This window comes from Ornithodoros turicata, chromosome 7, assembly GCF_037126465.1.
Source record: "Ornithodoros turicata isolate Travis chromosome 7, ASM3712646v1, whole genome shotgun sequence".
NCBI lineage: Eukaryota > Metazoa > Arthropoda > Arachnida > Ixodida > Argasidae > Ornithodoros > Ornithodoros turicata.
The window spans coordinates 4,451,442-4,586,797 of record NC_088207.1 but is presented as its reverse complement, the minus strand read 5'-3'; the positions used below and the strand labels follow the sequence as shown (position 1 = coordinate 4,586,797).

The 135,356-nt window shown below is 46.9% G+C and overlaps 2 protein-coding genes across 2 annotated transcripts; both read right to left on the bottom strand.

The window, feature by feature from the left end:
• Positions 1-18,646: 18,646 nt before the first annotated feature.
• LOC135400379 (uncharacterized) lies at positions 18,647-29,433 on the bottom strand. Its single transcript, XM_064632224.1, has 2 exons — positions 28,726-29,433; positions 18,647-19,051 (listed from the first exon to the last, which is right to left on the bottom strand). Exons 1-2 carry the CDS (start codon positions 29,431-29,433, stop codon positions 18,647-18,649), a joined length of 1,113 nt encoding a protein of 370 aa, XP_064488294.1.
• A 3,144-nt stretch (positions 29,434-32,577) lies between these two features.
• Positions 32,578-102,513, bottom strand: LOC135400172 (uncharacterized). The gene is made up of 27 exons (XM_064631911.1): positions 102,356-102,513; positions 92,710-92,784; positions 81,521-81,613; positions 79,031-79,063; positions 75,857-75,898; positions 73,890-73,940; positions 70,083-70,115; positions 67,761-67,802; positions 65,886-65,927; positions 64,569-64,610; positions 64,053-64,094; positions 63,500-63,541; positions 63,316-63,348; positions 62,525-62,569; positions 60,723-60,752; positions 58,221-58,289; positions 57,248-57,289; positions 55,327-55,362; positions 47,450-47,479; positions 44,749-44,790; positions 43,661-43,693; positions 41,870-41,905; positions 40,153-40,188; positions 39,391-39,423; positions 37,271-37,312; positions 37,068-37,103; positions 32,578-32,662 (listed from the first exon to the last, which is right to left on the bottom strand). The coding sequence occupies exons 1-27, from the start codon at positions 102,398-102,400 to the stop codon at positions 32,660-32,662; spliced, it is 1,128 nt and encodes a 375-aa protein (XP_064487981.1). The 5' UTR covers positions 102,401-102,513; the 3' UTR covers positions 32,578-32,659.
• Between the last annotated feature and the right edge of the window lie 32,843 nt (positions 102,514-135,356).

The window sequence follows — 135,356 nt, the reverse complement described above, 5'->3', positions numbered from 1 at the left end:
TACTCACTGCATCGCAGACAATACTCAGTCCGGCAATTGAAAGAGAAGTGACCCGCCTGACCGCATCGCCGACACGTCTTGCGCATTCCGGAATAGACACACATGGTCTGGAATCCGTCAATTTCAACAAAGTTGGGTACTTCCCGGTCCATCACAATGATGACCCGCCGACTCCCCCTTTCGATGGTCGGGGCCTCCTGGAAGTAGTCACGCTTCACCGTGATCACTTGCCCGTACTTCTTAAATTCCACTTCCACGTCTTCATTGGGAACCTCTATCGGCAAGAAATGCAGCGATACGGTCTTTGTGTTCCTTTCGCAAGGAACAAGCACAAGTCTCGCCCTTTAACTTCAAACATGCCCTTCGCTGCAAGGGCTTCCGCCGCCTGCTTGGAGCGCACCGTGATGGCAAACCTCCCATGGCCAAATGGGTTAATCCCCTTCGAGGCATTAACTCCCACATGCTTGAGCATAGACTGCAGAACGTCGCTCATGCGAACGTCCTGGTCCGTTTCCAAGAAAAAGCTTAACTCACGTTGAATTTTCCGACGGGCTGCCATCTTCCTTGGCGAAACGCAACTGGAAGAGGCTGCCAGGAGCTTGAAATTAAACAAAATTCAATGAAATTTAGCAGAGCGATCGAGCAACACATCCCAACCCGCTCGTCGTCGCCGTCGAAAAACTCGAAAAAACTCGTCGAAAGGAGGGGAAGGTTCATTGTTAGCGTGACGACTGCCGCGAAAGCTGTGTTCCAGTCTGCCCACTGCCACATACCATCCGTGCAAGTTATCCAAATTTGCCGGTGTGGTGGAAGGTTAACAATAAAAGTGTCCGCCTCTCATGCCACTTAGCGGTACGCAGTGAAGACGACGTTCCACTTTTGAGGAATCAAATAAATGTTTATCATGGTGCACCCTTAAAAATGAGTGTCAGCACATAGCATGCTCCTAGCCCTTTCGGCCCTGATGTACTCAAATGAGTACACATTCAGGGACGCCTGAATATATTCCTAATTTTCGGCGGGAACGACGGAAACAGAACGGAAACTATTTATCAAGCATCACCAGCAACACTGCCATCACTAGCCGCGTACCCGCGCTTTCTCCGACATTTGAAAGACCAAGAACTATGGCGGCAGCAAAAACTAACGACGTGCAAGGTATGCTCATAGTATCATTTTTTTCTCTATTAACTTGTTCACGTGGAGAGATCGCAATTTTGTGTTGTCTCGGAGGTGCATATGTGTCCAATTTCACAATAATTTTCGTGCTACAGTCCGCACATTGCGCCTAGCAAGAGTTTTTCCATGTGTGCTCGACCGAGCGCACCAGGGTTAAGGGGTTGACTTTCCTCGTGTTGCGTTCAAGCGGCTACTGTCCATTCACATACTTGTTCGTCTGGAACTTTTTTTTTCTTTTCAGACATCAGCACTCCATGTATAGGAGGTTCTACTCATAAAATAGGAGCTTGTCAAGGTTACGGTGTGTCGACTCCGACACACTGTTTGACGAGCTAGCAAATGGAGATATGTCAGATGTAGGTCAAAACGAGGATGATAGTACCGATATATTATCGGAATGGCAAGCAGAAGTTGCATCAGATGAAGGCGAGGACGGGGCTCCAACGTCTGAGGAGTCTGACGGCAATGAAACGTCAGCCGATTGTGGAGCATCAGGGACACAGTGGTGCAGGAGAAAGTTCAAGAGACCATCAGCTGCGTTTTGTCGTCCCGTTGATGAGAATATGCCTGATCTTTATCAAATTCCTACCCCGTACGAATACTATCAGCGATATGTCCCAAAGCGTGTATGCCTCGAGCTAGCTGAAAAAACAAACAGGTACTATGTTCTGCAAGACGGCAAGTGTGTCCACACGAACGAAGTTAGTGTCCGTACACCTAGCAATGCGCATCCTGCGTTATCCAAGGCTTGTTTATATTGGAGACCCTCAATGAATATCGAGCTCTTCACGGCAGCTGAAATGTCACGAGACCGCTTTGAAAAGCTGAGAAGTAATCTGCATATTGTCACGAAGCGAAATAGGCCGGCGAGTCGTCGAATAAACAGCAAACGGTTTATTAAACTACTTCTTATCAAAAGCACAAGAGTGATAGCTCTCTGAACACAACGGAGTTCAGTGAACGAATGCTCCAGCCTGGAGCGCACAAGCATTTAAGCGTCGCGCCGAAAAGTCTAGAAACAGCACGTGCGTTTGCCAGAGAGGAGGCGATGTGTCTGGAATCTTCTTGCTTCATCTTCATCACGCGATGAGATGTACCGATTCGTCCCTGCCCTGGAAGTTTCTCGAAGATGATTCGTGGCATTGCCCCCTCCGTAGATGTGATGCCGTTTTTTTTTCTTCGTCATGTTGTCTTCTTCCGACCATTCTACAGCGCTACCTGCTGTAGTACGGCTTGAATCGAACGACGTGAACTATTTCAGTCCTCGGGGGTCGCCGAGAGGGAGCGCTACCCTCGGGCATCACTTCGTAATCCAGGTGTCCAATGCGTCGAAGTACTTTGTAGGGACCGAAGTAGCGCTTGAGCAGCTTCTCGCTAAGGCCTCGTCGTCGAATCGGTGTCCAAATCCATACCAAGTAGCCTGGATTGAAGTGTACCTCACGACGGCACAATCTTCTTTCATCGACGCGTTGCTGTTGACCAATGCGTAGTCTGGTCAGCTGGCGGGCTTCTTCTGCTCGCTATGTGAAATCCAGAGCGTCGTTTTCCTCATCACTGGGTTCGTGGGGCAGCATCGCGTCCAGTATAGTCGATGCGTCATGGCCGTGTGCAAGGCAGAACGGTGTGAAACCCGTTGTTTCCTGGACTGCCGTGTTATAGGCGAACGTGACGTAAGGCAGCATTTCGTCCCATGTCTTGTGCTCGACGTCGACATATATTGAAATCATGTCGGCAAGGGTTTTGCTTAGGCGTTCGGTGAGCCCGTTCGTCTGCGGATGGTACGCCGTTGTCCTCCGGTGGGCGGTGTGGCTGAGAACTCAGCCCTGACAACAAGAAGGACTTCGATCTCACAGGTGCACTTGTCCTTCACTTGCTTCGAGGACACCTGATGACGCCGGACACAAACTGTTTTCTGTTTTTCGACAATTATTTTACGTCGCTACCTGTCATGCGTGTTCTACTTGGAAGAAAGATATACGCCGCTGGAACTATCCGACCAAACCGTACAGAGAAGTGTCCACTGATATCTTAATTAAATCAAAATTGTCAAAATTAAGTGTCGTGGGTCTCGCTATTATCTAGTGACCAGTGACGGAAAGGTAGTTGTGACAGGGTGGATGGACAATAGGGTCGTAAAACCTGGCGTCAGATTTTGTGGGCGTTGATGAGGAAGACAAGGTTAGACGGTGGAGCGAGACAGATGGCGCATTTGTAGAAGTGCGTGGACCCGAGGTTGTACGCCTGTACAGTAAAAGCATAGAAGGGGGGGGGGGATGTAGACAAGACTGACTACTCTTGTCTCCCTCTACCGAATGACAATTCGTTCGAGAAAATGGCCGCTATAGCGTCATTATGCATTTCATGAGCCTGGCCCTCACAAATGCCTGGCTCGAATACAGACGTAATCTCGAGGCCCGGGGAGTACACAAGAAGGACCAAATGGACCAGCTGGACTTCACCTTGAAGATAGTGGAGTCTCTGTGCAAAGCGGGTACAAACAGCGGTGCGCGGAAACGCGGTAGGCCGTCTTCATCCCTCTTCAGCCGCTGAAAAGGCAGAGCTACATGAAACACAGACCAGTAGATGATGTTCGGTACGGCGGCTTTGATCACTTGTGCTTGGCTTTGGTCTCGTGGTGGCTTGTCTACAAAGATCAGCAACGCTGCAAGCTTGAAGGGTGAAAAGGCAAGCCAAGAACAAAATTCGAGAAATTCCACGCCCACCTGTGTCTTGTCGAACTCGAAGAATTGCTTCAAGGCCTTCCAAGTGCGCCACACGTAGGCAGAGCTCACAATGGACACTCTATAAGGTCCGTGCACATGTAGACGAATAAATACGATACTTTTCACCACTCTTCTTTCCTTTTCCTGTTTGCGACCACTCAGCTCTGATGTACTCATTTGAGTACGCATTGCTATCTCAACACCCAAGGTGCACCCGACATGTGCTTTATGTTTTGCGGAGCCTTGGGCAGTGCGGGAGTCTAATCTGGTGAAGGAGAAAATCTGTACACATTGAACAAAATCTAGGGCCGAAAGGGCTAGCCAACCATCATTCCGAATGACATTGTTCTGTCCCCTGATTTGATGAAAACGGGAGACACACTTATACAGAAACGTTAATTGTCAGAAAAAGGCGTACGCCCCACGCTTTCCGCAAATCAAGAGTGATGGAGGTATCTCTCTGTTCAATGGTTGGCCTTCAGCGTGCTATGTGGTGAAGCTTTGTTTTAAGAGTGTGGCCAACCATCATCCCGGATGACAACGTCCTCTCCCTTGATAGGATGAGCATGGGAGGCGTGCGCCTTTTTTGTATTAATTCTGCACGACATCACGACAAAAAATCAAATTAAAATGAAATGCTCCCGTTCATGCAAAATCGGGCGAGAACGTTGTCATTTGGGATTATGGTTGGCTAGTAGCGTGCCATGTGTTTCAGTTAATTTTTAGGAGTGTACCCCACTATTTCAAGCGCTCCCGGAGCATTCGTCATCATCCATGATAAGAGCGCGCTATCTCAGCTACTGAACGACAAAACAGCCAGCGTGACCCGGAAATTTATCGGAGAACAGAATTCCGGGCCGAATTCCGCCGGATCTGACCAAGCCAGATTTCTCCTCCAAAATGCGAAGTGACGCCAACCAAAAAAGTAGGAGGCATCCAATGGCAAGCCAGAAGGAGAACCATAGCAACGATGACGTAGCAATCAGGTCGACTGCTGCCGTGTGTGCGGCTTCTACCCCTATGAATACAGGAATTATCTCATTGAACTGGATTGTTGAAAGGCGATCTTCCCGAAGGTCAGAAGTCTTCGGCCGAAATTGGGGTGAATTTCGGTAGCATGCGGTGATGCACAGAAAAAAGTTCGGCCCCGATTTCGGTTCGGTCAGTTTTCGTACAGTTTTTCGTGCCATGCAGTTCAGCCTTTCACGGGACTGTAAAGCGAATGTTAAAGGTATATACGAGGGGCGTTCAAGTCAAACCGGGACTTTTCATTTTTCGCAAAACTAAAATGAACTTACAGGCAAGAAATTAGTTTGTCAATTGTCAATTTGTCAACATAATCTCCAGCTGCACTAACGCACTTGGCCCAGCGTTTCACGAGGGCTTGGATGCCAGCAGCGTAGAAATCCTTACCGGTGCGTAGCAGCCACGATCGGACCGCATTCTTGGTCCTGGACCTGGTCCTGGTCCAGGCCTTGGACCTGGTCATCGCAGCTGAAGTGGCGGCCCCCAAGGGACGACCTTGAGTGGCCCGAAGAGATGGAAATCGCTGGGGGCGAGATCTGGACTGTAAGGGGGATGTGGCAGCAACTCCCAGCCAAGTTCCTGTATGGTGCGTGTCGTGACATGCGCGGTATGCAGGCGTGCATTGTCCTGTAGGAGGAGGACTCCTTTGGTGATGAGGCCCGGCTTCCCGAAACTGGAGGTGTCCATGAATGATAGTGTTTAACGTTCACACACAAAGGTCCGTCTTTCGAGCCAGTTCGAGACATGTTATCCGTCGGTCCTTGAGGATCAGGCGCTCCACAAGTTGGGTGTTCTCAGGAACTCTGACACTGGGCTCTGTGCCGCCCCGGCCGGGATCGTCCTGCACTGATGTACGGCCGTCTCGGAACCGTTTTCACCACTCAAACGCTTTGCTGCGGCTAAGTGTATCGTGGCCATACTGGGCCTGAAGTCTTCTGTGAATTTCAGATGACTTTCCGCCCTCATTCACGAGAAACTTCATGACAATTCGCTGTTCGGTGTGCGCGCTCACCTCGTTGTCGGCCATCTTGTCTAGCACGTGTCTTCTGTTTTGCACAAACTTTGGACCACTACGTGGTGAACGGGGAGATCTGTCGCGTGTGTAGCGCGAGCCATTTGTACACTCAAGAGACAGAAAGTCCCGGTTTGACTTGAACGCCCCTCGTAGAAACTGTGTGGTCCTGAACACTTGAAACTTGAACGGTTCTGATATGTAAGGAACGTTTTTTACGCTCGCGTCGTATCCTATAGCGGCTGTTCATCGAAACACAATCGGCGTGCGCCAAAGCACAGCCAGAGCCATATTGGCGCCATCTATTGAATATGTAGGGAACCTTCTTGGGCGCCGTCAGGGTCACAGAGTATACGCAGGATCGATGTGAAAAAAGTCTATAATTCTGGTATACTCGTACATTCAGCATTTTTTTTCTAGGAATCAAATTTTAAAGGCTGGTACGCCAAGCAAAATTTTTGTACTCGCGCCCCATTTGTTGAGAACGTGAGCGACAAGGCCGGCCATCTCGCGGGACGTGGCCAAAGGGGCACGGTTGGTGCCTCCCGGAACATAACAGAACATAAATCACACAGTAAACTTATTTACACTTTTTTTGTGTAAATGGCTTGTCCCATGGCACACACCATTTTGGTGTTGCCTTAACACCCGAATCAAGGGTGCTGTCTTAAACATACTTTAATTAGGTGTATTCATCATAAAATCTCTTATAATGGGCATTTCAAAACAAAAACACCGTTAAAAGGGGAGTATTCAATTGAAAACACCTTTCAGGATGGAGTTATTTTGTGCCAAATACTCCTTTTTTTTATTCCGTGTTAGCGCCGCGAAGCAACTGCGGCTATAAGCAGCGTACAGATGTGGACAGATGGAGAGAGGACAGCAGGAAGGAGTAGGCGACAGAGGGATTAGTATGCGTCCTGGGCCGACTTCGGGGGGGGGGATCTGTGCCAACATTCGTCTGGAAAGACTTCGGAAAACCCATGGAAAACCTCAGGCAGCACAGCCGGTGACAGGATTCGAACCCGTGTCACCTCTTACACACTTCAAAATGAACTTCCCCGCATAGCACGCACCTAGCCAACCATCATCTCGAATGATATCGTTATCTGCCTTGATTTGTTCAAAATAGGAGGCGTACGCATTTTCTGTGACAATTACGAACAGCATCAGTGTCACAAAAAAGGCGTACGCCTCCTGTTTTCAACAAATAAAGGCAGATAACGATATCATTCGAGATGATGGTTGGCTAAGGGCGTGCTATGCGGTGAAGTTCAGTTTTAAGAGTGCATTCTCTGCGTGGCAAGCGGCCACCCTAACCACTATGCCACCGGAGCTGGTGCAAATACTCCTTCTCAAATGGCTGGTCTAATACAGGCTCCCGTGGCAGCATACCGAGACATACACTTCGACGTTCTTGCGTCTGTGGCAAGTACCACCCTGAACACGGCAGACTCCCAGCCGTGGTTCCATCCTACAACATAACCCGGAACGCAATACGTCACAGGCACGCCTCATGAGATGTCGTAGTGCCGAAGCATGAAGAGGCCTGGGCACCCTCGGTAGCCTATATTGGCGTACCCGGTGGATCATATACTGAAATACAATTTGTTGGGGGCATGTTCGTTAAATGTAATAGCGCGGTAAACGTTTGTAACAGTGATGTGTTTATAAGTCCCAAACGTCGCCACACCAGCATTGGACAGCTGTTTCGGCCTTATTGGGCCTTCATCAGCAATGCGTAGGTGGGCGACGTTTGAGCGAGTGGCGTCGGAAGGTCATGTGGAACGTGATGTCCTCCCGTCAGGGTGAGACTTATAAACATATGTTCAACGTGCAGCCAAAGAGCCTATGCTATTTTTTTTTTTTCACTTGTAACAGTGATGGGACTTCGTCTTTTGCAATTAAAACGTACCGCTGCAACGAGTCAGGATGTCATCTAAATTCCTGACATCCTTCCCTGTCAAATACTGTGAAAAAACTCAAGTTATCGTTTTCAATGTGATTAACTGCTGAGTGTAGCTGTGACACCTGTATAATTTTTGTTTCACGATTTAAAACACCATTTTCAACACCATATTCCCAGTTCAAATGGAGTGTCAAAAAAGTGTACAGGACGTAAACACCTCATTCAACACCTCCCTTTACACCCTTAATGATAGACATGGGATAAAACGTGGTGTATGTCGATATTGCACCTTTAGTAATGCTCTTTTTACACCATTTGCTACAGTTTGCGGGATAGAAAAGGGTGTTTTTATAAGAATACGCCTGTTTTGAGCAAAGAAAGGTGTAAAATGACATCCGTAGAAATCTCATGGATTCGTGGTTTCGTACGCAGCAACGATGCCAACCGACTTTCACAGCTTTCATCTTCTGGTGTACACTCTTAGCCTTCGTACCCTTATAGTAAAGGCAAAAAAATTCGCCAAGAAATTATCTCTATTTAGAAGTGTTCAGTGTTCCCTTTCGCTTCTTTTGAATAAAACCTACGGTGTACCTCTTAAAATATCCCGGTTACCTTGATGTTTAGAGTACGGTCCCTTTTACAAAGTACGCCATGTAGAGGCTCTTATGTAGAGGCTAGTGTGTAGCCTTATGGAATTATCACCGTTACCTTTCTGTTAAGGTTACTGTTGCCTTGAATTCTGTACCCTCAGCTTAGAGGCTCTATCGTAGCCTTAAGGAAGTATATTCCCGTTACCTTTATGTTAAGGCTACAGTGCCTGACAGAAGTTTACGGGACACAAGGTAGGCGTACTTTTTCTTCAGCGTGACAGTGCCGCCGCCGCGGGCACGTGACGACAAGTGGAAAGCAGAAGCAGTAACAGATTGTTCTTCTCCTTTCCACTTCTCCTGTCGTGTCATCGTGTAATCGTTTGTCGAGCCCCGTACATCAATTCCTGGGACCAGTTCGCTATTAAATGCCAGTCACAAAGACTGATCTGTGAGACTGATGCGACTAAGATGTTTAGTTAGTCACAAAACGACTAACTATAGGAGCCAGTCAGGTCCATCTCAGACGTCAGCGTTTGTGACTGGCTTTCAATAGTGACCTGTGTAACGTGGTGATGACGTTGATGTCAGTGTACACAGACCACAAGAAATGACAGGGAGTAGTTTCTTTCCCTACATATATTTACAACCATTCTTCGGTGCAAAATCCGAAAACAGTCCTTGGACCGGCTCTGCCACACACAGAAGGCTCAAGTGACACTCAAGTTACTCACGTGACAGAATAAAGCAATCATCGGAATAAATTTGAACGCGTCCTCAGAGCGAAATCAATTTTAAAGGCGATGCTCAACTTTAAAGGTTGTTTTAGTTTCCTAACTAAAATTAAAAGAAAAAAATTCTAAATTCGGTATTCTACCACAAGCAAAGAAACTTGCTTTCGCTATAGACCACTGCACCGTGAACTTTTCGCTTAAAGCTGCACCGTGAATAACTTATTTGCGAATGTGGCTATACACTTTGGCGCGCGTGTTTTAGTTCAGCTTGTCGGTAAATTCACTTTTAACGCATTAATTCAATCAATAAAATCAACAGACAGAAACATTCATGGCGTGAGGAAAGATGCCCTAGGTCGCTTAATATAATCGGGAAGTTCGTCTCGTTTTGCGATCTAGTCAAGGGACAGCAAAATCGTTACGCTGCAAAAAAGAGAATCTTCTAGAATTTCGAGAAGGACAATGAATTACACTGAAACTCACCTGAAGCAATTTTCAAGCTTACACATTATATCCAATTATATATTTCCAAGGTACGATATTAAAACCTAGTTCTCTTTTCCGTATTGAGTTGTTATTTGGTCTCCCGCTATTTCCTTTCGCTGTCTTCTGAACGTTATTTTATTTACTGTTTTTCTTTATCTTTTTTTATTTCTAACGAACATCTCAGTGTCTGTTCTTCCTTCAGCGACTGACGCGGTGTTATGCTTAGCTTTTACAAGGCATGAGGGAACATGTTCGTTAGGCGGACATGTTCGCTGTGCACATGTGCGCGCTGCTATTGTGTCTCTTCACGTGTCAATGAAATTGTTCATATAAAAATTACATCTTCCTCTCCTTCTATTGAGCAAAGGTTGAGCCTCAACTAAATTGACATTTCTATCGATTTCAGAAAGTGCCAAGTACTCTCCGGGTCCATGCTAGCAGTAACAGCACAATATGCGTTTATGATTTGCAGTGTCGTCTATCTCAGAGATGTATTCTGGGCAGCGGCATTCACCTCCTGTGCACCTTCCATGGCGAACACTGCGAACTCCCGAACCTGAGAACGGCATGATGCCTCAAAAGGCAGTTTCCGCGTTTAGTGACATGCAGAACGTGTTCAGTATAGAAACAGTTTACCGCGCAGCCAAGGACGCTCAAGTGAGGGTAAAACTTATAAGTAACATCGCCCTTACTCCTATGGAGAGGGAACACAAATCTTTACAAGTTACACCATCTGGCACTCGGCCAGTCACTTATATTACCGACGAGTACCTTCTACTGTGACATATAGAAGTTGTGTAACGTTGTCAGAAACGTAGTGTAACTTTTAAATTAGATGTTACAGCATCCTCAACGTGGCCCTAAAAGCAACCAGATTAAGAGTGTACGCGGCAGTTCCCTCATGGTCTACCTTGTACAGCAGCGAGATCCGTACAGCTCGTGTTATGGCATAAAACACTGAGGAGTGCTGTTTTTAACGTCTAAATAATTTGTCCAGGTAGACTATAAGGGTGGACTTCGTATAATATGCGCTATAACAGCACAGCATACCGTACCGCAGTTTTCTTTTGTTTTTCTTGCTTCGTAACTTTCAAGACGAACGATGATGGGTGGCGGTGACCCTATTTCTCAAGGGGTTTTTTATTACGCTGCAGCGCCCTGTTCCAGCTTTCCTCAATTCACGATGACGAAGGAGAGCACAACTACCTATGAAGATGCTGCAATCGAGAGTTCTGTTGAACGTGACCAATCGGGCGGCTCGTGAATGTTATTGAAAAATGCTTCGAAATGAATGGACCAGTGTGATTTTGCAACCTTTATTTCGCAGTGCCAAAGGAAAACGTCATCTCTCCCAATGACAGTATCCCTTGCATTCCGGTTGGTAACTGCAAAAACACAAGACAAAATTGTTAAAAAATAAATAGTGTAGTGTAGCTTTAGAAAACGGTTTAAAGCGTAGATTGAGAAGTTACTCGTCAAAAAGAACTCGTTACATGTTAAGTTACCGTGTGCAAAATGTAACTATGTTAATAACGAAGTCCTTCAGCCTACAATGTAACTCGCAGTTACTGAGTTACTTCCAAGTTACTTGGGATACAAAATAACATTACGCAGGTGCAGCGCACGTGAGCAGTTGAGTTAGACCTTGAGCTAGCTGCGGAGGAATGCAACACGCTCAGATCGTTTTCGTTTATGTCCAACAATAACCTCTCCCTGTTTGTAAACAAATGACGTCATAGTGTTCGACAGCGCCACAAATTTGGTAGAATTGAACTACACTCGAAGCTAGAGGTGAACAAAGTCGCGCCCGAAAGCCACGGTCTTGAGGGGATTACGATATGGTCCCTTAAAGGGACGCGATCCTCGGCCCTGCTTTTCTTTCAATGGGAGGCAGCGAACAAGTGCCCGTTCGTGGAACCCAGCCCGCTCCTTCCGATTCGTTTCGGTTTCAGTCTGTCTACCAATGTCATGATGACGTTTCTCTGGTAGAGGTTTATTCGAACGCTTTGCATCTTACTCCCTGTGGGCTCACAATGGTTCAGCTTAATTTCAGTGGCAGCGGTTCTTACTTCCTGAATAAAACACTGTAATTGATTGAATATCACGTTTTATGGCAAAAAGTGCCGTAAAGGAACCGGAGAGAAAACAGGAAAATATGTGGACGTGAGTGAAAAGCGAGTTAAATATAACTTGGAACTTAAGTTACTTTTGCAAAGTTACCTGAAAAAGGAACGCGTTCCTCTGAAAGTTACCACGGCGCAAAAGTGCCGAGTTAAGGTACACGTTACCAAAAAATGATTTTAGGTACAGTAACTAGTTACTTGTAACGAGTTACCTCGACCTCTGGTTTAAAGTGCCACTACGGACTAAATACCGTGTTTTCAGAATCCTACAAAAGTTATGTTACTGAAATCTTCTTGTCGCACTTTACATTCCCGCAAAATATTTAAGCTCTATGTGACGCGAAAACTAGAGAAAATTAATTTTTGTTTTTCAAAACTGTAACATCATGTTATACTCCGAGGAAGCGCGCCCGGCTATCATCTGGTAACGTTGTTACCCTTCGAGGCTTCCAGGGGGAGGGGGGGCTCACTTTTTTGCACTGCATGAGCGGAGCCCCATGTGACATGTCATCCAACTGCTCCGCCCTTGGAGAAAACACAAAAGAGGGGGAATACATCTCTCCCATTTTCCCCTCTTTCGATCAGCCTCATATGACTTCTCCACCACGTGACCCTCCCCGGACGCCAGCGTCGTTGCTAGGGGACGAGTGTCCTCTCCAGAACTTGACATCATTGCAATTTGTGCGCTTATGATTACCTCATTCGCTCGTCGCGGTATCAAAACTTGTGGAGGCTCAGCAGGTCTTCAAAGATTAACATAAATGCACAGCTTTCGTTAACAGGCTTGAAATTTCGCGTATGGAATGCTTGAGGCATCTTCTTTTCATGGACTCAATAAAATAAATGCTGTTTTCTGAGTCCGGAGCGGCACTTCAAAGAATTAGCACGCATGCTGAAGTATTTGTGATACTTCAGCGCAACTTATGTAGGATAAATGTAAATGAGTGTTATTCTTATGACGTCATCTTGTATTCAAATTTTTCTTGAAATGGGGCAATAAACGCACAGAAAGACTCTACCCCTAATACCGAAAATCATATGACCGTGACGTCACGGGAGGTATTATATGGTAGGAAGGCGGGAAAAGTGCTTAGAGAGCCAACAGTGATGGACCTAGGCCCTCTCATTCTCCTGAAGTCAGGGCTTGACAACGAAGTCCTTCTAGAGCTTGTATCTTAGCAACATGTAGAACAATGGTCGCAAAACGGTAGAACAATGGTACTGCAAAAGGTCGTGTGCAGGATGGTTAGGATCACTCAGGGCATGAAAAATGGTCTTTATACCTAAAGCGAGGCACTTCACTTTTACATGGGGCACTCGCAAGCCACCAAGCTCCCGCGACTGGTACGGGCGCGCGTGACACCCATTCCACACTGTTGCCCCATATGAACTGAAAAGCGATACGGGTCACAGTAAGAAAGATCTGACGTGGCGGAAGCGATATGGTACCATGGTACGAGTACTTGCTTAAGAACCACGACGCCGCTAGCCGGGCCTTACAAGTAAGTGGAAGAACCAGACCCTTCAATTCACGGAGAACAGGAATGCTACGCTGGTGAATGCGCATCCACGATGATACTGCGATTCCCCGACTATTGAAATAGTAGCCCAGTATGCGTAATTCAAATTTAACAGGTATCCCGAGTGAAGACGCACAGGGGGGAACAGAACTGATGAAGAGCTTGTATTGTCATCAAGCAAGATAACTACCTATGGAGGTAGCCTCTTTCACACAAACTCTATCTTACATACCAGATAACAACGCTCCAAAGGGAGATTGCTTTTTGTACGTGCCATGCCGTGCGCACAATCCTGAAACTCCGGAAGAGTCGCTACGGGGGGGGGGGGGCAGTACAGTCCTAGTGGGCTTACTAGAAGCTGATATGCCACTTACCTTGATCGTGATCAAAGAGCCGAGTCGCTGTAAGCCAGCGGCGACAGCACTCCACAGACGCAAATACTGACTGCTCACAGATGATATGCGCACGCAGCCCGGCTCTCACTGCCTGAAAAATAGCCATGCTCCCAACATCTGGGCCACCAAAGGACAGCCGGCACCGGCGAATCCAAATTTGGAAGTTAATTTCTGAACTCAGCAATCCTAGTTGCTTCCGCTCTGCGCGTGCGACCGGCAACGGCTCCAGGTACCTTACGGTGGCCACTCAAATGCTGGGAGCCCAAATATTTGCGCCGGCCTTCTCCACAGTAAACGTGGTATATGTCATTGCAAAAAACAATGTTCTGCTATCTCAGACATGCCACAAGACGGACAACCGTCCGTGCGACATATCCGAAAACGGTGCAAACGTTCACGCAGTGAGATGACAGCATGGACCAGCTTCCACTGGAGACTAGCGCGCCGTGCATCATGCCTGGCAGCAGTGATAAGCGCCAGGCGAATTTCGTTGGCACTGCTGGCCTTGCGGGACCCGGTCGCATTTCCCTGAAGACGGCGTAGAAATCACGGACGCTTCACAAGGAAATGTCTTCATCTGGGCATTCGACACGCAGGCGCCGCCCGACAGCAACACAAGCACAAAAATAAGCAGGGAGTACTTCCGCCCTGGGGCGAAGTTCGGGACTTTCGAGGAACCCCCTGGTGGCGGATCCTAGGAAATACTGCACTAATGCGCAGGCCGGGTGCTCTGACGCACGGAGCGCCTCAAAGAGAATACGCGAGTGAAGGGCTAAGCACTTTTCTGGCACAGCCGGTACTCCCAAGTCACCCAGATGACGGCTTCCGTGGAGTTGAGACCTACAGACCCATTCAACGGATCCGCCCCACAGAAAGCGGAACGCGTGTCATGTGATAGCAGCTTGTATTACCACTGGCGGGGATGAAACAGCCGCTAAAAACTACAAGCGGCTGTAATATCATGCTGCTAACAGCCGTGCCCGAAGAAAAGTGATCGGCAGGTCAACAAACTTAAGTTCTCGCAGCACAGCACTGCAGCGGCTGAATACTCGAGACCAGTTTGCAGCTGAGACCCTGCACTGTCAAAAACAGCTCCCAGGATTTTAACCTGAGGACTTACAAGAACTTGAAACGGTGCAACACAGGTTGGCTGGACATTTACAAAGAGCACTTCTGTATTGGCATCGAGGCGGAAGACCAGTCACAAGGACTGGCTCCCATATAAGCTAGGATTAAAACTATAACTAGTGCAATGCCATCTCCTGCTTGTGAAATCACGTCACGTTAAGGATTGCTGTTCGTGCTTGTCGTCGCCATGCAATAGACCAAGACTGCGGAGAGTTGCGTAAGGGATAACGGCACGAAGGAAAGTAATGCTTCGTAGTGTGTATTGTCATCAAGCAAGATAACTACCTATGGAGGTAGCCTCTTTTACACAAACTCTATCTTACATACCAGATAACAACGCTCCAAAGGGAGATTGCTTTTTGTACGTGCCATGATCTGCGAACAATCCTGAAACTCCAGAAGAGTCGCTACGGGGGAGCAGTACAGTCCTAGTGAACTAACTAGAACTTGATATGCCACTCACCTTGATCACGATCAAAGAGCCGAGTCTCTGTAAGCAGCGGCGACAGCACTCCACAGACCCAAATAATGACTGCTCACGGATGATATGTGCACGCAGCCCGGCTCTCACTGCCTGAAACATAGCCATGCTCCCAACATCTGGGCCACCAAAGGACAGCCGGCACCGGCGAATCCAAATTTGGAAGTTAATTTCCGAAATCAGCAATGCTAGATGCTTCCGCTCTGCGCGTGCTACCGGCAACGGCTCCAGGTACTTTACGGTGGCCCAATCAACTGCTGGAAGCCCAAACATTTGCGCCGCCCTACTCCACAGTAAAAGTGGAATATGGCATCGGAAAAAACAATGTTCTGCTGTCTCAGACATGCCACAAGACGGACAAGCGTCCGTGCGACATATCCGAAAACGGTGCAAACGTTCACGCAGTGGGAGGACACCATGGGCCAGCTTCCACTGGAAACCAGCACGACGTGCGTCAAGCCAGCCAGCAGTGATACGCCGCCAGGCGAATTTCGTTGGCACTGTTGGCCTTGCGGGACCCGGTCGCATTTCCCTGTAGGCGGCCTAGAAATCACAGACGCTCCACAAGGAAATGTCTTCATCTGGAGATTCGACACGCAAGCGCCGCACGACAGCAATACAAGCACAAAAATAAGCAAGGAGTACCTCCGCCCTGGGGCGAAGCTCGGGATTTTCAAGGAACCACCTGGTGGCGTACCGTAGGAAATACTGCAGTAATGCGCAGGCTGGGTGCTCTGACGCACGAAGCGGCTCAAAGATAATACGCGATTGAAGCGCCAAGCACTTTTCTTGCACAGCCGGTACTCCCAAGCCACCCAGATCACGGCTTCCGTGGAGTTGAGACCTACAGACCCATTCAACGGATCCGCCCCACAGAAAGCGGAACGCGTGTCGTGTGAGCGTGTCGTGTGTGAGCTTGTATTACCGCGGGCGGGGGTGAAACAGCCGCTAAAAACCACAAGCGACTGTAGTACCATGCTGCTAACAGCCGCGCCCGAAAAGTGATCGGCAGTTCAACAAACTTAAGTTCTCGCAGCACAGCACTACAGCGACTGAATACTCGAGGCCAGCTGGCAGCTGAGACCCCTGCACTGTCAAAAACAACTCCCAGGATTTTAACCTGAGGTCTTACAGCAACTTGAAACGGTGCAGCACAGGTTGGCTGCACATTTAAAAAAAGAGCGACACTTTTGGACCTATTCAATCTTGCCCAGAAACTGTACCGCAGACTTCGAACGCTTTCAACACTGGCTCTAGGGAACTCTCGCGCGGTAGTATGACGGAGACATCATCAGCGTACGCAAAAACAGGTGGTGGGCATCTATTAGGTAGCCTTAGAATAACTGAGAGGGAACACAGCCTCCCGAGGAGAGGGTTGATGGCAAGGGAATACAAGGCGGGGGAGAGAGGGCATCTGTGTCGGACACCACACGTAATGTGACTAAACGGAGACGATAGACCACTAGCTACGGAAACGACACTTTTTGCAGCTTTGTATAGTGCCTCAACGAAGCGCACCCAACCAACGGCGAAACCACAGGCTCTCAGTGTTGAAAATAGGTACATGTGGCGCTCACGATCGAATGCCTTCGACTGATCGAAGGAAGCCACGGCTGCTGCTGTGCGTGAACACATTATCCAATTGATGGCATCACGTAGCGCTATCCTGTGCAGGTCTGACGACCTGCCAAGGACCGAACACGCCTGGCACGGGTGTAGCACCCTTTCTAAATGCGGCGAAACACGCAAAAGAAGTGCCTTGGCTAGGATTTTGTAGTCGCATGCCAATAGAGTGATAGGCCGGTATGCATCCGGATCTCATTTTCTGGATGGGTCCTTGCACAAAAGGACAACAACTCCACTCTGCATGCTAGAACATAGCATTCCTCGGGACAAGCATAGATTAAATACCCGAGTGAAGGAGTTACCAATTACCCGCCAGAAACATTTGTAGAACTCAACTGGGAGGCCACCAACGCCGGGACACTTTCCGATCGGCATTAAGGAGACAGCTGCTAGAATCTCTTGTTGCGTGCGCGGCCCTGAGCCTACATGCTCTATCTTTTCCTCCGCCAGTGGGCACTCAGGGCTGATAACGGGCTCGCCGGGTGATGACTCCTCGTAAAGGGCCGCGCAATGCTCACGCATCGCTGCTTGAATGTAATCAGGTTCGGTTAGAAGTGAGCCGTCAGCTGACCGGAGCTCGGTTATACTCGAGCCCAGATTTCCTGCTACATAGCACCGCAATAGCATGCGGGAGCTAAGAGCTTCCCGACACCAGCGCTCGACGGTTCTTTGCGCTACGAACTTGCGCCAAGAGTACATACAAAGAGACGCAAGGCGCCTTTGCACATCCTTTGTCTCAGAGACACTATCATGGCTGCGAGAGCCAGGGTGGCGAAGAATAGCTAATACCTGTCTGAGTGCATCTCTACACTGCCGATGTTCACGCGCACGCTGTCTCCGCCAAGACCGAAGACGGTGTGCTGCTCCCTGCTTCAAAGCCTCCCAGTGATCTGGCCCAAAATCGGGTGCGGAACACTGTTCCGATAACCAATCTTGCATATCACTTTTAATTACGGGATCCTCGAGCAAGGACACGTTCAGCCGCCAAAAACAACAACCAGATCGAAAATTGAGCAGGCCAGCTAGGGACAAAAGAACGCCGTGATGATCTCTAAGATCCCCAGCAGGTCGGGTTGCACAACTAGAGATGAATTCTGCCAAGCCTGGCGAGACATAAAATCTGTCTAGTCGGCTGTGGTGGCCACGTGTGTTCACACAGGTGAACTCATACGCATTACCATGCACGTGGGACCAAGTAGCAATTAAACCAATTGAGTTCACCACTAGCTCTCTGTTCGCCTGCCGGCCGTGCTGGCGGTCTATCGTACAGTTAAAATCGCCTGCAAATATTAAGTTCTGATTTCCATAAAAAAAACGTGTCAATTCTGCGAAAAAAATCTGAGCGCTCACCGCGGCGCACGGGGGCGTAAACATTCACAACACGCAGTGTTTTACTCTCATGTTCCAACTCAACAGCCACCACCCTTCCCTCGGTATCCGTGTCGAACCACCTGATAGATCCCCGAAACGACTGAAAAACTAAAATTTCCACGCCAGCTCTGTGGGGCGAACCACAGCTAAAGAACACATAGAGCCCATGCAAAACCTCTAAAGACTTTATAGCCCGACCGGACAGGAACCCGGTTTCTTGCAGGAGAAGACCTTGCCCAGTCGATAACTTCTAACTGCTTCACCTCCCTGCTGAGCCCACGTACATTTAGTGTGGCAAGACTGAATAGGGAGATTAAGAGAAAAATTGAGGACGCGAACAAGCTAGTTAGGAATCTCGCACTGCAGACCCCTCGGATGCTTGGCGCTTCTTCTTCGCTGCAGGTCCGATGAAATCCATCGCGTCGGCAACTGCACCTTTCTCATCTAACTCAAGGTCAATAACTAACCTGTCGGAGCTAGAAGACGGTACACTGTCCCCATCACCCCCAACTCCAGCATCACCACCAGCATCCCCGTCACTAACTGCGACCACTGCCTCAGTATGAGTTACAGCAGCTCCCTTGACAATGACCTCACCACTGGGAGAAGCATTGTCGGGAGACGCCACGACTGTGTCAGGAGTACGGCCACCAACACCACGTTCATTCGCAGCCGCCACACTAACAGCTTCTAGAACGGGATGCTCATCTGCACGAGACACAACTACAGTTGGGGTGTCCGCACTGGCAGCCTGCACAGCCGGCACAACGGGTGCTTTCGGTGGCACGCGACCAGTCCCAACACGCACTCTTAGAAATGAACTTCAATATAGCACGCTCCTAGCCAACCGTCATCTCGAATGATATCTTTATCTTCCCTGATTTGTTGACAACGGGAGGCGTACGCCTTTTTTGTGGCACTTATGCAGTTCATAATTGTCACAAAAAGGCGTACGCCTCCCGTTTCCAACAAATCAGGGCAGATAACTATATCATTCGAGATTATGGTTGGCTAGGAGCCTGCTATGCGGTGAAGCTCTGTTTTTAGAGTGCGGGAAGCCCAAGTTGCAGCCGAACACTCGGACACGGTGTGGTCTCCCCCGCAACGCCTACACAAGGCATCGCAACTCTCATGCCGAACCTCACCACAGCGGGTACCAAAGCGGGGCCACACAGTCCTTCTTAAAGTGACCTTCCGCATTGCAACGCATGCACACGCACTTTAGGCCATCATAATTGATGGTCAAGCGCCTACCGCGTACGCTGATGAAATTCGGAACAGGGGATCGCATCTCCATAAGAACACGGCGGTTCCCTGTTTCGATTCCTTCCAACTCCTTCTGAAGGAATGTCTCACGGCTCACCTTGGTGACTGGCCCATATCCCGTGAGTGCCGTCTCTACCGCGGTATCGGGAATGGGGTCCGGAACCGAATTAACCGTCACCGTGACCCGTGACCAAGTTGTAAGTGTGTATTGTCATCTAGCATGAGAACCACCTATGGAGGTGGCCGTGACCAAGTTGGAGAGAGTGTATTGGCATCAAATGGAAGGCCGGCCACAGGAGCAGGCTTCCTGCAGCATCTCAAATAGACTCGAACAACATTCTGAATAACAACTCTCGCCCAGCGACTAAGGCTGTTCAGAGATTGCTATACGTGTCCGTTTCGCCATGCAACAGTCCATGACACTGGAAAGCTGCAAGTGGGAGAACAACACGAGGACGTGGACACCTCATAGGTTAACATGGAACTTGCCTTTGTCCACCCTAAAGAGGATGTCAGAGGTCATCCAGCGACGGTGAAACTCAACTGCTCCAAGCACCGCACGCTCCCTGCAAAGAACTTTGCGAATACCGGCGTTAATTAGCCGAATCACCTCCTGCACACTGCGGCTCTCCTGCGCATGCACTCGTCGACAGCGTGAAATCCACACTTGGTAGTTGATTTCGACCATTTAGAGCACAAAATGCCGCCTATCCCGCTGCGAGACAGGGAAGGGGTACAGACCACGAACTGTGCTCCACTCAACATCCGTCAGGCTATGGAGGCCTACTACACGATGCCACAGGGCACCCGGCAACAAACATAAACTGAAAGCATGTTCTGCTTGTAGCGGACGACGACAACGACGACAACGATGGCCACGCGCTCTCAGAGCGCGTGGCCATGGAGAGTGGAGCACCCGCTCTCAGTTCCACCGGCGTGGCCATGGAGACAGGCCACCGTCATCGCCTCTCCGTGGCATACCATCATCGCCGGTCGGGGCTCATGTAGAGGAAGACCACCGTCCTCTACATTTGGTGACCCGGACAAAGAACATCACGTCCGGAGCAATTCGGCCCTTCACGATCCCAAATTTCTGACCACGCCATCGAGCACCACTACCTCCGGCACACACGGCCCACCTTCACTCCTACCGCACTCTTCGCTCTCTCTCACCTACGCTTCTCTCTTCGCTCAAGTCTTCTCACGCTTCTCACTGCCGGCCGCGACACTCGAGCCTTGCGCTCACCTGCCGGTTGCGGCAGTCGCGGCAGCCGACGCCTCGGCACGCTTAAGCCCGTCTCGGCACCTCACTCACTCTACCTGGGACTATCGAGTTTCGGCTCCCGTGCCGGTCGCGGCACCCCAGGACCACGACACCGAGTGCCTCACTCTCTCTGCGACGGATCGCTGTTCCCGTCCACACCTACCACAAGGATGACCTACACACGGATGCTCTCCCCGTCTTCATCCTCTCTGAAGTGCCGCCAACGTGTGCCGTGCCCCTATTCGACCACACGTCACCACGTCTATACGCCTACCACGGTCGCCCGTTAACTCCAGCTCTTGCGATGTGTCCGCAACGCATCTGACGGCCGGGGGACCCCTGTAGCGGACGACGACAACGACGACAACGATGGCCACGCGCGTGGAGCACCCGCTCTCAGTTCCACCGGCGCGGCCATGGAGACAGGCCACCGTCATCGCCTCTCCGTGGCATACCATCATCGCCGGTCGGGGCTCATGTAGAGGAAGACCACCGTCCTCTACACTGCTGACTCCCTGTACTCGCAGAAGAGACAGCCGGGTGATGTTACACCAAAACGGGAAAAACGCTCACGCAGCGGCAAGACGTCATGCGCTAAGCGCCACTGAAGACTGGCCCGACGGGCGTCCAGCCAGCCAGCAGTGGTCGTACGCCACGCTATGTGGCGCTGAATAGGCGTCGAGTTCGGGGGTGGCCGATTAAGCGCAAGAAGTGCCATGTAAAGGCGCCGCACGGGCCATGATGTTATGTCATCATCAGGGAAAGAAGCTCGCAGGCTGCGCATTGCCACAACGTATGCCTTCAGGTGGGGAGCCACGCACTCTGAGCGCCGGCGAGTGTGTGTCAGCTCAGAAAAAAAAACGAATGTCGAGTCCTAACAGAAAAGTTAGTAGACCCTGAGAGCAGGAGAGCTACCTATGGAGGTAGTCCCCTTTGGACAGACACTAACTTTACGTTACAGTCCTACAAGCTAGATAACAACACTCTCTAGGAGAGATTGCTTTTCGTACTGACCATACCAAGCGAACAATTCAAACACGGGAGAGCCGCTGCAGAGTGCAGTACGGTCCTAGCGAGCTGGCTAGAATATGATTTGCCACTCACCCTGAACGTGGCGGAAAAGACGAGTAGACGTCAGCCAGCGGCGAGAGCACTCCACAAGACCATACAGTGCTTGCTCACGGACAATGTGGCTACGAAGCCCTGACCTGACAGCCTGAAATATAGCTGCGTCTCCGAAGTCTGGGCCACCGAAAGCCAGCCGGCAACGACGGAGACGGCTGCTCTAGGAGACAATTGTTAGTCCGTAAACGTGGTATATGTCATTGCAAAAAACATTGTTCTGCCATCTCAGACATGCCACAAGACGGACAACCGTCCGTGCGACATATCCGAAAACGGTGCAAACGTTCACGCAGTGAGGTGACAGCATGGACCAGCTTCCACTGGAGACTAGCTCGCCGTGCATCATGCCTGGCAGCAGTGATAAGCGCCAGGCGAATTTCGTTGGCACTGCTGGCCTTGCGGGACCCGGTCGCATTTCCCTGAAGGCGGCGTAGAAATCACGGACGCTTCACAAGGAAATGTCTTCATCTGGGCATTCGACACGCAGGCGCCGCCCGACAGCAACACAAGCACAAACATAAGCAGGGAGTACTTCCGCCCTGGGGCGAAGCTCGGGACTTTCGAGGAACCACCTGGTGGCGGATCCTAGGAAATACTGAACTAATGCGCAGGCCGGGTACTCTGACGCACGGAGCGCCTCAAAGAGAATACGCGAGTGAAGGGCTAAGCACTTTTCTGGCACAGCCGGTACTCCCAAGTCACCCAGATCACGGCTTCCGTGGAGTTGAGACCTACAGACCCATTCAACGGATCCGCCCCACAGAAAGCGGAACGCATGTCGTGTGATAGCAGCTCGTATTACCACTGGCGGGGATGAAACAGCCGCTAAAAACTACAAGCGACTGTAATATCATGCTGCTAACAGCCGTGCCCGAAGAAAAGTGATCGGCAGGTCAACAAACTTAAGTTCTCGCAGCACAGCACTGCAGCCGCTGAATACTCGAGGCCAGTTGACAGCTGAGACCCCTGCACTGTCAAAAACAACTCCCAGGATTTTAACCTGAGGTCTTGCAAGAACTTGAAACGGTGCAACACAGGTTGGCTGGACATTTACAAAGAGCACTTCTGTATTGGCATCGAGGCGGAAGACCAGTCACAAGGACTGGCTCCCATATAAGCTAGGATTAAAACTAGTACTAGTGCAATGCCATCTCAGGGAGACAGGGAGGGGGTACAGACCACGAACTGTGCTCCACTCAACATCCGTCTTGCTATCGAGGCCTGCTACACGATGCCACAGGGCACCCGGCAACAAACATAAACCGAAAGCATGTTCTGCTGACTCCCTGTACTCGCAGAAGAGACAGCCGGGTGACGTTACACCAAAACGGGAAAAACGCTCACGCAGCGGCAAGACGTCATGCGCTAAGCGCCACTGAAGACTGGCCCGACGGGCGTCCAGCCAGCCAGCAGTTGTCGTACGCCACGCTATGTGGCGCTGAATAGGCGTCGAGTTCGGGGGTGGCCGATTAAGCGCAAGAAGTGCCATGTAAAGGCGCCGCACGGGCCATGATGTTATGTCATCATCAGGGAAAGAAGCTCGCAGGCTGCGCATTGCCACAACGTATGCCTTCAGGTGGGGAGCCACGCACTCTGAGCGCGGGCGAGTGTGTGTCAGCTCAGAAAAAAAAACGAATGTCGGGTCCTAACAGAAAAGTTAGTAGACCCTGAGAGCAGGAGAGCTACCTATGGAGGTAGACCCCTTTGGACAGACACTAACTTTACGTTACAGTCCTACAAGCTAGATAACAACACTCTGTAGGAGAGTTTGCTTTTCGTACTGACCATACCAAGCGAACAATCCAAACACGGGAGAGCCGCTGCAGAGTGCAGTACGGTCCTAGCGGGCTGGCTAGAACATGATTTGCCACTCACCCTGAACGTGGCGGAAAAGACGAGTAGACGTCAGCCAGCGGCGAGAGCACTCCACAAGACCATACAGTGCTTGCTCACGGACAATGTGGCTACGAAGCCCTGACCTGACAGCCTGAAATATAGCTGCGTCTCCGAAGTCTGGGCCACCGAAAGCCAGCCGGCAACGACGGAGACGGCTGCTCTAAAAAGAAAAGTGTATTGGCATCAAATGGAAGGCCGGCCACAGGGGCAGGCTTCCTGCAGCATCTCAAATAGACTCGAACAACATTCTGAATACCAACTCTCGCCCAGCGACTAAGGCTGGTCAGAGATTGCTATACGTGTCCGTTTCGCCATGCAACAGTCCATGACACTGGAAAGCTGGAAGTGGGAGAACAACACGAGGATGTGGATACGGCTGCTCTAGGAGACAATTGTTAGTGCGGCGACTGCCGCGAACGGTGTGTTGCAGTCTGCCGACGACCACATATCGTCAGTACTAGTTATCCAACTTTGCCGGTGTGCCGGAAGCTTAAAGGAACCATGAAAATATATTTGACAAGCCTACGATCACTTTTAATTTGTTCCCCTGTACTAAAGCGTTCGCGCTGTGAAATGTGAAATTGAAAATGGCACAAACACCGAAGACATTCTATATTAACCACGGGCGTGAACGGCAGCTGCTATACGGTCCGCCTCCGAGACGAACTGGCCGGGACATCATGCACAGAACATACTGCTGATTTGTGGACGGACTTTTGCGAGCAAAGTGCAAAATTTTCAGACAATTTGACCTGGAGACAAGATTGTATCTAACCGTTGACACAGAACCCTATGAGAAATGTAATATAGCGGTTCACAGTCAGCATGGTTACCGGAGGACGTTTTCCTTTTTAAACTTCTTCTTCGTCAGAACATACCTCCGTCGGTGACATTTTACGAGCTGCTGAGTACCGAACGATACATAGACGCTGTGTGTGTCGCATAATCTCTTCCTCCATCGCTGACAATTTGCCTTTCGTGATATTTCACGTGATTTGGACGGCAAATATACGAAGTCATTGTTGTCGCAACAGAAATCATACACCCACATGGTCTTGCGGGCTGTTCCTCCTCGTCGTTCACAGTTGGTTGAGGGAATTGAATGGCGATGACGTAAGCCCGCTTCGAAATCATAGATCCAGCGGTCACGCCCTCCTATTTTTGTCTGAGAACTACGCCCCCGTTGTACTGAATACGGTTAAAAGTTGACGTGTGTACGATAATGAGGGATCATGAGAATGGTTTCCTCCAGAGTAGTCGGAATTAGCGAAAATCATTTCATGGTCCCTTTAACAATAAAAGTGTGCCTCTCGCGCCACTTAGCGGCACGCAATGAAGACGGCGTTCCACTTTTGAGGACTGAAATAAATGTTGATCATGGTGCACCCTTAAAAATGAACTTCACAACATAGCACGCTCCTAGTCAACCATCATTCCGAATGACATCGTTCTCTCCCCTGATTTGTTGAAAACGGGAGACACACTTATGCAGAAATGTTAATTGTCACAAAAAGGCGTACGCCCCGCGCTTTCCGCAAATATAGAGTGATAGAGGTATCTCTCTGTAGAGTGCTTGGCTTTCAGTGTGCTATGTGGTGAAGCTTTGTTTTAAGAGTGTGGCCAACCATCATCACGGATGACAACGTCCTCTCCCTTGATAGGACGAGTATGGGAGGCGTGCGCCTTTTTCGTATCAATAGGCGATTTCAGATATTGCCCGTGTGCTCCGCACGGGTGCCCTCCGTCGCCCAAGTCACGCGCATCGCGCAATGCGTAGTGGGAAATAGTTTACATTCGTGCTCGTCTGCCTGTTGCTCGAAGGTGCGGGAGGTGAAGGAGAGAGAAAACTGAAACCGTTTGCGCTCTTCTTCTCTCTGACTCATGAAAACTAAATCCCAAAGTGCAGCGGGGCTTTCGCAACACGGCGCTCTCTGGTGGGCCATCCATGCAATTTCTGAAATCGTCTATTATGCACGACATAAGGACAAAAAATAAAAATAAAATGAAAGGCTCCCGTTCTCGATAAATCGAGAACGCTGTCATTGGGGATGATGGTTGGCTAGGAGCGTGCTATGTGTTGCAGTTAATTTTTAAGAGTGTACCCCACTAGTTCACAGCGCTCCCGGCGCATTCGTTATCATCCATAAGAGCACGCTATCTCAGCTACGGAATCACAGAACGGTCAGCGTCAAGATGTCAGTCTTGTTGAGAAGGGATACCAAAGCGTTTCTTGTGGCTCTTCCGAGTCTTCCTTTTTCTTTCTTTTTTTTACTTTCGTGCTAGCGCCGCGAAGCAACTGTGGCTATGAGCGGTGTACAGACGTGGACGGATGGAGAGAGGACAGCAGGAAGGAGTGGGGGACAGCGGGTTAGTATGCGTCCGGAGCCGTCTTCAGGGGCAACTGTGCCGACATACGTCTGGAAAGTCTTCGGAAAACCCAGGGAAAACCTCAGACAGCACAGCCGGTGGTAGGATTCGAAATCACCACCTCCCAGTCAGCACGACACCAAAAAGCAAGACGTCTTAGGGCCAGTTCTCACTTGGCGACGCCCGACGCGGCGTCGTGAACGGGCGGCGGAAGTAGAGGCGCATTTCTGCCACCCCGTCAGAGCGCACGATTTTCATGTTCCCACCGCAGTGACATTCCGTCGTCCAAAGCATACGAAAACTCAAGTGGCGTGGCCTTTCTCTGTCACCTAATTGGTCGCCAGCTGTCGTTCTCGGCAGCTCTCGCCGACGTCGTCAAAGAAGGTCGGCATGGCACGTTTTTTTACATGCGACTACCCGCAGAGTTATTCCGCTCTCCGCTCCGTCGGTGACACACACCGACCGAAGGCTATGTTCGGAACGTCATGTTGAATCCGATATCCGACGAGCCACATGTGTGCCTCGTACGCGGAGTGTGCCTTCGGTCAATGAAGAAGGGAGCGTACATAGTCTCCGTTTGGCTCAAGAAAGGATCTGGAGAGATCATTGGCGCACACTGTACTTGTGTAGCCGGGTAAAGACCTCTTCTGAATTTGACTAATTCACAAACCTATCAGGGCTTCTGCATGCTTAAAAAAGCCGCTCTTCAGGTGCTCTATACGTCACAGGACAAAAATTTTGAAATCATATACGCTTTTAGGTTTCTGGAATGATAATGATACACAGTTCAAGTTGTGTTGATTGCTTTTTCATTTCCTTCCTGTCAGTGTAATACATGCGTGAATCTCAATGGTCTTTTAGGCTGAGTGAGACATGCCAGCATGTGGCTGATATTTTGTTCTTCCTAGCTGAAAACACTTCACCACCAACGTCCTGTACAGATGTCCCATGTGCGTGGATTGTTCCATCAGAAGGTAGGCAGCTTCTACGGTGATTGATTTTTAATGTAGCCGTTTTTCTTTTTAATTTACTTATCAACTTGTCTAGTGTAACCGTCACTCATGTTGGTTTTATTTGTATCTTGCAAACTATTTCGGCACATAAGTAGCTCAAAAAAAGTATATAGATATAAATATACTTTTCTAGACGGTCCCTCATTTTAAATAGTTTATAAATGCATGTATTTTAAATAGCGTTTTGACTGCAATATTTTTAAATGCTTCCCATCCCTTATAGTACTTTAATTAGGAAACCATCTTTATGTATGAATTCTCTTTCTAGATAAGAGACCAGCACCAAAAGTTCCCTTGGGCAACATTACATTTAGGAGGCCACTCGTCAATAAGCCAGCTAACGAAAAAAAGAAAAAAAAAGAACGTACAACCCGTGTGAATCCGTTCCTGAGCTCACAGGGGCAGAAATAGCTGCTGTCCAAGAGAAGTTAAGCAATTGTGCCCTGTGGCTTCGCTACACAGATGAATCACCAAAAGCACCGGACACTGAACTGCCAGAAATTGCTGATGATGACCAACTAACAAGTCCCAAAGCTCAAGCGCATGTACAGGCATACATCAACAGCTTGCCACGCCTTGAAGAGCGTGAAAGAGAGGTAGGTCATACAAGGTAGGCCAGGCACAGTGCAAGAAATGGCATGATCAAAGGGTAGGACGCATCACAGCTTCAAGATTTTACCACGTCATCAGGTGCCAGAAACCAGACAGATATGTCGAGGAGATACTCTACCCCAAACGCAAGTCTTGGTGTGATGCCATTAGGTATGGCCTTTATAATGAAGAAACTGCAGTGGAGGCATACCTGACAGTAATGCAACTATATGAGAAACATGTGACAGCAGTGAAGACAGGACTGCATACCCATCCAGAATGCACATTCATTGGAGCTTCTCCGGACCGAATAGTGTGTGATGGGGATGGCCGAGGTCTCCTAGAGGTAAAGTGCCCGTACACAAAACAACAAATGGCTCCACAAGAAGCTTGCTAGGACAAGAAGTTCTGTTGGGAGCTTGTTGGACCATACGTGAACTTGAAAAGGAATCGTCCATACTATTTCCAAGTGCAAGGTCAACTGGCTGTGACAGGGTTGAATTGGTGTGATTTTGTCATCTGGACAAATAACCAAGAGCACACACAATCCACCAATGTGGAAAGAATTTACCTTGCTGAAAAATTCTGGAGGGAGGAGGTGTTACCTGCATTGCTACATTTTGCAAAATATGCACTTGTCCCAGAAATTCGAACCCGACGGATAAAGCGACTTGGAAAGCTTTACCTTAACTGCACTTACCAATCATTCAAGAACACCACTCGAATATTCCATTAAATGTAGAGTTTACTTTGCTTCACACATCCTAGTGATTAGTCACATCAAAACTGTACTTCAAAGTTCAATAAATCACAACGTTTGTAAATGGCAGCATTTTTTAGCAACAAGGTAGGAGTTATCACAGGAGCTATCACAGCAGAGGTACATGTTTTGAACTGACTAACCATTCTATTCAGGATTAGGGGGGGACGAAAATTGCTTAAATAGCAGCAGACATGAAAAATTTGTTCGGCAACGTCTATCATTGAGATTGGTAGTGGTGTCTGAAGTATGTGGAATTGTTTCACTCTTCCAATCACTCTCTCCACATGAACGCGTGCACCTGCTATTTGTCTTGTCCCAAGTACAGCTTCTCTCTTCATTTGTAGCTCGTGAGGCTGGCGGAACTCTGGGCAGTACACTTTAACATCGGGAGGAAGGTGGGTGAACTTAAACCCTTTGTCCACCATAATTGCATCACCTGGTTCAAGAAGCCAAAGCACTCCACTTTCCTCCACTATGGTAATGTCAGATACTGATCCTCCCCAGAGCTTGGACACAAAACCCACGTACCCATCTGGTGTGCATCCGATTATGACTTTGTAGGTCATAATCGGTTTGTAGGTGTTGTAATGTTTATAGTTGGAAAAGGTTTGGCGTTGTGCATTGAGAGAACTAGGCCGCTGGATTCGAAGTTCCGTTGTGTCAAGGACAAGACGAGTGTTCGAAAAATTTTTGAATGAAGGGGGTAAATATGCTTGGATTTGATGTACCTTTGGGAAGTGTAAAACTTTCTTCAGGGTGCTCTGCAGAAGATTGATCCACGTACAGAACACCATGCTGAACTGTCCTTCAGGAATGCCAAAATTCCTTGCTATCTCCTTGCCGGACATACCTGTCCTCAGTCGTACCAGTACTATGAAAAACTCCTCACGGAGACTTTTATCGTCTTTCTCTCACTTTCGTGTGCCTTTTGATGAGCAGCTCCAGTAGTCCATGTTTCGGGCACGTGGTGCAACAAGTTCAAAGAAGCTCTGGAATATTTCAAAGCACGGGAGGTCCGTGTAGTATAGAGTTTCTTTGTCAGACTTTCTAATACGTTCAACATTGAGCAAACGACTCTTCATGTCTAGAAGCCTTGACTCCAGATAGATGGTTCTTGCTCTCAGTGCATTGATTTCTTTCTGCAATGCAGCAAAATCTTCCTTGGTTTGTTGCTGGATGCACTTCGCCAGATCATTTGCCAGGAAGACAGCCACTTCTTTCTCGGTTTCTACAACAGAAAAAAAAAGACTATTCAATTATTTTCCGCTTTACTTCTTAAGTGTGTTGTTCCAACAAAGTTTTACGTACCACTGTGTGCAATCTGCATTACTTCCATAGCTTCTGAAGTATACCTGTCATCAGACTCGGTCATTCTTTCATCAATTTGGTCAAAGGGACTGTTGACCGTGGCAGCTAAATTACACAGAAAAGGAAGGTGAAAATTATGTAATGACACCATGGAATGGGATGTCTAATTTACTTACAACTGCAGTCCGTGAAATCTATCGACACTGGAGTTTCAGTAGATGTATTTGATAGTATGTGAAGCTCATTGTACTGTGTGGTGCTTTGGATAGATAAGGTTATCAAGCATATTAAGAAATGTCAGCAGTAGTTGTCATAATTTATAAGTTACCTGCACTCCAAACGCCGTCGTTTTTGCATAGGCTTCGATGGTGCGGAGTTGCCTAATTTACGAACCTTATTAAATGCACGTTACTGACACTTCAGCAACGGCGAAATTGCAACACAACGTTCAGTAAGTGTTATAAAATATAGTAAGAGTGAATGGGTAATATACTGGCTTTCGGATGTGAAAAATTATACTGTTAGTTCACATACATGTGGCCTTCCCTTTCTGCAACCGGCTCTATCTTTCCAGTGCGGCACCGTGGTTGCCCTTAGAGTAGGTAAAACCCGACGGCACGTAATCCAGGTGTGTCTTGTCGTTATTTGGACCTGCAGGTTTCTTATATAGTTATTCTGCCGCACTTCATGTGACAGTAATCTATACGTATGTAAAAAAAAAAAGGAATCATGCCCTTCCGGTAATGAAATGTTCACCACAAATCCGAGAGTGATAGTTTGGCTCCCATCGTTTTCCGCCGTCGCCGGCTCTCTTAACCGCTTGTATCCACGCTTCTCTTCTTTCCGGATATAGTTTTGCGGATCGAAACCTATGAAAAGTGATTCCAACGCTTCTGCCGTAGTAATTTTTGCAGCCAAACGCTACACAGTTCGTTGGCATTGCAACTCCGAAACACGGCGAAACCGTCGCACCGGCGTCTGTTTTCCTACCAGCCGGGAAACACGTGGGAGGCGGCGGAGGAGGACAAGTGCCCGCGCATGCGCGCTGACGACGGGGAAAAAGGTCCACTGTCACGGACTCGTGGAGATGTGGACGCTACCTGAACTTAGAATTATAAGTTGCTGCCGCGCTCGTTTTGTGAACGAATTACCAACCGGTTTGCTTCTTCGGTATGTAAGAAGTGTGTTTTCTTTAACGCTCGTTCTTAATGCTGCGACGTCTCATGTGAAAACAATAACATGCAGGCCTATTTGTTTTTGCTTTAGTATATTTAAAGAGATTGAAACATTTGTTTTACTGAAAAACAAGCTTTCGGACGGAGTCTGTCCTTCGTCAGGCACTTCTTCATCCTTCTTCCTCGCACCTGATGAAGCAAGAACTCTGCCCGAAAGCTTGTTTTTCAGTAAAATAAATGTTTCAATCTCTTTAAATACTTACCTTATTCACTTGCAAGTGCTAGACTTCTCCCATTTTTTGGCTGTTAGTTTGCTTTTGCTTTGTAAGAATCGCCTGCTTAGCGATTAACAAGACGACGCCGGGCAAAGTTCACAACAATGAAGCTCTAACGTGACATTTTTCAAGTCAAGTGCGAAGATTTTTAGGAAATGTATAAGCTTTATCATCACAAGTTGTAGTATTATTGGAAGTTTTGTACACTTTCAAGAGAAACCTTAGCAAGTACCAACTAAGTAAGGGCGTAGAGAGTGGAATATATATTAACGTGGTTTGCTCACATTTTAGCTAAACAACCCGTTGTTAGGAAAATTCAAGTAAGCTTACACAGCCTCGCTCAGAGTGATGCGATGTACAACGCATACCTCCACCCAGAACTGGCCACGTCTACCCACGTCTCTCTGCGCCACGACGCCACCCGTAGACCTCTCCAGCCCCCGTAAGACGGCCCGTACCTCGTCCACGCCCGCCAAGGCAACACTGTGACCATCCAACTGCCGAACCGCCGAGATGTCCTATCCATCGACAGGGTGAAGTCGGCCTTCCTCCTGTCGGACGCCCCGGCTCCTGCGTCACGCATGCCCCTGCCAAAACCTTCAGCACCTTCACCTGCAGCACCTTCGCCGAGAAGGGTCCGGTGGGCGTCCGCCCCGCCTTCGGTGCGACTCGTGCCATCGCGACATTAGGTCCAGGGGGGGGGGCGCTTGTAGCGGCACTGCGCGTTAGCCGACGATGAAGATTTCACCAGGTCCGTTTTACCCGCGCCCACGCTCTTCTGCACCAGCCATCCAGTCATTCTCATTCTTTTTTCCAGCTGTTCGCCAGTAAACAGCCTAGCCCCGCCTTACCCATTCGGTCTCCTTCACTCTCGGCCTAACACTATAAAACGCTGCGGAGTGTAGTTTTCAACTACTAAATAATTTGTCCGAATATACCTTCAGCGGACTGCGTATGATATGCGCTATAACAGCACAGCCTACCGTACTGCATTTTTCTTTTTTTTTCTTGCTTCGTAACTTTCAAGACGAGTGATGATGGCTGGCGATGGCCGTATTTCTCAAGGGATATTTTTTTACGCTGCAGCACCCTGTTCCAGCCTCCCTCAATTCACAATGACGTAGGAGAGCACAACTACGCACGAAGATGCTGCAATCGAGAGTTCTGTTGAACGTGACAAATCCGGCGGCTCGTGAGTGTTATTGCAAAATGCTACAAAATGAATGGACCAGTGTCAATTTGCAAAACACCTTTATTTCGCAGGGCCAAAGAAACGTCATCTTTCCCAATGACAGCGGCCCTTGCATTCCGGGTGGTTACTGCAAAAACACAAGACAAAACTGCTACAAAATAAATAGTGTAGTGTAGCTTTAGAAAACGGTTTAAAGCATAGATTGAGAAGTTACGGGTCAAAAAGAACTCGTTACAAGTTAGGTTACCGTGTGCAAAATGTAACTAAGTTAATAACGAAGTTCTTCAGCCTGAAATGTAGCTCGCAGTTACTGAGTTACTTAAAAAAAAGAAGGAGTTACTTCCAAGTTACTTGGGATACAAAATAGCATTACGCAGGTGCAGCGCGTGAGCAGTTGAGTTAGACCTTGAGCTGCCTGCGGAGGAATGCAACACGCTTAGATCGTTTTCGTTTGTGCCCAACAATAGACCTCTCTCTGTTTGTAAACAAATGACGTCATAGTGTTCGACAGCGCTACAAATTTGGTAGAATTGAACTACACTCGAAGCTAGAGGTGAACAAAGTCGCGCCCGAAAGCCACCGTCTTGTGGGGTTACAATATGGTCCCTTAAAGGGACGCGACCCTCGGTCCTGCTTTTCTTTCAGTGGGAGGCAGGGAACAAGTGCCCGTTCGTGGAACCCAGCCCGCTCCCTCCGGTTTGTTTCGGTTTCAGTCTGTCTACCAATGACGTGATGACGTTTCTCTGGTAGAGGTCTATTCGAACGCTTTGCATCTTACTCCCTCTGGGCGCACAATGGTTCAGCTTAATTTCAGTGGCAGCGGTTCTTACTTCCTGAATAAAATACTGTCAATGATTGAATATCACGTTTTATGGCAAAAAATGCCATGAAGAAACCGGAGAGAAAACAAGAAAATATGTGGGCGTGAGTGAAAAGCGAGTTAAAAGTAACTCGGAACTTAAATTAAGTTACTTTGGCAAAGTTACCTGAAAAAGGAACCAGTTCCTGTGAAAGTTACCATGGCGCAAAAGTACCGAGTTAAGGTACAAGTTACCAAAGGAAGGAACTTAGTTACAGTAACGAATTACTTCGAACTCTGGTTTAAAGTGCCACTACGGACTAAATATCGTGTTATCAGAATCCTACAAAAATTATGTTGCTGAAATCTTCTTGTCGCACTTTACATTCCCGCAAAATATTTTGGCTCTATATGACGCGAAAACTAGAGAAAATTAATTTTTATTTCTGAGAACTGTGACATCACGTCCCGGCGTCCCGCGCCCGGCTCTCATCTGGCAACGTTGTTGCCCTTCGCGGCTTCCGGAGGGTGGGGGGGGGGGGCTAACTTTTTGCACTGCGTGAGCGGAGCGCCACGTGACATATCATCCGACCGTTCCGCCCTTGGAGAAAACACAAAGGAAGGAGAGAAGGCATCTCTCCCATTTTCCCCTCTTTCCATCAGTGGCACGTGACTTCTCCACCACGTGACCCTACCCAAACGGCAGCGTCGTTGCTAGGAGACGAGTGTCCTCTCCAGAACTTGACATCATCGCAATTTGTGGGCTTATGATGACCTTATTCGGTCGTCGCGTCATCGAAACTTGTGGAGGCTCAGTAGGTATTCAAAAATTGACAGAAATGCACAGCTTTCATGAACAGCCTTGAACTTTTGCGTATGAAATGGTTGAGGCATCTTCTTTTCATCGACTGAATAACATAAACGCTGTTTTCTGAGTCCGGAGTGACACTTTGAAGAGTTAGGACGCATGGTGAAGAAGTTCCCATACTTCTGCACAACTTGTGTAGGATTAGTCTAAATAAGGGTTAGTTTTATGACGTCATCTTGTATTCAAATTTTTCTTGAAAGGGGGCAATAAACGCGCAGAAGGTTTATACCCCTAATACAGAAAGTCATATAAACGTGACGTCACGGGAGGTATTCTATGGTAGGAAGGCGGGAAAAGTGTTTAGAGAGCCAATAGTGATGGACCTATAGGCCCTCTATCTCTCCTGAAATCTGGGCTTGACGACTGTATCTCAGCAACATGTAGAACAATAATGTTTTACACTCGAAATGGCTTTAATGGCAGATGGCTGGCATGTATCGCAATGCACGCATAATATAATAATATGAATATCTGGAGGCAGCGCACTAGACGGATACGAAAAGCATTACAAAGGACAACTGCTTAATATGAATAAGTATAGCGTAATGAGCATAATATAATGAATGCAATGGTGCATAATAGTCAGACCGTCGCAGCCCCTTTGAATGCTGCAGACCGACTCTTGGCTCAAAGACACACGCTTCTGTGTAGTTGATTGATTCATTTCCGCTGCGTATGGACAGCGTGGTGTACGTGCCTTTTGGGCACTCGTATTCCCCCAGCCTACAATGTTCTGTGATACATACATTTTTTTCCATTTTGGGATCAAAGTTTAGACAAGGGACGCATCATTCAACTGTCTCACATTTTGCTCACAGTATCACAGTACAGTAGACTGTCGCTGCGCGCCTTCGGTTTTCGTTATATTCTGTTTTTATACTTCGTCGCTGATGTCCAGGGGTTACTCCTCAACCGGCACTGGTATCAATTCATGATTGTCGTATGACCGAAGGTGGACGTCTCCGGCTTACACCGGCAACGATGATTTATCTGTCTCAGATATCTGTGCGAGATTTCCGGGGCACCTTAAAGAACCACAGGCGGTCAAAATTACCCACAATCTTGCCCCGCGGCACATATAGCATGTAGCCATATAAGTGTTCGGGGTCTCGCCTTACGTGTAAATTTATTTTCAATTGTTATTATCTGCCTCAGACCAATTGGAGTGCATTGGAACACACACGCGAGGGAAAGACGGTGATCAGGTGATCGGAGTTCAAGCACATACGTTTCATAAGTGGACGATTAAAGTACCACTACGGACTAAATCTCGTGCCTTCAGAATCCCACCAAAGTTATGTTACTGAAACCTTCTTGTCTCACTTTACATTCCTGCAAAATATTTTGGCTCTGCGTAATGCGAAAGCTAGAAAAAAATAATTTTTATTTTTGAGAACTGCGACGTCATGTTATGCTCCAACGGAGCACCCGGCTCTCATCTGGCAACGTTGTTGCCCTTCGCGTCTTCCTGGGGGGCTCACGTTCTGCACTCTGTTCGTGGAGCCCCACGTGACATACCCAACGGACCGTCTGACCTTGGAGAAAACACAACAATGGGAAGCCATCTCAGCGATCAGCGTCATGTGACTTCTCCATCACATGACCCTGCCGGACGCCGGCGTCGTTGCTAGGAGACGAGTGCCCTCTCCAGAATAAGACATCATTGCAATTTGTGGGCTTATGATTACGTCACCCGCTCCTTGCGTCATCGAAGCTTGTGGAGGCTGGGCAGATCTTCAAAAATTCGCACAAAATGCACAGCGCTCGCAAACAGGATTGAAATTTCGCGTATAGAATCCTTTAGGCACCTTCTTTTTATGGACTAAATAAAATAAACGCTGTTTTTCGAGTCCGGAGTGGCACTTTAAGGAATAATGATTAGCCTTTTCCAGGACAGCCAGTGTTACCTCCATGAAAGCTAGTCTTAACCTATCTCATCTCTCACTTCGACACAGTGTTACTCGTCTTTGTCTATTTCACAAAATATTTTATCATAGCGATATCTTCGGACGTTCTTTTATTTCTCGTCCGTCACATATCTCTTCACCGCTGGACCATGAACAGAAGGTTGGAACTCCCTTTTGCACTACTAATACATGCTCTCGGTCATTTCTGCCCACAACTAGTTTCGAGTGGAACCAACTTCCCGGCTTTATTTCATCCATTACTGACCCTTCCTTATTTAAGAAAGTTCTTTGTGATCATCTGAACGCCACGTAGCGGTTGTTTTTGTCTAATTGTTCGTTGTTTGTTTTGTATCTCTGTATCCATCCACTTATATTTGAACTTACTGTTACGCCCCTCCCCTCTCTAATGCTAATAAGCCCTGAGGGTATCATAAGTAAATAAATAAATAGTGCACAGTTTGCTTCCATGATGCGTGATTGCGATGCTTTCCATTCTTGATGTTTTGTCTCCACATACATGTCGAATACTTGTGTCACAAGTGTTGCAATTTTTACTACGTGCTTACATTTAGCGTATTTTTAATTGTCTTGTTCGAAGTAAGACATATTTTTAAAATAACGACTCCAAGTACCTCATCTAATGGCAAGTAACGTCTTATTCAGCCTTACACATATGCCTCCGTTTTACTTTTTTTGACAGACAGTACAAGACTTCATGTATGCTGTCTATTACAGCTTAGAAAGTAGTTCAAAGAAAAGGGTCCCTTTGCCATGCCGACCTCACCCCTCATCCACGTTGAAATTACGTTGGTCTTTAAACCATTTATAACTGTTGAGGTAAGCAAGATGGATTTAAACTTAGTTGGACTTGTTACCTCAAGCACAGATACTTATAATTTCCTTTATATCCGCAAACTGTTTTTGCATAATGCTATCCGCTACTGATATCGGGGCTTACCTTCTTTTCGGGTCCAGCGGCTAGGACACCGAGTCGCTGAAAAGGCAGAAATAGGCTCTCATAAGTTGAGAACTGACTCGACCATTGTCACAACTATGTTCAGAAGCAGTGGAAACCAACTAGCAGGGAGTTTTTTCAACCCAGGAAAAGCAACAACTACTTGGTGAATGACATTCAAATGTTTGCGTTGTTGTCGACATTACCTCACCGATCCCAAAGATGCTGTCACGAAGATTCTGGTCGACCTAGGAACGTAAAAACACAATGCGCAGTAATAAATATCAGAACATACGTTGGCGGCTCACTTCGTCATTAGCTCCCGCCGAGATGTTCCGCACTCTCATTATAATTGTCAAGCGAGATGATTCAAAGCGATTTGGTAAGCCTCATAGAAAGCACAGCAAATAACTTCCAGTATGTTAGAGGCACTTTGCAAAAATGAAATTAACTTCTCAAAGTACAACAGCTATAGTTCTTTTCGACAAAGTATACAACTATACGTGTGTTATTTGCAATGGATGTCTATACCTCTGGGTGAGGCGTTTCATTGCCGCATGATCAGTTTAGAAGGTTATGGCTGCAGGTAACAGATTCAGAAATACTCTAGAAACAGAACTTGGACAACACAACACACACAAGACCAAGCAGTAACGTCTGAATTGAGGAGAGAGGGTTTAACAGGGGTGACTTTCAGAACACTTTAAAATATATTCATTAATGTCAATATATATATATATATATATATATATTATCAGTATTGTAATATATATTCTAATGCTTGGGAACCACTAGCGGGTTTTGAATCTGGCTACCATTTACCCCACATGGCGGAGGCGCCAATCCCCGATGAGGCATTTTGAAAAACACATTTTTAGAGGTATATTTTTGACAGTATATTTATTAACGTGTATTTTTCAAAGGGGATTTTTGAGCGATTGTGTTTTAGCGCGGACTTGTAACCGCATATTTGAGGTGATACATTTTCCGTAGTATATTTTCCACGATTGGTTTTTGACGAGATGGAATGGCAGTGGCTTACCCAGAATTTCGTCCTCGGGGGGCGTTGGGATCCGCAAGGGATGGTCCTTCATGACGAAATTGACGAAATATTGTGCAATTGCGAATATTGCGACGAAATATTGCGCATTGACGAAATTGGCGCATTTGACGAAATATTGCGCATTTTCACAAAATTTTACGGGGTCTCCTGCTGATTTTTGGAGAGGGGGCAGTTAGGGGGCGAAGGGGGGTCTGGATAAATCACTGTCGAAGAGTGTACAACCGTGGTAGGTGTAATCACACTCTCAAAAATGGTTGTCTTTTTATACCATTTAGCGGGGTAATGGCTTGTCTCAAACGTTAGCCCACAAATGTGTCAACTTTAATCGCTTTGCCAGGGTTGTACGGTTCAACTCTGGACGTGGGTCCTAACTTTATGGACCTGTGTGAAATTTATACATTTGAAATATACAAATGGATCGTCTGAAGGCATATGACATTTAAGTTGTGGACAGTACGACTTAATCGAAATATGCTAATAGTGTATGTTTTGTTGCTCTTGTCTCCTTTTTTTTACGTTTTAAACATGATACATGCATATGAAATTCGTGATTTTCTCGCTAATTTCCATCTATATAGCGTAATTTCGCCGTAAAACTTCGACTTACCAGTTGTTACCGATGATAAACAGAAAAATCAAGAAATCTTCTTCACCGGCCGATCACGAGCGCAAATACGCAAACAAAAATTAACCGCGCCTAAAAAATTGCAAACTTCGTACACAAGGTCGTGCAGACATGTCATGAATTAAGGAACACACGCAATTGGCTGAATACAGATTCTATTAATAGGCTGCGACATCCCAAATACTGAGGTCCTATTCGTCTGACAAGCGACTTTGCAAGTGAGGGTTCGGAGATTTCCTCTTCGTAGTAACGGAAAATATGCCGCAACAAGTGACAACATTTCGCATTAAACTACAACCGTGTTTCTCACTGTAGTTTCTACTTAAATTACACCTCAAATACGACGATACCGGCTCTTCCAAAAATTATCGCTGTGTCATGTAAGAGACTGGTGTACCTTGGGTGGTAAATTGGCTCAGTTACCACCCTAAATATGTTGTGGACCGAAAGATGGCGCCACAATGGAGGAAATAAACTGTCTCCCTTTCCGAAAGGAAACACTGCCTCCGGGAAATGTAAGAGAGCGGAGGATACCACTTTTGCAAACATTTCGAAATGAAAGTTGTTGGTTTGAGTCTTGTGTTTGTGTTGTCGTTCTGTTCATACTGTCAGTAGAAGCATCAATCACGAATACTCACCACGAACCCGTAGTGATAAAGGATAGCGCCCACCTACAGATTAGACAGGAACTTCATTAACGTAATGATGCTTCATGTTTGCGCGCAAAATACCGCACCTTCTATGCTAACATTTGCCTGGAGAAAGCCGTAGCATACCAACCACTACGGAAATCAGCACCATTCAAATGAACGACCTATAAACCAGGATCCGCGCGAACCTCTACCAGCTATACCACATCGCAAGCTTAGTTCAACATCGTGCCAGAACTGAGTTTTGCTGTGTCCAAGCTCCACTCTGGGTTCGACAAGCTTACTTTACTTTCTTTCATCATTAAAAGCTTACTTTAGCCATCAGGTGCAGTCATTCCTGCTGGAATGTATTTTGTGATGAAATAAGGATGTCACTGAAAAGGTTAGCCAGCTGTAGGATTCGAAGCAACATCTCAGCCTCAGAACATCAATTGCCATCATGTATTTTGTGTCTGTTCGCGATGGTGTCTAGCCGAGCAAATGCAGTCTGACTTCAGTGTCAACTAAAATTTCAGCGTCAGTTTCATGTATCAGTTCTGTTCAGTTACTTCACTTCAGTTCACGCAGTGAAATCGATGCTTTCGTGGCACCGCGAGAAGACAGGTTGGGACGCATTTTGTTAGAATTATGCTGGGTCGCAGAGTAGCAGAGTTCGGGAAGCACTGACGTACGGGACGTATAAGAACAGATCAGCAGACACCTTGACTTGTTCACTTTTAGTTGTACAATTATAAGGTATTCAGCACTCACCTCAAATATCATACCTCCAAGATCCGACTGCCATTCCTAAGGTAGAATGGAAAGCAAAAAGAAAAAAAATAACAATACGTGGGATGGATTCTTGGACGTAAACGATGGAAACTAACAAGATGGCCATAAACAATTAATGTACAGCGTAAAAGAATTGTTGCAACCGGCGGACGGCATCTGCGATTACATCTGGCGCAGTAGGTGTTCTGTACGTTTGCTGTCGATATCGAGGTGTTCGAGAACTCGTCTCCACTAAGAATTAATTTATTACTTATAATAAGTAATATATAATTATATAATATAATAATATAATATAAATAATATAATTAAGTAAGTAAGTAATTTTTTTAGAACCGCGGAAATGTGGCAGGTGTAGCTGACATACACAGCCTATCCTGTTGTTTCATAATATTACAAGCCCATTCAATGTTGTATCACTGTAGTTTGTTTTTGGCTTCATTTATGCCATATTTCCAGAGGTCTCTCCGAAAACTCTGAAACCCGGAAGAAAATTTTGCTACAACATAAGTTATATTGTAGCAAACATTTTCTTTAAACGTACGGGGGCCGAGCACTCTTTCGGAGCAAAATGACAATAGCGCAAAAGTCGAGGACTGCATCACTGCACCTCTGCACCGTCCGCGTTAATTAACGCCCCTCGTGGCCGTCAAGCAAACTTCACGCAACCGGCACGAGCTCCCGACAGGCCGCACCAAAAAAGCAAGCAAAGGGCTGTGACTTCATGAGGTCACACTGGACCAGTCGGCAGCTTCAGTCAGCTTGAACATACACAAACTATCCAGATCAAGCTTCCAATACCTAAACGGTGATGTACACCTTTTATTCCAACTGGTCCTTATCAAACGCACAGAATATTGACAAATTGCCACTAAGAGTCGTTCTAACAATCGAGCATCGTTCTTTGACGGCAACTTGAATGTCATTCCCAGCGAATGACATTCGTTCCCAGTCACACAGTGAAACCAAATGGCAATACATGCGAATGATGTTCGACCAGAGAGGGTGAAGAGATGTGATGGTTCGATGTGAGGAAGCACAATGTCGAAGATGAGTTTTACCTTACGAAAACAAATAAAAAATAAATGTATCGGGTGACTCTATCGGAACTGCCCTTATCTTGGGTTGCATTTTCTGTTTCCTTTTAATCTTTCTCCAGCACGCAAGAGGCGATAGTGTGCTCTTCCACCCTCTCCCGTTGGGGGTGAAGGAAAGACGCGTCTCGGAAGATGCGCAATGAACAAATAAAGAAAAAATGTGTTCCTTCACCAATTTTTTGCGGACGATCTATCGAACGGATTTTTGTTCTGAAAACTGCGCCGGTATCAGGTGACCAAAGGGACCAGATGTTCTCATTGGGACAACTTCGTATAGCTTTTATAGTTAAACCGTTAGTAATTGAAAGTTAATTCAGACTTTCTCTTACGAGTTTGCTAATGCATTTCTAAGGAGAGCCCTTCATCATTTGCTATATTGCAATTGATTTCGTCTCGGAAAAAGTGAGATATACATTTAAAAGAAAATTGTTCGCATTTAGCTGGGACACCCTGTATATGTATGTAGCTGTGAGAGCATAGCACTGGCACAGTGTGAGCGGGCAGATGTGCGCTGGTTCGCCGTGTGGAGAGCACTATGTGCACCACATCAAATAGCTTTCTATGTGCTGCTGGCCAACTTGTGATGTAGGAATGTGTCTTACCTGCTGGTTTGAATGGGAGTAGTATGCCTCTCTTAGCTGTTACGGATGAAAAATTATATAAATCAATGTTATGCTGAAACACGCACGTTCTGTGGCGAGCTCTCCGAAGGTATTCTTTCGTTTATATGTAGAGGAACACCGCCTGCTCCACATTTCACATTAGACACTTTAAGGCATGTTCCGACATATAGCGATTTCTTATGCAGCCCTAGAAAATAGCCCAATATTTTCCTGCCCATAGTGCTCCAAATCGCTAAAAATTACTGCTTGCAGGAGGTGAGCTCATGTCAACTTTTTCAGCGCTAGTATTAGCGTTGTATTCGTGTTGGCCAATGAGGAGGACCTTCAGCGATGACATCAGGGAGGCCAACGGCCACAGGCCAGGGAGGCGACATTCGTGAGGCCAACAACGGCAAGCCGGTTTACGCCACCACCACTACCATCAGGGAAGTCGTGGAGTTGCTTTGAAAAAGCGTAGTATGATGACGATCATTAACTTTAGAAAGATACATCTCCCGTGGAATATCCTCCACGCGCGCTGCACAGTTGTGCTACGCCGGGAGAAATCACACCCTCTATAGTCTAGTGGCTAGTGCGGCCGGCGGCATTCAACGCGCTAGGACGTCGTCCGCGCAGAATAGAGCATGTTCTATTTTTCCCCGAAAGCGCTCGCGCAGTCGGAGTCGCGCTGCTGCAGTCACAGCGACTTTGCGCATGCGCAACGGTTGCAGGCCACTGCTGACGCGCGCGCGCGCGCGCTATAAACGCAAATTTACCGGATCGCTTTGCTTGGCGTGTCTGACTTCGGCTGTCGCTGACTGCGACGCCAAAAACGTTGGACTATATCTGCGCCTTTAGTTGACTTAGCGCGCTCTAACATTAGGGTTTTCCTTTGTACACGCTACACATAAAGGCATCGCCATATTTAACCGCAACGCGGGGTCGCGTGCACTGTACTGACGTCAGCGCCGCCAGCATCCACGCTGAAATACTGGATCACTGAACACAAGCGTCTTCACTCAGGGTCGCCTTTTGGCTACTTTGCTACTACTGGCTACCTCCAGACTGTCGTATCATCGAATTTTGAGCAATGGCGACTTGCTACACTCTGGTTACTTGTGTGGATACATCTTCTGACTACATACAGGAAAGAAGACTTATTCCCAGTCCTATAGCCTAAGCTCAAACTAATAGAAAAAACTAAACCTGATACATTGATCCCATCGACACGTACCACATTCAAGTATCAAAATCACACAAGTATCAAATTCAACATTATAATGGATCACAGACGTTCATACAACAGCACGAGACATCACAACCTATTTGTCTGTCCCCATAAGGACCAAAACAGGAGATGCAATAACAGCACGGATAGCAGTACTGACGGTGCATAACACTCCGAAAGAGCGTTAACAAACTCTGTAACAGTGCTCAACACTCAACAACAGCAGGTTGTAATGAGTTCCACTTTACGAGAGTTTCAGGAAAAGACCATGACCGATCGTGACTTTGTGACACAAAGGCATGGTCGGTCATTACTACTGCGAAAAAAAAAGAATAAAAATTACAGCAGTTACTGACACAAAGTCTTTGCCAGTAACTGCAGTAATTTTCCCCTATATTTTCGGTATCTGTCCTCAGCTTATAAAATAGTAGACAATCCAACACTGATTTCAGATCAGGCGTGATTTCCTATCTCCGTCTCGCCTACGGTTTTTCCCAGAGTAGGCAAAACCTTCGAGTACGACACTGTGCTCATGGCTGAAAACCGAATCGAAACGACTGTACCTTTGGTAGCAGCTTAACCATGGTCCAGTATATCTGAAAGACATGTTGTCGGTAACTATAATCGCGCTGTGAAGTCATCACAAATAGTGGACCACAGGAAGAACAAACGCGTTTTACTAAAGGGACAGTCGAAGACCCAAGCGACTCATACCAAAGATTTAAAAAATAAAATAGAAAGCTATGTCTGATGCTTTCTTTTTCATGGTCAGTGTCACCGTGCAAAGTATTCCAATTTGATGCAATTCAGACAACTAGTTCTAAATGCACTTTGTTGTCCGCGCTCTGCCGCGAAGCATTGTCAGTGATTTCGTGATCCACCGAGTCGAGACTAACCCTCGAATTCGTAGATGTGATATGATCTCTACTTGGCGTGCAGATACTTTGGAAGAGCGCCAGTGCACTTCAGAAACCCTGCTCGGCTTGTAGCGTTCTCACGCAGCGAGCTCGAGTTTACACGCGTGGTGAAAATATAAGGTCAGCGCTCTGGCTACCTTGATCCTGACTTGAACAACGCTGGAGTACGGCAGCTCCGGGAAGTCACGTGACACTCAGAATCTTGCCTTGGCTTAGCTTAGCTTTACTTAAGCTGATTCATCATCAATTTGTGTACACATATTGTAAGTCAACGCTAAGAAATGTCGTTTTTCACACAGCAATGCAAATTTTAGGCGCTAACTTGAGCGGAAATGTCGCTCCCAGTCGTAATTAAAGTTTGCAGGCTACGGCTTGACGAAGTAAGCCAAGCGCGAGGGTTCATGAAAGACAAAAAAAAAAAAAAACGTTTTGAGCGATGACAAGGCTTGGCGCAGACTTGCACGAGTCAAGACGCGGCTTCAAGTGAAGTCATATCTACGAACTCGGGGGTAAACATGCTGATGATACTGTTTCCCATATCTCGAGACTCGTGTATCGTCTATATCGCGATCGTGCACCCTTGCGATGTCCGTTAAGGTGGGTAGCTGATGCTTACGTCACCGTGCAGCCGAAACAACCCGTAAACATGCAGTTCGTGTCTGTTTATTATCTAAAAATACGTCTGTTTTGGCAGGACGTTTGAGAGCAAACATCATAATGGCTTTTGTACGTACGTTCTGCCTACTGCTGGGTGCCTGAACAAGGTAGCCGGTCAGCTATAACGGGAAACATGTGGTGTAATCAATGAAGGGTGAGGGCGAGCAAAACACACGGGGGTAAACAGTTAATGGTGACATCATCCATACCAATGGAGGAATTCATAGCATGATTCCAACGTGATATGCAACTTCAAATGAACGCTCGCATCCGGAAACACATTTATGAAACACATGCTACTATGGTCGGCACCGGCTTATGGAGAAATGTTTTGCCCTAAAAGTGCTTAGATATTAAATGAACGAATTTTAAAGATCAGTGCTGCTTCTTCCGCTACAGTGCGCTGTGGTGTCAGATGCGAGCGTCAGACGCCCCCACTGCTGCGGCGGCACTGCAACACCACCTAGATAGAACAACGCCTCTCCATGCTTCCCTCTTCCGGGCCGTGACGTCACGCAATCCCGCCCAACTTCTGAGGCCGCGAGATTTTACATTGCTGGACTCTAAAAATAGAACTTTACCGCATAGCACATTCTGCGCCAACCATGCCACGAATGACAGGGTTACCCCTTTGAATTCGAAGAGAAATGGGGGCGTACGCTTTTTTGTGGCAATTTTCCTGTATCCAAATTGACATAAAAAGCCGTACGCCTCCCTCTCTACTCCAACGAGAAGCGATAACCGTATCATTCCTGGCAATGGTTGGCGCAGAGCGTGCTATGTGGTGAAGTTCAGTTTTTAGAGTGTATACTCTAAAAGCAGAACTTCACCGCATTGTAACGGGACCCGATACTTCATTCCGCGCTTCACAAACTCCCCACCCATCATCCTGAAATAAAGTTGTTGTTGTTGCTTCGGGTGCCAGACCAATTGTGACACGAGTCTGAAACGGAGAAATTTTAAGCTTCCTGAAGCCTGAAGAACACAAGCAATCATAAAAGTGCCAACTGTGTCAAACCACCTTTACATTATACTTGCGAGCTATCTCCATCAAGTAGTGTTACTACCCATGCACATAACGAATAACTACTTGTTGTTCCAGCCTCAAAATATCAGTTCTCTAATGAATAACTACTTCTCTGCTATTTTTCTCCCTTTCCCTTGTGCGCATTCTTCAGCATTCTGTGGCAAGCAGGATGTCTTCCAATCTGAGCGGCAAAACTATTATTAGTTTCATGAGGACTGGACAGGACTGGTTAGGGCTGACTTCACGTCGTCTGTTGCAATCTATATTCTGATTGTCTTAGAGATGCTAGAGTAGAAGGGCATGAGTAGTTTCTGGCATCTCCGTTGGTAAGTCCAGCAAAGATGCTCGCCTTTTCTGAAGTGAAAAAATTTTTCACTACGTAGACGACATTCTAGTAATCAGACCAGAGATAGACAGCAGCTGTTCGGATCAAGTGGCTACTTTCTATGAGCGAGCAGCCCCGGGACTTAGTTTCACAATAGAAAACATAACCAATGACAAATTCCGAATCTTGGACTTGGGATTAATCAGAAAAGGCCAGAATTCAGAATCTACGCTGGAGGCACCGACAGAGGGGCCGGAAACCTAACATGCTATTCTACTCTAACATATCTAAGACCATCAAAATAGGGATTGCAAGAAACGCCGTGAAATCAGTTTTAACCAAATGTTCTCCTCATGCGACTAATAATAGTGTTGCCGCTCAGGTCGGAAGACTAGTAAACGCTGAGCACAATGAAGATTTTCTGGTCAATATTTGCCACAGAGTCCGGAAAAATGCGCACAAGGCAAATGGGGTAAAACAAAGAGTGGAAGACGAGAAGAGGAGATATACGACGTCGTTGCTGTCCACAGCGACACCATGTACCCACGTGATCCCAGGAGTGTGCGCTCCCGATCGTCCACAATTGACCGAGAGGCCTGGACGTTGTTGACGTAAGCTCGCTTGGAAGGGATGTGTCTGTCGGTCACGCCCCTATTTTTGCGTGGTAAGTGCGACGCCGGTGCACTGAATACGGTTAAAAGTCGATGTGTGTATTATATGAGGGATCATGAGAAACGTTTCATCGGCGTGACATCTCTTCAAGTTTCAAGAACAGTGGTATTCTGATCGCTTTCCAAGGTGATGCACTTCATTTTGTTTAGTTTTGTGTGCTTGGATATCAGCCAAGGCAACACCAATAAATAATACAAAGCACAAATAAACACCCACTTTTCTAGTTTCCATTTCATTTTGCCTCCAGAAGTTCAATGAAATTGGGATAGCGTGCTAGAGCTTCCTACTCGACCGATTCGCGAGCTGCATGGGTTGTCATGCAAGCCTGACAAAATTGACAAATATATAGGCTCTCGTCAGCTGCTCCCCCATTCATTAAAATGCTACTGTGACAACAACTGAGTTCCTTATCTGAAATTCCTGTTGAACTGAAGCGTGATAACCTCCCAGTCACAAATATATGTGCAGCAACGGGTTCCGCAGGTAAAAGTATACGGAATATGCTAATGATATAAACGTACTGCAATGTGTCCCTGATCGTACTGAGTGCTGGAGGTATATTCTTCTTGTTCTGTGCGTTACAATTGTCAGTTGGAAGTTACGGTACTGATAGAGCACAACTATATTACTCTAGCTCTGTCCGATAGGTTATTTCTTTTCTGCCACACAGTGCGCATCTCGCAAACTTAGAAAGTGGGTAGTTTTCCGTGTCGTCTCATCTCAACTACGGCTACCGGACTACAAGTTGTCTTACCTCAGCCAGAGCTGCCTGGTATGTGTAGTCCTGAAAAACAACAGGAAAAATAAACACGTCAGACGGTATACGAACCCTCGTGAGACTCATTTTCCCTCCCGCGGGCATCTTTTATGAGCAGTTCCTTTATTTGTTTTTTTTTTACGTATCTGTTGTTCATTGACCGTTCATGTTTAGGGTACTCAGCACTGCTAACGCCGAAAAGAATGTCCCTTGGCAACCATCACAACAAAATTGTTCTCTCTCGTGATACGTCATACGTACTGGTCATACACCGTTTCTTGTCAAATTCAATTTGCATAAAGTGTCACTGAAAGACTGAAATAATTGCAGTCGTCGAAAAACCCGTACAGTGGCGAGAGTCGAACCCCACACCTCTCGATTGCTGGTCCCGAATGGTTGATAACCATTACGCTACGTGGAAAACAACTTCCCTACCAAGGGAGATATGACAAACACACACACACACACACACACACACACACACACACACACACAAAAACAGACTAAGGCGACGACGAAAAACTACACAGCTACTATACTATACAGCTAGAGCTTATTTGCAGAAGGATACAACTTCTAAAGAGTCCTCAAGAAGGTTAAGGCGGAGGGGATGATAGTCTCATCAAAGGGCCGAAGGTCGTGCCGACCGCTTACTGACACAGTTCCTACACGGACGGATTGAGAAGACTTCTCTCAAAAGCTGCCTGGTGTGATCATTACCAACAGCCTTTACAACAGTATCTTGCCACGTAGGAACACGAGCCGTTACAACATAACGATGCTTTGCAGTATCAGAGGGATGACCGATATACTTTTTCAACGCATGTTCCTTGAAACGATCGTTTACGCACCTCTTCGTTTGACCTGTGTAACAGAAGCCGCATGCTTGCAAAATTTCATAGATGACATTTCACTGACATTGGACATAGGTCTTATGGTTTTTATAGGTTGCTTGAGTCTTTTCAGAGGGTGTAACATAATCTAAGCGAAAATAATTTTTAAGAACAACAGTAACATTGAACATACGTGTTACAGACAGTAAAGTGACCATCTCCATATTCGCATCGCCCCTGACGGCACAGTGTCGAACGTCGTATCTTTCGTCCCAATAGACGACCTGAGCCCCTACGTGATCGATTACGTTTTGCCGCCATGCCAAGGTGGTGGTGGTGGTGATGGTGAAAGCGCTCGCCGTTGTCGGCCTCACAGAGGTGGGCAACGTCACGACTGACTCCCTGGGGAATGTGCGTCCTCGGCCGACTTCTAAGGGAACTGTGCCGACATATATCTGAAAGCGTCTGAGGAAAACCCAGGAAAAACCCCAGACAGCACAGCCGGCACCTGGATTGCTGGTGGCTCTAGCATGCTGGTGGCACCAGAGCCGTATATTAAAAGGGAGTCTGGCCATTAATGGGGCATGCCTATACTTGAAGCTCCACCCACTTTTTCAGCTTTCCGACCAATGAAGTCTTGAAATATGGGGCGCTATCAACAAACCTATTCTCACTATTTGTCCTCGTATCCAACACGGGCGGCGCCATTTTGGGTGGCAAGTGGATTGGATGAGATTGAAATGGGTACCTCTCGCAATCTGCGAAACTAGTGGATTTCGGGTGCAAATTTGATGACCGCCAGCTAGGGAGCATAAGGCAAGTCTGGAATTGTTGTCTGCTTCCATCGTTGTACCAATGCCGGCAGAACCACCTACTGGGACACATTCTGTTGCCGGTATGATTTTTAAACAAATCTACATGAATAGTTGGAATATAAAAGGCAAGAATATTTATATCCATGAAATTCAGCAATTAAATATGAGATTGTACAGCACACTGCCGTTTTTGTTATGATCTCGTTGTGGTTGCCGTGTTCACTAGGCCTAACACCGACCGACAAAACGTATCATTTTCAGTTAGATGTCGATGGATGACCATAAGTTGAAACTGCTTTCCAAGAAACGTATATGAGGATGTACATTTGCAGCGTAAAATCAGAGTAGACTGTGAAAATTTTTTGTCACGAAATCCCCGCTTCACTGTGTTTGATTTCGTCGCCATTTTGGGTGGCAGTTAGGTGTCATGGCGACCCCTTGGTAAACAGCAAACCAATCATAGGACCGAAAGAGTGATTGACAGGTCAAGCCCCTTTTTGTGACTCCTCCCAATGGCCGGACTCTCTTTTAATATAGGGCTCTGTGTGGCACTATAAGCTTGATCAGCCTATCAACCGACGCATTTTTCCCGCTTCTTGACCACCACAGCAAAATGTAACCTCGAACCGGTCTCGTCGTGACATCACGTGTTTGTGAACAGAGGTTCGTCTATAACCATGGGGACGCTTTTCGGACTGGCGTGTTCCGTGGGAAATTAGCAAGAGACCGTTGTAAAAAGAATGCGGAAAAAGTGAAAACGTATTCTACTCATTGCGAGTACAAAGCGTCGACAGGACACGGCCTGAAACGTCCGCGTAACCTTGAAACCGATTATGTCCCCCAGCGAACATGGCAGTCGCACGCAAGTGGCTACACATACGCTTACACGGGAAAGGTCCATTGTCTGAGTCAATATGAAAATAAGGTACTACAACAAGAGGTCTAGAAGAAGATGAATACGTGGCAGAAATGTGTCTCCTTGTATCTACAAAATCACTTAGGAGAGTTAAAAGTCAGTGATGTATTAGCAATTCGAAACTCTACCCCGATCATAGAATTTTCGTCTGAAGGATGTGAAGATATGCCGTTCATCGTGTGAGTCGATGTTGGTGATTTAGATTACTCGATGCCTCATAAGGCACTGTTTGAGGCGGTGAGGGAGCGCATACAACTAAATGACAAGGTCAAGTTGCAGAACCTGCATGGTGTATCTGTAGAGAACTCCTTAGACATTTTGCAGATATATTTAATCCCTACTTACACCAGAGACGACGAAGGCATGTTTGTTCAAACAAGAGGAATATGCAGAGGGTCGTGCATGGCACCTATTCTGAGCGATATCTTTCTACCATCTGTAGACCGTCAACTGTGCACCGCTTTGGTGCCCCTTGGTGATGTCCACGCGCTTAGATTCGTTGATGCTTATCTGGTGCGTTGCAGAAATTGTTCCAGTCCTCTTCCACTGGAAGGCGAACATATTTTTCAAATGTCTCACAACCATGCGTGTGTGGGGTCTCACCTTTACGAGTGAGGCCTCGGAGGGCGTATGTTTGCAGTACTCCCGACTACACCTAGAATACCAGCACGTGTGTTGGCAGTATGAACCCCGAAATAAAAATTGTTGTTCCCTTACCTAACAACCCATTCCAAAAATTCGCTCCAAAAGCAGGCGGTGTTACGCTCTTGGGTGTACAAACACGTAGGACGCTAGCTGGAAACAGCATTCCACGAACCGATCTCAGACTTCACCGTGACCTACAGTCCCCATCACTTCCATCACTCCCCATCACTCCCTGACGCCAAGGTCTCTCTGGCACCCCCTGATTGGCCACGTCCCCGCCAAAGGGCGCTCTATGATTGGCGTTCTCCAAGTGACGCCTACAGAGAGGGAATTACGGAATGCTCTCAACATGCGTCATCTGCTGTTGCCATGCGTAAGATTCAATTCCAGAGAAACAACTCCACTAACTCGCCCCGGATTTTTGGCGTGATTATCAATGGTGAACGTGGAGTAAAATGGGACTGTAGTTTTGCAATCGACCTTGGCGGATGCGGTAGTCCCCCTTTAAGCATGATACCATGTCAGCAATGCACAAATGACATGAACATTCGCGCTATAGCAGTCACGGATTAGAACGGATTAGAGTCTCCGTGAAACGTACTTCTGAGATAACCTCCGGGGACCGTTTTGCTGAATGACCTTTTTCCTAGTGACGTAATCCCCGGAGGCATTTTTCCGGGGACCTTTCCTAAACATAAAAGATTTTTACTATTATGTGAAAGATTCCATGCTTCTGGGCGGGGTGAGGATCTATTTGGTAGATCACATCACTGGTTTCCAATCGTCAGCGGGCATCTCTGTTACCGGCTTTTTGCCCATACTTGTGCAGTATCTAAAATCAACAGCTATAAACATTAACGGTCAGTTGTTCACTCAAAGGGGGTGAAGCTGATGTAAACCATTCAAAATAAAACGCTGAAAAATAAATCTTTTAAAAATCCAACTACTAAAATAAACTTTTAAAGATAAATTGTGTCAATACCAATGTGGCCAAAATAAATTCTGAAAAATAAACTACGCAAAATCAACGCGTCGAAATAAATCTTTCAAAATGCATCCTCTCTTATTGGGCAGCCGAAGCTTTCTACGTCCACATGAGAAAATAGTACGCTCTTCACTCTCGGAATGACCATTTATCTGAGAACGACAATTTCGCTCTACTGGAAGCGGACTGTGCGCACACTCTCCTTGACCTCGTACTTCGTATAGTTCTACTACTACTACAGTATTTGTATTCTTCTATGAAGGAGAACAGTAACGAAGGGGACGGATTCGAAGCGTCAGCTAGCGTGAACTCACGAGTAGTCGTCCATGCATCCACCACTTCCACGTGCCGTGACTACTTATGCAGCATATCCCTGAGTGTGGGGAGAAACGGGGAAAGAATCCCTTTATGCCATGAGGCCTTCCAGCGTATATAGGAATGGCATTGTACCACGAGCTCAACTCTTATTCGTGTATTGATACGCGTCGTCGTTTCACTCTCAAGCTGGATATTTCGATTTCCTTAACTATTATTGGAAGAAACATAGTTAATTATGGAACAGATGTGAATATAGAACGTCAATATTGTGGATTTCGTTTAACACAATATCCTGTTGCCCACGGAGAAACCTACTGCAGACTTTCCCGCTATGCCTAACTACGATTTATTTTGACGGTGTGGATTTTACGAGCGTGGATTCTTAAAAGGCTTATTTCAGCAGATGGATTTTGACGGGTGGTATCTTCAGCGTGTATTTTTTACGTTTTATTTTTAAGTGTTTATTTCAGCATACACCCATTCAAAAGACGGGTGTTTGCACTTGATCCGCCATAGCTCCGGTCATTACTGAAATCTACTTGAACACTGATTGTGTCTTTTTGTCGTTTGATGAAGATGTTGTGAGTAAAAATGAGCGCGGCTGTCAGTATACCCGCGGATATCCGCGCAATTTTGTTCTTCGCGGGTAGACATTTCCGTGTCATCTCCGGTTGCGAGTAAGGCGCGGGTCTATCCCCGCACTATCTCCGAGGTTTACGCATGGTTACCCGCAATACCAGCAGGCACAAAGCCATCCCTTCTGCTTTCTGTGCACGACCCGAGTCATTGCGAATATTTGGCACAATGTGCTTTCCAAGTCCGATACCAGGACCTTCCGTGGTGTGACAACTTTCTCATTCACTGGCACCGCGTTTTATGCTTACTCTTTGACTATGTTTGTACGGCTAGTACGCTTGGCGTTAGTAAGCTGGCAGCCATGTCAGCACTCGCAACAGCGTCTAGCGCCTTGGAAAAGTGGCTCGTAACTGAGAGTATCCCCAGCATTAATAAATAATTTCGTGCTGTGACGATCATGCATGTGGAAAAACTGAAAATTGCGTACGCATAGAGCTGCGGGCACGCGGGTACGCACCGGGATGTGCGGGTGCAGATTGCACCAGTAACATTGCTGCGGGTGCGGGCCGTGCGCCCGCGGGTACGAACTTTCATACCCGCACCCATCTCTGGTTATGAGTGAGCGTAAAAGGGTTATCATGTATTCCTCACCGGAACTTGTCTTTACTGTCGAGCATCCAGAAAATGGGGTTTGCAATTTCTTGGTCTTAAACTTCTGTTTACGGTGGGGTTATGGAAAAGTTACGGTGCTTCTGCGGGTGCTATGTAATGGTATCTATGGTCGACTCCTAAATGTATTTAAAGAAAAGTCATGTACGCACTCTCTTCAATCATACGTCAGCTTCGCCGTCTTGTTGAAGCTGAAGCCACCCAGAGTTTTTGTTGTCACGTTGGGAAATTGTGTGCTTCCTCACGCCCCCTCATTGACTGGTTCTGCTGGTACTTGTGTTGTAGTGCCTTATTTTCATATTGTATCACACAATTTGCTGTCTGTAGCACGTAAGTACAACGCTACTGTTGTTTTTAAGAATGATTTTTGGATAGACTACCTTACCATTTCGGTTAGACTACATTTGAAAACACTGAGGCAACCTATAAAAACCGTAAGACGTTCTATGTCGAATGCCAGTCAAATGTAATCTATGAAATTCCGCTAGCATACGACCTCTCTTACATTTACATATAGGTCAAACCAAGAGGTTCCTATACGATGGTTTAAAAGAACGTGCGTTGAAAGCAGAAACAACGTATTTCAGTATATGCTCCGGCCATTTCGGCAACAGAGGCTATTGTAAATGTTCTGGTTTCCTTTCTAATCAGCGTACGCGGTGGAGGGGGCAAAAAGAGAGACTGCTCTTATTTTTACGGCGAGAGCACCCTAAACACCTTGATCCTATGTTTGGTAAGTATGTACTTTCCATTCATATCACCGTGGCATCGTCACTTCGGATGTATTAGGTAAAAGTAAGTGCACATCATATTTTTAACAGTCAGAACAACGTACGGTTCATAAACGTCCCACATTTGTCCCAGTATCTCGAAGTGACATTGCAGGAATATACCTGCGACGTTCAAACAATGTCCATATCCTGGTCTCCTATAGATGTCACATGAATATCTATGGGATATTCAGGCTGATCCCACCACGGAAATCCTTTTGTCCAAGAGAGGATATCCTGCAGACGTTTGTCAGGACATCTGATGTTTGTTGGGACATAGATCGAACTTCTGTAATTTTAAAGCGTCTTGTATGTCGTAAAGGCTGTTTTTCTATGTGGCAAGATATTGTTGTAAGGGTTGTTGATAATGACCAGACTAGGCGGCTTTTGTGAGAAACCACCTGAATCCGCTCGTGCGAGAACTGTGTCAGTAAGCAATAGCTGACCTACTATCCCCTCCGCCTTAACCTTGTCGCAGACTCTCTAGAGGTCCTTTCGTCATGTATTCTAGTCACCAGCTCGCTTCGTTCCTAAGTCATTCTTACCAAGGGACCTCATTCAAGAAACAGGACATGCACATACTATATTCACATCTTCTCCTGTACTGGTTTCTTATATATCCATAATCATACATATACGGCAAAGGACGAGGTAGGAGCATCTCGTCGACATGGTGTAAAGTAACTATTATGTGGTAACAACACAGACGTGTCGCATCACACATAAGTGTGATGTGATATGAGTGCAAGCTCCCATTTGTCTTTTGGCTGTCATCACTTCGCTTTTTTGCACCGTCGTTTATAATGTGAATTGAAACATTTAATGCAATGGCAGGCTCACACAGCAGCTGCAGTATAGGAGAGTAGACCTCCCGAATAGGCTGGACTCGAAAGCAGCTCTTCCTCGACATGGCCTTCCGTTTATTTTCTGTGGGTCATTATTAGAAAAATTCAAACCAACCCACTGATCGAGCATCGCGGACTGGTGCTCGACCATTCTCAATTGCATTTCCTTCTCTGTGTAATTAAGAGTATCTTACAGGATATGGCTCAGACGGGTTCTGGAACAGCAGTCACCACAAATTCTTATATCGTTATGCTCACTTATGTTCCCACTCATTACCATTTAAATAATGTTGTTTTTGGGACAACTAACCAGGCAACCAACCGACCATGTGGAACACTTTGTTGCGAGAGATACCCACAAGAAACGAATGTAACGTTATGAAGAGGTTCATATTGCTTTTCAAGCGGTTTCTGACCCTCCTTCGCGATATGTTGCAGGTCACGTCTGTAGAAATGCCAAGGGCCTCGTTTTCGGTAAGGTCAGGAACTTCCTACTGCTTACCTTTTCCGCTACGCTCCTGATAACACCATTGAGCATCTTGAAAAAATAAAGTAAGAGCTATGTTAGTGTGCTAAGTTTGAAAGGGGTGGACTCCAGAGTGATTTCCGAAGCACAGTCTAATACCCTAGGCAGACGGCAAACCTAAGTCCTTTAGCGGAGGCCGTTACTTCACCTGTAGTCCAATCATCATTTGGAATGACATCGTTCTCTGCCCTGATTTGTTGAAAATGGGAGGCGTACACCTTTTTTTATTACAATTATGGTGTTCATAATTGCCACAAAAAAGGAGTACGCCTCCTCTTTTCAACAAATCAGGGCGCAGAACGATGTCATTCGAAATCATGATTGGACTACAGGTGAAGTAACGGCCGCTCCGCTAACGGACTTAGGTTTGCCGTCTGACTAGGGCATACATTTTCTCGGAGATAAGCACGACGCGAAACTGGAGACCGCCTTTTGCTCCAGCAGCCCACATTCATGCTTATATTCCCCCTTGCGCCTCTTTGGCCCGATATCATTTCGGTCCTAGTCGAATTTCGTGATTATTTCTGGCGTGAAAGAACCATATCTGTGTTTAGGAATATCACTGGTTCTGGATTTCAGAGGGCGACGCGCACCGCAGGCTGGCTGACGAGCCTCGAATTCAAACATCTGTCTGTGTGTCTGTGTCGTCCCTAAATGTGGTCTGCTTCGGCCATTTCACATTGTTTACCGGTGAGCCTCATGGTATTGTTGCATTCTACGTACAGAGTGTTTTCGTTGAAGCGTTACAAATTTTCTAATAAAAAACGATTAGAGTAGCACAGGATCATCGTTTTTGCACGTAAGTGCACAGCGAATTTCAGAAATGGATGTCTCAAAGTACGTGCTGGTTTCAGGATGTCGAAAAATATAATAGCTTTCAGCGTGGATTGTCTTCCATTCTGCTGCCTCGTTTTCGCCCATAGTTACTGAGGTAAATGAATTGTAAGTAATTATTTATCTAGTAGTTACACTCTGTTCGAGAGGAGGATGTCCGCCTCGCCGTACAACTGAAATGCAGAAACAGCATTTATGCTCCTCTCATAGCTTTTTGTTTAAAAAAGTATGTTGCGAATTAAGAAACCCGTATACAGGGTCTCCCAGAAAGCGTGTTAATAAATTATAATGAGGAGACTACGCCACCTAGAATCACTAGGTCAACGACATTTGTTCTTACAGTATTATTGCCAGCGCCCGATGTGAATATAATCTAACTTAAATATACGTCAGTTTTTATGAACTGGACTCGGAAATTTGCTAAGGTTGCTTTCTTCCCCATCGATATGTAGCGCGTGCCGAATTTAGTCAAGTTCACGGTAATTGGCACGGATATTGAGGAATAGCCGAACATACTTGCGTTACGGAGCGCCCTATAGCCTAGCGTTCGACCACTGTTAGGGCGCCCTCGCTCTGAGTCCGACGAAAGGAGTTTGGTAAATCCAGCCACCAATATAGTGGCGTTCTCAGCCCCGTTCGAATGGCAACCTTACGATCAGAAAGCGGGAGTGTTGCCGGCGAATGCCAGTTTGACGCATTCCATATCTTCCGGGTTCTTTTTTTTTTCTATAATCAAACTCAAACACAAGCCAATTTGACGCATGTCAATTCAAAAGCATGTTCCGACGAAGCCGATATACTGCAGGTTCAGTTCACAGAACCAATTTTCTACATGTACCCAATCTAACATGCGTCAAGTTACCACTTAACGTATAATTGATAGCAACGGCGTGATACATGAGGATTTAACGCATTTAAAACTATTTACAGTTCGAAGTGACCATATGCCCTGGTGATGATTATGATTGAAACAATGAATTCAGAATCAGGTTCGAAATAGTATCCTTCATAGATTTCGCACAAGTTCCCGTCTACGTGGATGCTACGTGTAACCGTATCTTACCTCCAAGCTATAGTTTCCAAAGTCCCTCCATGTTGGCAAGTCCTGTGTGGGCAAATCATTTCAAAGATGAGGATTCAACGTTATGAATGGCAAGTCAGGATAAATAGCATTGAAAGGGAAACAAGACCCGCTAGATAAAGAATAAACTTACTGGCAAAACGCATTGGCAACTGAACCACACTGTTAAAACAGGAGCTCCACCATATAACACGCTCCTAGCCAACCATTGCCATTGCTGGTGAGTGAAATGGAATAATGAGGCACCTCACAGTGAGGGCCGAAGTGGTACGGGATCCAAAAAGTTTAGAAGTGCTTTTAGTGCAGAACGGTGATGGGCTGGATTTGGCCACGGACCAAGCAATCTTGACATAATGAGAGGGCGAGAGTGCAGGTGATTTATAGACACTGAAAGTGTGGATCTGAAAGCTTCGTAGGGCGGGCAACCGAGAAGGATGTATCTAGAAATACCAACAGAACCATTGCCATTGCGGTTTGGAGTGCAGGCTATTACACATGATTTTGAGAAGGTTCGCGAGATCCTGAGAACGACAATACGAGCTGACACGTTTTCTCAAGTTAGCTCCGTGGCAACAAAGGGTACAACAACAAACAGGTACATGAATAAAGTGTTTCACCGCAGGAATTGCGATACCCTACCTCAGCGCGTCTGGGTTAATATGTGAGTGGGGTGGCGATGAAGCTTTGTGGAAATTATGAAAACACTACCCATGTTCTCACACACACACGCATTAATGAGATGATGATGTGGTGGGTCATTCCCCGCCGTTATGGCGCTACACTGCCCCATTGTGGGAGGGATTGCTTTGCTTGTGGAAGGGATGAGAAAGTGAGGATGATGGAAAGATGTCCTATTAGAGTTCGTTCATGTTCTCAATTGACAACGTCGCTTTTGAAAACCCACATGTTAAAACTTGATGCATTGACAATGAAGAAACGTAATAACGTGGCTTACCCTGGCCAAGGTGAGAGTTTCACGAAGCTCTCTTGACGGTCTCAGTCTTAGTAGTTGATTGCACAGCGTCTACATCATTACACTTTCAGTTAGTAAAATCGCTCCAAGAGCATGCGTTCAGGCAGTTATGTTTCTCATTCTAAAGCACTATTCTGATGTTAAAGGGGCACTAAAATGCAAAAACAACTTGATCCCAAATGAAAGTCAGTGTTTCCGTTAGTATAATACAAGCAAAATTAGCTCACACAGCTCTATCGTTTTATGAGACGTTATACTGACCTAGGTGGTAACTAAAGCTTCCACCTTTTCAAACCCTTCTTTTTCTTAGGGTGGATTATTCATGATTCCGAGTATGGTGTGCTTGGTTTCTTGGTGCTGTCTTTTTTTAAATAAACATGCTCCCCACACCCACCTAGGATGCCAAATACATGGTTCTATAAACAACATTGTCAGTCAGTCCATCATGAGGGGCGTGGCGGCAATTTCGACGTCCTCTCCATCAGTAACACTTAAGAACCCACGGTTCTGATAGGAGAGTCCTTCATACCCTTAATGTTCTGGGACGTGATGGTAGCCAATTGAAAAGGATTGCGCAGTCTTTGAACATGGTGGCATTTTCCCTGCACAGCCACTAAGGCTCACTCCTGAACCAACCCGTTTTCTGACTTCCTCACTAGTCAATCACAACAGCTCCTAGTATATGTGCTGAGCTTTAAAAACATTGACGATTCTTTTTTTACTTTTACGGAACGAAAAGGACTGCATCGTATCAGACGCTAGGACCAGCGCAGTGTAACCTGACGTAACCTTCAGGGCAAACCAGGAAGGATAAAAAAATATCCAGACTGGATTCCACCCTAACAACCGCACGATATAGCGTCCATGGAGTGTTAGCGTGCCTTTAGACGAGCGACGTTTCCCATAACACTCCATCGGAAGCTGCCGAAACGATAATAGTTTTCTGCTGTCACGGGAGCGCTCAACGTAGTGCCTTCGCGTGCACTGCAAACCGTGGGGAATATCCTGCGACACAGCGACAGGATATTCTGTAGCAGACGACAGGGAAAGACGGTAGCGGTGTCATCTACTAAGTGCGCAGTGCATCACTCTTCATATTTCGTTACCGTGTGAATGTTCAATGTAATACGAGGAGGAACTTCTGCTTCGTCAGCAGTATTTTTGCTTTTTCTTCCACTACAGTCTTCCGCAAGAACATCGCTCGTGTGAACACACGGTCACTGTCCAGTTTTGTGGAGTTCCCGTACGAAGTTCTTCTGGAAAGTTAGGTATTTCATACGAGTGGCAAGGGGGGGGGGGGTTCCATGGATAGTTTCATGCATACATCTTGTACAGCAGTTACCCAGCAGTAATGCGATACAGTATGCGTGTATTCACACGAGTGACATCTCCACGGAATATTCTAGTGGAAGAAAAAGAAGAAGAAAACTGCTCACGATGAGGATGCGCCAATGCGTGCCATGTTGAGCATTCGCACGGCGCCAGAATATCAGGAACGGCGTATCGCGCACGTAGCAGACGACACCATAGTTCCTGTCGTCTGCTATGGAATATCTTGTGGTTGAGCCGCGAGATGTTCCCCATGATTAGAAGAGCAAGGACATGACGGCAGCACAAAGCTATGACGTCTTGAGTTGATGAAAGTGGAGCAGGTGCCAGGTGTACTTATGCTCAATTAAAATATTAAAACTCCACTGGCAACTACCACTTTAAAATAGTTAAAATCATAGATTTTCGAAACCCATACCGATTTCTTCATCAAAAATGAAATACCGTGACATCCAATCCCGTTATTTGTCAAGACGAGCGTAGCAATCAGGAAGTGGACGCGGTTGTTTGTTCGTGCGTTCCTTATTCTTTTTGATATGCCAGGATTCGAGGTGCTTCCTTACTTCCCAACGCACTTCATTTGCCAGAATGTTCGGGGTGTCTAAGTTTACCGTGTGACCTGTTTTTCGCACGTGTTCGCAAATCTGAGTTTGTTTGTCAGTGTCCTTAATAATAGCGAGCGTTAGTAGACCGCTACCGGTAGTCGGGTAAGCTACCGCGCCTATATCACACTCTATTGACAGATAAAATTCTGAGTCACACTTTCGTTGTTTGTTTTATTCGTCACATCTAGTCTCCTGAATTTCATCTCGCATATATCAAAGTGAACTTGCAGAGAAAGAGTTTGCAATAAGCTTGGACATTCAAATGAATATGACGAAGCGACATTTTGTTATTTCCAAGAAAGACTTCACATAATGTTTCGAAAAACGCTGGGGTAAGTGTGCGACTTCGGATAATAAATATTTCAAGGTCACTAAGTTTCAGTTATGTGTTTTACTTGTCAGGATATATACATCCTCTCAGGATGCTTATTGATCAGTCCTCTCATACCATGCAAGTTCTGAAGGGTTTCGTCAAAAAAATAAGGAATGTTTAATAACTCTAAAGAGCGTGCTTTTTAGAAATATGAGAAAGCCTTCGGCTTTTGCTTACCCATTTGGCCCATTCACCGAGTTCGTTGCCCTTTGCAGGTTCGCAAGAAGAGAAAACAATGAGATTCACACGTAAGGCTTAGGTTATGTTTCGTAGTACTGTGTCTTTGTTAACAAAGGCGCCGGAACAATGTTTCATTAATCAAATTATGTCTACCTATTTACGGACAGCCCAGTTGTGTGATACACTATTTTGACAAAAAGCGTAGAATTATTTCTCAGAAAAGTAAAAGTTCAACAAGAGAGATCGCATGATGTTATACGGGGTGGTCCATGCAAAATAACAATTTGTGTTATTGACATTCGAACAACGATATCCGCTAGAAGCGGTCTTTTTCTCGATTTTACCATTATTAGCAAGGCCGGAGAGAAATTACGATTCTCAGGGGTGACTCCGGATCAGTCCTGCCCCAGGCCCCCTCCTCATGTCTCCTGGTGCTGGCAACCGTCGGGCCTTGGGTAGGGTGGGCCCAATCAATAGGGCGAGATCAATTCTTAAACTTTTCGAAGAGATGAATAATTTATTATTTTATTTATTTATTATATTTCTCGGGTGACCATGAACGGCGAAATGGAATCTCTACGCTGCATCCATGATGACCCAATGATCGGCTTAGCGTCAACAGCAACTGCTGAATGGAGATGAAATAACTCTATGCGCAAAGGGACCACGGGCAACTTTCCAAACGAACGTACGCTTGATTCAAAGCCGCTGACGTGTCTGCCTTTCATCTATCCGGATTCCTCGTTATCCGGAAATCTCGCTAGAAACAGTCAATGCGGGATAAACAAGGGTCGAATGTATTACGAAAATTTGTTGAACGTCTCACCTTATCGCGTTTTCATTTTCTTGCTGAATGCTTATAACCCCGACTTAAATTACAACTCACGTCAATACGTGCTATTCGTTGCTTTATCTGAATATTATGCATTCAGCTATTAGAAAACCCGGTTGAAAAATAATCTGTTTGTTATGCGAGGAAGATATTTGTGGTTCGTTACGCTGTCTATATAAATTTACGGCACATAATTTAACAGTGACGCTTTCGTGGAGAACTGAAAAATCTAGAAAACATCATGTTCTACGGCTGCATATCTCTAGTTTAAACTTCTGACTTTCAAAAGCGTGTAGACGGAAGACGGTCTACACACTTATAAAGTATGTAAAGGACGATGACAAGGAAAGAGGAAAGACAAAGCAGCTTTTGGCATCTCAGGTAAACAACGTGCGAAGACTGCCGACGCTCTCCTGTGATTTGGATCACCGTTGTGTTGTTCTGTATTACTTAAAAGTACACTCCGGCACTGCAACATAACAATGAGTATTTTATCATTTTTATGATGCAGTGACCGAGTGTACCTTTGGGACGAACATGCCTCTCCTTGGGCTTGGACTTTTTTTTTTTTTTTTGAAATGTTGTATTTATCGCTTGAAACGCGATGGCGCACCTGCAACACCGTGCTGACTGTTCCTACAGAGAAGCCGCCTCTCAGCACGAGGGATGACATCAAGAGAAGCTGTCACCCTTTTGCCGTTTGAAACCCACACCCATCCTGTGAGCTCTAGTTGTACGCGTATGGTGCGAAGGACCTGGTGGCAGGGATTTTAACATTCCATCCTTTAGGTGCCGGGAGAGTCGCCGTTCATAGCGTTAGTAAGTTTGGGGTCGGTCTGCTAAACGTACTTACTTCACGCACGTCGGATACGATCAGGTATAGCTGCCTTTGCATTAGCATTTTGTCCGTTCGAGAACAGTTTGCTGAAACTCTTTAATATAGCACAAAGTGGAACGTCCAGCTTACCTCTAGAATTGGAATTCCAGATTGTCCAGACATTGTTAGGAGAGCCTGGTTGAGACAGTCGAGACATTATAAATCAGAGATAGAGGGCAAAGAAAATAGGGCAAAGACCCAGACAGAAAACCATCTCCGACGGACGTCCGAAATAGATCCCAATCTTCATATTGGAATACCTCCGTGGGACTCCCCTGGGATATTTATGGAGGGACATCCGTAGCCGTAGGTCCGCGGAGACATATAGCGGAAGTCTTGTTGCGCCTGTTGCACGGACTATCCGATTCAGCTCCGTGATGGGATGCTGTATGAATCATGTATTGCACTGTTCTTTTTCTTTTCTTTTCTTTTTTGCTTTTTTTAAACACCCAATTTTCCTTTATGGGAAACAAAGAGGAGCAACAGAAAATAAAACGACCGGCGATCGTGGCGGATACAAAAAAAAAAGGCACAAACACGCTTTAGATTCCACTACAAAGCATATGCTCGCCTCTAAAAAGAGATAAAGTAACACTGGCAAGATACACGCTGCATCCCAAACAGCTCCTGCTTACGTCCGTATCTCCTGGTTATGTCCGCAAGGTGGACGTTTGTAGGAAGTTCGAAGCCCGGCCTAGTGGATCTCCGTGTGTATCCGCTGGAGCAATTTCAATATTCTACGGATATCCCTATCTTCGTGAAAGTATATCCGATGGACATTCGTGGGACAGAATTTTCTGACTGGCGATTCCTCCAAAGCTACCGACAAAAATTTGCTACTCTTTGAATAGCACGCAGAACGCCTCATGTGTGTCCCTTACCGAGGTCACTTCCTCTCCGATTGCAGCCGCTGCCTATATAGGATCAAAACGCGGGCAACAATGGGGTAAGTCATGGCATAAATAAATTTTAGCTTTTAAATAAATAAAGCTTTTAAATGGCTAAATAACTAGAAATATTCATTGACTCATCCTTCACAAAACCGCTCCGGGGTCGCTTCATTACCTTGCGAACCTGAGACACGTGCCCAGTCCAAAGAGAGATAACCTGCAAATAAAGTCGCAAACCCAGTCATACTCTGCCGTGTGTAATTACCGAAACTGGACATTGCTTATCGCATTGGTATTACAACGGCCGTTCACCGTCAGTGAAACGAAAATTCTCGAGTTCATCAATTTAAGGCTCGCCAGACACTGGTGCAGAAAGAATGAACCATTCCCGTTCACAACCCTAGATCCCCAGATTGGAAGATAAGCTCGCCTTTTTCACTTAGTTAATGTTAATGAACGGAACCTACTGCACACTACCGATTATGGTGAAGGCTTGCAGAAAGTATATCTCATTATTCTTTGGCATACATCTGGCACCTTTCAAAATGTATATCCGAGTTAAATAAAGAAACGGGTCGCGGGAATGTTAGCATTAACACGTTGAAATCAATACCGTAATGCACGCAAATATGTGGCCGTGGAGTAACCGCAATTAGCCGACGACAACGCCGCATGTATATTTTTGAGTCTCCAAGTAGTTGAAAGTGTCTCGGAAAATATATGCGTACCAAGGCGTTTGTCTCCACCTTCACAGCCTCTGCGTTGACGAACTGCAAATAGAACGATTCATTATCTGAATTGCATTATTGCACAGTGTGATCATTGAAATTCAATTACAAGCAACGGAATTACGACTGAGCTATGCTGAGAGGATGTAGACTTGCACAACCGATTCTCGCCTCTATAACTTCGATGTCGAGCGGGAAAGGTGTGAGTGATTAAGGCTACATATCTTGTGCAGTGTATAGAGATCAACACTTCCTTTATCTCCCCATGAGCGAAAGTTGATGTGTCAAATGCACGCGACAGTGAGAGAACGAACAAGGAAAATATGATTTTGCAAAAAAAAAAGCCTATGAAACCATTATATATCTTCTTGTCCCTCACTCCCGCTTACGGCCAGCACGTGCAGTAAGTAAGTGAGCATTGCTGCAATGTCCTGCAGTATTTACTGCAGATGCTGTAAGTTAGCCCCGTGACTGGTGAAGACAAGGGTAAGCTGTTCACACCACCACCTAAGTTACCTTTGTTAGTTCTGCGAGGGCTGCAACGTACTCGAACAAAGCCTGTAAAAGAACCAGTTTTATATCCGCTTAAGTGGCAACAATGAAGATGGAGTATTTGTCTTTCTTTCTGTCCCGTACCAAAAGTTCGACAGTGAACAACACATTGGACTTAACCGTAGAGAAACATCGTCTGCTCTTCTCCTGTATCATGTGAACGAATTAAGATTACATAATTGGTTAATCTATTAAAATCCGTACTGAAGAAAGCATGCCGTTACGCGAGCACGCGCGTGCACTCCATATGACAAGTGCAGGGTCGGATGACTGTCAACAAAGCTGTTCTTATGCTCGTTGGTGCAATCTGTTCAGTTTGAAATGCGCCAAGTACGAGAAGGACTGGGCATGTCAGAATAACACACGAAAGATGCACGGTGGTGATGTATGTACATTTGCGGCGAAGAACCGAAAGACACTGGCCTTCGTTAATAAGTTGTGGAAGCTTGCGCAGTCTTTCACGTTATTCTCTCTATCCCATCCTTCTCTTAAGTAGCGCAGTTCAAACTAAAAAGGAAAAAAAAAAGAAAAAGGAGCGAAAGAAAAACGTAGCAAGTGGCTGTCACTTGTCCTCGCACTTTTTCGTGGTACAGCAATTCCAATGGCAGCGAAATGATTATCAAAATCGTATCGAACATTGAGGAAATTTTTATGCACTTTGGGATAAAGTGATATAGAAAACATCATCATGGAAGGCGAGTGTCGTAGATTGTTCTCCTTCGTTGGAGGGCCAAGCAAAGAAGAGCAAGTGATTCCTAAAACCCCGGCAGTTGCCGAACAAATTATTTAAATATTCTATCGCAGGCGGAAAAAAAATTATTATTGGCGCAGGTGGCGCCAGTTGGCATTAAGAACGTTGTAACTTTCCGTTATGTAGGATAGAATGCTACCACAATCATTCTGCCGCATCTGGCCATAACTCATAATGCAGAGGCGGCACCGCATTTTTAAACGCATGTGTGCATCAGCCTTTAGAACAGCGCGAAAAAGATGCGTTCCTCTTGCCAATAAAAAAAAAGATCATTAAGGGTTTGGAGGATGAAATTGGGGATAGAATTACATCTCCCCTGTCATCATGACCGGGACGTGTTGAAATATTTAGGTTCGTTCTTCCTGTTCTCTGTTGGTGCTATTCGGATCGAGTTGTATCCAGAGACACGCAGCGCCCTCGAACATGTTAGCGCGCAATACACACATGTATGGGGCGAGCTAGATTCTGCGACCTTGAAAACATGAACCAGCATCTAGATGTAAGCCATTGTAAATCTGAGCAATAATTACCGCTTCGGAGTCATCTTCCGCCGGGTATTTCTGGGGTTCGATCTGTAGAGGGTAATAGTTAAAAGGTAAAGGTAGCATGAAGCAATGAACCCACAGAAAAGCGGGCAAGCACTACATTGCAGACGTTAAGTCATATTGCGCTTGGAATCATACCGCCGAATCGGTATTTTAGATCTGAAACCCACGACCTGCTCCGTCGTGGGCATGGAGGAAGGAAAGAGAGGAGGAGCCCTAGTGCTCGGAGAAGTGAAGCCGAGATTGGCGGCCACTCCACTGACAGCAACGCTCGCTTTCTGGTTTCAGTTACATACATCTCTATAGGAGCCCACAACGCATGTACAGGGTGCCCCACCGAAAATGAGCCAGGGGCTAAAGCAAAAACGGACTGCTCTACAGAAATGGAACCAGCTGTACGTGCTTGGCAGTTGTGTGGTCTTATGGGGTCATATGTTTTTAATCGCCCCTTGTCAATTAATTAGCAGTAATTAATTTTCTAACTTTTTAATTATCGGTTTTAGGTCTTACATATCAATGGGGAAGGTGTAGCACATGTCGAAAAAGACACAACTGAAGTGGTTCGAGGTCGCTAGGGCTTGTGGTTCCGTTTTTTTTTTCCGGGTTTAAAAGGTGGTTTCAGATGCTGGGCAGATCGCTGCCCACAAATCGGCTCCCGCGCGTGACGGTTCCAGCGCCCTCCGGCGTACATTCACCTTGAGATTAGCGCCTGGAGACCATCCTTGGACCACGTCACACAAGAGGAAGATATTTCACCTGTTTCACGGCACATCTGTCAGAGTGCACCGGAATTATCGCCCGCGGGTGCCGAATTATGGGGAGCGCTCTGTGGTGCGCACCGGCTTCTGAAACCAATTTTTTAACTCGCGAAAAAACGAAACCACAAGCCATAGCAACCTCGCACAACTTTAGTTGCGTCTTTTTCGACATGTACTACAACTTCCTCATTGACATCTGGGAGCTAAAACCGACAACTGAAAAGTTAGAAAATTAATTACCTCTAATTAATTGACGAGGGGCGATAAAAAATATATTTTCGGATAGACCACACCACTGCCAAGCACATCAAGTTGGTTCCATTTGTGTAGAGCACTCACGTTTTTTGTTTAGCCCCTGGCCCTTTTTCGGTGGGACAACCTGTATAGTTTCGGAGTACTTGTAGAGGTGTGGTGGTAGCGTGCCGAAGTGGCCCCCAAAGTGGCGTGTGCAAAGCGACCTCATTGGGCTATTCAAGTAACCTGACCCTCTCGCGGCTCCAATGAAGTGAAGCTACAGCTCATCTCCTATGCTGAGGTCACTTGCCCCACGCTTCTCTCTTGTGTCGAAGAGCCGTTGGGGCCTCTCATTTTCTTCATTTCCACCATGGTCGTGGGTTTGTATTGAATCATTAACGGACGCGACGCGAGATGGCGCCACTGCATGTGTTTTTTTGCTCTGGGTTGATGGTATTGGTTGCAAAGCAGATTAAGTTCTTTGATGGTTACATTTAGATTTTTCTGAAGGCAAAAGTAATGAGTTGACTGATTGTCAGCGTTCGCTGCTGTGTACGACAGTTCTTTGCGTGACTGGGTGAACAAGAGGGAGTATTCCTTGTGTGGAGGAAGCGCGAGGAGCGAGACAGCATACACGAGGTACAGGATACACTCCCCAGATTGAGGATGGTTTCCGACAAGGTGTTAGAAAGCGTAGACACTCAGCGCGAGAGAGATCAAAATTCCCTCTTTCATTCAAATAACTGCAACAAGCTTATTGGCTGAAAAGGTGGTGTTGTAACGTTACTGGAAGTAATCATTTGTTTGTATTTTCTTGCACCCTTGCACGGGCAGGGCGTCTTCTTGAAAAGAGGACGGAAGGACTTACCACAACATGCTTGAAGAGGGACGTGCCCTCGCATGCGTTAACCTAGGTGAGAAATAAAAGGATAATGTTCCCTGCAGTAGTGGGTCGAGAATCTCTGCCATGTAGAAATACCCCACCGCTAGCTATTTCTATCTCAACTCCGGTATCTGCAAGCGGGTAGCTAATTCTGTGTCAGGTGGCAATGTCACTTCGCCGCATCAATGAGCATAGGATTGATGTAGTGTAAGAAACGGTGGACGCTGTTCGGGAAGGGTTAGCTACACTGTAAATCTGACACCCGTTGCGTACCTTTTGTGTACCTTTCGGAAGCAATGGGACCCGTAGGATGAGGTACACAACCGGTCTGTTGAGTGAGGGTGACAGCGAGAAGGGGATAGGAAAAAAGCGGTCGCAAAACTCGCGCACCGCTCGAAAATTGTGCAGTTTCTATATTTCTACTAGAGACATAGAAAAGAGCTGGAATTTCTGTTCCATAGCGGAATCGGCTCCTCGGGGTTGGGCTCTACAACACTGCAATTTCGCGGTCAATCTATTCTCACCACTAACTATGAAGGTTAATTATGAAAGTTAATTAAGGGTACATTAATTACTGATACACCCTTGATAATCACACTGATACCTTTGAGCAGACTCTAACATGAGTATAGATATATTCAACGACTCTTCGAAAAGAAAGTAAATCGCGAATTTATGAAAATTCTGGAAAATTACGTGACACACCCTGTATATCCCAAACTACAGTTTGGACTGTGCTTTGAAAAGGTGGTTTATTGTTGGATTAATACTTCAATATCCTATATCATTGAAAGTTCCGTCCGTTTCTTGCGCATGCGACAGGAAACTCGGTGCCTTGCATCGCTGCGGAGCGGTCATCGCAATCGATATCACCCGAAGGTTGTTGGAATGTATGTTGCAACAGGCGTGCATCAGATCAATGCTCGCCTAGTGGTCGACCATGAAAGAGCAAACGAGGATGCGATTTTGCGTCGTAAGGAGTAAGCTGGTTGTGTGTTTGTTGGCCGTCTCTGAGCTTTCCCGAGGTGCTGATCAGGTTTCAGTTATATTCAAGCCAGGACTGTTGTGCTGTATATCCTATCGAGCAGCAGCTCCAGATCGCGCTCTGTCAGAGTAACGGCATCTCATTCGAGACGATGGCTGGGAAATACCGGTGAAGTTACGGCTGCTCCGTTTATGGCCTTAAGTTTGCCGTCTGTCTAGGGTAATAGTTCGTGTTGCCACCGCAAATTTCAGTCTCGACTTTGCAGGCATCGTTGTGTGAAGCGCAAAGCTGGTTAAACCAACGTTTTGTTGCTGTGATGATTTTACTCAGCTGTACGGTTCGAACATTGCTAATTTGTGTGTGAACACTCCATTTCAGACACCTTTCGGTCCAGTGCCTCAGAAACTTCGCTTTCTTTATGCCATTTGACGAATTGACATCCAATTGACTTTTTTCACATTTGTGTCGTATCCCATCGGCGCTCCAGCGAACCACTCTCGGCGTGCGCCAAAACAATCACACGTGAGTATAGCATAAAGGACCAAAACCGGTCTGGAGCAAGGCCGACATGTTCGCGCTGTGTGTCACTGGTCCCCATCCAGTCGTTACCATTCAGCGCATCTATTGAACACGGAGATAACCTGGTCCAGCGCAAACCCAAGGTCATCGGCACCGCTGTGCATGCGCAGCTGTGAAAAAATGTCTATTGGATATTAAATCTCCCGTGATTAATCGTAGGTCACCAGAAGAACACGCGCGGACTGCACCGAGTCATAATGGCTGTCCATTGTCCGATGTCTTGTGACATTGAAGCTTGTGTGCGTGTGTAAAACGCTTCTTGACAGTGTGCGCTGAATGTTTTGTATGTATGATGGTGCCAACACTGTATACCACTTTCAAGGTACGTATTTTCAGAATGAAATAGTTTGTTGTGTAGAGCCTCATTTCACACATACACCAGTGCGGCACAACAGTGTTAAATTTTACCGACACTTGACAACACTCTCTCTGATTAGCAATCTCGATATATGCGCCACGACAACGAAGGGAATAAGCTTTCGTGGAAACATTGTGCTACAGGATTATGGAATTACAGGTTTATCCACCGTTTCGTCTCGAAATCGTTGGCGCCCTGCTTTGGAAGAATAGTTTCTTACTTTTACGTGCTCGACTTCATAAAAAAAAAGTCATCCATTTATTAAATGTATTCCTTTCGAACTTTTTTTCTTAATCTAAGTCCTAGGCGGGAAGCGGCACTCTTTCCCTCAAGCATCGAATGATAACACCAACAACGTTACACCAATAGGATATATTTCACATACCTTGGGTTCGTTGATGACATCCTGCAGGGTCACCTGTGTGTTGCGGGAACGGAAGCTGCATCTAAGCCATCTACTTATATTATTAATGCACAATGAAGAACAAAAAAAAAGAAACTTGAAGGCCAGCATGATCGCAAATTCCACTGGTCAATCGCAAGCGAGCACCTGAGTCCGCTACGGAGCAACAAAATCGGGCAGACATATGTACCAGGGAATGCACCAGAAAAGCAATGGCGCTTCAACCAAGATCTTGCATTTTTAAATCAGAAGTTCACCGCATAGCGCGCTCTTCGCCAACCACCATCCCCAGTGACGGTGCCCCCTGATTGGAAGGCGTACGAGTTTTTGTGACACTTATGCGGTTATCCTAATTGTCAAAGGGTGGTGGTGGTGGTGGTTGTGACGGAACTAGTTGTCGTAGCCGGCCACGCTCACTCGAGCAACGTCACGCAAGGGTGCGTGCGTGTTGGGCCAACTTCTCAGTGAACGTCTGAGGAAAACTGCGCATTCCCCGTGCTTTCCACAAATCAGGAGTGATAGCTGTATATTTTTGCGCAATGGTTCCCCTTCACCGCGCTATGTGGTGAAGTTCTCTTATAAGAGTGTTCCTGCATCCGGCACCGTATTTTGTGGACCCTATTCCATACAGAACCCAGCGGAGAAAGGCATTGCTAATTGGTCCGGTTAGAAGAAATAAACTGATCGGAGCGGGTAGGCGCGGTAAGCGTTCTTCTTCTGGGCACCGTACTCATCATTGGCATGGTGCCAAAGGTTTTGGTGTGACGTGTTTAAAGGTTCATGCAAATTGTGGGTCAACAGCCCGGTTGGAAGAAAGGGTCCGTACGGCGCTCTACGGCCGAAGTGAATGGCCGCTTTGTTAGAGTGTGGAGGGGATGGAAGTGATCTAGGCTCCAGACCTGTTACAGAAAAATGGGAGGTTCGCGAACACGTGGACGAAACGGGACAACAGGCAAGAATTGGCAAACATAGCGAAAGATAACGAGGTTAGTGGTTACGTGGGAAAAATTCCAGAATAAGCAAAGTTTTTTTTTTCTTTTTACTATTTGTACCTGCAAAGTTGCGGCAGGCAATAAAGGAAGCAGAAAGCAGTGGCCATGCAGAACATAACAGATGATGATGGCCACTGCTTTCTGCTTTCTTTATTGCATGCCACAACTTTGTATTACAAATCCTAAAAAGAAAAAAAAACTTTGCTCGTTCTGGAATTTTCCCCACGTAACCACTAACCTCCTTATCTTTCGCTATGTTTGCCAATTCTTGCCTGTTGCCCCGTTTCATCCACGTGTTCGCGAACCTCCCATTTTTCTGTAACAGGTCTGGAGCCTAGATCACTTCGTTCACATAATCCCCTCCACACTCTAACAAAGCGACCATTGACTTCGGCCGTAGAGCGCCGTACGGACCCTTTCTTCCCTCCGGGCTGTTGACCCACAATTCGCATGAACCTTTAAACACGTCACACCAAACCCTTGAAGTACAATGCCAATGATGAGGACGGTGCCCAGGAGAAGAACAGAAGAACAGAAACATGTCGGCGGCTTCTGTCCTGAGGCAACTCCCTTCCTACATCTCTACCGGTTCGCTGGATTTCTACCCATCTAGAAGGGCAACGAGTATTCCACGCCAAGCGAGTTCCAGTATAGAACCAACAGTCGTAGGAATCGCCGCCTAGTTGCTGTACGGAGCGTCAGTTCACATGCATTGTTTTTACTGGCACGGTGAGATATGTTAAGAGAGAATGGCGATCATGTCCTTCGACTGTCAGTATACAACCGCCATGTAACGAAGTGACAAAACCAGTTTCAGGACTATGTCGCACTTATTTTTTTATTGCTGACATCTGAAACACTGCTATACAAGGAACTACATTGTGCTCAGCAAGGAACCACAGGGGTCGGGCAAGTGAGCGTGTAAGTTCTGCACTGTTAAAACAGCACTTCAGCACATAGCACGCTCATAGCAAACCATCATTCCGAATGATATAATTCTGTGCATTGATCTGTTGAAAATGGGTGGAGCCTCCTATCTGAGAACATTATGTCACATTGTCCCAGATAGACGCCTCCTACCTATTTTGAACAAATCAGGACACAGAATGATATGATTCGGAATGATGGTTGGCTAGGAGCATGCTATGTGGTGAAGTTCTGTTTTAACAGTGTAGCACCGCCAACCAGAGATACTTGCACTAGATAGCGCATTTCCAATCAGACGCAAGACGTTCGTGCCTAACGACTTGTGTATGTCGATACCTGACGACGATGTCAAACCTAACGATTGTCTTGTTCCGTGTTATATGTCCGTCTGTTCGTCCCCTAGCTTGTTTGCACCACAAACATTGGGATATCCACCTGCAGACAGCTGACATGTCATTTTGGGGTAGGTAATTGGTGTCAAGGTTGCGCGGACGTTTGAGGCCGACACTTGACGACACTTTGTACTCGTAATCAGTACAATACGCTTTCGCTCTTTCCGCATTCTTTTTTCAATCTTCTCTGGCTACTTTCGCACGCAACGTGCCAGCCTGAAAAGCGCCCCGCGCTCATGTTGAGTTGAAATGCGAAGTTTATTTGAATCCTGGCGCCAGGGGCGACATGTACATGCAAATGGTCCGTTTAGGTCCTGAAAGCCATGCTGTTTTAACGCACTGCACGTCCGGTGTACTCCCCGGATCTTACCCGACCGAGAGCAAGGTCTTTTTTTCGAAGCTTAAAGAAGCTTCAAGAACGACGTACACTAAACAGGTCATTATGCCGAACTGTAATATAGAATTATGACATTTCCTTGTCGGACCGAGAACATTTCAGCATCTCCTGGTATGGTATATGTGACGATCCAATACAGGACAGCCGGTCTGCTGAGAACAGTATGGTTTTTAATTGTGTTCTGCCCTATATAGAAAGGCGTAGATATTCATTGCGCCAGCGGGAAGCATATCGCATAAGGTATGAACATTTTTCTTGTCTTCTTAAATATACCAGGTTGCTCATCGGCACGCTTTCTGCACAGCAGTCTGAAAATGACCGTGCCCATTGTAAATGCTCTATCGTCTGGAGAAGTTTCGACGCACTTTCTTATCGTTCATATTTACATGTGCGACACTATTGGCGTCAAATAGCCTCCCCCCACCCCCACCCCAACCCCCTGTGCAAGAAGGAAGCAGGCTACGCAACAATAACATCTTTCGCCTTTACCAACATGGCTGTCGTCATCCGCCATTCACTGACAACGACGGACTGCGCGACAAAGTCCTCGAGCGGAGTAAAACTGTGTCGCTCCTTTCCACTTCCCCTCGATAAAGGATGAGCCAGGAGTTTCGAAAACGCAAATTTCACTGGGCATGCTTCGACCAGCGACTGATTGTGAAATTTTTGTAGAAATCTTGAGAAAAACACTTGTTTTTGATTGGGATAGCGTGTTACGGCTATACGCTTCCGAATTCAGGAAGAAAAATGCTGCCTTTCCTTGGCAGTTTCTCGAGATTAATTATGCAACTCAGCTTAATTAATATGTACCACGAACGCAAACGACCTCAATGTGTGGCAAAGGTCCGTGTGAATGTATTTTAAGTGGTTCCATAATTTTCTGAAGTAAAACACACTTTTAGGAATTCAGTTGCATTCTCTCGTGGAGCACCCTGTATTACAACTACATATCGTACGTTTAATTTCATCATACTGATCTGATAAAATGTGATTACTTTTGGTGAGATGCTAGTGCGAACGTGATCAACGCCGAGCACCCATTCTGTTATTTGGGTGTCACAAATTCTGCAGTATGATTTACCTCCAAAAACAGTTGCAGATCCTTCATGGGTCCACGGGACTGGTTAGCGTTCTGAAAGTAAATTCACAATGTTAACCAGGCTAACGACAATATTTCTATTGAATCAGGCATTACCCAAGGCTCCGTACACCCTAAGACAAAAAGGAGTAAAATGCGGAGTAATTGCAGCTTCTAGTCCCCTAGACTGCAATTAGTCCCAATTTTAGTCCCTTAAACCTGGCATTTACTTCCCAGGAGCGCAAATTGTCACTGAACTTGGCAAATGGTCTTCCGAATGAAACAGACTACGTGAATATGTGCTCTTGGTCAATTAATTTGATGGCATATGGCTGCATAACTCAGCCAACTTATTAATTTTCCGCCCAGTCAGAGTAAGAAACAGCGCTTCTTTCTTCGCAAAATGTATGTCGCAAGATTTTATATGACTCGATATATCGTGGTTGACCTTTTGATTTAGAGTATTGTCATGCATGGACACGAGCTATGTACCTGGGACTCTTAGAACAGATTGTGAAACGCAGCCTCCACTCTGTGACAGTCCTGAAAGGGACTATTTTGGTGTCAATGCATTTAGTCCCCAAAAGGAGTAAAGTTGCTCCTGTTTTGCTTAGAGTGTACTAAGCTCCGTGTTATTCTTGATATGAAGTAATGGCCCACCAACTAATATTTCGTCTACTGTCAGGCTCTTCGCAGATGATTCAGTTATCTACCGAAAAATTGTTTCTTCCTTTGATCAGCGTATGTTACAAGACGACCTTGTGAATGTGTACACGAGAGGTGCGTAACAATGCATATGCACTCTTAGCAAAAAGGGTAGAGCAGTTCCACCTTTTAAGAGGAAATAGGCTGTCGCATATGTTGTGCCTAAAACGTTGAAAATATTCTACCTGCTATCTATGAATGATAGGGTTACCGCTCTGATTTGGTGAGCGAGGAGGGCGTACGCCTTTTTGTAGCAATTTAGAGATACGATAATTGCTTTTACCACCCTTTTAAAGCCCTTTATCAGGCGCTACGTTCACCTAGGTGATAACTCTAGAAGTTCCCGCCTTTTCACGCCCCTTTTTTTTTTCGTTAGAGTGTGCCATTGAACCTCCACATAAATGTAACATTCCCTTATGTGGTCACCGTATACTCCTCGTGCCACGGATGATTTTACGCACACGATTAATGACACGATCATCCCCTTCCCTTACTGTTATAAATATCTTGGCGTTTCCATTTCATCCAACAGTACATGGAACAGTCACGTTGAACACATTTCTACTAATACAGTAGGCGTTGATTTAAAAGAGCCCCTCCTCACCTAAAGCATCTGGGACACACTTGTTGCGTACGACCAGAACTGGAGTACGCCTGTTCTGTGTGGGACCCTTCACAAACGTATGTGTCCGGGTCCATTGAGCGCATCCAGAACAGATCTGCCCGTTTCAGCGCTAGCGACTTCTCTTTCTGCACATCTGTATCATCATTAAAACGTAACTACATTTTCACGAGGGTGTCTCAATACTCCCCCTGCACCACACACACACACACGGAGGGGCTTACTACAGCCCGCAGGAAGAACATTTCGTATGGGAGAGAGTTCAGGATTTTAATTAAACCTCTAAGGTTATTTACTGAACGACTCTCGTAAATCATTATTCAGCATGATAGGCAAGAAGGAAAGAATTGCGAGCGCATTTTATTCATAGAAAAAGCGCAAGGACAACCGTGCCGTCGTTTGTCTGGAAGTGCCAAAGAAAACCTGAGACTGCACAGACGGCCCCAAAGCGGCACAGTGTACTGAAGGTCGAGTGCAATGTGGGTGGACGGGTAGGTGGATATAAGGCCTTGAACAGGCTCGTGAAACTAAAAACATTGATAAGACAAATACCGTCCACCCTTATTGCACTCGACTTTCAGTACATTGTTCTACCTGGGGGATCTCATCTCTTGGGGAAACATAAACGTGGAAATTATCTTACCTCTATGAAGGCATTCACGCCGCTTGCCATGTAGTCGATGACCTTGGAAGGAATAAGACAAGCGTGCTATGTTCATTGATATAACTGAAGGGCGGAGCGTCCACGTCTAGGATCATGCGGGAAGTGACAGTGTTTTTGCTCTGTCATCCCAGTATACATGCGCCTCTGAGAACCCTAGATGTGTCGCACAGGACAGGAACCACATTATGGGGTAGTGGCATGGATATCAAACACTCTTCGAGGAGCAGCATTATCATTGAACCAAAGGGATAATGTGTGCAGGCAAATATCACGGTGATGACTCTTAGGAATGGCTGCCGCGTTCCAGGGGTTGTGATACTTTCATAGATGTGGTCCATTATCTCACGCACACATCGTATTGCACACTGGAACACTGAGGGGAAAAAGATTTGTTCTCCTGTGTGTATAGTACTTGGCGTGATGGGAACCCTCAAACACACGTACGCGTTAAGCTCTGACATCTAGAACTCCGGCCATTCCCATAGGTATTCGTAAGCACGTGACTTCTACCGCGCTTCCTCCCTCTCGGAGACCCGCTGTGACGTCAGAGACGCATGAGTTCCGGTATATTTGCTCTGTCGATTTTCTACGCGTCTATAACGTCCATTATGTACAACATGGATGTAAACCTGATTACATTTACGTTTATGCGGAATAAGTCGAGATTATGTGTTGTAACCTCCTTTAAAGGAGCATGGAAGCGACATTTCACATGCTCGACACCCTGCTTCATCCCTCTTCATCAAGGAGTCACCATGCAAGACATTTTCGCCCTGCGGCGTACTGTAACTGCGCAATAAAATTTACGAAACACAGTCGGAGAAAGCAGTCGCGGAGGAGACGAGCCCCGCGTGACGTAGAAACAGTTCAGTGCCTGTCTGCTTTGTTTTCTCTACTCGACTCACGCGCCGCTTATACATGCTTGAGCTGTGCCGTTGGACGTCACTGGTGTCGTACCGGAGCCCGCGCTGCGTCACGACGTCTTCTTCTTCGCCGGTGCGCTCTTTGGACGTGGAGAAGTTTTTTTTTTTTTTTAAAGGTGTGCGGAACAGAGCCCTACGCGTGCTCTGTAGGTTACCTGCGCTCATCATTTTTTAGCGGGAGCACATTTTATGCGTTGGAGAAGACGGCGCAGTGAAAAACAAAACGTATTTTCGGCATCACTTCCATGTTCCTTTAAGGATTACCTCCGGATTGGATTGTTTTTGGACGCAGTGTAAAAGATAGTTGCGGTGCACATACACGCCTAGACTCTGCAGTTCCCTTAGAGCTTTCGACGAATTTATACCTATGTCAGGCGATCACTGACGAGGCGTGAAAGGAGCATGGAAGTCACGCCCCAAATATTGTTTGTTTTTCGCTGCGACGTCCTCTGCAACGAATAAAACGAGCTCTTGCGAAAGAACGTTGAGCGCAGGTGACCTACAGAGCACGCGCGGGGCTCTGATCCGCACACATAAAAAAAAAAGTCCTCTCCACGTGCTCTCCAGAGCGCACGGGCGAACGAGAAGACATCGTGGCGTACCACGGGCTCCGGCACGTGACCAATGACGTCTAACGGCACAGCTCAAGCATGCATAAGCGATGCGTGAGCCGAGAAGACAAAACAAAGGAAAAGGCACCGAGCAGTTTCTACGTCACGCGGGGATGGTGTCTCTCGTCCGCGAAGTGCTTTCCCCGACTGTGTTTTGTAAATTTTATTGCGCAGTGACAATAGCCGCAGAGCAAAAATATTTTGCGTGGCGACTCCTAACGGACAGCTTCACAGATGAAGCACCGTGTTTCAAGCCGCGTTAAATGGCAATTCCATGCTCCTCTAAAGGAAGGGGACTTCAAAGCCCGTAGCGGCATGAAGGCCTTCCCGCATGCAGCATTGTCGGACGGCAACCGCAACTGGCTTTCAGTGACATTTGCAAGGCGTGCGCGTGGATTGGGTAGGCAAACATAGGGAGGAGAATATTACCAAATAAATATACAGGGTGTTTCAAAAAACGTGTCATTCGGACTTTATAAAAAAACGGGGCGACGGAAAAATACACGGTAAAGGGCTCTTGTGTGTCAACTGAATTTGCCATATTGCAAAAATATTTTCATTTGATTTTATTTAAAAAAATTGAATTTCTTTAATAGAACTCCAAAATTTCCCAAGTCAACATAGCGTTTTTTTTGTTTTTTTTTACAGAATTAGAGAGCCCGTAGCGAACTTAGTCAGATCCACCAAGAAATCCGCTCGATATTGCAAATGGAACTGCCCAAAAAAAGTCCCGAATTTGAGGCTTCACAGTTTCGGGTATTCATCAGCGCACCAAATTAGTCGGAAAAATGTGCGGAGGGCAGGACATGCTCCTGCCCCCATGAAGCTAGAACAGTTTATCGCCGGACCGGAGTGCTGCACAAGACGCGCAGATAACAAGGCAGGTGACATTCCACCATACGTTGATAAGCGGCAAACAAAAATGATTCCGCCTCTTTTTTCCCGCCCTGCGTTTTTTCGACCTCCAATCTTTCATGGGGCAGGAGCATGTCCTGCCCTCCGCGCATTTTTCCGACTGATTTGGTGCGCTGATGAATACCCGAAACTCTGAAGCCTCAAATTCGGGACTTATTTTTTGCAGTTCCATTTGCAATATCGAGCGGGTTTCTTAGTGGATCTGACTAAGTTCGCTACGGGCTCTCTAATTCTGTAAAAAAAAAACAAAAAAAACGCTAGGTTGACTTGGGAAATTTTGGAGTTCAATTAAAGAAATTCAATTTATTTTAATTAAAATCAAATGAAAATATTTTTTCAAGGTGGCAAATTCAGTTGCCACACAAATGCTGTTTACCCCGTATTTTTCCGTCGCCCCGTTTTTTTTATCAAGTCCGAATGACACGTTTTTTGAAACACCCTGTACAGTATTGCTATGACAATTGCTACTTTTCTATTTCTGTGCCATTGGGTTCAGCTGCTTTTCAATACGGCAGACAGCAGAAAGATAAATGCGGCGAAATGGTGTCAGTACGTGTTGGTACTTTTGATCGGCAAGAATAGAATCATCATCTTGTTACATTTCTATCCAACATGGTGCAAGTTTGCAGATCCCCATACTAGCTCTTGCTGGCACTTTTTTTTCTTTTCCCTAGAGCCTGTACTGCTGACTTTTCCATAATTACCTTTTGTGCCGCTTCTGTATAGTTCTCCAAAGCCTGGAAGTATACAGAAGGACAAAGTGGATTTAAGGAACGTTTCGTGATAGTGTAATATCGATACCGCACAACCAGGAACCACTGAGAACTAAAACTGATAATTTGTTCGTCGCAGTATTGCACCCACAGTCTCCACATTTTCCTACATATTATACACTGTATGCTATGTGGGGACAAGCCGCGTTATTGTCCTTTGTGTGTGGTGAGCGACATAACCGGTAGATAGCCTTCCAATACCGTGCGCACCCAGGAACCTTCATAACATACCGTCAAGGCATTCCTGGTGAGGGATATGTCCTGCGAATGATATGCAACCCTGGGTATATTCGCCCTGTGAGCAACGGAGTGCGTCGAACTTGATGCACTAAAATGCTGTATAAAGCTATTTTATACAAATAAATAAAGTTAAAATCCGGTCGGGTTGGTGATCCATACTAAAAGCGAGAGAAAAAAAAAATGCTATGGGGCAACGAAAAGGGCAAAGGACGAGACAAACACAGCACTGTAGTGCCAAGCGAAGACTTTTATTTGTGAAACATCCCCCTTTCATAACAGAACAACCCTCTCCCCTTCCTTCTCCTGTCGAAAATCCCAGAACTGCCGAGCCGCGCACCTAGGTCACCAGAAAGTTCATCACCTTATCGTAATCTTGACGTTAGGAAGTAGTGCCTTGCACCCAACACACGTGGCCAAATGTTCCCCCAAGGTAAATGATGAAAGACGGAAGTCACTGAAAAGGTCAGCCAACTGCAGGACTCGAACCCACATCTTCTGGATTACCGGTCCAGGGCTCTACCAATGGAGCTAAGCTAACACAGCTCCCCAGCGACTTTCAATGGCGCCTCATCAGAAGGGACAAACCAGCCACTCTCTCCCACTCATCCGCCTTTCACTCTTACTCTAGACAGGAAACACACAGCGCGAAAACAACAACCACAGGAGGAAACATAAGACACACACGGGCGCTAACTCCAACTAAACTTTACTGCACTGAAGGGTGCACAGCTACATTACCAATTACCAACTAGCCCAACAAAGCATTTTGTTCACTCTTACCTTTTTGCTAACTCATACACACATTCATACGACGGTATCGACGCAAGCGGCATCAGTTGAAGTCCATTGGAAGTCGCTAGAGAGCTGTGCTAGTTTAGCCTAGCTTGACATAAAATTCTAGTGCATGATAAGTCCCTTGATGTCCCGAAAGCCTGTATTTCCTGTTTAATCGTCATTATAATCCCAGAACATTACCCTCGACAACACTATACGCAGACTGTGCGCGCAAGGGCCGTTTGGAGACGGACGTTACCTGGTTTTATTCCCCCGTGAGATTTTCCATCGGTTGAGAATCACTGCTGTAGAGAGTTTCCGTACTCTCTCACACACAATTTTTTTCTCTCTTTAAATGCATTTCTTCCTGGTCACAGCGACAGGGTAATTCCGCTGTGCACGCCAAGAGGACGTTCCAGCTAAATAAGAAAATATTTTCTTTTTAAATATATACGTATATCACTTTTTCCGAGGTGAAATCAATTACAATACAGCATATGCTGAAGGGCACTCATTAGGATGGCAGTAGCACACTCCTAAGGCAAAGTCTTAATCACTTTAATCACTTTTAATAATTAACCCAGCAAGAAAAATCTGGTCCCTTCGGTCACCTGATGCCGGAGCCGTTTTCCGAACAAAAATCCGTTCGAGAGATCGTCCGCAAAAAAAAAAAAAAAACGTGAAAGAACACGTTTTTTTTTCAGTGTTTTGTTCATTACGCATCTTCAGAGATGCGTCTTTCCTTCACCTCCAGTGTGAGAGGGTGAAGGAGCAGAATGCCGCCTCGTGCGTAGAAGATGAGCTTTCACTTGCGGAAACAAAACAAAAACAAAATGTATCGGGTGACCCTAGCGGAACTGCCCTTATCTTGGGTTGCGTTTTCTGTTCTCTTTTAACCTTCTTCCAGGACGCAAGAGGCGATAGGGTGCCCTTTCACTCTCTCACATTGTGGTTGGAGGACAGTCGTGTCTCCGAAGATGCACAACAAAGAAAATAAAGAAAAAAATGGTGTTCCTTCACGATTTCTTGTTTTTTTTGTCGGACGATCTATCGAGCGGATTTTTGTTCTGAAAACGGCTCCGGTATCAGGTGACCGAAGAGATAGATCATTGTTGTCATTGCGACAACTTCGTAGCTTTTATAACTAAAAAGTTCATTATTGAAAGTTAATTAAGACATTGCTTAGGAGTTTGTTCATGCCCTCCTGAGGGGTGCCCTGCAGCATACGCTATATTGCAATTGTTTTCATCTCGGAAAAAAGTTATGTATATATTTTCTAATAAGTATGTTCGCATTTAGCTGGGACTCCCTGTATATACTTCAATGCATCACTGTTAAGCACAGTATCTACTACGAAGTAACGTTTGAAAGGTTGTATTCTATCGTGTACTCAAACGTGCAACTTACATGGGAGAATGGATGAGCCTGGAAAGGCATGTTGGTCCCACCGGTGGACGTAATGTACCTTGACTGAGGGCGGCAAGCGGAGTCATCGAAGTCCTATAACGTACAAATATATGTCAAATTCACGTAATTTTGGTAGAACATATACAACCCCTTTCTTTCGTTTTCTTTTTAGTTGTTATTGTTGTTGTTGTGAGGATGATATGATTAACCTAAATGATTCGCGCTAATTTCACTCAGCAGACTAATTTAATGCCGTGATACGATTGAACGTCCAAAATGTTGTTCTCTGTACTTAATTTAGGAATACGTAGCGGTTTTTCACAGGTAGAAACGGTAGGCGGGTGAAACGTTCAGCTTGGTCACATGCCAGGAGAATGCGTCACCAGAAATTGCGTTTAATGCTGACAACAGGTATCAACACTAATTAAAGATGAAAAAGCGGCGTTATAGAGGTACTAAAGAAAGTAAGAAAGTCTAAAAGCGCAAACGCACTATATTCTGAATGATGGAAAGGAAGCCCGACCGATATTGGAATAGACGTACAAGTACAGATGAATAGACGTGTACGTCTATTCCTTGTCTCCCTTCCATCACGTGCAACCTGCTACCCGTCCTCGGTAGCTCAGTCCGTAGCTCACTGGTTTGCCGAGCTCAAGATCGCGGGTTCGATCCCGGCCGAGAGCGGCAGCAATGGGGGGAGGTAAACATTGCTTCCAGCACCGTGCGTCGGAGATCTCCGGCACACGTCAAAAGAACCCCAGGTGGTCCAAATTATCCGCAGTTCTATACCGTGCGGCGCGTGCAACATGTCGCCACACTGCGCAGACAAACCTAACGTGTAACATCACGGTATCCTTATTACCCTGAATCTGACCTCCCCTTCATATCTTGAATACTTATCGTACGAAGTCGAGATCAATAACAATATGGGTAAACTGAACATTGCCTCCGGCAATGTTTGTCGAAGGTTTCCGGCGCACAGCGCAAGATCCCGGGGCATCGAAATGATCCCGTACTCGTAGCCCGCTCCGCGTGCAGCGCGTCGCCACACAAATATTGGCAGACTAAGCTTACACTCCTAAAACAGATATCGACTGCATAACAGGTCCTTTCCCAACCATCATCAAAATGACATCGTTCTATCCGTTGATTTGTCGACAACGGGAAGCGTACGGCTTTATGTGACACTTACGCAGTAACGTTTCCTCAGACGCTTTCACACATATGTCGGCACAGTTTCCTCAGAAGTCGGCCCAGGGCGTCAGTCGTGACGTTGACCGCATCTGTGAGGCCGATAACGGCGAGCCGTTTCACCAGCACCATCGCCATCACAACCGTAATGTTAAAATTACACTAGAAGGCACCAGAGCGCAATTATTTCTCCTCGCAAAATTAAAAAAAAAACATTGTTACCTTGACACGAGCACAAAAGGAACTAGAGTAAACTGATACGTCGTTAGTGATGTATGAGCGAAAGAAGCCACAACTGACGCTTTATCCCTCTCCTATACGCAAGAAGCTCGAAAATGAGGAAAGGCCCTCCGATTGGTCCGCGCAAACGATCCATCCAATCATCGAGAGAGGTCGTTAAGTTGAAACCAATCTGTGCCTCATCCGGCATTTTGGGAGGGATAAAGGCCAACCTTCATGGAGCGAATTTTTTCGAACGAAGTTCGCGCGGCAGACTACCACGCGCGTTCCGCCCACAGTTGTACGCCGTCACCAGCTCCATGGGACGGAAAACTAGCGGACGGCGTCGGAAAGTCAAGCCCTGATGTCACTGTTGTCAGAATACAAGGTGAAAGCTGCTCAGTTCATCAGTTGCTCGAAAAATTGCATTTATTGTCACAAATTTTTCAACTAAATCCATCAACTGCCTAAAAAAGCGTGCCCGTAACGTACCGAAGGGCACATTCACTACTACGAAAGGAAAACATGTTTCTTAGCAGAGAATGCCTGGCGTTCTTGCAATGTAGTATAGGCGAAACAGCGAGATGATTGATTGGTTCATCTGCAGTTGACGCTTCCGGAATCGCAGACACTTGGCGAAAGTATCTGGCATGGGTGGATCGCCGGCGAACTCTCACATTTTTGACGCCTCGCTCAGGGCGTCCGACGCTGAGCGAAGTTCGCAGCTTTTTCGCTCTACATTCGCTACATGGATATTGGCCTTAACGCGCGTGTTGCAGTTTCATTTCGTTCAGCTCATAAATCCCGAAAGACGCAGCGGATGAATTCCGCTCCTTTTCTGTTGGTGTCAAGGTAGCGACATCAGCAAAGGGAAACTTTGTCACTTTAGTGTCCCTTTAATAGTCGAGTTGTCTCGCCTATTCGGGACATCGGATGTGATCTTTCTGTTTAATGATCCGTTATGCCACGAGCTTCTCTTTTAAGAGTGCACGTGTAAACGTACCGTTACTTGTAGTTGAAAGGTAGAAAATCCAGCGAACCAATAAAGAAACGTGAACAGATACTTTTCGTTAATAATTATCAAGAGCCTCATCCTTTATTTATTTATTTTTTTCAAAATCCGAGTTTTTGCGGCGAAGCAACTGTGCCTATGAGCGGCATACAGTCGTGGAGAGAGGACAAGGAGTGGGGGTATCTTGTGCTGGCTTCAGGGGGAACTGTACAGATATTCGACTGGAAAGTCTTCGGAAAACCCAGGGAAAACCTCAGACAACACAGCCGGTGCCGGGAAACAAACCCGCGTCACCTCCCAGTCTCGACATGGAAGGCGATCGTTCTAACCGCTACGCCATGCGAGCTGGTTGACTTCAATATCGTCGGCTTTCCCTCTGGGCCCCCCATTCTTCCTGACCCACAGTGCGCACAGCGGGAAGAAATCTATGGTTAACCGTGTATTCACACGGACGACATCCCCAGGGGAGATCCTAGTGGAACGAAAAGCGAAAACAATGCTCACAGAGTCGAAGTCCCGTCCCATCCCATGTTACGTGCAGAGTTCATACGGCGCCATTCATAGCAGACGACACTTGGCAGACGACACCGTCAGCGTCTTTCCCTGTCGTCTGCTACGGAATATCTTGTGGCTGTGTCGCAGGATACCCTACGGTTAGCAGTCTACGTGAAGACACGACGTTGAGTGCTCGCGCTCACGTGACAGCAGAAAGCTATGACCTTTTTTTTTTTTTTCATTCTCCGCTCTATTCTGGGGAATGTGCTTCGTGTGAATACAGAGTATGGCTCCCAGGAATAAACGTCTTTGATGATGCCAGTACTTTAAGTGGGGCCGTGATCAGCGCTCCCTTCTAGCCGTTCACGCGGTCTTGGTGAGGCCTACTGTACGTGCTTTGCAGCCTTCCAGTCTTGCACAGATTTTCCACAACGTCATTCAATACTCTTCGCGCCCTATTTGCCAGAAGCCTTTGCCGCTGCTTTGGAGTTCTCAGAATGTCTGAAACACGGCAAGCCCTGGCTGAACCTGGTGAACTCCCGGTGGACGTTCTCCGTGAGCGTGAAGTGGCTCGGCACTTCCTACGCTTGCGTGCGCGTCAACCACTTCCCTCGGGAAAATTCGATACCGTGCTGAAAGCGATTTCCATCGAGTTGGGCAGAGGACACGCCGCCGGACAAGGCGTCACACCGACCCCCTGATTCCTTCCTGTGCCACTCACCTTCCTCGGTGGGTGGTACGGGTGGCAACCGACCAGCTGGAACGAAGAGGTCAGGTTCCCCCACAAGTTTTTCGAGCCCGTTTTTATGCTCTGGTAGACGCGAAGTTTCCTACCTCTGCCGCAGCATACACCGATGGCGCTCAGCCTCGAAATGGCAAGTCCGCATCGGCATTCGTCATCCCAACCGAAGGCGTAGTGGAAGGCGGTCGCCTTTCTCATTAAACCTCCTCCACAGCTGCGGAACTCTATGCCATACCTTTCATTCTGCAGCATGTCGTTGATCTTATCCCGCGGGAATGGGTTGTGTTCACTGAATCTATGTCTACGCTGCTAGCAATTGAAAATTCTAGCATCCGATGCTTATCCGCCCAGTTGGTAATGGATGTGTTAATGGCTTACAACCTCGTCTACGAAGCAGGGCACAGGCTGGTTCTCCAGTGATGGATTCAAGCCCATTGCGCCTCGATGTGGCTTTTACAGCGCGGTGGGGATACCGCTTGAGACAAGTTGACTCTCCACACTGCTGTCACTGCTCATTTTAACAGTTGCAATCTACTTCTGGACATAGTCCAATGGTTCAATACAAGTTGTTGAGGAAGATGACACAATGACGTCACTACGCACCATCCTCGTGATCGCGCTTGAGCGAGGGTTTTCATTCCACTTCAGTTTGTTGCATTAAACGGACATCTCTTCTGTCACCTCTCCTGGCTTTATTCCACATCTGGTGCCGAAACCCGGGAGGCGATTTTGTGCAAGGATTACTGAATGCCATAGGTTGTCATGGATAACTTGGAACGACTGAAGAAGATGCGAGCTTCCAGCCGAGCGACTGTGACGCGTATCATCAACGATTTGAAGACCCTCATAGCTACATCGCCCCACGATCCTGCTCAGCTTACTGCGAAGCTTACGTTTCTCGAAACAAAAGCATCAACCTTGACTCAGCTCAACCAAGAGATCCAGGCCCTTATCGACGAAGCATCTTTGGAAGCAGAATGCGAGGCCTGCGATCAGTACTCGGAATCTATTATCACTATCTCGGTGTCACGAGACTGGCATCCGCTCAGGTCGGCGGTGCTCCACAGCTTTCGTCTGCTATATCTCAAGGCGTGGGCCCTCCTGCAGACTGCGTCAAATTGCCGAAGTTGCCGATTGACTCCTTTTCTGGTGAGCTGTCTCAGTGGCAAGGTTTCTGGGATCAGTTTCGTGTCAGTATTCATGAGAACCCCAGACTTTCTAACGTCACCAAGTTCAAATATTTGATCTCACTCATCACCGGACCCGCTGCTCGAGCGATAGAGGGGCTATCACTCAGGGACGAGAACTACGTTACGGCCGTCGATATCCTCAAGGCACGGTTTGGCAAGACTGAGCTTTTGGTGAGCGACCACTTGGATTCTTTGTTCGACTTGCCTCCTGTGAAGTCTATTGATGATATGAGAAGTTTGAGAAAGTTCCATGAAGCTGTTACGGTTCGAATTCGGAATCTTCAGAGTCTGGGTGTATCACGAAGCCAATATTCGATTACCATTTTCCGGACAATTCTTCGGAAGATACCTTCACCACTTGAGTTGGAATACTACCGTGTGAACAGAACCGACTCTGCAACCGCCTCGGCAGCCGCGTCGACGGCCGATGATCTGTCATCACTTTTGAATTTCCTTGAAAAAGAAATTGAGTTTCGAGAACGGGTCCGCAGGCCGACAGCTTCGTCTAAGGAGGATACTGCTGATCGCCGCAAGACACCCCTTTACCCTTCTGCTGCTTCTTTAGCAGCCAGCGCGACGGCAGCGGTGTGTGTACTCTGCAAGTCTAAGGAGCATTCGCTAGAAGCTTGTACAGCCCCACTCAGCGTAGCGGACAAGAGGAGCCTATTGCCTATTGCGCGTGCTTTCTGTGTGGCAAGCGGTCACATTTGTCGAAGGATTGTCGCGTCTGCTACAGACTTCGTTGCCAAAATTGCAATAGGCGGCATCTCACACAGTTGTGTCTGGAGGGCCTTTCCGCTTCGTCGTCCAATGTCGCTGTTACTCCAGACATCGTTACGACATCTCCTGCTCCGTCGTCGAGCGCGGCAGTGGTTCAGGACATCGTCACGACCATGTCCTCTGCCCCACATGCTCCCAAAGTGCAGCCTGAACGGGAAATTCTTTTGCAAACAGCAAAGGTATGGGTACAGGGCGAGAATGGCCAACGACGCCTGGTGCGAGTTCTGCTCGATGGCTGCAGCCAGCGCAGTTTTATCCGCAAGGATATTTCGGCCAAGATTGGATGCACTGCGTTGCGTACTGAGGACTTGCATATTCACACCCTTGGAAATGTCGCTCCCTCCCGTACTACATACCGTTGCGTACAAGTAGTACTGTGTAGCCAATTCGCTTCTCCTGACCGGGACCCTGCAGTTACGATCGAGGCACTTGAATACGAGCAAATATGTTCGAACAAGCTACCAGCCCTTAATGAAGATCTCTCAAGGCAGCTGAAAACCATGGGTCTTGACATTGCTGACGAACCCACGAAAGCCATCTGTGACGTTTCGCTGTTAATCGGCAGTGATTTTTACTGGAAGATCGTCACCGGCGCTTCCGTTCGGTTATCAGAACAGCTGGTAGCTGTTGAAACTCTTTTCGGGTGGACGCTACAAGGCCTGTCTGCGAACGCCTCCAAGCAAGACGGTTCTATTGGAGTAATGCAGATTGGGGTACAATCTGGAGACACCGTCAGCGATATTGACTTCCAGCTGCGTGCTTTCTGGGAACTAGAGCATATGGGCATTGTCCACCGCGAAGAGTCTAACCCAGATGACGACACTGTGCTCCAGCGATTTCGTTCCTCGGCATCGTTCGAAGATGGTCGGTACGTAGTACGTCTGCCATGGGATGAAGAGAAACTGCATTCGCTGGGTGACAACAAGGCCTTAGCAGTGCAGCGCCTCCAGGCCATCACAAAGAAGTTGTTGCGGGACGAGTCACTGCTACAGGAGTACGATCAGACTATACGGGAGTATTTGAATAATGGTCATGCAGAGCGCGTTACAGACCCTGAAGTCAATTCGGGACCGGTCTACTACATGCCGCATCACGCTGTAATTAGAAGAGACCGGGAAACCACCAAAGTCCGCATCGTCTTCGATGCTTCATCGAAGGCATCTGGTTGCGTTTCGCTTAGTGAAGCTCTCCATTCTGGACCTAATCTGAACCCGGATGTGCTGGAGCTACTCTTGCGCTTCCGCACTTACCCGGTAGCCCTTATAGCAGACGTGGAGAAGGCTTTTCTACAAATTGTATTGGATAAGCACGACCGGGACTGTTTAAGATTTTTCTGGTACGCTTCAACCCCCCACGTGAAAGAGCCTTTACCTCCATTAGAGACGCCCATTCGTCTTGGCGGCAACACTCAGACAGCACTTGCATTCGGCCGCAGGCTCTCACCCTGAAACGGCCCCGTTGCTTGCCAGTAACTTCTACGTCGCCGATCTTGTTGTCGGGGCGGACACTGTTGAACACGCTGCATCTCTCTACTGTGAAGCTAAAGCCATTTTGCAAGAAGGCGGAATGAAATTAGTTAAGTGGTCTACCAATGATTCTACTCTGCAAGCCAGGTTTGAAGCTGATCGTGTCGCGCCTGCGAAGAGCGCAATCATGAAGAAAGTCCTCGGTCTGTCCTGGGACACTGATTCCGACGAGGTGTTGTACTCGTTGAAGTCATTTTTCGAGTTCCTCGAGAAACGTTCTGATACCAAGCGTTACGTTCTGCAAGCGGTATCTCGTGTATACGACCCCTTAGGGTACATCGCTCCTTATGTCATCACCGCTAAGATACTGCTTCAGCGTCTGTGGCTCGCAAAGCTGTCATGGGATGAAAAGCTCCCGGAGGAGTTGCTGCATGTTTGGCACAAGTGGTGCAATGAAGCGCATACACTTTCTCGTATCAGGATTCCGCGAAGATTCATTGCTACGATGGCTTTTTCTACGGCGGCAAAGACATTGCATGTCTTTTGCGATGCCAGCACGCAAGCCTATGGCGCTGTCATCTACCTCGTATCATGCAACAGCACCGGGCATGCGGAAGCAACACTTGTGCTCGCGAAGACTAGAGTAGCCCCGACGAAGACAACTTCATTGCCACGGCTCGAATTGATGGGCGCAATCTTAGCCGCGAGTCTTTCCAGCTTCGTGACAAACGCCGTATCGCTTCGTGAGGCAAGAGTCCTCTTTTGGACAGACTCAGAGATTACTCTGCACTGGATTTATGGGGCACCCACTACATGAAAGCCGTTTGTGGCGCATAGAGTCGCAGAGATTCAGTCGATTACGTCTCCTGACCAATGGAGACACTGTCCGGGACGGGACAATCCCGCTGATCTTCTTACAAAGGGAACGTCTTGTCTTCACATCGTGGACAGTCCTTGCTGGTGGAACGGACCGGAGTGGTTGTGTGACAAGACTGCGTGGCCTCCCGCTTGGCACACGCCCACCGAAGTTTCGCCTGATGTACACCACGAAGCAAGACGTGTACACGTTTGCCTCGGTCACGCTACCGTGAAGAGTCCCCCTTTTGAGGTACTCAACTACAGTTCATTTTCTAGGCTGCTGTGTGTCACAGCGTGGGTACAGAGGTTCTTACACAACTCTCGTTGTCAGCAAACCAACAAAACGGGAGCTCTAACTACCACAGAAGTAGAAGCTGCAAGGAGATACTGGATAGTGGTGGCACAGCAGCAGTCTTTCGGCCATCAACCTACCGAGCATAAGTCTCTACAGAATACATCCGTCTTCCGCGACGAGCATGGTATACTGCGCATGAAGGGCCGCCTGCAGTATGGAGGATACGCAGATTCACTTAAGCACCCCATAATCATCCCTACGGATCACCCACTCACTGCTTTGCTAGTGATGAGCACGCATACAAGGCTTCTCCACACAGGTGTTCAAGAGACTCTAGCCGAACTCAGAGAAGAATATTGGGTCATTAGAGGTCGACAGGTCGTCAAAAGAGTCCTCCATCAGTGTCTTGTTTGTAAACGCGCCAAGGCTCGCGTCTGTACTGAGCCAATGGCCCCTTTGCCGCGCGATCGGGTATCTCCCTCACCACCATTTGAGGTAATTGGCACGGATTATGCAGGACCACTTTATTACAAGTCATCCACTGGTGGAGCATGCAAGTCCTACATACTCATTTTTACATGCGCCATTCACCTTGAGCTCACGAGGTCAATGTCGGCCGAGGATTTCATGCAAGCGTTCAAAAGATTCATCGCGAGACGTGGCGTTCCGCTGAAGATCTATTCTGACAACTTCCTCACATTTAAACGTGTTCGCCGAGACCTCATCCTGGCACGTCTGTCCCAGGACTCGCAAGTCACCGGGCTCCTTACATCGAACCGAGTCACTTGGCGTTTCATTGCGGAGCGTGCTGCCTGGTGGGGAGGGTTTTGGGAAAGGTTGATCCGCAGCGTCAAGACCTCCCTCCGCAAGGTTTTGGGAAAGAGCACGCTGAGGTTCGAGGATTTAGCTACGGTTGTCACTCAGGTGGAAGCTGTCCTCAATTCGAGACCCCTCACCTACATCTCTGAAGATCCAAGCGACTCCGAAGCGCTTTCACCTGCTCACTTCTTGGTGGGGAAAAGACTCACAGCCCTTCCAGCACCCCGCCCATTGAATGCGGGCAACTCGACGTCGGGTGATCTCCGAAGACGCTGGGCCTACCAAGAAAACCTGACCGCCGTTCTTTGGGCGAAATGGACCAGGGAATACATCTTGTGCTTGCGATCGGCGAATATCTGTCCGCCATGCTCTTCGACTGGCATCAAGGTTGGGCATATCGTACTCCTCGCTAAAGAAAATGTATCCCGAGTAGCATGGCCTCTGGGTCGCGTCGAAGAGGTATTCGTCAGTGCAGACGGCAGAGTACGGTCATGCCGTGTAAGGTTGGCGGACGGGAGGATGTTAACCCGACCAATTCAGCTGCTTTACAGGCTGGAGGGCGACACTGCGTGAGCTTCGGAATTGTTTCGCGGGGGAGTGTGTTGAGGAAGATGACACAATGACGTCACTACGCACCATCCTCGTGATCGCGCTTGAGCGAGGGTTTTCATTCCACTTCAGTTTGTTGCATTAAACGGACATCTCTTCTGTCACCTCTGTGGCTCCTTGGCTTTATTCCACACAAGTATTTTAATACAAGTACAGAAGAGCCGAGGAGCAAGTGAACAAGGTGAAAGTTTTATCCCCACTTTTTTCTTTATCACATCACCATCAAGGTGAAAGTTTTCTGATTTTCCATGGCATTCAGATACTTTGAATTATTTCAAAACTTGATTATTTGAAATATTATTTATTTGATTATTTGATTTATATTTAATTATCGCCATGCTGCCTGTAAATAAGCTTTAAATACGGAAGAAACTGTGTACAGATTCACGTTTGTAAAAGTAAGCTGTAGTATAAAATTTATAATGATTAAAATTCGTTGCGTATTTACACAAACATTTACGAAGCTGCGACACGAAAACCCTTCAGTGCCATGAAAGTCGGTACCTTCGGCTGATTTCGTTGTCATGATTGAGCTCAGCCAGATTGAATAATTAACTAGTGCGGCACTTCATGAACCACAAAAGTTAGAAAAGAACGAAGAAAAGAAAAGAAACGTAGACCTGTGTTTAATTTCACCGTTTCTTCTTGTGCTTCATGCTTCTTTTTATCTACCAGGTTACCTACACAGAATCTATTCTTTCAGTTCATTCCTTAATAGTTATGCAAACCATCGCCCGCCGTGCAAGATGATATGAGATACACAGCCATTGGAGTTACGTATATTATGGTGTCTTAAGGGTGTCTGAGGTATCCTCTGGTGGCTTAAAGGAGCGCTAAAACGCAAAGACATCTTATTTTGAAATGAAAGTACGTGTTTCAATCAGTATAATGCGAGCAATGTTAGTTCCCACAGCGCTACGCTGTAGAAGAAAAACGCAGTGAAAACAGAGCAGTCTTTGGGGGCAACGAATGGGATCCATAGGAAGCGACGATTAACGGCATCCAACGAGACAACAGGACAAGCGCGTGCTTTACCTATCATGGCCGTGGGGATTTGGAACGGGTCCGATCGTAGTGTTCCGTATATGCGCGGCATGATGCGCACTGCTTCATTTTTCAATACCGACTCACTGCTCTACAGCTCTCGCAGATGTTCCACCGACAACATCCATTTTCACGTCCTTCGGACAGCGACGCCAGCCCGCTTCGCAACGTGCAACCATGTTTTTCGCTGGGACTGGCATGGGACTGGCATGGCGTGCACGCGCAGCATGCAATAAAAACACCGATGTACGAGCTGCAACGAGGCACAGTCGTTAGCGCCGAAGCAAGAAAGAGTCCTGTATATTTTTGATGGAAATCTGGTAACGGAATGAATCAAAGGTTTGAATTATGATAACAAGGAGAAAATTAACATAGCGTAGAACGTGATTGGAAGTGAACTTGTTATCGCATTCTAGTGAACCTTTTAGGGTGTGCTAAGAATGTCTTAAAAATAGTGGTTGCAACTTACGACACCGATGGCATCAAAATAAGCCTTGACGTAATGCAGCCCAAACTCTTCACTGCTGATGGCTGTTCCAGGGCTCTGCGTACAAGAGGTATATATATATACATATAATATTTAGAGGACTACATTAAAAAAAAGCTACCTGCCTAAGTACCTTCCTAAGGAACGCAATGGTGCAGTAAAAAAGCATGAGTTTGGGCAATAAAGAACGGTACTGCATCATTTACTTCACACAAAATAGGGAACGTATATAGTATACACCACAGACGTGGGAAAATTGAGAGGGAAAGGACGGCGAGGGACAGAGGGAAGACGGGTCAAGTACAGCACGAAGCAGAGTTAACTGGAACGCCGCTTCGACCGACGGAGCAAGAGGGGAGCCACCCTGGCGGCTTTTAGCAGAATTAAAGGGAGAGGGCGTTTCGACATTTCCATTCCAGTCGCAGGGGTGTTCGTTGTGGTGTGCCGAATAGCGCCCAATCAAGCTGGCGTTATCAAGGCTGCGCCTGTTTGTGTTTAGGACGGGCGATTGTGTCTGAAATAATGCGGAGAATCGACGTCATGGCACGCACCTGGAAACAGGTTGGCGCATGGGCACGCACCATCCGAAACGCTCATTGTGTGATCGAATGAAATGAATAACAATTTCTCTCTTTCGCAAAATTTACTGTGCTCAGAATAGAGGATGCGAAGAGGCTTTAAATAATTAACGATGGGAATCGCGAAACCATCGTAATGAGTTTTTAAATAATAATAAAACGATGCTTTCATGGTGTAGAATCTCGCGTTTCTCGGGAGTTTCTCGGAAAAACAACCAATTAGTGCAAACAAATATTTGTGTGCATGCTGGCACACAGTGCAGGGAGTCACCGTGAACGTTTGTTTTCTATTATTGGTGTAGTGAATGATGACCAGAGCTAGACAAATTCACCATGACCTTTGTCCTCACTTCAGTTTCCGTCAGCAGAGGTTCGTTTCGTACATAGACTGCACGTTCCCCAAATTTGCCTCTCCCACCTTTCGGAAATCGCATTTTGATTTTTTTTTGTCCCACATCAATCCTTTTTCTAAAAATTGTCCTCATCTCGATCACTTCACCTTAATTTTAATTTTGGCAGTTTGGGGAGGTGAGAGACGACAGGTTCGCACGTGCTAACCCGGCGCGCACCATCGGGATATCATCGATTCTTCGCAATCCCTCAGACAGGGTCGCCCAAAACAAACGAGCCCAGCGTTGATAACGCCAACCTGATTGCGCACCCCTTTATTTCTACTAAACGCCGCCAGGGTGGCTCCCCCTTGCTCCGCTGTTCGAAGTGGAGTTCCAGTTAACTCTGCTTCGAGCTGTACAACAAGGTCATCACAAGACTTCCACATAATGGTACTATATAATGGTACTATAAGCCAGATGGATATACACTGAGGGCACGCTAACAGAACTGCCCAAGCTTGGGTGTTGTTGCCGAGATAGGAATTACCTATCGAGTCGGTGGCACCGACAGAATGTGGGTCACCTGAAGATGGCGCATTGACCACTTGACGTCATAACGTCATCACGGGGTCGGCGATTCTGTCGAGAGAGAACGTGGTTAGGGGTGGTAAGTAGGGAGTCCACGTTACTCGTCGGGGGCGCTGCGGGCGTCGGAGATGTAGTGACCCCAGGGGTGATACAAGCCCGCCATTGTTGTACCTACCCTCAAGCGGGTGTCTACGGCAAAACTGCCTTCTTGTCCTGGTCGCACGTTATAGAAAACGTCATTTTGAGGTCACGTGACTTTGTTTACATGCCGTTTGCCGCCTGCCGCATATCTCCGTCGTTGCCAGCGTGAACTATGCGGTGCTTCTTCCGCAACGCAGTAGCTCGTTTCTCATTATTTTAAGTACATCGCATCGGCACAGTGAGTCGTAACGCGCGGTCGTCATCACATCTGTCTAAGTCTTCAACATTACGAGGCCTTATGTGCAAAACTGCGCGTTTTACTGCGAGATTATCGGATAAAAATAATTACCGTGATCGAAAGACATTCAAAACGTCGCGCAGAAACAACAACCGCATTGTTTACAAACGGTTTGGCCGCCGATCACGGGCGTAGCCATCTTTAAGGTCAGGTGTGCCTTTACGCTTGCTGTGACGTGCGACCAGGACCTGTCCAGGATGCATTGCGTTCGCCGAGAACGCTTTCGTCTACGGAGCGATACATTGGGTGCCATCCATGTGGGACTGACGGCGGCGGCAGGCGCAGCAGCGGATGCTGCCGATGCGAGCAGCGCATGGAGCGTACTAGCAAGGATGCTGTCGCGGTAAAAATAATACGGTGTAAAAATGGTGTAAATAGTGGTACGGTGTAAACACGCTGTAAAAATAATAACGGTGCTTTAGCGACACTCGAAGTGGCGCAGAGCATTTTAACTCTGATACGATACTTTTACTTTTGGCCAGTTAATAATGCGTTTGCAACTGCAGTATGGAGTAAGAGGATATAACGGCGCTGTTGATTTTGATACACATAGTTATTGCTGGTTTGCGTATAGTGGATGCTGACTGCGATATGAGGAGCGACTGCGGCACCAGGGACGCTGTCACAGTACATTGGCGCTCCGTTAACCGATGGTTAATATTACATTGTGGGCGTGTGGTGAAGAAAGGCAGGCAGCAAAGTAGGAACTACCGGCGTAGTTCCTACTTTGTACTATGTTCCTACTATGTGTACTAAGCTACTAATCTACTACACTGAGTTGCCACCACATAATACCTAAAACCGATATGGTTTTGACAGTTGGGCCGGTGAAGTTTTGACCCTTTTCCATGTGATTTTGATACACACAGTTTATGTGATTCGAAATCCGCGCGAATGTATTTCCGTACGCTACGCACGAAGAACGGTGGCGCGTTCCATGGATGCGATGATATAACTGGCTACTATATCCTGTAGTTTTTGTGATCAGTAGTTCATGTAATTTATGCAGTCTTTCGCTCATATATTTAGTTCTAGTTTCACGTATCTGTAATGTGCAATATATTATTGATGACGTACCAATATGTCCACCAATATTATTGTATATGTTATGTGACCTACGAGTGCATTACGGAATCCTGCAGCTCCAATTCTTTTGTAGGGGCTTACGTAGGGCCTTAAGCCGTAACTGTATTCTCCATTTTCTATGTATGTGTCGTCTTCAGCATTATGTAGAAATTTACGAGCGTGCGCCAACTTTAAGGCCCTCGCGGCTGTTCTTGAAGACGTATAATAAAAAAGGCGTTATTATTTTAGTCGACTGACAAAGCGTTCGCATTTGCAGTATGTATCAAAGGAGGTAAGAGCTCCTATCTGCAGGTATTTAGTTGAGGGTGTAATACGTGTAACACTTTTCCTCTATGCTTCGTAATTCTACTTACATTGTACAATTCTTCTCTTTCATAACGTGTACAGCATTAAGGCAAAAACTCACTTTTTTTTTCGGATACGGGCGAGTAGACGCAGTGCCATCCAGGATACCTCTATCCATTGCTACGTCATTTGAAGAATTGTAGCACCCAATCAGACGCCAACGCCGAGGTACACATAACGTTCTGCTCTACACACTTCACCACATAGCACGCTCGTAGCCAACTATGATCCCGAAAAAGGACGTTCTCATCCCTGATCTGTTGAAAAACGGAAGGCGGAGCCTATTTCGTAGCCATAATGCCCTACGTAATGGTATACAATAAGTTCCGCCTCCCTTTATCAACAAATCAGCAGCGGGAACATAGTCATTGGAGATGATGGTTGAAGAGCAGCGTGCCGCATCTGGTGAAGAGAGGGACCAGTCAGATTCATTTATACAAAAGGTTATACAAAAGTCAACAAGTTAAAATCGCCGTTTGGAGCCGGCACAGTCGGCGGGCCTGCTCAGTAGAGTTCATAGCCCCTTTAACACCGTGATTTTTTTTTTGTACGCTACTATGACGGTGACGTAAGCTACACAATAACGTTTAGAATGAAAGCTTTTGTAACTGCAGTATGCATGTGTTTGCTACGGTCTTTGGTATCAGCAAAGAAAGTGTTTCTTATGAATGTGCGATTTTATTACGGAGGTGCCTTCTTTTATACGTTATGCACTCCATAATGAAGTTGTGTTCCAGCGCAGCATTTTGCAGATACTGGAGTGTTGGTCATTACGCCACATTTCTGTTACTTTGTGTACCATGTACACTGAAATTCACTACCATGGCGCAAGCACTGCAGCGCATTCGTGACAACAAAGCACTTGCGAAAAAAGTTACGTTAACGTCATCGTGTGGAAATTCACTCACGGGACATGGATTCACTCTCATCACACACTCTTCTACATTTCTTGTAATTCACACACACACACACACACACACACACACACACACACACACACACACACACACACACACACACACACACACACACATGTATATATACCACGACCATCTCAATAATACACGACCATAACACTCGCGCGTTCGCCTATGGGACTTCCGTCCGTTGCTCCAGGAGCTGAAGTGCCGTATTTACGCGCGGAGCGCCCGCCAGGGGTGCCACCTGTCGTTCCTCAGAAGAGCGCCTGTTATAGCTCAGCTGTGTGCAATATGAGTGGTCATTGTGGAGAATTCTTCGTGCGTACATGCTTGTGTATCATCGCAGGTTCTCTGTGCATGTAAAGCTAAGAGTTATGAAACTAAATACTCAAAAATGGGCTGTGCCCTGAAGCGTGAGGTGGCATGTAAAACTGCGAAACTCGCGCGCTATATACCGTGCATCGTACACATAAACTTAGCAGAAGCACCTTCTGTGTTGGGCCAGTTATCATGCGTTTATAATTGTCAGACGCAAGTGCGTTCGGACTTTACGTTTCGCGTAAGAGGCGTTCCATGTTAACATGCGGGGCAGTTACAGAGAATGGGTGAATGCGACCTTAAGAGATGACTGACACCAGTTACGACGCCCAAAAGAATTTGTTGTATAAGCAAGCACTTTAGTTTTGAATCGGCAGTTGCTTGTTTTGTTTTCCTACTTATTGGTCCTTTTTTTTTCGGTTTGCCATTACAAGGCTCTGCTAACCTTTATTACGCTGTTCGGACAGAAGCCACTTTGAGAACTTTTCTTGATGGTGGCTTTTCTGCGACACTACCTTGTGGTGCCTTTTTTCTGTTACTTTTGCACTCGTGGGAGATGCAAGGCCACCTAAACTTCGGGATCGTTAAACTTCGGCCTTGAAATGCCGTAAACACGCTGTCGAGTAGTCTATCGGAAGCAGGGATGGACAGTATTTAAATATATTGTAATTAAAGTACTACTTAAAGTATATATATTGTTACTACGACGACGACGGTGTCGGCAGGGACGAGCGCGTGTCACGCATGGCCATTCTCATTCTGTCCATTAAACCATTGCCATCACCACGCTGTGCTGCCCGTGTCATTTGGTGGAGGTGCGGGGCATCCTTCTTCGAAGCACTGTTGTTCTGGCCATCAATGCCCCAGCCCCGATCCCAGGACCACAAGAGACGACGACGACCACAGACGACAATGAATAAGCCCTGAAGATGCCCCCAGCCCCGAAGACGCCCAACGACGCCCACGACGACGGCGCTCAGTGGAGGATACCCTCGGTCCCGACCCTGTGGAGGCAGCACAGCGTCATTCCACCATCGTCCCATCGTCGCCCACCCGTCCATCTTTCGAACGTCACCGTATCGATCCATTCCCATCATCGACCACACCGTCGCCTCGCTCTTCGTCGAGTACATCACTTATTGTGCCCCCGGCAGCATGGCATTCTTCATCTGTCGTGTCCCGGAGGTCACGCCTCCGGGAGGGGGGCAATGTTACGACGACGGTGTCGGCAGGGACGGGCGCGTGTCACGCACGGTCATTCTCATTCTGACCATTAAACCCTTGCCATCACCACGCTGTGCTGCCCGTATCAATATATACGACACGTATTTATATTTTGTATCTAAATACATAGTAGAAAAACGTATTTATAATTATATTTAAATATCCGTTTGGGGGTATTTATTCTTGTAAATGCCTTATAAATACTCCTAAATATATACTCTCCAAAAAATATAGAAATAGTAATAATAAATAAAAATATATATTCCTAAAAATATACTGACTCATGTCTTAAATATGCTGTGCATTTGACTTTTTGGAAAGAAGGGCGAGTTTAGGGCGCAGTGTTTGGTCTAGCATGCAGCCGAAAAACGATTTTAGATGGGGAGTTCTTCCCTGTTGTTGGAGAGAACGGTCGCGGCTGATTACCTTGTAGTGCCAAGCATATTCGTCAAATTTAATGCAAGCGTTTGTTCATCGGCACCTGCGAAGATGGTGATGTCTTTTGCGAATCAGATTGTACGGCCGAACACAAGACGCCGAAGTGATGCAGTCTTCAAAAGACTTGTAATTTTAAAATTACCATGATAATCAAACAAATAAATACTATTTTTCCTCGCTGATTTGTTATGATCATCATTATTTCTGTAGTTCCAGATGACATCCTCTTCACAGTATTTATCGTAGTAGTTATGGTGTTTAAATGCTGTATGTATATTTTGTATTTAAATACTGATATCGAAAAGTGTTTATCGAGTGTTTAAAAGTGTGATATCGAGAAGTATTTAAACACCTCCTTCAACAAAGTATTTTGTTTTTATATTTAAATATTCAAAAGTTGTATTTATGCCCATCCTTGGTCGGAGGCCACAGTTTATCATTCATTCTTTCAGAGAGAGGGGCGTAAAAGGTACTCAGCTACTAGATATAACTATTTATGGTACGCGCTGCCGTCAGTAAAGCACACCGTATATGGCATGAAACAATCACAGTGAAGTTACTTGTGTCAGGACTCCGCGATATATTTCGAGCTACTTCTCCCATAGGGCAGTAATTTGAGCGGAAGGAAATACTTGGGTCCGACCCTGCCTTCTTCGGCTTGCAAAGCGGGACGGTGCAGTACACTATCACGTCTCACGTCTGACAAACCATGCACTGGAGACAAACACTGCCCACCGCGTGGAAACCAGCAAGGAGCCAAACTCGAATGACGGCAACGACGGTATCCGCATAGCATGCGTCGTCTGCCGAGGGTCCCGTATTCAGCGCAACAAATGTACGGCGGCCGCTTGGCGAAACTAAATCAGCGGCGCTGGGGCCAGGTGCGAGTCTTATGGTCGGGTATTATAGAGATGGTCGAGATATATAAACACGACACAAATTCGAAGCATTTGGTGAACATGACGGAAGAACTTGACCTGAGGTTGATGATGATGATGATAATTGGAGGTTTTCGGCGCAAAAGCGACTGAGACCATAGAGCGCAAAAAACTGTGGTTGTAAACGACTCAACTTAGGTTCTGAGGTTGGAACATGGAAACAAACAAGCACAACACAAGCCTCATGTTGCCTGGGGCCTGCCGCAAGTTGAGGATGCTGTTGTGCGTGTTTCTTTCTGTGTATCGCCTAAACTGCGGCTCTGAAAAACCGTGGCGCAATGATTTCCACAAAAGGGATGACATCCGCGCTCAACGAAGGCAGAGGACACACCGGACGCGACCCTCTGTAGAAAGGGGGCGCTTCACATGGGGAGGGAGTTGCCGCTGCGGTCGCCGAGCGAAACTTTAGTGCATCAGGCTCATGCCAGTTCCCTGAGTTACCGCCGCCGCCACATACCAAGAGAGCCTCTATCATCCGCAGCGTCCCCGCAACGATGGCAGCCCGTAGAAGTGGGCTTCCTACTTCGCACCTCTATATTCCCGTGTGGCTCCCGACGGGATCGCTGGGCCCGCGATGACGCCTTGACGTCGTGTAGCCAAAGCGCCATCTTCGTATGACCCGGCATCCGTCGTCGTAATAGTAAAGTCCTCTATTCGTTTCGGATAATCCCCCTCTTATGGGCCTCTTTCGCAGCAATTAAATCAGTGCGAAAGACATGATCATGACATGTATGTCGGACCACGCTCTTACCACACCCCTTTGTAAATTGTGAAAGAAATTTAAAGCGAAATAATATAGTGCGCAACATACAAAAGCAGGTCGACAGCACAAGACACAACATAACATGATCTAAAGACTTCCATAAACACCCTGTTCTTTCAAAATATTACTCATCCGTGTATTCGCACGAGCGACATCCTCACGAAATATTCTAGTGAAAGAAAAAAGCCAAAACACTTCTCACAGAGCCGAAGTTCCCTCTCGTGTTATGTTGAACATTCACACGGTGCGGAATATCGGGAGTGGCGTACTGCGTATTTAGCAGACGACGCTTAGCAGACGACACCGTCAGCGTGTTTTGCTGTCGTCTGCTACGGAATATCCGGTGGCTGTGTAGCAGGATATTCCCCACGGTTAGCAGTGTACGTGAAGACATGACGTTGAGCGCTGGCGCTCACGTGACATCAGAAAGCTATGACGCTTTTCCCATCTTCCGCTTCTGGGGATGTCGCTGGTGTTGTTGTTATTGCTCCTTGAGCGGGATGGCGCTTATCCGTAAGGCAGATTGGCCAGGACTAATGAGGTGCGATCATCAGGATGGTAAAAACGAGTTAGAATACATGGTATCCCCGACAATTAAGAAGAAGAAGAAACGTTCGCGCTCGCGCGCATTCGTGTACTTCCAGTGTACAACGAAATGTGGACAAGGTCAATACATGGACGATACTAAAGACACTGTAGTATATACCAGTGTCTTACATAACGTCGTTGCAAGGAACGGCGCAACTCATATCGGAAACATTCTTCCGGCATGGAAACTCTTTAAAACTGGAATCGCAAAAGCATTTACAGACTCTTCGATATGTTGGTTGGAATTTGCAATAGGGGTCGCTCAAAACTCCTCGTCTGCCATCTTACTGAGGTTTCTCCAAACCGTACACTGGTACGCGCCAGGCGAACCAGTGACAATGAATAAAAGTAGGAAATATGGCCGGTGCAGAAGGGGGGGGGGCACTATGAGAGTATATGTATTGGTAACGACACGGAGATCGCGTTACCACAAATTTGTAGCCGAAATACTATTCCGGTATCTACTTAAAGAAAAAAAAAGTATCGCGACCCACACTGTGTTGCCGAACATAGAGTATCGATTCGATTACGGTAACGGCGTTGCGTACGTACTCAATTACCTACGAAATTAATCATGAAAGATGGAAGTCATTGAAAAGCTTAGCCAACTGTATGGTCCTTAATATTTTACACCTTTTAGTATGTATTAGGGGTGTAATCCAAAAGTGCGACAACCCACATCCTTTAGGGTGCACTATAACACCGTTTTTCCACAGGTTATAGCCTGTTTTTTGAGGGTGTAGCCTATGGAAAAGGGTGTTATATTACACCCTAAAGGGAATGAGTTATCGCCCGAATGGATTACACCCTAAATACACCCTAAAGGATGTAAAAAATTAAGAGGGATTACTCGAACCCACATCTTCTGGATTACCGGTCCAGAGATCTACCAATTGAGCTAAGCCCTTCAGCTAAACTTGGTAGAACGCTGGACCGGTAATCCAGAAGGTGTGGGTCCGAGTCCTACTGCTGGTCATTCTTTTCAGTGACCTCAATCTTTCATCTTACTATACTGCTTTGTACAGCCGACCAGTAGAGTCCTCTGAACCTAATCTTCTCAAGTTTGCTTACCAGCATGAGTGTCCACACTAAGAGCAGTAGTAACGAAGCGTACATGACGAAAATTCTATGCCACGCAGCGAGAGGAAATCTAAACGAGTTTCAAGAGGGGTGCCCTGCAGAACAGTTACTGCATTTGTGAGTGAGTTATTAAAACGAGCTCGCCGTTTCTCTTCACGCAGGTGGTGCCCATTAGCGCGAGTATACTAATTTGAAGTCGTGACGTCAGCCGGGCGAACCCAATTTATTTTCCTCCTTTATTGAGCAGTTGCTGTTATACTGAGCGATGTTAACGCCACAGGGTAATTTCAACGGTGTTTGCTGTCCAGGTGTTGGCAGCCCGTACATAAAGTGAACACGCGCGAAATTGGATGTTTTAAGCAGGCCGTACACGGTATTTACGCGTCACTAGCGCACGTTTTACTCATAAACACGGCGCCGTGGTGAAGGTTCCTTATTACGAAGAGAAATTCTACTGATTGAACTCTTAAAACATAACTTCACCACATAGCACGGTGAAATTCAGCCATTGCACAGAATGATAACCACCACGAGACAATTGATGTTCTGAGGCTGGAACACATAGAATCATAGAATATCAATTTCGTGATCCCCCGCCCCCCCCCCCCCCCCCCCCGAATTTACGTAATGCGCGGGTCCGGATGCTTTTTTTTTATCAACTAACATAACTGCATAGTGTCAGCAAAAGGGGTACTGCGCCCGTTCTTAAACAGTTCTTGGCCAAAACGGTGTTAGCCCAAGTGATGGTTTGCTGAGAGCGTGCTATATGCGGTGAAATCCTATTTTAAGAGACTATCGAACATATGCTGACATAATGCCGCGCATATCACAGTAAATCATTTTACACCTTTTTTGAGTAAACTGCTTCTCCTATAACTGACTCCTTTTTTCACACCAAAGTGGCTGGTGTATTTTAGTACGGCGTTTACTGAAGTATATTATATAGGAATCACTCCTATAATAGGTTCTTTAAGAGCAACACTTTTATTAGGGGCGTAATCCATTGAAAATATCATTTTGGAAAAGGGTATTCTATAGAGGATTCCTTAAATCTTATCGCGTACGGTACTACGTGCTGCAGGAACTGCAGGTTCGCATTTTCACTTTGGTGGCAAGCACCACACAAAAAAGAAATGCGGTAATTCATGCACTGTGTTGCCTGCCTGTGTATCACGTATAATACCGCACAACTTTGAACAGTGAGTACTTATGCACTTGTTGGCAAAGTTGATGAGATACTGAAGTTTCGGCGGACTGCTGGCATTGCCTGGATCGCAGTATCGTAAAGCCGTCCGCTCTCGTGCAATGAGCGCCGTTCCGATGCGGGGATCACCAGGCGATGCCAGAAACGCGCTCGGTCACCATCGCGTATTGTCATCAACAGCGTGTGTATTGTCATCAAGCAGGAGAGCTACCTATATGGAGGTAGTACCCTTTGGACAGACACTAACTTTACGTTACAGTCCTACAAGCTAGATAACAACATTCTCTAGGAGAGTTTGCTTTTCGTACTGACCACACCAGGTCAGTACGAAACACGGGAGCAATCCAAACACGGGAGAGCCGCTGCTGAGTGCAGTACGATCATAGCGAGCTGGCTAGAACACGATTTGCCACTCACCCTGAACATGGCGGAAAAGACGAGTAGACGTCAGCCAGCAGCGAGAGCACTCCACAAGACCATACAGTGCTTGCTCACGGACAATGTCGCTACGAAGCCCTGCCCTGACAGCCTGAAATATAGCTGCGTATCCGAAGTCTGCGCAACCGAAAGCCAGCCGGCAACGACGGATCCAAATTTGAAAGTTGATCTCGGTAATTAATAAAGCTAATTGTTTACGCTAAACGGGCGGAACTGGCAACGGTTCCAGGAACTGTACGGTGGCCCAGGCGACAGTCGTCAACTGAAATATCTGGGTTACTCTGCGCCACAGCAAAAGAGGAACACGACAACGCCTGAAACACTCTGCTCTGTGGTTTCACACATCCCGCAAGACGTGCAACCGTCAGGGCGAGATGTGAAAACGGTTTAGTCGCTCACGAAGAGGAAGAACACCGTGGGCCACCTTCCACTGAAGGCTGGCGCGGCGGGCATCTAGCCAGCCCTCCGTAATTCGACGCCAAGACAGTTTCGTCGGTACCGAAGGAACAGGAAGACCAGACTCCAACTCCCAGATAGCTGTATAAAAATCGCTGACAGCCCATAATTGGATGTCAGCGTCCGGAAGCTGGAGTCCCAAACGCCGTACAACATCAACACAGGCACTGTATTGATGAGGCAGGACTTCGGACCTAGGCCGAAAGCTAGGGCTCTCGACGAACCACCTGGTAGCACATCCCAGAGTGTACTGCACTAATGCGCACGGCGGGTGTTCGGGAGTGTGCAACGCCTCAAAATAAACGCGCGATTGAAGTGTAAGATACTTGTCGAGCACCACCGGTAAGGCTAAGCCGCCCTGGTCACGTGTACGGTGCAAGCGCGACCACGCGACCCACTCTACCGAACTGCCCCAGAAGAAACGGAACGCGTGCCTAGTGACGGCAGTATGAATTAGTGGTGGTGGCGTGGCAACGACTCCCAGAAACCACAGGCGACTGTAGTACCAGGCCACTAGCAGATGTGCGCGAAAAGTGATGGGCAAAGCAACAAACTTAAGCTGCCGCAGGACAGCTCTGCAACGATTAAACACTCTTGGCCAATTTACGCTAGATATACCAGTGCAATCAAAAGTCACACAAAAAATTTCGACTTCTGGCCTCACTGGAACACAGAAAGGAGCCCCGCGGGAAGGCTGGAGGTTCAAAAACAGTGCTGCACTTTTTGATGTATTCAGTCTTTCCCCTGAAAGAGCTCAAACGCCTTCAAAACAGGCCCTAGGCAACGCTCACGAGAAACGATCACAGAGATGTCGTCCGCGAACGCAAAACCAGGTGGGTGGCATCCATTGGGCAGCGGCAATGTCACACGAAGCGAGTACAGTCTCTCGAGTAGAGGGTTGATGGCAATGGCGTACAAGGCGGGAGAGAGAGAACATCCCTGACGGACCCCACAAGTTTAAAGGCCGACGGCAGTACGCCAGCGACAGAGACAGCGCTTCTAGTTCCCCTATACAACGTTTCCACATACTTGGCCCAAGCAACAGCGAACCCACATGCCCTCAGCCCAGAGAACAAGTATGCGTGGCGCACACGATCAAATGCTTTGGACTGATCGAAGGACGCCAGCACAGCGGGAGCATGGCCACTGTTAACCCAGTGGATGCCATCGCGAAGAGACATTCTATGAAGGTCTGAGGATCTGCCGGAGACGGAACATGCTTTGCAAGGATGTAACACCTTCTCCAACAGAAACAGAAACGCGCAATAGAATAATTTTAGCTAAGACCTTATAATCGCTTGTCAGTAAAGTAACCGTACGATAAGCATCTGAGTACAGTTTTGGAGACTTGTCTTTGCACAGAAGGACAACAACACCATTCTGCATGCTGGGGCATAGCAACCCCTGGGCTAAGCAGATGTCAAAAACCCGAATCATGGAAGAACCAATCATACTTCAGAAGCGCTTGTAAATCTCAACTGGGAGGCCATCAATGCCAGGGCACTTTCTGGTCGTCATTGAGGAGACAGACGGAAAAACTTCATGTTGCGTGAGCGGCCCTGAGTCAATACGCTGTATTAGTTTCGCCGGCAGTAGGCACTCTCGGCTGATAACAGGCTCGCCGTGAGGTGACTCCTGATAAAGGGCCGCGCAATGCTCACGCATTGCTTCCTGAATGCCACCGGGGTCAGTTTGAGCCGTCAGCTGACCGGAGCTGAGTAATTCGTAAGTCCGCGTTTTCTGCTGCATAGTGCTTGAGTAACACACGGCAGCAGTATGCCTCCCGCACCAGCGCACCACATAGCGTTGCGCAACAAATTTGCGTCTGGGCTGCATTCGGACAGAGGCCGGGCGCCTCCGCACGTCCTCGATACCGGACGCAGATTCAGAACTGCGTGAGTCAGGGTTGCGAAGCACAGCCAACACCTGCCAGAGTGTACCTCTACACTGCCGGTGTTCACGCGCGCGCTGTCTGCCCCAATGCTGAGAACGGTGTACTACATCCAGCTTCAGAGCCTCCCAGTGACTGGGCCCGAAATCGGGTGCGGAACAAAGATCCGGAAGCCACTTTTTTACGTCGTAATTAATTTAGGGGTCGTTGAAAAAAGACACGTTCAGGCGCCAAAAACTGGAGCCAGAGCGAAAATTTAGCAGGCCAGATAAAGATAACAGAACACCAACATGATCCGTGAGATCCCCAGCAGGTCGCGTCACAAAGCGGGAGATGAAATCCGACAGTCCTGGCGAGACATAAAATCTGTCCAGTCGGCTGTGGCGGCCCCGGGTAGCAACACAGGTGAGTTCATAGGCATTCCCGTTGTCGTGTGACAAAGCATGAATGAAGCCAACAGAATATACTAAGCGCGCAAGTCCTCTATTTGCTTGTCTGCCGTGCTGTCCGTATATCGTGCAGTTGAAGTCGCCCGCAAACAGTAAATTTTGGTTACCATAGAAAAAAGGGTCAATTGTGCGAAAGAAATCTGAGCGCTCACTGCGACGGGCAGGGGCGTAAACATTAACAATGCGAAAACCACAACTGCCGTACTCTAACTCCACCGCCACAACCCTACTTTCGGTGACTGTGTCGGACCATCGCACGGTACCCCGGAATGACGGGAACACTAAAATACCCACGCCTGTCTTGTGTGGCGAGCCAGGACTGAAGAAAGCTGTGAGCCCATGTAGATCGCCAAGGGACTTGATTGCACGCCCGTAAGGGCAACCACTCCCATCAAGAATGATTATGCATGTCCACACCTGCCAGCTTTGCCGAATCGACAACCTCCATATGCTTGGCCTCCCTGCCAAGCCCCCGGACGTTTAAGGTTGCAGGACTGAACAGAGGCATTAAGAAAGGAAATGCAGCGAATTTAAAAGTAGCACTCATTGTCCATTTCAGAGTCATCATGCACTTGGGAGCTGTCGGAGGACACACGCATACGTTTAGCGACAGAAGCCGGAAAATCCTTATCTCCCACGTGCACTATCTTAGGGTCCTCATCAATCACCAAGCGCTCGGAGTCTGAGGACACAACACTGTCATCCTCGTCGCTGATAGCTTCGGTAATGTGGGAGTTGCGCACTGCCACAACGCCACCAACGACAGCACTAGCGTGCTCAACAGGAGAAGCATCTCTTGCATCAAGGGCACCACAACTGACTACAACAGCTGAAACATTAACAGCACCAGCAGGACTGGGTACGGCGCTAACAGCAGAGACGAGACACCTGCGACGGTGTCGTCGTTATCGGCACCGTCACCACTAGCTGCGTCTCCACTACCATTTTGACTGCCAGCACGAACCGCGAAAGGCACAGAGGCATAGAGGCACTCCCGCTGAACATAACACCTCAGCTGTGACACTCTCGTCCGCGGGCGCCTGCACGGGAGGCGCTCCAATGGGAGCGGTTGATAGCACACCGCTACCAGAAACAAGCGATGCCCCCGTTGTAGCCAAACTTTCGGATACAGCGTGACCCCTACCACAGCGCTTAGAGACGAAGCATCGCACCTCTCGTGCCCAAAATCACCTCAGCGAGCACACACTGGGAGCGCGCAGTCTTTTTGAAGTGGCCCTCTGCGCCACACCGCACACGAACTCGTTTCATACCGTCATAGCAGACGGTCTCACGCTTACCATGCGCACACTTATGAAGTACGGATCTGGGGTCCGCATTTCCATAAGAGCGCGCCGGTTGCCCGTTTCAATACCCTCTAGCTCCTTCTGAGGGAAGGTCACACAAGCAACTTTGGTGACAGTACCTTACTCAGTAAGTACTCTATGAGATGATAGTCAAAAGAGAAATTATTTTCCGGAAACAGTACCGAAAGATTGAAGAAAAATCTTTCCGGAACAGCACCGCAAGCAGTACTGCCTCCACAACCTTTTTTATATGCCGCGCAAGGACACGACCAACCCGGGGGCGGACCGCGTTATCGACGGGCCCTTCTCCACTACCGCAAGCGATAGTTGAATGTTAGTGCGGAGAGCTACCTACAGAGGTACGCTAGTACACACGTGGAAGTAGCTCTATTTTCCTATCTATGAGGGGCGTTCAAGTCAGACCGGGACTTTCTGTCTCCTCAGTGTACAAATGGATCGCGCTACTTCTTTTTCATCTTTTTCACACGCGACAGGCATCCGCGTCCACCACATAGTGGTCCAAAGTTTGTGCAAAACAGAAGACACGTGCTAGACAAGATGACCGACAACATGGTGAGCGCGCACATCGAACAGCGAATTGTCATGAAGTTTCTCGTGAATGAAGGCGTAAAGTAATCTGCAATTAACAGAAGACTTCAAGCCCGGTATGGCCACGATACACTTAGCCGCAGCAAAGCGTTTGAGTGGTGGAAACAGTTCCGAGGCGGCCGTACATCAGTGCAGGACGATCCCGGCGGGGGCGGCTCAGAGCCCAGTGTCAGAGTTCCTGAGAACATCCAACTTGTGGAGCGCCTGATCCTCAAGGACCGACGGATAATACGTCTCGAACTGGCTCGAAAGACGGACCTTTCTGTGGGAACGTTGAACACTATCATTCATGGACATCTCCAGTTTCGGAAAGCCGGGCCATATCACCAAAGAAGTTCTCCTCCTACAGGACAATGTACGCCCGCATACCGCGCATCTCACGGCCCGCACCTTACAGGAATTTGGCTGGGAGTTGCTGCCACATCCACTTTACAGTCTAGACCTCGCCCCCAGCGATTTCCATCTCTTCGGGTCACTGAAAGCGTTCCTTGGGTGCCGCCACTTCAGCTGCGATGACGAGATCAGGAATGCGGTCCAATTATGGCTTCTACGCACCGGTAGGGATTTCTACGCTGCTGACATCCAAGTCCTCGTGAAACGCTGGGATAAGTGCATAGTGCAGCTGGAAATTTCGCTGCAAAATATAGCTAATTTCTCGCCTGTAAGTTCATTTTACTTTTTCGAAAAATGAAAAGTCCCGGTTTGACTTTGTGTCGCCAACTGTAGGATGGGACAAGCGTTTATCCTATCCTATCCTAGTGTCTGAGATCTGCTACCAGCTCTGGTGTGCCAGGACTCGCTCCGTCTATGGTGCGCAGCCAACGACCCTGGTCAATTTGTTGATGGCTTGCCGCATCGCGCTCAGGACTTGCTTGCAGGCCGACCTTAGGCGGCTCGGCCGAGACGGATTCCGGCGCCGGTGGAGGAGTCACTGTAACCTCTATGTACTCGCCAATGGTGAAATCGTCATCAAATTGTGACTCGGCCAGGATCGCTCGCTGAACTGTGCAATAGTGCGAGTGTGATGTGCGGGTACCCTTCATGGCTTGTGACTCTCCAACTTTATGCGTGTTCGGGGTTGCTCATTTACCTGCCTTTTGCTGTTTTGCTGTTATGTTCATGAGTAGGCCTACTCACCTAACTTTTGTATAGTGTTGTATAGTGTGTTGTATATCATACAGTGTAGCGTAATGTAGGGTATAGTGTAGCGTACACCGTGTAGCGTAGTGTGGTGTAGTGTATAGCATTTTATAGTCTTTTTATAGTGTATAGTGTATTGTTGTACAGAGACGCTTGTCGAGAGTTGCCTGATTTTTAAGCCGGAGGCATTCATGCGCCTGTCTGTTGTATATTTTTTGGCAATGTGTGGTTCTTTTGTGCATGAGGGTTTTCTAATCTCTGTAATGTTTTTTTTTTGGTCTGGGCTTTAGGCCTTAGTTTACTCTTTCAATAAACATCCTATCCTATTATCCTAAATATGTTAGTGCGGCGACTGCCGTAAACGCTGTGTGACATGTGCCCACTCAGTGCTAGTTATCTAATCAGTGCTAGTTATCTAACTTTGCCGGTGTGGAAGAAGCTTCACAGTAAAAGTGATCGCTAAAGGACCCGCCATTGTCGGCCTCATAGAGGTGCCGGCGGCTGTGCTGTCTAGGTTTTTTTCTCTCAGTTTTCCTCAGACGCTTTGAGACATACGTCGGGACATTTCCCTCAAGTCAGCGTACGACTGACATTCCCTCAGGGCATGAATCGTGACATTGTCCTCGTGGTCACAACATCGTCTATTTGCATAAAACTTGAGTGTGCGCGCTCACGAAGTACACAGGGGAACCAGCCAAGACGTCCGATTGAGCGTGAGATAGATACTTAAATGTCATGCAAGCGGCCAATCAGAATGTGGCTGTATATACTTCAGAGAGGGGTGAAACATGCAGCTGACACTGTCATCTGATGTATGTGGCAGGCACGCGCTCAGATGCTAGGGGTAACATGAAAAGAAAATTATTTTATTTCAGAACAGACACACTGTGAGGTAATCGGCGTCCATGACCCACCTGGTGGATGAATCCGTAGAACCACTTCTATAAGATGGCAGTCGTTGCAGTGAAATGCAGCTCGAAATACGGGGATGTCCTGAAGGGAAGGTAACTGAGTAACGAGCAAGAGGAGATTCATTTGTGTTTGCGTTGGCGTCACGCTATTTTTTTTTTTTTTGCATGTTATTCTGAAATTTCCTAATAAGGGTACTGCGCATACTAAGTATACGTGGCCAGTTTAGATGACGAGACGTTAAAAAACGGGGGTAGAAACAGCAACGAAATGCAGAACGTGATCGGAAGAAACGTCGCATTGAAGAAGTAAAATAGGCCGGGAAGACTTCATTCTCGGGAGCTACTCAAAAGCCTGTGAGGTTCTCTCTATTGCTGTAACTTGCCATTTCGGATGTAAAAAAATTATTGCGCACATGTTTGAATGTGCACTGGAGTGGGACACTTATGACGCCAGAATAATACAGGGTGGGTGCAAATAAAGTAGCCCCACATTTTCGCACATAGTCCGTTCCCTGCATACCGTACGAACTTGCGGCGGCGCACGAGGGTGCACTTACGCGGTCCGAATCGAACAGAAAATACCGTGATAGCCAAACCTGACGCACGCAATAAAATCGTTAGCAACGCGAACTTCTTTCCGTGTTTTTCCAATCGGACATAGCGGTGTAGCACAGTCGCATGAACCTACCGCTGGGGGTGCCACTAACGCAGAATCGAGACTAGATCTGGAAGGACGCTAGCGCTAGGTAGACGTAACTGTGCCGTGACCGCCATATTGATTTTCGTATAAGAAAACAGGAAATCCTTTCAGCGCTATGCTTAAGGTGTCATCTACATACACTCCAACAACGATACCTTCCAGGTTGTCGAAGCAGATACAAGGATTCGATTTCAACCTGATGAGACCGACGCTCTTGGAAAACATGTCAAGTCTCATTTTCCACACCCGGATGGAGTAACCCGTACAAACTCCTCTTCAAAACGCAGACGTCATCTCAATTTTCTTCATGAGACAGCGCTGCTTGCTCTATGTAGATGCGTTCTTGCAACGACCAGTTCAGGTGGACGGCCGCAATGTCGATCTGATGCGCGGGCCACCTTTTTTTCCTGCTAAAGCAAAAAGTATACACTCTAAAAACACTGGCGCCTCAGTGACATACGATATTGCTGTGGCACTTTTGGGAGAGACCGCACCTGGACTTGAAAAGCCTCGTACAGCATCAAGAGGAAACGTGTTAACGCTTATGAGCGAGGAGGAGCGGAGCGGCAGGACACCATGAGCCAGCTTCCACTCCAGATTGACACGACGAGCGCCCAACCAGCCACGTGTGATACATCGCCAGGCACCCACGAAATGTCCACCCACGGCACCAGGACTGGAGGGAATCACCACTGCCTCTATGAGTGTGGTGTAGAAGTCACTGGATTCCCAGAGAGAGACGTCAACGTCCAGGGACATCTCACGTACGCAGCAGACGGCATCTACTCAAGCTGCGAAAAGGGGAGGAAGGAGCCCCTACTCTCGAATGGCTGTCAACGTTATCGGTGAAATACCGGACGGCATGACGTAGGAAATAGTGCACAAAAGCGCACGCTGCATGATCAGGCCTGTGAGGCGCCTCAAAGAGACCACGGATCTGAAGTGCTAGACATAGCTCCGTTTTAACCGGCAGGCCCAGCCCGGTCCGATCACGCGTGACATGCAGATGTGACCTCCTGCTCCCATTCAACCGAAGCAGAGCACATGAGGCGGATGGCGTTGCGATTTATGGCGACACGAATTACTGCAGGGGGCAGACATGCAGCGGCGAAGAACCACAGACGGCTGCTGTACCAAGAGGTCAGTAAACGGGCGCCGAAAGTGAGGGCCAGGTCTACAGATTTGAATTCACGGAAAACCGCGGAAGAATGTTTAGGTACTCTAGGCCAATTTACACGAGGTATCCCACTAACATAGAAGACAATACCGAGCATTTTGAATATGGTTTTGGGGGGTACGCCATAGGGAGCAACGCGAGGAGATCGTGCATTAATGTAGAGGGAGGGCACCGCTCTTAGACCGACAGAGTAGTGCGCCAGACGCCTTAAAAAATCCTCGAAAGTCTCAGCACATGTTGAAGGGGAGCTTCCCCTGGTAGCATGGGAGAGATATCATCTGCATACGCGAAAACAGGAGGGGCAACCACCAGGCAATCTAAGGATAGGGAGGGAACTTAAACGGGCCAGGAGCGGGTTGATTGCGACAGCGTACAGTACAGAAGAAAAGGGACAGCCCTGCCGCACATCTTGCGTAATTTCCATTGGACGCGGAGTCATCCAATGGAGGACCAATGACCTGCCGAGAACCGTAGGACCTGCCCAGGACGCCTGCCCAGGACGCACATTCCCCCAGGGCGTCCGTCGTGACTTTGCCCACCTCTGTGACCAGGCGACCGAACAGGCTTGCCATGGGTGCAAGACCTTCTCCAACTGCGGCGAAACACGTAGGAGAAGTGTCCTGGCTGACTCTATGAGATGAGCCACGGAAGAAGAGGTAGTCGAAAGTGTTACAGGGTGGTACGCATCCGTCTCCTGCTTATTCTTGACTGATTAGATGAGCTGTTTAGCTTATCCTTATTGCCTCCTGCTTCGTATTGCCAACTGTAGAATGGGACAAGAGAAATCTCGCCCATATCATACTATTATCGTCTTCTGTTCAGACAGTTTCATGTTACAGGTATATATGTATATTGTCATCAAGCAGGAGAGCCACCTATGGAGGTAGTCCCCTTTGGACAAACAATAACTTTACGTTACAGTCCTACAAGTTGGATAACAACACTCTCTAGGAGAGTTTGCTTTTCGTACTGACCATACCAAGCGAGCAATCCAAACACGGGAGAGCCGCTGCAGAGTGCAGTAGGGTCTTAGCGAGCTGGCTAGAACATGATTTGCCACTCACCTGAACGTGGCGGAAAAAACGAGTAGACGTCAGCCAGCGGCGAGAGAACTCCAGAAGACCATACAGGTATATATGTAATCGCATGTGTGTGTTGTCATCAAGCAGGACAGCCACCTTGTATCGCCAACTGTAGGATGGGACAAGCGTTAGCTTGCCACCTAGAGCCACCTAGGCATGTCTCGTATTGCCAACTGTAGGATGGGACAAGCGAAACCTTGCCCACAACCTCTCTTGCATGCATGTCTCTTGCCTCAGATTGTTAGTGCGACGGCTGTCGCAAACGCTGCGTTGCAGTCTTCCCACTGATACATATTATCAGTGCTAGTTATCCAACTTTGCCGGTGTGGTGTAACCTTAACAATAAAAGTGTTCACCTCTTAGGCCACTTAGCGGTACGCAATGAAGACGCCGTTGCACTCTTGAGAACTGAAATAAATGTTGATCGTGGTGCATCCTGAAATAATGAACTTCACCACATAGCACGCACGTAGCCAAAAATCATCCCCAGTGGCATCGTTCTTTCCTCTGATCTGCAGAAAACGGCGGCGTACGCTATTTTTACTTACTTGATGACAATACGCCATTTTTGCGTAACAAAAGATGACGTACGCCGTTCGTTTTACATCAAATCAACGGAAACGACGTCGCCATACACGATGGTGGTGGTGGTGGTGGTGGTAGTGACGTTTATTAGGAAAATAAGTCCACAGCAGTCTACCTGCTCAGAATAGTGGCGGCAGTTACATTTCCAAGGGAGGGGGTAGGGGACGAAGAGATTAAGCTAACAGTTGAGAAAAAGGAAAGCGGAAGGAGAGGGGATGGAAGGAAGATGGGGGTTCTCGAAATAGAGACGGGGATCCGCTTTGGACCTGGTTACGCCCACGCTCTTCAGAAACTCCCCAAGTCTGACATCCACCGCCTGCCTGACTGACGTAACCCGTACAAACTCCTCTTCAAAGGGCAGACGTCATCTCTATTTCCTTCCTGAAACATGTCTGGTAAAAGCTCAGGAAACAGAGTCTGGTATTTCCAAAACACTCTGGGCGGACACCCTTGTAACTTCCGGTTATGTACGAAATACGTCTACGTGTATGTTCGAAATGTACTATGTACGAAATACATGGGCGGGCAGGTGCCAGACCAGCTGTGGTTTGGCAAAGAGTCCCGTAGCGGCCACATAAGGGCATCTGGATGCAGATCCCTGGGCCATAAAGAAGCAGCGTCGACCATCCAAACTGAACCCAAAGATAGTAGAATGTATGTTCACCGCGTACCCCGAGGGCGTAAAAGGGTACAACTTGTCGGACAGAGAAAACGACAGTTCCTTCGTCAGCTGTGGCGTTTCCTTTAACGAAAATTGCTTTCCATGCAAGGGCATAAACGGCACGCCGGCCCCACCTTGTAAACCGGGATTCAACGAGAGTGGCGTGGGTTTACGCTTGGATTGTGATAGCATTGACGGCAAAAACGTAACGAAAGCGCTAGTGGAAACGCCGGAGGTTGCGCCAGCGAGTACAGACATGTGCCCTCCCACTGTTGACGTTGTCACTCGCCCATGCCCTCAACATGGTCCGCAGTCAGCGCTGCCCAGGCGTTCCTAGCTGCTAGCCACCAAGCTCAAGCAAAGTTATTAGTGCTTTGCAGTAAAAATAAGCGATTTCGTGCTAGATCCAAGAATTATAGAAAAAGCACTCTCAGCTCCTGACGGAACCGAATGGAGAAAGGCTGCAGAAGAGGAGATAACAAATTTTATTTTTTAAAAAATCTTCCCCACAAACGGTACTGCCCCGACGATCCTTTTGTCGGCCTCGCATTCAAAGACAGGGCCCACACGGGGGTGTATTTAGATCCGCTAAAGAGCAGAGCGCAAGGAGGAAAGGATGCAGCTGATTGGTGGAGAGTGAGAAGGTAGACGCGGAAGGGAGCGGCTGTGTTTTTCTGTTGGCCTGCGCCGCCGTGCGGACGCCAGCGGACGCCTTGTAAGCTTTCTTGCTTGCTTACTTGCGAAGGCAGCGCAGTGCATATCTGTTTTGCGTGGTGGTGTTCGTTTCCCAACGAAGAGTACGCAGTGGTTGTGCGCTGAAATGTTGAAAACTGAATGAACGGTGTTTCAAAGCGAAGTGGACAGACATCGGTGTGCGACAGAAAGAAGACGTCGATGAAATGAACGATGATGCGGCGCATTGAGATAACTGGACAAAAAAGTAGAGAACTCCGACTTAACATAACAAAATAGCAAGTTTTACTCAGACGTTTCGTCCGTCATGCGACAGATATCATCAGTGCAAAACTGAATGAGAGATTATACAACCGGTCGCTATTTAAGGAGATGGGAGTATTGTTCGAGAAGGAGGCCACGGTATTTGTTACAAACCGAGGAGTCACCACGTATGTGCCACGACTCTAGAAGCTTCATGGGTTCCCATCTTTGCTCGCGAGCCAAGGTCACCGCGTTGTCGAAGTCGAAACAATGTCCCGTGTTCGAACAAAGCTCTGTAAGCTCTGTCTTAAACCGTGGGGCGTGGGTCGCGATCTTTATGTCCCGTTTATGTTCTTTGAAACGAGTGTTCCGTTTTCTGCCTGTGTCGCCAGTGTAGCACGCTTCACAGTCTTGGCATTGTACTTTGTAGACTACTCCAGACTGGTCTTCCGGGGAACCGGGGGTCCTTCGGTTTCGATACGACACTTCGAAGTTTAACATGCGGTTTGAACGTAGTCCTGATATCCAACCGAAGCAAAGCCCGGCGGATAGATTCAGAAATGCCTTTGACATAGGGGATGAAAACGCGTGTATGGCGGGTGCGGTTCCCGTCGCGCGGTCCAGATGTTTGCATGCGCTTGCGAGTGTCCTCAATAAACCTGCGTGGGCAGCCACGTTTGTCCACATAATCGGCGATCGTCGCGTCCTCAGGGGCTTGTAACTCAGTGCAGGATGATAACTGTTCAGATCGGTGAAATAACGTTCGTACCACACTCCGTTTGTGTTCCGTGGGGTGGTGTGAGTCAAAACCAAGAAAACTGCCGGTATCACAAAGATTTCGGTAAACACATGTTTGAGTGCCTCCCGAGCTACATCGGCGCGCATACACATCCAAGAAAGGAAGCTTGCCATTTTGTTCCATCTCGTAAGTGAAATTGATCGATGGCGCAATGCTGTTTAGAACTGATTGGAAGTCATCAACGTGGTCACTGTTGAGAATCACGAACGTCTCGTCGACGTGGCGGCGATAGGATTTGACCGGGTGGCAAAATCGTTCCATGGCTGTTTGTTCAATATGCTCCATGGCGAGATTAGCTAAAGTGACTGACACGGGGCTACCCATGGGACAACCTTCCTTCTGGTGGTAAGTCCTGCCGTTGAAGTTGAAGTGCGTCTGATTGAGGCAAAACCTCAAAAGATAACGACCTCTTCAACTGTGAGCGATGTTGGAGTTGGCAGGCTGCTGTACTGGCGTAGTCGTGCCTCCGCCACCTGGACCGCAAGATGCTTAGAAACGTTGGTGAACAGAGACACCACATCAAAGGATACCATAACCTCATTTTCGTTAAGAACTTGCGTCCGGACGAACTCTACAAACTCATTTGAATTGCGAACCGTCAGGCTATTGTTACCGGTGACCGGAGCTATGAGTTCCACCAAGTATTTGGATAAGTTGTATATCGGTGACCCAACGAACGAGACAATGGGCCTCAAGGGGCATCCTGGCTTTGTAACATCATCAGTGTAACACATGTCACCGTGTACAGCGCAGGGAGCCTTTGTTTACTTTTGTCGGCGTCGGTGAAGATCCATCATCAAAGAACCTCGATAACCCTCAGAACATCACCAGCATCTGGCATTGATACAGGTACATAGCAGAGTTGATGACCAAAAGCTAGCTTCGAGATATCACGAAATTTTACGGCAAAATATGCACTTCTTAACGTGACTTAACGCAAGGGAAACCTTCTGCGGTAATACGCACAATTGGAATCATTTGTGGCCTGCGCGAGGAACTGAGGATATTCTTCGTTGTCCTTGAGGGGTTTGAATATTATCCGTTCGGAGGTCGCTCACAGCTAAGAAGAAAACAGAAAAGTAAAGGGCAACCTCCATGGAGCGATTTTTTGCAACCAAGTTCGCGCGGCAGACTGCCACGCGCGTTCCGCTGCCAGTTGTTCGCCGGCACCAGCTCCATGGAGCGAAAAACCAGCGGACGGCGTCGGGAAGTCATGCTGTGATGTCACTGTTGCCAGGGTATAAGGTGAAAGCTTAGTGAATTCAATTGCTCGAAAAAGTGCATTTAATGTCACAAATTTTGCAACTAAATCCAGCATCTGTCTGAAATGATGAGCCCAGTATCGTACCGAAAAGCATATTCATTACTGCGAAAAGAAAACATGTTTCTTGGCAGAGAATGCCTCACGTTCTAACGATTCAGTTGGCGAAACAGCGAGCAGACGACAGCATCCAGTTGCAAGAAGAAAACGACGACGATGATTCACGAGAGCAGACGACCACGTGCAGGCGATCTGGCGTAGATTCGTAGCGGACGAGCACTTTGATTGGTTCATCTGCAGTTGACGCTTCCGGAATCGCGGACGCTGGGCGAAAATATCTGGCATGGGCAGATCGGCGGCGGACGCTCACATTTTTGACGCCTAGCGCAGGGCGCCGACGCTGAGCGAAGTTCGCAGCTTTTTCGCTGTACATTCGCTCCATGGAGGTTGCCCTTAAAGGCATGTCAAGGTCCCTGCACTCTTTCGCGCGCTGGCAATGGCTTTGCTGGCATAAAACTTCGCTGTTTTAACTGAAATATTGTTGCTTGCCTCGACTGAAGCAGCTTGAAGAACGGAATCTGCGTCTGTTGGGAATGGATTGAACACAAAACGTACCTGTTTGCAGATTGGCTACCTTTTGATCAGGAGGCAGCATATTTCTATTTTTTAAAGATACGCATTGATAAGAAAGAGTGTATTTCTCATCACATGGTATAGTAACCAAGTGCATAATTGGTGGCATAAGTGGGTATAAGCTTTACCACCTTCTCTAGGCGGTGCACCAGGGGTGACGGTGACCTGTGCTGTGTGTCTCTACCGTAATCAATTTCGTGGCCAGCATTACCTCTTCATGTCCTAGTTTGTAGGCATATGCAGTGACAATTACAGATTTGTGAGCAAGGATCAATAGGTCTGCCTTCTGTTATGCCTATTGATATCAATGATTCACCTACACACTCGTTGGCAGCCCAGTAATCCAGCCTGAAAATCGCGAGGAATATTTGTGGTGATGATGGTGTTCTTTACTTTTGTGCTAAACTTTGTAGCCAAATTTATATGATAAACCATTACTTCCTAAGATGCCATCTTCTTTCCTGTAGTGGAGAAGTAATTGGGCTTGCACGCATAATGCCTGTTCGGAGTTAGTGTGGTGCATAAAGCCCATTGGTTTGTGACAAGGGAATACATAACTAAACACGCCCCCAGAGCCAGTGCCTGTCTTCAACATTGCACTGATTTCTCCTTACTATAGTAAGCTACCTGCAACGTGTTCGCGACACGCCGCTCTGCAACATAAATTGTGGGTGCAGCAGCGTCTAATTGAGAGTTTGGACAACGAGTGTGTAGGTGAATCATTGATATCAATAGGCATAACAGCAGGACGCAGACCTATGAGGTCCGGCACCTCCACCGAGGTGGAAGAACGCGTACTTCGTACATAACCGGAAGTTACAAGGCCGTCCGCCAAGAGCGTTTTGGGAATACCAGACTCTGTTTCCACACCTTTTACCAGACATGTTGCACGAAGGAAATAGAGATGACGTCTGCCCTTTGAGGAGGTTGTACGGGTTACGACATGTCAGGCAGGCAGTGGAATGTGAGGCTTGAGGAGTGTCTGAAGAGCGTGTGCGAACCCAGGTCCAAATCAGGTCCCCGTATCTATTCCGAAAACCCCCCTCTTCCTTCCATCCCGTCTCCTTCCTCTTTCCTTTTTCCTAAGTGTTAGCTTAATCTATTCGTCCCCTCCTCCCTCCCTTGGAAATGTAACTCCTGCCAATATTCGGAGCAGGCAGACTGCTGCAGACGTCCGTTCCTAATAAACGTCACTTCCACCACCACCACCAGCCTGTATTGCGACTTTGTTTCGGTTGATTTGATGAAAAACGAACGGCGTACGCCATTCGTTTCGTTTCATTTCGTTCGTTTAAGCTTTTTGTGCAAAAAATAGCGTGTTGTCATCAAGTAAAATAAAAAACGCCCCCCGTTTTCAGCAAATCAGGGGAAAGATGTCACTGGGCATGATGGTTACCTACGTGCGTGCTATGTGGTGAAGTTAATTTTTTTCATGGTACATCACGATCAACAGTTATTTCAGTTCTCAAAAGTACAATGGCGTCTTCATTGCGTAGCGCTAAGTGGCGTGAGAGGCGAACACTTTTATTGTTAAGCTTCCACCACACCGCCAAAGTTGGATAACTAGCACTGATAATATGTAGCAGTGGACAGACTGCAACACAGCGTTTGCGGCAGTCGTCGCGGTGTCGTGGGGCTTTCAAGCGTGGAAGCGGAAGCAAATATACAGTTGGCAATACGACGAGCAAATATACCTTCAGGCGTGGCGTGCACAAGCTTTCGCTTGTTCCCATGAGCCCGCTCGAAGTTCCCATGAGCCCTTGCATGCCACAGGTGGCGCTTGCGATCCCAATGAAGGCCTCTGAGGGATCTCAGGCGGTTGATATTTTGTGGTCTATTTTTGAAGCGTGATGTGGGCATGCTAACGCTTGTCCCATCCGACAGTTGGCAATACGGAGAAGGAGACGATAAGGATATGGTAAACGACTCATCTAATCAGTCAACAATACAACAATAAGCAGGAGGCGGATGCGTAGCGCCCCGTAGCACTTTCGACTTCCTCTTCTTCCGTGAGTGAACAATACAATAACTTTAGACTTGAATTCGAGCCAGGACACTTCTGATACGTGTTTCGCCGCAGTTGGAGAAGGCCTTGCACCCATGGCAAGCCTGTTCGATTCTCGGCAGGTGATCGGTCCTCCATAGGATGACCTTTCCTGACCCCATCCAATAGTTAAACCTGAGACAGCGAACAACGGTGCTAGCCTCGTTCGACCAGGCAAAAGCGTTTGACAGAGTGCATTATTCGTATCTGTTCTCCGTGATTACAGCTTACGGCTTTCATAAAGCGTGGATTCGCTTTGTGGAATTGTTGTACCTCGGTGCGAAAAGCCTGGTCTCCGTTGCGGGTAGTCTGTAGCGTCCGATGGAAATTACCCAAGATGTACGGCAGGGCTGTCCCCTTTCTTCTGTACTGTACGCTGTCACAATCAACTCGCTCCTGGTTCTTTTAAGTTCCCTCCATGTCCGTCTTACATTGCCTTGTGGTTGCCCTCTCCTGTTTTCGCGTATGCAGATGATCTCACTCTGGTGCTACCAGAGGAAACTCGCCTTGAAGCTGTCCTGAAGGCTGTCGACGATTTTTGGAAGACGTCTGTCGCATAACTCAATCACTCTAGGAGCGGTACGCTCCCTCTACATTAATGCACGACCTTCTCGCGTTGCCCCCTATGGCGTACCTTCAAAACCCTAGTCAAAATGCCCGGCGTTGTCTTCGATCTTAGTGGGGTATCTCGTGTGGCCTAGAGATAGCTAAACATTACTCCGCTGTTCTTCGTGAACTTAAATCTGTAGACCTGGCCCTTACTTTCTGCGCCCGTTTACTGACCTCTTTGTACAACAGCTGTCTGAGGTTGCTCGCCGCTGTGTGTCTGCCCGCCTGCAGTAATTCGATTCGCCATAACTCGAAACGCCTTCCGTTCCCTGTGGTCTGGTTCGCTTGAATTGGTCAGGAGGTCACATCTGTATGTCACGCGTGATCGGCCCGGGCTTGGCCTGCCGGTTACAACGGAGTGATACCTAGCACTTCAGATCCGTGGTCTCTTTGAGGCGCTTCACAGTCCTGATGATGCAGCGTGTGCTTTGGTGCAATATTTGCTGGGCCATACCATCTGGTTGTTCACCGATAGCCGTCCGAGAGCAGAAGCTCCTTCCACCCCTTTTCGCAGCTTGCTTACCTGCGATCTGACGCGTACGTGAGATGTCCCTGGACGCCGACGTCTCTCTCTGGGAAGCCAATGATTTCTACGCCGCAGTCACGGAGTCACTGCTGATACCCTCCCTGCCTGGTGCCGTGGGAGGTCATTTCGGGGGTTCCTGGCGACGTATCACACCTGGCTTGTTGGACGCTCGTCGCGCAAGTCTGCTGTGGAAGTTGGCTCATGGTGTCCTGCCGCTCCGCTCCTCCTCGCTCATAAGCGTTTCCTCGTGATGCTGTGTGACGCTCTTCAAGTCCAGGTTTTGTCTCTCAAAAAGTGTCACAGCAATTTCGTGTGTCTTAAGTACCACTGTTTTTAGAGTGTATACTATTGACTTTAGCAGGCGAAAAAAGGTGGCCCGCGCACAAGATCGACATTGCGGCCGTCCACCTGAACGGGTAGTTGCAAGAACGCATCTACATGGAGCAAGCAGCGCTGTTTCATGAAGAAAATTGAGATGACGTCTGCGTTTTGAAGAGGAGTTTGTACGGGTGACGTCAGTCCGGTAGTGGAATGTGAGACTTGACAAGTTTCTCAAGAGCGTGGGTTTAACCAGGATGAAAGGGAATCATTGTATCTGTTTCGACAACCTGGAAGGTAACGTCGTTGGAGTGTATATAGATGACACCTTAAGCATAGCGCTGAAAGAAGACAAAGTAAGAGAGCTGAAACAAAGTACTGGACCCACCTTTGATATCAAAGATATCGGGGAAATTAGCCACATTCTCTCTATGAGAATACAGCGTGGAGCTGATGGAAGTTCGACCCTGGATCAGCACGGGTATGCTGAAGTGTGTATTGTCATCAAGCTGGAGAAAACAGAGATAGAGAAATAAAAAGATAGAGAAAACGATAGAAAAAAAAGTTTTTGAGTAGCTCCCGAGAACGAAGTCTTCGCGGCCTATTTTCCTTCTTCATTGCGACGTTTCTTCCGATCACGTCCTGCATTTTGTTTATCTTGTTATCCCTTTGTTAATCTCTCGTGATCTAAACTGCCGCGTATACTTAGTACCCGCAGAACCCTATTTAGGAAATTTCAGAATATCATCTGAAAAAAACTAGCGTGACGCCAACGCAAACCCAAATTATGTTTTGCTCGTTATCCAGTTACCATTGTTCCCTTCAGGACATCCCCGTATTTCGAGCTGCATTTCGAGGAACGACTACCATCTTAGAAGGGGTTCTACGAATTCATCCACCCTTCCTGGTTCGTGTGGAATCTGATATGTATGGAAGGCACGCTCTCTGATGCTAGGGGTCAAATGAAAAGAAAGGCATTTTATTTCAGAACAAACACACAGTGAAGTAATCGGCGTTTAATGCCCTCCTGTCTTAGACGCCGATTACCTCACAGTGTGTCTGATCTGAAATAAAATGCCTTTAATTTCGTTTGACTACTAGCGTCTGAGAGCGTGCCTTCCACACATATCAGATGTCAGTGTCAGCTGCATGTTTCACCCATATCTGAAGTCTATATAGGCACATTCTGATTGGCCTTTTGCATGAAAGTTAATTAGCTGTCTCACACTCAATCGGATGCCTTGGCTCGTGCACCATCAACTTTTATGCATATATGCAATGTGGTGACCACGAGGGCAACGTCACGACTGACGCCCTGAGGGAATGTGAGTCCTGTACTAGGTGAACTGTGTTGACATGTGTCTTAAAGCGTACGAGGGAAACCCAGAGAAAAACCCAGACAGCATCGCCGGCACCTCTGGGAGGCCTACAACTGTGAGTCCTTTCACCAGCACCATCATGTTCCCACGAGACCACCTGCACTCTAAACACAGAACTTCGTCGCATCGCACGCCGAAGGCCAACGATTTTACAAATTGATGCCTTTATCACTGCTGATTTGTTGAAAACGGGATGATATTCCTTTTCGTGACACTTAAAGGTGGTGTCCGGACAAAAACCGCAGTTGAACTGAAGGTACGGTCGCAATTGCTGGCGCCTGAAATGCATGTAACCGGAATATTTCGTTTCGAAACAGTCGGAGTGATTAGAAAACGAATTTAATCAGATTCTGCAGCTGGCTGGGCGCTCCCGACGGAATTCAGGCAACAGTGTCCGAATCGATGTCACTGGACCTCGCATCTCTGGCGCGCTGCATTGCGCAACATACCGGCGTTTGTATTGTTTCGGTTTGGCACGTTTGTGTGATCCTGCGACTATAGAGCTATCGAGTGTTATCCATGTCCAATCTGCATCATCGTTCACCCCTGGCATGAGTGGTACGACTTGTGTTGGTGGTGACTGTAAGAGAGCATCGGTGAAAGATCCCAGTCTTTTATTTTTCTGTTTCAAAAAAAGAAAAAATGCGGAATTACGCAAAGCAAGGTTAGATGCTTTAGGAAAACGGCGTGCGAAGACGGGCAGAGGATGTTCCGCACATTTTTCAAGCGATAGCCTTGAATTGGCTTGTCGTTTAAAGTTGGAGTTCGGACTGGGAAAACCTAGGAGAACACTGACGTTCCTGTTCATAGTAGCGAGCCTTGTCCAGAAGACGAAAGTGTGAAGCTCCCAAAACGGAGACGCAAAGAGACATCATTTTTTATGCTGTGTTCTCGAGTTACGACAACTGCCTTTATGTGCAGCTCGTAAATAATAATTTGTCACAGGGCGACGTGGAGATGTTGGAAGACGATATTCAAACACGTAAGGTTACGTTGCTTCGTGAAGCTTGAATGCTCGTAGGCGTGGCATAGTTCTTCGTGTGTGACCGTAGAATAGCAGTAACCATTTGCAAATAATGCCAGTGACATGAGAAACATGGTATTATAGACATGGGATTACAGACACTGCACCTGGTGTGGTTGCTCCATTATTGCGTACAGTACAAAAATTGTTATGTTCGCTTTAAGAATAAATAACTATGCATAATTTTCTCTCGCTTTCGTTAACGCTAACGTTAACTTCCCTACTGTTGTTTAGTTCTTTGTCTAGTTGCAAAGATGTTCCAGAAGCCAGGATTCGTCATAATGAAAACCATAGCACACCGGCTTTACACAACAGCATGGAGGACGAAACGTCTAAGTAAATCAGATATTCTGTTGTGTAAAGCCGTTGTGCTAATGATTATTGACTAGTGTATATTATCATACTATTATTAGTAGTAGTATGTAGTTTATTATTGACAAGTGTGGATGTGCAGACAGCAAAACATTTTTCTTTTGTGTGCGTGTGGGGGGAGGGCATTTCAATGTATATACGATATTTTTTTATTATGATGTACATGCTGCCTACGAGGGTGGTTCCATAAGTTTCCGGCCCGACCAACTTTTAATAGTCATAGAGACGAAACAAGTGTATCACTTTTGGACATAGTCACCCTTAACTTCGATGCACTTTTGACACCTTTCAACCAGCATTCTTGTACCCTTGAAAAAAAGTTTTGTCCGCAAAATGCTGGAAAACTGTCTCTTGCACCTCACTATCGTTTTGAAATCTCCGTCCTCTGAGATCCCTCTTCAAGTTTGAGAACAGGAAGTAGTCACTTGGCGCAAAGCCTGCACTGTAGGGTGGGTGGTGGATTTCTTCGAAGCCGCACTCCTTCAGTGCAGCCTTGGCAACAGAAGCCGTGTGGACAGGGGTATTGTCCTGGAGCAACCGAACACCTCGACTCAACCCGCCGCGACACTTTTTCTTGATGGCGACTCGCAGTCCGTGCAGGAGTGAAGCATAATAAGTCGCATTCACTGTGGTGTTTCTCTCTTTGAAGTTGATGAGGAGAATCCCGTGACAATCCCAAAACATTGTTGCAATGATCTTCTTCGTGGATTGTGTGACCTTGGCTTTTCTTGGGGGTGCTTCTCCTGGTTTGCGCTATTCCATCGACTCCTTTTTCGAAAGGGGATCATAGTAGAGCACCATAGTCTCATCCCCTGTGACAATTGACTTCAATATTTCTTCTTCGTTCTCTTGACAGAGCTCCAAAAACTCTTTGGCACAGACGACGCGCTGTTGCTTTTGAACTGACGAGAGAAGTCGTGGCACCCATCTCGCACTGACCTTTTTCATGTGAAGGCCCTCGCCGATGATGCGAAAAACGGTTGGTTTGGAAAGCCCCGGCCTTTCTGAGATTTCCTTCACCTTCAGACGCCTGTCGCTCAGTACTTCCTCCTCGACAAGAGACAAATTTTCTTGTGTTACCACTTCCACTGGACGACCATCGCGTGGATCATCTTCAATGGACTCTCGCCCCAGTCAAAACTGCTTAGCCCAGTCTTTTACCGGTGTGTACGACAGAGAGGCTTCCCTGTAAACGTTGTCCAGTCGCGCTTTAATTTCTTTAGGCGAAAGTCCCTCTTTTGTCAAGAATTTTATCACAGCGCGGTACTCGATTTTTTCCATTTTAACTGAAGAGTGCACCCTGGCTGTTTGAAATGCCGCTCTCCAACGGACAAAAGCATGGAGAGGGTTGAGGGTTGTGCTCCGGCCCTCCAAGAGATGGCGCCACGCGTCCTTAATCGCATTTTCAAATTCGCGCGCATTTTCTACCTCGGAACGGAAACCTATGGAACCACCCTCGTATGTCTGTCAAAAATATAATTCATAGCCTTGGCATACACCAATTGTTTTCTTTTCCCCTTTTTTTGTGTTCAGTAGGACCCTTGCAGGTGCAAGAGTCGCCCGACTCTACATGTACGGTGGACTGTCAGCAACCTTTTGAGCTGCCAGCCAGTTTTACGACATCATCCACGCAACCGGTATGTCAACGGGAAAGCATGACAGAAACACAGACGTCGCACGTTGCCTGTGTGGTTCCTCGAGTACCCACTCCTGTTCACTGTACCCTTCAAAGAGCTGCATTCTACCATGCCCAATGTCACAAATACACATGTGACAAAGCGACACAGACATGTCCCAAGAAAAGGATCAAAGGTTCATGTGCCACTGTATAGTCTTTTTTTTATGAGATCATACTGACATGTCTTCCTTTTGTGCGTTTGACCGTTACTTATCACCAACAGGTGAATTTCGAGAAAATGCCACCTCACGAACGAAGACAGAGATGACGTAGTTACTCCTTCAGTTAGGAATGTCTAGGTGTAAGTGTCATGGTTTGCACATTTTATTCCGCCATGTTCACTCGATAATGTCGATGTTGCCTTTCACTAAGCAAAGATTAAGGTATGTATGCTTACTCGCGGTAGAATAGTAAGTCACACAAACAAAAAGCGACAGCAAAACAAGTTCTTAGCGACTGTTCAGATTGTAATCCAGTATTCTCTTTGGAACTTGTTTCTCCTTTCCGTGGTGTCTTGGGCAGGGATTGGTCATTGCGGTTTTGACCGGTACTGGTCCGCTGTCCATCCGATGGTGATCCAGTCTGTAGGCTCTCCGTTGGTGGCAGACGTTCCTCATACTGTGGAGGATGTGGCGGGTTTGAAGCTGCCTGCGCTGAAACACAAGAAAACGGGAAAGGCGTTCCACACCTTTGCGAGTCAACACGAAACTGTTTGGCCCTTGGCTACGCAAAATCTTGAGTGGTTTACTGAAACTTTTCTATCCTTTCTCCTGTTGTCCAGGTTTTTCACTTCTTCTGTTTTCACTCTCACACAGTCTTCCACCTTGAATCCTTTATCTTTTGCTCCCTTTTGACATCTGTATACCGCTTGGTTTGCTCTCGGTTCCCCTTCACTCTCTTTCTCGCAGGCGTTTTAATTCTAGCGATGGGTCGTCAAAAAGCGCTGCTGTTAGGAAGCCAACCACATCAAGTCAGGTGCGAAGGTTCCTCCCGTGCAACATAAAAGCAGGGGTAAGTCTTGTTGAACAATGTGGAGTGGCACGATAGATTCCGAGATACTCTGTTGTTGCTTCCTTTAGGGGTCGTCATTCTAATGCCACGAACGAATTTTGGTTACCGTTTCCATTTTCGTTGCTCCTATATTTTCGTTTCCGTTTCCGGTATCCGTTTCTGATACCGACCTTTCAATTTCGTTTCCGTTACTGTTTCCGGTAGTGGAAAGTTTGATACAGATGAAAAATGGAAGTCACTGAAATCGTTGAGCGTTACCAATTGAGCTAAGCTAACATGCCTTCCCAGCGACTTCCAGGTTGCGTCATCTGAAAGGACAAACCAGCCATTCTGTCTGACTCATCCTCCATTCACTCTTATATTTTTGCTTACTCATACACATATTCGTACGAGTGAAAGGAGGAAAAAAGAAGTACAAAATAAGTAACTACAGGTTTTCCCGTGTATTTTAGTCCAAGTGCCATCTGAATTAGCCCAGGTGCCATCTGAAATAATCCGAGCGCCATTCAATTTAATCCGGGCGCCATCTGAAAAATTGCAGATGCAATTCAATTTAATCCGGGTGCCATCTGAATTAGTCCGTGGTGTTTTTAAGCACTATAACCGTGTGTTCACATGAGGGACATCCCCGTAGAATATTCTACAGACATGTAGTAGAAGGAAAAGTAAAAAGCTGCTGATGGGACTTAAATTCTGCTGGGTCTTATGTTGAGCATTCGCATGGTGCCGAGATATCGAGAGTTTATTGTTTATTGAATTGAATTATTGAATTAAAATTACTAAATACAAAGCTTAGGGATGAAATTATGGGTGTTATTAGCACAGGCTAGTATTGACTCCCACAGCTGATCCTCAATAACATTAATTCACAGTCACATAGAAAGACACTGAGAAGCAGTGCAACGACATTAAAAATATTACCCACATACACTTACGCTACAATTTTACAGCAAAATAATTAAGATGAAAGAATGGTTGAGCTGTTCATCACATAGCGACGTAAGCTGCGCACAAAATGCTTGCCATATTTTAAGTCGGATGGCAGCATATTCCACAATCTGATACCATAGCTTTCTAGCAACCGGCTCCCATCAACATTGTTTGCTCGAAAAGGTTTGAAAATAAGACGTTGTACACTCCTGTTATTTCTAGGGCACAAATTAAACCCTGTTGTGCCATGATATTCCCCGGTATTTATTATTTTATACACTAGCTTCAGGTACCAAAAGCGAACTAAATCAGGTAACGGTAGTATGTTAAGTCTCGTGAAAAGGTCTACCGATGGATGCCTCGTGTGAGAGAAAGTTATCAGTCTTAGGCTTCTTTTCTGCAACTTGAATAGAATTTCCTGATAAGCAGGGAATGTATTTCCCCATGAGGTTATACAATAGGACAAATGAGATTCAACGAGGCAAAAGTAAAGTTGTCTAGTTACATGAATAGAAAAACACTGACGAGCCAAAAAGAGAGCGTGACAAGACCGCGCTACATTTCTCGCAATGCGAAAATACTCCAAAAGCCGGGAGATGACATAACGAAAGAAAGAGAGGACTCCGACTTAACGTAACAAATAACAACTTTAAGCAGACGTTTCGCCTGTCATACGACGGGCATCATCAGTGCAAGACTGAGCGGGAGAGCCAACAACCAGTCGCTACCTAAGGAAGCTCCTGGAATCGTGGCACATACGCGCTGATCCCTTGCATTGTAACAAAAACCGTGGCCCCCTTCCCGAACAATACTGTCATCTCCTTAGGTAGCGACTGGTTGTTGGCTCTCCCGCTCAGTCTTGCACTGATGATGCCCGTCGTATGACAGGCGAAACGTCTGCTTAAAGTTGTTATTTGTTACGTTAAGTCGGAGTCCTCTCTTTCTTTCGTTATTTCTCGCAATGTAATCGATATGCGGTTTGCAGGTGAGACACGAATCAAGCAAGACACCAATATATTTAAACTCCTCTACCTGTTTAACAGATTGACCTTCAATACTCAACTCAATCTACGTGCCGACTGTGGACGACTTTCTAAAAACAACTAATCATGTCTTATCTATATTTAACGACAGATGATTCGCTCTAAACCAGCGTGCAATGCAGTTAGTCTCACTCGAAATAGCAGCTTTAACTTCGTCAACTGTCTTACCACTGATAACGAAACAAGTGTCGTCATACATGTGGGCATTTTAGGTACTGCGAACGGCAAATCATTAACATACAAGGAACATAGCAGAGGACCCAATACAGACCCCTGGGGGACCCCCATAACAATCGGGAAAGGGTCTGAGAGCATTTCATTGATTGACGTAAACTGACATCTTGATGACAAATAACTCTGCAGGAAGCACAACATAAGACCACGAAAGCCGCAGTGATGCAGTTTGCTTAGCAGAATGCCGTGGTCCACAGTGTCGAAAGCCTTGCGAAGGTCAACAAACAAACCAACAGTCACAAGGTTGTTATTTAGAGCATAGTTGATTTTCTGAGTAACAGAGAAAACAGCTGAACTCGTTGATTTGCCTGCGCGAAAACCATGCTGTGCTTTACATAGAACATCATATTTTTCGATAAAACGTGTCATCTGAGCACAGACGAGTTTCTCAAAGATAGTGTTAATTGCACCAAGTACAGATATTGGACGGTAATTTTCAACTTTTTCCTTGTCACCTGCCTTGTATATAGGAACAATGCGTGCTATTTTCAGTATGTCTGGATAAACACCGCTGAAGTACGCCTGGTTGAACATGTAACACAACGGGATGGATAATGCACTAGAACATTCCTTAATCACACGTACGGTAATGCCGTCATAACCAGCTGCTGTGTCACATTTCACACGGCCCAGAACTTTAACTATATCAGGTACAACGAAGGCAGACACAAAGAAATAATTACTAATGCGATTGGTCAGATATGTTTCAGGATGAGGTGCACTAATATTATTAACTCCCTCTGCAAGCTTAAGTTAAAGCGGAAGCAGAGCAGACGACACCATTGGTCATGTCGTCTGCTACAGAATATCTTCTGACTGAGCTGCAGGATATTCCACAGGGTTAGAAGAACACGAGAAGGCGTGACTCCCATAGCAGACAACACCACTGGTGTTGTCGTGTGCTACAGACGGTCCTCCCACTCAGCTGCAGGAGATTCCACGTGGGTAGAAGAGCACGAAATGCATGACTCACATAGCGGGCGACACCATTGGTGCTGTCGTCTGCTACGTACGCAATATCTTGTGACTAAGCTGCGGGATGTCTTTCCGTGCTCCTAAAACGGCAGAGAATATCCTGCGACAGAGTAACAAGATATTCCTTCGCAGACGTCAAGAACACTGGTGTCGTCTGCTATGAGCATCATGCCTTTTCGTGTTCTGCTAACCGCGCGGAATATCTTGCAGTTGAGTCAGAAGACATTCTGTAGCAGACGACAGCACCAATGGTGTCGTCTGCTATGTGAGTGGTGACTTCTCGTGTTCTTCTAACCATGTGGAATATCCTGCAGTTCAGTTAGAAGATATTCTGTAGCAGACGACAGCACCAGTGGTGTCGTCTGCTATGCGAGTGACGCCCTTTCGCGCTCCTCTAACTGCGCGGAATATCCTGCAGTTCAGTCAGAAGATATTCTGTAGCAGATGGCAGCACCAGTGGTGCCGTCTGCTATGCGAGTGGTGGTTTTCGTGTTCTTCTAACCGCGTCGAAGATGGAATATCCTTCAGTTCAGAAAGAAGATATTCTGTAGCAGACGACAGCACCAGTTGTGTCGTCTGCTATGTTAGTCATGCCTTTTCGCGCTCTTCTAACTGTGCGGAATATCCAACAGTTCAGTCAGAAGATATTCTGTAGCAGACGACAGCACCAGTCCCGTCCTTTGCTATACTTCCGCTCCAACTCCCAATATCTCAGCATCGTGCAAATGTTCCACACGAGACGCGGCACAACTTCAGTTCCATCAGCCGTTTTTCTTTTTTTTACTTTTTCTTCCACTAGAATACGCTACAAAGATGCCCCTCGTGTGAACACGCGGTTATAGTTCTCAAAAACACCATGGATTAGTTCCGATGGCACCCGGATTAAATTTAATAGCATTTGGATTTTTTCGGATGACGCCCGGATTAAACTGAATAGCGCTCGGATTATTTCAGATAGCACCTGGACTAATTCAGATGGCACTTGGACTAAAATGGATGGGAAAATCTGTAGGCATCGTGGGATGTCACCCTCGTGCTATGGTGGAGTATAGTCATGTGTTGATGTCATGGCGGAGTTATGAGAGCTGGGACGCGATAAGTGACGTATGCACCCTCGAGTCCCAATATTGCGCTTTGTGTGTAGTATTTAGGGCGTTACAGGGAATGGAGTCATCAAAATACAAAAACAAAATATGAAAAGTCACTCAAATGTCATCGCACAACAGGAACGGCCATTACCCGAATTCAATACCGGACGATAAATTCGTTTCAGCTTCTGCTTTCGGTAATGGAGGACCGTGGTATGTGTTTCCGTTATCGTTACCATCTCCAATTTTGGTAATATACCGTTTCTGTTTCTGTTACCATTACCGTTACCCTTCCCTGGCTTGCACAATATCCTTCAGGACACGACTGAACGTTTCAATTATCCCATTTCACTGGGAATGGTAAATGGAGGACAGGACACGACATATCCTGCGTTTTCGTACGAAGTCTTTACTACGTACGAAGTACGAAGTCGAAGTACTCTAAACTAAAGTCACTAAGGCCTCATGATCTGTCCGCAGAACAAAACTGCGGCCCCGCAAGTATGTACGCCGGCGTTCCACTGCAAATACGCATGCACGGGCTTCCCGTTCAGGGGCAGAATACTTTGGCTCTTGAGCAGAGTGTGGTCTAGAAGCAAATGCGACCGTGCGAAGGTAATATTCGTGCAGCTGTTGTAGGACAGCACCCAAACCATATCCTGATGCGTCTTTAGTCACGATAGTGCGCAAATTGCCGTCGAACATCGCTAATGCAGGGCACTCACTGAGTTGACGTTTGATGCTTTCAAAGCACCGTTGTGCATCCATTCAAACCATTCAAGCGGCTTTTCTCCTTGTAGGAGCTCTCTTAGTGGCTCCACCTCAGTTGCAAAGTTCGCAATAAACTTGGAGTAAAGTCATATCAATTCAAGTAAAGAGCGTAGGGTACGGCGGTCTGTTGGAGCAGGAGGGTCCACTAATGCGGACACGTTTGACTGAAATGGGCACAATCCATGTGCTGAGATCTGGTACCCATTAAAATACACTTCTCGAAAGCGGAATGTACATTTTTCTCTTAGTTTCAGTCCGCTAGACACAGTCTTACACAGTCTTGCTGCAGCGCTTTTCCTCTTTGCAGCGACTTCAGGTGATACCCACTTTGGTACACCTACCGGTTCGATGACATCAAGTTCAAGCAGCCGTTGGACTTCCAAGTGTATTTCATCCTCGATAACCTGTGGTAGTGGTCGATACTTTGCTCGGGTTGGGCTTACATCCTCTCGTACTTTAATGTAGTGCATGAACCCTTTAGCCAGTCCTAGTCCTGGGAAGCAGAACTGAAAAATTCTCGCCTGGTCTCTTCGTGACTAGTGGCATCTTCCTGAAGCTGGGTCTGTAGGCAACTCAGTGTTGCACCCTCAATGGTAATTTCTAAGGCCATTAAAGCGTCCATCCCAAAAGGGACCTTCCCTTGGGCACAACGTAGAGCGCAATCGAAGCCTCTTTCCCTTTGTACCTGACATGCTGGACTGTGCATCCCAGTACATATATTCGCTTGCGTAGGTAGTCAAACAGTTTGATGGATGTCGGTCTCAAGGACGTGTTCTCCCCAAGCAGTAAAGGGTCATCGTGTCGCAAAATGGAAACGGATGGTCCAGTATCTACCAAGAAATTTTCGCGGCTTCCACTGATGTCCACCGTAATCGTATTCTTCTGCGGGCCGTCTACTTTTTAACAAACACAAATTATCTTGTTCAGTTTCCCCTGATTCGACTGCTTCACGAGTGTCCGCTTTATCTTTTTCACCTCGGCATACTGCTGCATAGTGTTCACTTTGTGGCATTTCGTGCTCTCACGGTTTCTTGCTTTGCAGTGTGGGGAATCTGCATGGCGGTCATTTTTGCCACATCGGCAACACAATCGCTTCGATGTAGATGAACCGCTGGATTTCTTCTTCGCCGAAGCCAGATTCTTCTTTCGCCCAAAGTGTCCCCCTTTTTGCAGCTTGTTTACATCGTGGGCGTCATCTTGCATCTTGTTGGCCTCGTTTAGTGCCTGCTCGACTTGAGTAGCAAGGGTGACAGCCTTGTCAAGTGATAACGTGGAGCATTCCAACTGTAGTCGTTCTCGTACTTTGGTGTGCCGTGCCTCATCAACGACTTGATCACGAAGGGCTTCGTGGAAACCGACTGCAAAATCGCATGTCGTAGCGAGGCATCGTAACGCGGAGACAAAATCGTCGATGCATAGTGCTGGGAGTGCATCTAATATGCGTTGTCATTCAGTTCCGAGCGCGTGCACAAGCATCGCTCTCTTCTTTTCAGGCCTAAATCTTCTATCTTCAACAAGCTGCAAGTAGTTGTCAGACATCCGACACTATTACCGCCATGGAACAGGAGGCTTCCCCGGCTTGTCCAGGAGAAATGGTAGGGGCGGTAGATATAGAATCTGAACCCTCGTGAAATCTGAAGCCTTCTTTTCAAATCAGGTGATAGAAACCTGCTTACAAACTACAGGCATATCTCCATCTTGCCTGTTTTTTCGAAGGCTCCAGAAAACCTAATCCACGCACGTCTGGTTTTATTTCTAAATAAACATGCTATAATCAAGGAGCAACAATTCGGCTTTAGACCAGGGCGTTCGACAGAGCTCGCACTCTTACATGCAAAGGATGAAATTATAACTAACATAGAAAACAAACAAATGACACTAGCTATTTTTCTAGACTATTCCAAGGCCTTTGACGTTGGCCGCACTACTGAGTGCGGGGCCTACCATTAAGTCTTATCGCGTCACACTTACAAAATAGAAGGCAGCAAGTAGTACAGGGAGGAACCGTGTCTGGTTGCGCTTACCATATCCACAGGCGTGCCACAAGGTAGCATTCTCGGACCATATTTCTTTAATTTATGTGTTAACGACATTGTTCAGATATAAAACACGGCAAAATTCATTCTGTACGGCGATGACACGACTATACTTATCGCAGGACGGACTCCTCAGGAAGTAATAAAAGAGGGAAATGATATATTAGCTAAAATAAATAAATGGGCCGAAAGCAATTCACTTCGAATAAGCCCGACGAAAACCAAGGCAGTTATTTTCAGGGCAAAGAATGAACGCTAGGACTACACTTTGAAGAAACGTTGTCCTGAGACAACCATCTAAACCACCTTTGTTCCAAACTCGCGAATGTCACAGGAAAAATGCATAGGTTAAAAGACATTCTTCCATGCAAAGTAAAAATCACTTTATGTATTGCACTTTTCGTACCGTTGCTTAACTACTGCCATCTAGTTTGGGGAAGCACTACCTTGTCTAACATTTACATGATACAGACTATACAAAAACGATGTATACGCATTATTGGGAACAGTGATGGACGCCAAGCAACTGAAAATGTATTTCACCAATACCGCATAGTTCCACAGGCCAACCTTTTCAGGTACAGATTACTGTGTATGTACAGTACGTCTCTGAGAAACAAACACCATGCTTTCCTCTCGACTGTCAGGCTTTCGTCAAAGACCAAAGGCTACAACACTATAGGTGACACTGTGTGGTATTGTCCTTGCACACACATAT

What these genes read in the sequence shown, in the direction of transcription:
- LOC135400172 (XM_064631911.1), bottom strand. Translation starts at nt 102,400, where the DNA reads ATGTACGCTTCGTTACTACTGCTCTTAGTGTGGACACTCATGCTG. An exon ending in TCGGTGAATGGGCCAAATGG is followed by an intron (nt 58,290 to 60,722) that starts GTAAGCAAAAGC and finishes GTAATGATGTAG; the next exon opens with ACGCTGTGCAATCAACTACT. An exon ending in TCAGGAGCGTAGCGGAAAAG is followed by an intron (nt 47,480 to 55,326) that starts GTAAGCAGTAGG and finishes GTTGTTTTTCAG; the next exon opens with GACTACACATACCAGGCAGC.
- LOC135400379 (XM_064632224.1), bottom strand. Translation starts at nt 29,433, where the DNA reads ATGTCCGGCAAGGAGATAGCAAGGAATTTTGGCATTCCTGAAGGACAG. An exon ending in CCCTAATCCTGAATAGAATG is followed by an intron (nt 19,052 to 28,725) that starts GTTAGTCAGTTC and finishes CCGGCTGTGCAG; the next exon opens with GCTGCCAGTGCGGACACCCC.